The 125,665-nt window shown below is 51.7% G+C and overlaps 2 protein-coding genes across 2 annotated transcripts in view; one reads left to right on the top strand and one right to left on the bottom strand.

The window, feature by feature from the left end:
* The first annotated feature begins 4,326 nt into the window (after nucleotides 1-4,326).
* On the top strand, nucleotides 4,327-67,132 carry NR3C1 (nuclear receptor subfamily 3 group C member 1). The gene is given in 10 exon segments (XM_036391466.2): nucleotides 4,327-4,332; nucleotides 6,139-7,200; nucleotides 7,203-7,326; nucleotides 43,303-43,466; nucleotides 47,421-47,537; nucleotides 51,574-51,852; nucleotides 54,318-54,462; nucleotides 60,432-60,562; nucleotides 63,625-63,782; nucleotides 64,631-67,132. Coding segments are annotated over 9 exon segments (2,319 nt in total). The 5' UTR covers nucleotides 4,327-4,332; nucleotides 6,139-6,152; the 3' UTR covers nucleotides 64,784-67,132.
* Nucleotides 67,133-74,442: 7,310 nt separating this feature from the next.
* Nucleotides 74,443-125,665, bottom strand: part of ARHGAP26 (Rho GTPase activating protein 26) — an 89,844-nt gene continuing 38,621 nt past the window's right edge. Inside the window, exons 12-22 of the mRNA XM_036391497.1 lie at nucleotides 125,237-125,302; nucleotides 124,472-124,546; nucleotides 119,852-119,939; nucleotides 118,724-118,782; nucleotides 117,895-118,000; nucleotides 103,914-104,073; nucleotides 102,403-102,541; nucleotides 98,099-98,252; nucleotides 81,268-81,378; nucleotides 79,288-79,379; nucleotides 74,443-77,076 (exon numbers count right to left, since the gene is read on the bottom strand). Of these exons, the coding sequence (XP_036247390.1) occupies nucleotides 76,988-77,076; nucleotides 79,288-79,379; nucleotides 81,268-81,378; nucleotides 98,099-98,252; nucleotides 102,403-102,541; nucleotides 103,914-104,073; nucleotides 117,895-118,000; nucleotides 118,724-118,782; nucleotides 119,852-119,939; nucleotides 124,472-124,546; nucleotides 125,237-125,302 (1,139 nt within the window). The 3' untranslated portion in view covers nucleotides 74,443-76,987. The remainder of the gene's footprint in view (nucleotides 77,077-79,287; nucleotides 79,380-81,267; nucleotides 81,379-98,098; nucleotides 98,253-102,402; nucleotides 102,542-103,913; nucleotides 104,074-117,894; nucleotides 118,001-118,723; nucleotides 118,783-119,851; nucleotides 119,940-124,471; nucleotides 124,547-125,236; nucleotides 125,303-125,665) is intronic.

The raw sequence follows: 125,665 nt of genomic DNA, 5'->3' as shown, positions 1-125,665 counted from the left end.
CCCTCTGTGCCTCACTGTGTCTGACCACAGCTAATGGCAAAAGCACACTTGGAGTGAGCTCAGAGCCAGGAGCCTCCCCTGACAAGCACGTGGAGGATGCTGTGATGTCCTGCTGGTAGAGCAGCAGCTCCTGAGCGTGGGAGCCACAGCTGGGGAACATCCTTATCCCATTCTGGCTTCCCTGCAGAGCTATTGACAGGCTGCAGGCACTGGCTGAGCCACTTTGATGTATGCTCAAGAATTAAACAGAATTACTCCCAAGCTGATAGGAAACAAAACACAGCTCCTTACAAGGCAACCGAGATCTTCAAAGATTTGGGCTTGGGAAGAGCCTTAGACACTGGGCATGTCACTGCCCTTTTGGGAGAGAGCAGATTGCAGAGGGAGGAGCAGGAGGAAACTGTAAAACTCTGCTTTACATGAGCTGTCTGAGGCACAGCTACGGAGCTGGCATTTCACAGGAAAAGGCAACACAACCCTTACTTTTGGAAGTACTTCCAAGCAGGCTTAAGGACTTTAGGAGTTGTTATGTGTGGAGTCCATACAGCCGTCATTCCATAAGTGCAAACTCTGATCTTTCCCCATGTGACTCCACGCTGAGATGCTTCCTGTGGCCCACGTTCTGCACGCTCCCTTCTGTCAGATGTGACAGGATCTGCTTATCTCCAGGTGCCCCCATTGTCCGTGCTGACCCCAGGCAGATTTATGTCAGCGTCTGGCAGCCAGAGGAGTTCCCTTCAGATGTTCTTTCTGACCTTTGGAACGCTCCACACAAAGCTCAAAGTGGCTCCCGCTTCCATGAATTGCCTGATCTCCTCAATGAAAGCCATAATTATGTTTTAATGATTTAATAATATTCTCCACTTCTATATTTTAAAGTCTATATTTAGTGTTTTTTAAGGTCAAGGCTCATTATCTCTGCAGTGTTATTACATTGTGGCGTAGGAATGTGCAGCCATTTATAGATTTTTGAAATCTGTAGTATGACAATTGGCACCACTGTCCCTGCGGCTCCCCAAAATTCCTGGGGCTCTGGGCTCCCACCAGACATGCACTTACTTGAAAAAAAAATCATGAGTTTTTTAAAGCCTAACTTACTCCATGCATTTGTGTAAACTAGCAAAGATGAGTTGCACTTAACTCTGACCACCATCACATAACACACTGGAAGTTGTTCTGCATTGGATACACGTTAATGTGGTAAAACAGCCAGAACACACAGCTTATCAGCTTTTACATTACATGTATTTTTACGGTGTGGGAGTGTCCTGGGGAGGGGAGGTGGTTTGTGGGGTGGTAGAGCCCCAGAGGGCTGTGGCAGAAAGGTTTGTGCGGCTCCAGGGGAGGCACAGGAGGATCCATCCCCGTCACTGCCCCGCGGGACGCTCCGGGCCGCCCCCGCCCCGGGAGCACCTGGAGAAGGGCGAGTCTGTAACATTCTTTTCCCAGTTTTACAGAGGCAGAAGACATCTGACGTTTTTATCCGCTCCATTCAATAGGAAACCCTTTAAAGGGACCCGATCTCGGGGACAGAATCCGGTGCGGACCCGGCGCGGCTGCAGCGCCGGGCGGAGCGCGGCCGGAGCTGCGGGGACACACCGGGAGCGTCACCAAAAGAGCTGGCACTGAGCGATGCTGCAGCCAGCACCGAGGAGAAACAGCTCGGGAGAGGGGGCGGCCGTGGCCCGGGCAGAGCCCCTGCACACAGCCCTGCCCCAATCCCCGCAGCGGGAGCTGAGCTGGACGTGCCCGCACCCCCAGCGCTGCACTGAGCCCCGGGCTGGGCGAATTCACAGAATCACGGCACGGCTCGGGCTGGAAAGGACCGAAAAGTCACCTCGTTCCACCCCCTGCCATGGCAGGGACACCTCCCACTGTCCCAGGCTGCTCCAAGCCCCACTGTCCAGCCTGGCCTTGGGCACTGCCAGGGATCCAGGGGCAGCCACAGCTGTGCCAGGGCCTCACACCCGCACAGGGTACAGTAAAATTCTGTATAATAACTAAAATCGGGATCTTTTGGATCAAAGGTGACATTAAGATAAAGAATTATTCATTAGAGAAGGAGTGTTCTCCCCATTACTGTACAAACCCAGCTGTAATTAAGCATCTGGGTGTTTGTAAACAGATGTTCTCATCTAAATGTCTTCGAAATAAACAGCTTCGTTATTCCAGTTTCCCCAGACTACAGAAGGAGCTACAGCTCTCCTCCAGGCTGATGTTCTCCCACACGTACACTAATATTTGAGTTCCCCAAATTGCAGGGGTAAGAGGCATCCCCAAATGCAGGAGAGTTCCTGCAGCAGGACATTCACAGAGCAATAGAGTAAATTTCCCAGGTCCCAGCAGCACTTTGGGATTTCATGCTTTGAGAGAGATCATTGCCTTTATTGAACAGCCAGCACCTCTGCAACAGCCCTGCACTGGTGACAGAGGTTTCACAGCCTCTGTGAACACTCTAACTTCTTGCTATTCCAGTTCCCTTGCATGGGAAGAAGCGTTTCCTGAGAGCTGTAAATCCATTGCATCATTCAAAATGCACTGCAAGACAGTTTTGAGGGCTGCTTTAAACACATCTTTTAAAAATGGGGAAGAGCTACAATTTTAGAACCATTTTTCACAACTTGTGGGGGAAAAAATAATGTTAATGTAACATTTTGTGCATGTGTTTTGCATTTTAAAAGTAAAACAACTGCTTCAAAAGTCAATGTGGCCTGAAAAAAACATTATAATTAAAAAAACCACAAGATGATATATAATTGTGCTGTAAAATCTCAATCTTGTCCAAGCCTCTGCCAAGGCAGGGTCACCTGGAGGTGACACAGGAACATGTCCAGGTGGGTTTGGGATGTCTTTAGAGAGGGAAACTCCAGCCCCTCCCTGGGCAGCCATTCCAGTGCCTGCCACCCTCCATGGAAGGAAGTTCTTCTTCATTTTGAGGTGGAACTCATTGTGTTTGAGTTTATTGCTCCTTGTCCTGTCACTGGCACCACTGAGCAGGGCCTGGCACCGTCCTCTGCCAGCCCTTGGAGACGTTTGTATGGATTGATGGGATCCTCTCAGTTTTCTCCTGACTAACCCAGCCCAGCTCTCACAGACCTGCTCCTCCATCAGAAAGATGCTCCAGACCCTTCAACATCTTTGTGGCCTCTGCTGGACCCTCCCCAGTCACTTCTTGTCTTGCCTGTAGAGCAGAGCCCAGAGCTGGACAAGGCTCTAGCCGTGCCATGCCGGGAGCATCTCCCCTGCGAGCATCTCTCCTGCCCTGCTCTGCCCTGTCCACTCTGTCCTGCCCCGCTCTGCCCAGCCCTGTCTGCCCGCTCTGCCCTACCCAGCTCTGCCCATCCTGCCCTGTCCACCTCTGCCCATCCTGCCCTGCCCACCTCTGCCCATCCTGCCCTGCCCACCTCTGCCATGCTCTGCCCCGCTCTGCCCAGCCCTGTCTGCTCTGCCCGCTCTGCCCTACCCAGCTCTGCCCGCTCTGGCCTGTCCAGCTCTGCCCATCCTGCCCTGTCCACCTCTGCCCATCCTGCCCTGCCCACCTCTGCCCGCTCTGCCCTGTCCAGCTCTGCCCATCCTGCCCTGTCCACCTCTGCCCATCCTGCCCTGCCCACCTCTGCCCATCCTGCCCTGCCCAGCTCTGCCATGCTCTGCCCTGTCCAGCTCTGCCATGCTCTGCCCCGCTCTGCCCTGCCCAGCTCTGCCCCGCTCTGCCCGCTCCGGCCCGGGCCCGGCTGCACTTGCCCGTCTCGGCCAACAGGTCGCACCGTTCGCCCTCGGCTGGGGCTGCCCCGGAGCCGGGCGGCGGCGGCGGCGGGGCCGGAGCGGGGCTGGGCACGGCACAGCCGAGCCGAGCGAGGCGAGCCGGGGCGCGGAGCAGCTCCGGCCGCGGCCGCCCCTCGCCGAGCCGCTGACTCCACTCCCTCTCCACGTCGGGGAGGCGGAGGGAGGGAGGGAGAGAGGGAGGGGACGGGGAGGAGGCGGCCGCCGCCGTCCTCCATTTTGTGGCGGGGGCAGAACCGCCGAGCGCGGCGCTGCCCGGCGGAGGGACGGGGCGGGGAGCGCAGGGGGGCGAGGTCCGCGGCGGCAATTAGCGCTAATTAACGGAGGGGGCGCCGCGGCGGCGGGCGGGGACGGTCAGGGTCAGGGTCTGGGGCCCGCGGAGGAGCAGCGGCAGCGGCCGGAGCGGCATCAGCGGCGGCGGGGGGAGCGGTGCTGCCGCCGCCGCGGCCCCGAGGGGCGGCTGTTGATCCCCCCCAGCCGGCTACCGCCCCCGCCCGGGGCGCCATGGCCGTGGGCGGCTGAAGGAGCCCCAGCGCCCTCCCCCCGGACGAGGTAAGGGCGGCGGGGGTCCCGCGGGGGCTGCGCTTTTCCCCGGGAACTTGCCGGGGGGGGTGCGGCGGTCCCCGCAGGAATGCCCGGGGCGGGGGGAGCCGAGCCGAGCCGCCCCCGGAGGAGCCGGGGCGGGACGGCAGCGGGAGCGGCGGCGGGGCCGCCCCGGCGGGGCGCGGGGACCCCCGGGCCGGGCCCCCGGTGTCCGTGTCCCGGGGAACGGGGGGCGCGGGCGGGGAGCGCGGCCGAGCCCCCGCGGGGCTGCTGCTGCTGCTGCTGCTGAAGTGGGTGTGCCAGGAGACAGCTCAACAGGTCCCGACACATTTCTCTGAAAACTGTACTTTGCAAAGGCGATTTTATTGCAATCCGGCGGTTTTAAGTATTTGCAGCGTTTTCCGCCCTTGGGCAGACTCTCGCAGCTGATTTTTGACACGTTTCCTACGCTGGATGATTCGCTGCCTTGTTTTTTTTTTTGGGCGTTGGGGGAATTGTCAAATGAAATAACTACCTTTTCCCTCCCCTTCATGTAAAAAAGGAAGAAGGCAGCGCTGGAGGTATTCTTGTGTTTTCTGTATTTTTTCCGGTCGCTGTCGGGTGTCCACCTTAAGCAGCGCAGCTGCGCTTCGGGGCGCTCCGCGGGCCGCGCTCGGGGCTGCGGCTGCCGGCGCCGCGCTCCCGGGCAGCGCGGACGGGACCCCCGCGGCCCGCTGCCGGGAGCTGCTGGCGCTCAGCCGCTCCCGCCCGGGACGAGCTCGCCCGGGCCACCTTAAGGTTTTACACGTGGGGCCTTTTTGCCGCTCGCAGCCTTAACTTTGCACACAGAAATAGCGGCGGGGCCGCGGCTGTGGCGGTGTCCCGTGCCCGCGGGAGGGGACAGGCTGGCAGTGCCCCCGGGCTGCGGCAGAGCGGGCTGGGCGCTGCCGGGGGAAGGCCGGACACCGTGTCGGAAGTTTGCCGAAGAATTTACAGTATTTCTCCAAATATTTATGCTCTCGCTGAAAAAAAAAAAAACAACCAACCATGTAGCAAATACAAACATCTGAAACTTACGAGGTTTGTTTTCAGTGTCGGGTGTGTTTGGAGAGTAGCCGTGAACGGGTAGAGTGCTGGAAGCTAATAAAAATCCTGCTTTATTTTTAGCTAGGTTTTATTTATAAATTTGAGATGTATTCAAAGAATTATGCGGGGTTTACTGCGAGATGGGTGGGTTCCTTTTTAAGACTGAACCCGTGGAAAGGTGGCAAACGATGCGTTTTGTGGTGGGGAGGTCGAGTCCTGGGGAATGCCAAACCACGGAGGTGCCGCCTCTGGGCGCTCCGGACCTGCTCTGCAAGGGGAGAGCTGACTTGGAAAGGTGGCAAATGTTCTTTTTGCCCCGCTCAAGGTGTAGTTAAATATCAGAGAAATTTACCTGGCAAAATTTGTAAACGGGGTCTTTCAACATTCTTAATTTCCTTAGTGCTGGGATGGGTGACAGAGCTGGAGAGTGCGTGCACAGATGTCACGTGCTGTAGCTTGATTCCGAGTTGTGTGCAGGCAGACTTACCCCTTCCTCCAGGTTTAGCAAAGCTTTAAAATACATAGTTCCTCCTCACTAGACAGAAACCAAAACCTAAAACCCCCTGAAAACAAGGGCAGTGCGTCTGAGAGACATGGCACGTGTCAGCCCCGGAGCGTGGTGTGCCATGCCTTCGCTCTCAGAGCAGCTGAGCCAGGTTCGCCAGGCGAAGGATTTAGACTTTTCATTTTAAAGCTTTTATTAACGTGTCCTTGCTGTGCTGACTTTGACTGCTTCTCATCTTTTTATAGTTAATGGTAAAGTAATGGATTCCAAAGAATTGCTTAACCCGTTGGATCAAGATGAAACCAGGAAAAATGCACTCATCAGTACCAAAGGAGGGATCGTGATGGACTTCCATCCACCCTTCAGGGGTGGAGCTACTGTCCAAGCCCCTGTGTCTACATCTCCTCTCCCTGCATCTTCTCAGTCAGATTCCAGTCAGCAACCTGCTTTGGCTGACTTTCCAAAAGGATTAGGAAACAATGTGCCTCAGCCAGACCTTTCCAAGGCAGTGTCGCTCTCGATGGGACTGTACATGGGTGAAACAGACGCAAAAGTGATGGGAAACGACCTTGGATTTTCGCACCAGGGCCAAATCAGCATCTCTTCTGGAGACACGGACTTCAGGCTCCTGGAGGAAAGTATTGCGAGCTTGAACAAGTCCTCGAGCCTGGCCGAGGACGCCAAGGGAACCGCGTCTTCTGAGGTGCCGCTCGAGCCGGATTTCCCAGGCATGGCCGGGCGCAGCGGCCCCGTGGAGTCGGGAGCTGCGGTCCAAGGCCAGGTGGGCTCGAATGGTGGCAACTTGAAGTTGTTCTCTGAAGACCAAAGCACCCTGGATATCCTCCAGGATTTGGAATTGCCGCCGGTGTCGCCGGGCAAGGAGCCCAACGGGAGCCCGTGGCGGCTGGACCCGTTGCTCGATGACGGCGGCCTGCTCTCCCCCATATCCGCGGACGACGCCTTTCTCCTGGAAGGAAGTCTCGGCGAAGACTGCAAGCCTCCTCTTTTATCTGACACTAAACCTAAAATTAATGACCGTGGTGACCTTTTACCCAGTTCCAAAATGCCAATGCCCCAAGTGAAAACAGAAAAGGAAGACTTCATTGAACTGTGTACTCCCGGCATCAAGCAGGAAAACATGGGCCCGCTTTACTGCCAGGCCAACTTCTCCGGGTCGAACCTGCTGGGTACGAAAGTCTCGGCCATCTCCATCCACGGTGTCAGCACTTCTGGGGGACAGATGTACCACTATGATTTAAATACTGCGTCGCTCTCTCAGCAGCAGGATCAGAAACCAATTTTTAATATCATTCCATCTCTTCCTGCCGGTCAGAAAATTGGAATAGGTGCCAGGGATCGGGGGACGAGGCATTGGCTCCACTGGGAACGCTCAACCTCTCTGGCAGACCTGCTTTCTCTAATGGCTATTCAAGGTAATTAGTTTGTGTTGCTCTTTATTAAAATGCTACAAGTGTGTTTAGCACAGCTCCATGCATGCTGGTTTGTTGCCTGGGCTTTTTTCCTTTTTTTTTTCCTTTTCCATTGGGTATGTGTGGATGATCAGACATCACTGGGGAGTGTTTATCCCACAGTACAACAGCAGCTTTAAGCAACTACTCAATTATTGGTATTAAAGGGAAGAAAACTTGAGGAGAGCTGGCATGGTCTAGAAAGTAAATAAATAAAAATAAAACTTCCAAGATACAGCCTAGAGGGAGAATCAAGTATGTGGTAGCAGGATCCAGGCAGTATGGGAGGAAGTATTTAAATGTATACAAAAGCTCCTTCGTTCCCAGGGGTTAGAGGATCAATCACTGTGGGCTTTTTTTCCTTCCTAGCATTACTTAAATGTTATGCACAAAAATAACTTGGTTGCTGGGTAAATTTCTAGAATTACATTTAAGCTGAACTCGAGTTTTCGCTGTGCTCGGTATCGCATTTACCTTACATGGACAAGAAGATTCCGAGTGGGAAACACTCAGCAGCTTGTTCAATAACTGCCTTTAAAGAGATAAGAGTATTTGCAGTCGGACTTAAACATACCTGGAATTTAACTCCAAGCAGGACGGCAGGAGGGGCTGTGGGGAGCTGGGTCCTACCTGTGGCCGGTGCCTTGGCGGGTGTGTTTCCTGGAGTAATGCAGAGGTGCAGCTGTTGCAGGGAAGTGCTGCTGGAGGAGCAGCTCTGGGACAGTTTTGGGACAGCTCTGGGACAGGTGTGCTCGGCTGTGCCACCAGAGCTGTTCTGCTTCCCGGGGAACACCCAGCTGTGTGTCTCCCCCAGCTGCTCTGTGTTCCACAGCTCCTCGCACAAGCAGCGCGTGGCCGCCACAGAAGAGGGGGATTTGTGGAGCCTGTTAGAAAATGGCCCTGCAAGTGCCTATACAGAAACCTGGCATTTGTAGGCTTTTAATGAAGGATCTGGTTCAACATTCTGGGTTTTACTGCTCTGCTGACAATTGGATCCCCAGGGTGCTCCCGCCAGTCCCGGGGCTCTCTCCCTGCACGATGTTTGCTCCATTTTCCCATGGCTGGAATGAAGTGTGTGAGGATTCCTTCTTCGTGTCAGGAAAACAACTTTTAGCTTGCTTTCGTTCTCAGTTTCTTTCAGAGATTTTGATTTCTGTTGTAAATGTTTTCTTTTTTCTTTGGAGCGTTTAAAGTTTTTTTTTTTCTTTAAAGTGTTTAAATTTCTAATGTAAGAGATCCAGAAAAGAAAATCGAAATCTGTGGCTAGACTCCACCTTGACATGTGAATATTGAGCATGTCTCACCATTTATTTCGACAGACTAGAAATGCTTTGTGCTAACCCTTTGCATAATTTGTCCAATTCCGTGTTGTGTTCAGTTTGTTTCATGGGCGTTTTTTTGAGCTTATTTCCCCTGTTCTCACTGTATCTCCAATGATAATCATAAACTTTGTGTCAAAGCAAGAAATGTCTCTGCACTGGGGAGGAGGCTTTCAGGGACGGTTTAAATAAGCAGATAGCCCCGAGGTGGTGGAAATGTCGCTTTTGAGGGTAGCTCCGAGGAGGTGCTGCCCGGGCTGTGCTGTGCAGAGCTGTGGAGGCAGAGCCGGGGTGGGTAACAGGGGATGTGTGCCCAGCCCAGGGGAGTTGAGAGCCCAGCAGCGTGTCCCGGGTGTGATCCTGCAGGGGTGGGCAGCTCCTCCGGCTCTGAGCGTGCCACAGCTGTCCTGGACGGGGAGGGCGAGCAGGGGGAGATGTTTGGGGCAGGGCTGGCAGTTCTGGAACAGCGCAGGGACTGTCCTGGAGCATCCCAGCACCAGCTGCCTCCTCCTCTGCCCAGGGTTATCCGTGCTGGGGCTTCAGCATTGACGTTCTTGCTTCCTGCAAGGTCATCTTACATTTTATTGCTTCCTTTTTTTGCCTTATTTGTAAGATAATGGGGTTTTTTTCTTTATGGAATGTGTAAAGAATTTCGAGGTGGCTCCTAGCTGAGCTTTGCATAAAAATGCATTATTCACAAGTTTGTGGAAGCTGTTCTTACTTCCCGAGGATTTTTATACACTTCAACTACCAAGTCCAGTTCTAAAAACAGCATTGTTTGGGTTTGCTTTATTATTTTTGTTCTATAACATTCAGGCAAGTCCATCTTCCTTTTACAGTGTTTGAGGTATTAATGAACTCTGGGTTTGAAGCAGGAATTTTTTTTTCTTCTTGAACCTTGCCAGAAATATTTGGTCTAAACTGGGTTAGTTTAAGGTGATGTATTGTGGATTTGTTTGTTTTTCTTGCAGAAGACTTAACAAAATTGGCATTTGTTTTAGAAACAAAGGAAGGACTCTCTTGCCAGGTTCCCGTGGTCTGGTTTTTTTTAGGTACTAAATGTGAGAGGTGGAGGCTGGGATTTTGAGAAGCTTCAGTTTCCAGGAGGAAATACTTTTTGGTGTTTGTAGAATTATTTGTCTACTAATAACATATTAATTGTGGACTGAACATAGGGGAAGAAAAGCTGCAGTTCAGCCCTGGTGTTCAGGTTGTATTTAATCTGCCTGTTTAGTGGGAAACCTGGAATGTTGTTTTCTGTGCACTCAGGCTGGAGTTGATGCCATGCCATTTCTGAGTGGTTTTGCTCCTCCAGGTAGCCCAGCATGCTGGCTTTAATGAGACAAGTGATGATCAGGACCAAGAAAACCAATCAATTGCAGGGAACTGCGGGAGGGATGCGGACGTTAACGAGCAGAATGCAAACTTCGGGAATTTGATTGATGGGAATGAATTGGCAATAATCAATAGGCTGCTGTCAGTGGAAGAGGCAGCTGGGGCTTGTGCTGAGCTGCTGAAGCCCTGAGCTGCAGCTCCTCAGCCCCCAGATCTGAGCAGATCTGGGGAGGCTCTGGCTGGCAGGACAGTTTTGTCTGGCATCCCTCGGGGTCTCCCCTCTGAGCAAGTGCACTCCATGAAGAGGGTGGACAGAATAAAAGGGAGGAAGAAGCAGGATAACAGACATTTTACCTTAGATTGTCCTCAGTGGCAGCGAGACAGCGGCTGGAAGAGGAGCAGATCGTGCTGCAGTGCTTCACTGAGGATCTGGAGGGTTTGCTGGCGTCCCTCTGCGATGGGATGTTGCTGTGATTTATTACACAAACCCAGGGAGAACCGTTCCATTTCAAGGAAATGGTTTTAGCAACACACACTTGTGGGGCTCTTGCATGGTATATACATTAAATCCTTCGCTCAGCTCCTATTGCTCTGACTTCCTGGAGATGTGGCTTGTTGTGGGGGGAGAGAAGGATGCTGAGAACCAGCCCAGCAATGCAGGGTTTGCTCCCACAGCCAGAATTCACAGAAACTGGGCCCCACTGGCAGTGTTATGGCTTCTCTTATTACAGTTAAAATCATTCCTAGTACTTAAGCCTGTGGGGGATAAGGATCATTAAGGAAGTTTAAGAAAGGGCAAGAGCTGAGAGAAGCCATTAAAGAGGAGGAGAGTCTGGGAGGAGGGAAAGTTTCGCTGGTCGGTCCCAGTCCAAAGCCTTGCTTCCAAAAGTTACCCTCCTGCCCTTCTACCCTTGGCTCTTTAACTGGGATTCTTCTTGGGCTCAGGTGCTGTGAGAAGGAAGGGGAAGGAAGGGCTTGTTTGCCAGCAGTGGTAAAGGTCAGTTGTCCGTTTGTCTTGCCGCTTTGTTTCCCTCGGCTGCTGGCCAAGGCCGGTGGCTTGGCAGGGCTGGCTGCAGAGCTCTCCGTGCTGCCTGACTCAGCAGAGGATAATGTATGGGACATCCGCAATCGGGGCTTTTTTCATCATTCTGCTCTGATAGAAAACCCAGGCGTGGTATTTGGAGCGCTCAGGGTTCCAGCAGGCTGTGTTGGGATTTGTCAGCTTCGTGCAATAGTGTACTTGGGGCTTTGACTCTAGAAGTACATGGCGAAAAATCCAGTTGTTTTGGCAGAAAGGGGTGAATCAGGAGTGTCCTGCAGAATGTGCTCTAAGGTGCTGTGAAAAGGTAACTAGATAAATGGGAGGTCATGTGAGATGTAATCCACTTTTCCCAGTTTTGGCTGATCTTCCATCGAGCTCATAGCCAAGGAGGTTGTTGTAAGTCCAGTCCAAATGGTTAACTTCTGAAATTTATTTCTCCTGACAATGATCTCTGCTTTAAACTTAATTCTGCCTTATAAAGCAACCTTACTTTTGTTGTCCGTATAATATTTTTTTTAATTTATTTCCATGGTTAAACCCCTTGTACTCTCCTGCTGCCAGTGAAGCCAAAGCTGTGGTTGAATGAGTCCTACTCACGAATCTTTCCAGAAATGTGAAATACAGGTATTATCCAACTCCTACATTGTATATTTACCATGCTAAAGATTACTTTACAGTGAGAGCAATTTATCTTGGGGGAAGCAAATTTCCCTTCTTCCCTTATTGCTGCTTATTTTGGAAGTGAACAAGTGGCGCATATTCTGTGTATATGTAACGTGCAAACTGGAATTATTTCTGCACTGTAAAAGGTTCCCAAGTCCTCTTTGGACTAATATTCATTTTTGGGGTGGTTGAAGCCAGCCCGAGCTACTGTCCTACCCCAAGGTGCTGCTGTAGTGTCATGTGTGCATTCTGCAAACAGTCCCCATGGCATCAGTCTAGGGGAAAACAACATCCCAGTAAAATCCTGTTTTCAATTCAAGTCACAGGCGATGGAAAAGCTTTGTAGAGCTGTAGTTACAATTACCTTGGGTTTGTGCTGTTAAAATAACTGTGAGCATCACCTCTGGTGTAGGCAGAGGAACCTGGAAATGCCTTTGTGAAGTGATCAGCTTGGAACTCAGGAGCACAGAACAAGTGTGTGTGCAACAAGGTGGTTTCTGGGCACAACACTTGGGTGTGCTGAGTGCTGTGCACCAGACCCAGGGCGTTTGGCTTAAGCTCTCTTTGGTTTCCCAGCCTTTGTCTCCCAGAATCTCAAGTGTACACAGATTTTAATCTTATTTACTGAAGAATTAATGTGTGGCACTGTTTCATGTACAGATGATTGTTCTCATCGCAGGGATTTTCCAGCTGATTCAGTGCAGTGTGAGATCCACTGATAACCATTTGTAACAGCCCCTGCAGTGTGAGATCCATTGATACCCTTCTACAGCACAGCCTTTGCTTAGCTAGCCCAGGCCCTTGCAGAGCAGGAGTTAATGCTGTTCTCAGTGCTGGGTTCTGGAAATGCTGGTCAGATGCTGTCAGCGGATGGCCTCGTCCCCCTGGGACAGGAGTGAACCACTACAGCTGGAATAGATGACACACGCAAAAAAAGAATAATTCCATCTCATTGTCTTGGCTCTGACTCCAGAGCAGCTCTGTTGGGCTATCTGTGGGAAAAAACCAAAACACAAAATCGACTGTTTCTTTGCCCTTTGTGATGAGGTGTGACCAATTGTGGCTGTGGCCTTGCTGTCACCTGCAGAGGGATGTCAGCAGAGGGTCACCTGCACGGAGTGAGCTCCATCCATGGGCTGGAGCTCTGGGTACCACAGCCTTGGGGGCAGCTGGGAGGCTCTGGCCATGCAGCTCTTGCTGCCTGTGGGCAGGAGAAGCAGCAGGTGTGGGTTGTCCCCATGTGTAACCAGTCCAGCACCCAGCTCCTTGCTGGGGTGTAACTGTGTCCCCAGAAGGGCAGGCTTGGGCCGGGAGGACAATTCAGCACAATTACTGTGTCTCACCTGGGGATTTTCCTCCTTACCTCACCTTCACTCCAAAGAAGGTGTTGTGCCTCTGCCTCCCATGTCCCGGTCTGACTCAGCTCCCCAGAGCTCTGCCATGGGGTTTCCTGCTGGGATGCCATCCCTGGCTGAGGCAGCGTCTCCCTCTGCCCAAGCCATGCCTGTATTGTTTGAAATAGAGCTACAGAGCACCCTGAGAAAGGGTTTTGCTCCCTGTCCCATGGCCTGGCCCGCTGGCTGTGTCACCTCCGTGTCCCAGAGGTGTCTGGCAGGAGCAGGAGGAGCAGCTGCAGCTCTTGGGGCTCAGGGAGCCTGGAGCTGGGCTTGGAATGCAGGGGATGGAGATGAGGTCAGGATTTCTCCCTGCTTCAGACTCCAGGACACGGTGTTACTTACCCAGGATATCATGTAGAGTTCTATAGCCTGGTGCCTTAAATCAATAATCACCACAATTGTCTGGATTTCTGGAGGAAATTGTGCTCTTCAGAAGTCATCCTGACAGGGTGTGTGGAGAATGTTTCTGTACCAGCCCAGTGCCTTCTCAATCCAGCCAGTGCCAGTGGGTCACCATTACACCTCCAGGCTCCAGCTCTACTTGTGGAGCTCCCAGTCCACGCTAAATCTTCCTAGAAAATTACAGTCCTGATGTACTTTGGAAGTTAATACCCCACAGACTGCTGATTAGTTTCTGTGGGGATGCAATATCATACACAAGTTCCCCTTTTTGATTGAATATCTTGGGTTTTGTGACGTTGCAAATGCAAAAGTACTGTTGGGGAAGGGATTCTAAAATAATGATCGTGTCTTTCTTGAATTCAGTTCACTGCTACTGTAATTTAGTAAAGAAAACTAGTTTCATATTGGATTTTACAGTAATACATTCTTCATACTATTTGTAATATGTTTGTACGGTACTGTGTGTCAGAAAGCAGCTGGAGATCATCAAATTTCTGCACCACGGTCACACAAGATTTAATATGAAACTTGTGAGCAGCAGGGCACCATTTACTCTTGTCTTGCTTTATTCAGACACTTCTTATTTCTCATTACTTTTATTTGTGTAGCTGAGTTTTAAGTTAGCAAGTATTGCTCAGGATGGGACTTTTATAAGGAAATGAGGGCACAAATGAGTAGTTTGCCTCAAAATACTACTTGAGAAACTCAGAAATGTGCTGTAGAGTCAAGGAGGAGCAAATCATGAAGTATCATTGAAGTCTGTCATCTATTCTAGAAGCAAATAATGGAAGTGATTTCAGAGCTCCCTGGCTTGGTTTTCTTTTTTCCAAGAAACTTGGAAAAGGTCCTGTCATTGTCCTTACCCAGAAGATCCCTTGTGGTGCACTTCTGGGTGCAGCAGGGACTTCGCTCTTTTCTGACTAGAAACTCTGCAGGCAGGGGTGATTTGGGGGGTTTTGGTGCGTGTCCCTGTCCCTGAATGCTCGAATCCCTGTTCCTGCTGGCAGTTCTCACAGAGAAGAAGGGCTGGAAGGTGGGTGACCTCTTTGCTCACAAGTGGGCAGCAGCTTGGCTGCATCTCAGCGGTGAGGGGGGCGTGAAAACAGGATAATCTGGGGTTAGACATTCTGTGAGAGTGTTACAAAGTGAGGTTCTGCTCTTAGATGGGAATCCTCCAGGCATTGCACAGCTCCTCTCCAGCTGTGTGAGTCGGGTCTGACAGGGAGGGTTTCATGGATCTCTTCCTTCCCAGCTGGCATTGAGAAGGACAGGGCTGCTTGTGCTGTGTGTGCACCTGGCCTTGCATCGGGCTCCAGCCTGTGTGGTGTCCCCTTGCCTTCCCCTGCCCTCACAGCCTGATTTGGGGGCACCACTGTGGGCTTTGGGGGTTCTCAGGGACTTTTATTGCCAAGCTCCAGCAGGTCCACTCTGCCCTGAGCCAGGAGTCTGGAATCTGTGACAGAAACCAGCAGCTGATGCGGTTTATTTTTGCTGTCAGGGCTCAGAGAACCTGCTCCGAGGTGTGGTGGTGTGGAGGGATGCAGTAACAGGGTCTGGGAGGGCTCAGTGTGGCCGGGGAGCTGTGCCAGGGCCAGGCTGCCAGAGCACCCCCGACACCGCGGTGCCACCGGGCTGGGCTGGGAGAGCGAGGGCTCGGGGGCCTTTGTGGGGCTGGGGCGGGCAGGGGGAGCTGGGGAGCCTTTGTGGGGCTGGGGTGGGCAGGGGGAGCTGGGGAGCCTTTGGGGGGCTGGGGCGGGCAGGGGGAGCTGGGCGGGCAGGGGCATCGGGCTGGGCTGAGCTGGGTGGGCAGGGGGATCAGGCTGGGCTGGGCTGGGTGGGCAGGGGGATCTGGGTGGGCAGGGGGATCTGGGTGGGCAGGGGGATCTGGCTGGGTGGGCAGGGGGATCGGGCTGGGCTGGGCTGAGCTGGGTGGGCAGGGGGATCTGGGTGGGTGGGCAGGGGGATCTGGCTGGGCTGGGCTGGGTGGGCAGGGGGATCTGGGTGGGCTGGGCTGAGCTGGGCAGGGGGATCTGGCTGAGCTGGACTGGCTGGGCTGGGGGATCTGGGTGGGTGGGCAGGGGGATCTGGCTGAGCTGGGCTCAGGGCTCTGTGCCAAGCTGCTGCTGCTGCTGTGCTGAGCTCCTCACTCATGCCCACAGCCTCAGAGCAGAGCTCAGCTGCCATCTGGCTGTGCAGGAGGGGCCCTGGTGCAATGGATGCGCTGCCAGGAAAGGGCTGGGGGTCTCCCCCAGCACTCAGAAAAGAGGGGGGTGTGAGTACAGCTGTGATGTATTAAATTCAGCATTTTATTTGGGATTTCAGCAGCTTTTCAATTGGTCGGATGCTGTAAATTCAGAATGATGTGTTTTAAACCAGCACACCTATCCACAGGCACGCTGTCCATTGCTGTGTACCCGTATATTTTTTCCTCTTGCTTGTTTTTTTCCCTCCCCTAAGAGTTTCTGTTACCTTTCTGAAGCAATAACTTCCTAAAGGCATCAGCAAGGTTTTGACTAAATCCATGCTGAAAACATGTTCGTTCTGCATGCACATGTGTGGATTTGTTGTGCAAGAATGCAGTTCAGGCTGTTAACTTCTAAAACAAAAACTGAATGAAGAAAAGAACTGACAGACGTGATAGTTTCACGTGGATTTCAGTTTGCATGTGGATTTCAGTTTCCAACTACCCGGCTGTTGTTTTCTCTCTTGTATTTTTTTTTTTCTGCGAGTTACTTTTGCTACCAGGACCTTGGATGGTTTATTTTGCCTGTTGAATTTCTGCTAATCTTGTGTTCTGTATGAATTGCTCCCAAATCAATTGTGCTGTCCCCATATGAGGGCCATGTAGGTATAATTAGACTTTTTTTTTGTAAAGGACTCTGCATCTTGGTTCTCTTAAAACATGGACTAGATTAGAACATTAGCCAATATGGGAAAAAGTCGTATCTGAAAATAGACTTTTAAAACAGCTTTAACAATTAGAAATATTAAACTTCATACGCAGAATAGTTTATGGATGCTAAAGATGTGTGGAATTTAATTTCACATCACACCTTAATTTTAGTAAGATAATACACGTTTATCACATGTTTATTGAAATAATACCGTACTGGGGGATGCACTGCTTGTTGGTAAGGATTGTCAGTGACCCCAGTAATGGCATTGAGTCACCTTGAGGGTTTCCCAGACCTAGCTTTTATTAAAAAGTCATTTCCAAACAGAATAATTTTGTTTGGAAAGGCCCTCCTGGACCATTGAGTCCAAGCTGTGCCCAGTCCCCCCTTGTCACCAGCCCAGAGCACTGAGTGCCACGTCCAGGTTGTTTTCTGTACCTTGCTGGGGTTTCCAGACATGAATTAAAATTACTTTGTAGAGAATGATCTTACATCTTTGCCTTTTGATTAAAAAACGATGTAATCCCATCTGGGGGAGAAGGAAGGCTTGGAATGCTTTTGGGGTTATTTGCTGTGACCAAACAATCCTGATAAGCTTCAGGTTCAAAAGAAAACAGGAGGTTAAATTTGTGCTGCTGTTTGAAGCAGCACGAGGTGTAGCCATGATCCTGGATCACAGACAGGCTCTCCCAGCTGGAGTAGCAGTGCTGCTTTAATCCACACTTCAGCAAAGGCTTTTTCTCTGACCTACTTTGGCCCGGCCCAGCCCAGGCCTTTGAGAGCTCCCTTGGCCACCCCGACTGTGGGGAGGTTCTCTGGTGCAGGGTCTGAGTCCTGCTCTGGTGTGAGTTCCCTTGGTTTCATTTTTGTGTTGCTGTACCAGTTCTGCCCTTCCTGGACACGTGTTTCTGCTAAGCCCTGCACATCTGCCATTTTCTGAACTGAAAAGGAAGCTTCTCTGACACCTTCTTTTTTAACAAAACCCATCTAACAAGTTCTGTGCTGACTCGGTTTCCGTAGCTGGAGAAGACAAGTCTGTTCTCATGCAGTGCCAGGTGATTTGCAAGTTCTGTGCATGATTTGATAAAAAATCTAGTGCTGAAACTCCTTCATCTAAAATGTAAGTGTTGTAAGAACCCGAGTGCTTGGAATTCTGTATTATGAGTAGCAGAGCATTCCTTTTTCAGCTCTTACTGAAGGGAGCAGTTAATATTAGGATGCCTGCTCGACAACATCCTGAGTCATCGAGATACTTGACAGCTACTTTCCAACCAGAGCAACTGGTTTGACAAATGAGCTTGGACTTATTTTATCACTTTAAAGATAAATCTTTAAAGACTCTTTTAACACGTTAAAGGTTGGGACATCTGATATTTTATTAAATAACAATCAGGAGGTTTCTGAGCCCACTTATTTTAGTGGCTGAGCTTGTTCCGTGTGGCAGATCAAAGCCCGGCTGAGGCTCTGGCATACCAGTGGGGAGGAGGAAGTGACTGGGTTTCTATTCCTGGCTGACCCCAGCCTCGGAACCGAGGAAGAGCTTTAAAGGAAATGCAGCATTCAGCTCTCTGAATCTTTCCAAGTATTCGTAAGTGCTACCAGCACTCGCTTCCTGCACGCGGCGTTTCAAGGCGTGGACATCTTAAAACTGCCCTAATTTCAAAATGAAACGGGGCTAACAAGGGAAGCCCTAAAATTCATGGGAATAGCAAAACTTGCCGTTCCAGATTTTATCAAAAACTTCCAAAGCATCCTCTTTTTACCTGGCAGGCAGCTCTGCAAGCCCAGGCAGGTGGGAGGTGGTGGGAAGGGATGGCCGGAGCCCAGTGGGGCTGCTGGGTCTGAGCCCCTTCAGCCCGGGCAGGGAGAGCTCTGTGGGATCAGTGCAGTGCCAGCCATGCCCTGGGCTGGGTGCCTTTGCCCAGCAGACCTGCAGGAGCTGCCAGCCCTCAAAGATGTGGTGTGCACTGAACCAGCACCGCGATGGAGCACCAGGAGCTGCAGCAGCGTGGGGTGGGAGCCCAGCTCTGGCCCTTGGCACGGGCAGGCTGTAAACCTGTAAGGTCACTGAGCACGTGGAGGCTCTTGCGAAAGAGCTGTCCTTGCTCCTGGAAGGAACGCTTCATTTCTGACACTGGGCTGTTCACATCAGTGTCCTGGGCTGCTCTGAGGATGCCGATGAGCTGAAGTCCAGCCCACCCAAATCGACTGGAATTGCTTTTTCTCCTTCCTTTAAGACTTTGACACGATTCCTTGCCAGAGGCCATTTCCAAAGAAAGAACCACCCCAACACCCCCCAGGCTGTCATGGAACTGGAAGAGCAGTTCTTTATGGGCTGGGCAGTGGGGCTGGATTTGGGGTGCCTGGTGAGGCTGAGGAGTGGTTCCCCGTGGGTCAGTGCTGGGCTGGGGAGGGAACATGCACAGAGGGGTCTGGGCTGGCTGATCCTGAGCTGTTGTGGGTGCTGGGTGTCAGGCTGGAGAGCTCTGTGAGCACACAGCTGAGCAGAGGGAGCTGCAGCTGGAAATGCAGGGCTGGGAGCCTCGGGAGTGTTATCTGTGCATTGCCTGCACAGGATGGAGCTCAGAGCTGGCAGCTGGGACTCAGGAAGGGTCTGGGTTGTCCCTGATCCTCTGGGGACACCCTTAGCTCAGTGTGCAGGTGGATGAGGCTGTTGGTCACCAGGGAGGATGGAGGAGCAGCTGTGGCTGTGCTCCTGTCCCAGCACTGCCCCTTCCCTCCCGCCTGCTCCTGGAGGGGCTCCCAGAGCACTTCTCTGGAGGGGTTTGGCTCCAGTGCTTTAGAAATGGTCCCCAGATGCCACCAGTAAGCAGCCAAAATGGAGGGGGGACAGTGGCAAAGCCGGGGTGCTTGTGGTGATGTCTTCCTGCACAACACCTGTTCCTTTCCTTGTTTCTGATACCGGGATATTCACAAGTTTGTGTATTCCCCCCACCTCGTGTGTTAAATTCCATACTTCATTTTGTCTTTAAAATTTCAAATAAATCAAGGTGATTATAGGAAACAGGCTCTGCCAGATGCTGCCTGGGAAAATTCCTAAGGGCTTGAAAGCCATCCTTCACTTCTTCTGTGCTGTAGTCATTGTTCCAGAGACATCTAGGAAATTAAAATCTTCTATTATAAAGATGGGTTACTCTGTCACACATATTACCGTCAGTAGTTTCCCTGGCTGTCCCTGTTGTCCCCACACGCTTTGGGTTGCTGTACCAGCTCTGAGGAATGTTCTTTTCAGTCTGCTGCTGCCACGGATGTGCCACCAAAAGCAACCAGACCCTAGTTTGGCAAAAATCAATTTTTTTGCTGGTTTAACTGCAGGGAGATTGTAGTGAATAGAATGAATATCAATTTAATAGAATTAATACAAATTTGTAACTGAAATGTAAACTTGTGAAGTATTTTCTGCAAACACAGCAAGAAAGAACTTTAATTGTTCAAGTAAAACGAGAAGTTGACCATGTTCTAGCCATTGCAGTAGTTTATTTTTCTTTATTTTCTAACTGCCAAGGCTGGAGCTCGGTGCTCTCCCCTCTCTAATCGTTCTTTCCCAGGGAAGGTGATTATGTGTGTTGTTGCGGTGTTAACGATGTTCTGTGGCACTTCAGCCTCCTGGGCTGAGGGTGCATTAAATCCAGAGGGTTTCCAGGGTGAGAGGTGCCTGGGAGGAGCTGCCTCTGCTTTGGCTGTGCCTGGGGTCTGCAGGGCAGGGCTGGGGGATGCCAGGGTGCAGATCCCTCCTCAGACACTCCCTGTGTGTGCAGTACATTGTGTTTCTGCTGTACATTTCCCAGGGTGATGATGAATCGCAACAGTTTTCCCAGAATTGTAGTTTCAGTGAATAAAGCTGTTCTCGATGCTGGAGCGGGGAATGGTGTTGGGAATCCTTTGCCTATTTCTGCCCTGAGGGGGTTTCTAATTCTTTCCAGTAGAAAGTCATCGTGCAGATACTGCAGAGCATTAATTGCTTGGACTGAGCCTCGCACAACATGTGAAAATTAGCAGAAATACAAACAAGCTGGCGGTGAGACGCTGCCTGGGAGGCCTTGTGTTAAAATGACAAAATGACAATCACTGGCTTCTCCAGCCTGCGGTGTGGGGACCTTTCTGAGCCCACGAGTGAGACCAGGCTGGGAGCAGCCAATGGCTCCATCCTCCGTGGCTGCCCCTCTGCTCCAGGGCGCTTTGCTCCTGTTCTGGAGCTCAGGCAGCCCTTCAGATCACTTCCAAAGCAGTATTTGTTTGGTTTAAGTCAGTCTTGGGGCAGTGGTGTCCTTGCTGTAGGATGCCACAGTTTGTGCACCGAAGTGGAGGAGCAGAGCTGTGTTGCTGCTGCACTCTGGAGCAGTTTCTCAAGGAAGAGCTGCTCCACTGTTCTCACTGCCCTGGACTGCCTGAGATGCTGCTTCTCACAGCCTGTCTCTTGGCCTGACCACTTGAATTTCTTTGGACCTGTTCTAACCAAACCTGTTGGTTCATTGCTGTTATTTTCCGTTCACGGAAGATCTGCAGAATGTTATTCCTTTCCTCTTTTTGCAGGTGTCTGAGCTGTCACCTGCCTTTATTAATGCCTTTGCAGCATCACACTCATCGAGCTGCTGCTGTCTGGGGAGGGGCTGTGTCTGTTACCATCCTTCATCTCAAAAAGTGGAGTCAAATATTTGATGATAATTTTGTAGCACTCCAGCACTGACACATCCACCTTTTATTCTGGACCCCTGAGTTGGTGAAGTCTGTATTTTCTTTTTTTATTGTTGCCGGCACAGTGAAGACAGGATCATAGAATGGCTTGGGTTGGAAAGGACCTCAAAGCCCACCCAGTGCCACCCCTGCCATGGCAGGGACACTCTCGACTGTCCCAGGCTGTTCCCAGGCCTGTCCAGCCTGGCCTTGGGCACTGCCAGGGATGCAGGGGCAGCCCCAGCTGCTCTGGGCACCTGTGCCAGGACCTCACCCAAAAGCCCATCTAACCCTCCCCTCTGTCAGTTTAAAGCCTTTCCCCAGGCCTGTGTAAAAAAGGAAAGCGCCTTTTGTCTCCTTCTAAGTAACCTTTTGCCAGTCCAAATTTCAGTTTTCAGGCCAGCCAGTCTGGGTTTTGCAATTGCCTTTGATAAATAAGCAGTGTCTGGGTTTGCATTTGACAGGACAGGCATGTTGGAATGCACTTGGTGAAGCCTTTTGCCCAATGAAAACTGCTTCTTCTTCACCCTAGTGATACCTTTTTCTGCTAAATCACCAGCTGTGATTATATCTCTTACCATATGCAAATTTTAAATTTTCTGTTATGAAACTTTTATTTACTTAGATATCTACTTTGGTATCTACTTAGATTAGAAGGCACATGTAGCAGGTCTATATTTGCTGTTTAATATTTTTAGAGAAGTAGCGTGCAGGTTTGTCTCGGGGTAGACATGCAAATGTCAGACAAACACTTTGAGTCACAGGTCTGGTCAGTCCCAGCCTGTGGGACAAGATTAGAGTGTCTGGCTGTGAGAGATGGTCGAGGACCGAGTCTTTTTCTTAGCAAACCACGGGTTTTGTAACTGCCCACGTAAAGGCAGGGGAGAGCTCAGCCACCGTCCCCTGCCAGCCCCTTATCAGCTCTGCTGCAGCCTGTGCCTCTGGAATCACAGAGCAGGATTAGCTGGGGCTGACGTGCAGCTGCAGACCCAGCCCGGCAGCACCTGGGCTCTGGCACCTTCTCCCTGTTTGGGATCGGGAACCTCTCCCTGTTTGGGATCGGGAACCTCTCCCTGTTTGGGATCGGGAACCTCTCCCTGTTTGGGATCAGACACCTTCTCCCTGTTTGGGATCGGGAACCTCTCCCTGTTTGGGATCGGGAACCTCTCCCTGTTTGGGATCGGGAACCTCTCCCTGTTTGGGATCAGACACCTTCTCCCTGTTTGGGATCAGGCACCTCTCCGTGTTTGGGATCGGGAACCTCTCCCTGTTTGGGATCAGGCACCTCTCCCTGTTTGGGATCAGGCACCTCTCCGTGTTTGGGATCGGGAACCTCTCCCTGTTTGGGATCAGGCACCTCTCCCTGTTTGGGATCAGGCACCTCTCCCTGTTTGGGATCAGGCACCTCTCCGTGTTTGGGATCAGGCACCTCTCCCTGTTTGGGATCAGGCACCTCTCCGTGTTTGGGATCAGGCACCTCTCCCTATTTGGGATCAGGCACCTTCTCCCTGTTTGGGATCAGGCACCTCTCTCTCTCTCAGGTGTCAGACACCTCTCCCTGTCCCCACACACCCACAGAGCCCCTCAGGCTGGCCAGCAGCAGGATCTCTGTGCTGGCCATGGCTCCTGGAGCCCAGGCTGGGGCTGTGCAGTGAGCTGATGTTTGTCTCACCCTGCCAGGGTGGGTGCTGGTGTTCAGCTCACCCTGCCAGGGTGGGTGCTGGTGTTCAGCTCACCCTGCCAGGGTGGGTGCTGATGTTTGTCTCACCCTGCCAGGATGGGTGCTGGTGTTGGAGCTCACCCTGCCAGGGTGGGTGCTGATGTTGGAGCTCACCCTGCCAGGGTGGGTGCTGATGTTGGAGCTCACCCTGCCAGGGTGGGTGCTGATGTTGGAGCTCACCCTGCCAGGGTGGGTGCTGGTGTTTGTCTCACCCTGCCAGGATGGGTGCTGGTGTTCAGCTCACCCTGCCAGGATGGGTGCTGGTGTTCAGCTCACCCTGCCAGGGTGGGTGCTGGTGTTCAGCTCACCCTGCCAGGGTGGGTGCTGGTGTTGGAGCTCACCCTGCCAGGATGGGTGCTGGTGTTCAGCTCACCCTGCCAGGATGGGTGCTGGTGTTCAGCTCACCCTGCCAGGGTGGGTGCTGGTGTTTGTCTCACCCTGCCAGGGTGGGTGCTGCTGTTGGAGCTCACCCTGCCAGGGTGGGTGCTGATGTTGGAGCTCACCCTGCCAGGGTGGGTGCTGGTGTTCAGCTCACCCCGCCAGGATGGGTGCTGCTGGCACAGCCCCTGCTGCCCAGGCAGCTCCCAGGGCTGCTGCTCAGGTGGGATTGGCAGCAGCCACTCCTGCTCAGGGTCAGCGAGGGGCTCAGCCCAAAGCTTCCTGCTCTGTATGACTGCAAGGGAGGAGAAAGTGCTTGGAAAAGCCACTGCTCCCTGCTTGTGAGGGTCAGAGGCGCTTGCCAAAGCCGTGCCAAGGCTCCAGCTCCCCTGGCACGTGGCTGGTGAGGCTGGGACCTGGCCACCAGCACTGTGACTCCAAATGAAGGTGCTGTGGCAGTGTTCTGTGTACACTAGAGGACTTGGCTTGTGGAATGTTTGCCAGCACCCATCAGCAGGGTTTTTCACTTGAATCACAAGATTAGGCTTACTCTTAAATAACTGAGAGCTCTTGGAAGGAAGCAAACATCTGTGTTGTGTGTCTGCTTCAGGTGTGCATGTGCTCTGTACTTGTGCTGCTTGAGGAGCAGGGAATCCCGAGAGCTGGAGTTTTACATGGGGGGCATGTACACAGCAGCATTATTTCTCTATAATAGTATAATTCCTGCTTGTACCTAAATGCTCTTGCTGGTTTGATACATAAGAGTTTTAATTTGACACTGGACTCTTTAATCGCTGTATATATTCAGAAGTGAGTATAGTAGCTATCAGCAGTGAATATTTTTATTGTTGTCGCTTTGTTCTTCCTTCCCCTCTGACCAGAAAGCTTGGTTCTCTTTTGGATCCGTGGATGGCTCTGGAGTTATCAGTGGTTAGACAACAAGTAAACATGTACTGTACATGGGCTGCTGGCCAGCTGGCCCTGGCAGCCGGCAGCTCGGGACTTGCTTTCAGCCCCAGAAGAATGCCTGTTTGCTTGGTCATTTCCTTTCCTTTCAAACACAAAAAATAAAACTTTTTTCCTCCAATTAAATTGCTTTCCTGGCCTAAATATTGAAATTAGGGAGAGAGCTCCTCAGATATTGAGGCTTGGGCAATTTGGGAGGAAACTTTTGAGTTTGCACAGAAGCCCTCGAGGAACACTCACTGGGATGGGAAGTGACCAGGCCTGAAATTCATCTCTTTTTTCCCCTTGCTTTGTGGGGCAGTCCAACACCGAATTTCTCTCCCTGGCTCAGGCCTGCCTTGTCTGTGGCAGCTGTGCTTGCCCCCAGGGAGCTGTTGGGGCACACAGAGCCCTCGAGGGGCAGTGCCCTGACCATGGGCTGTGTCCCTGAGGCCGAGATTTTCCTCTGCTTGGAAAATCCCCTTCCACGAGGGTGTTTTCTGCATGTTTTGAACTCCAGGGTGGAGAAGGCAACTCAGAGCATGACCTGAAGCACCCTGGGACATACCTGGCCGCAGTACCCTGGTGTTTTGCAGCACTGTGACTAGTTTTCATCCAATATTTGAGTGATCACATTTCTGTCACGTGCAGTTAAAAATGTCTGTGCTGTAAGCTGGAGAATAATTAGACTGAACGCATGCCTGTAATTGATCTTGCTGCTGGTTATTATACTAAAGACCTGCCAGGAAATTTGCTTCCTTTCCCGCATCCCTTTCCTTCTCCCCTCAAAATGTGCTCAGAAACTCCAAAACAAAATCCCTGTGCTTGGGAAAGCCTCAGCACGTGAATGGAGCCTCGTGGCTGTGGCTCCTTCTCTGACCCGAGGAGGATTTTTTCAAGGGCACCAACACAATGTGTGCCTTATTCCCTCCAGCTCATGGGTTCTTCAGCCTGGGATAAGGTTTGGGCAGGTTTGGAGGGGGCTGCCCAGGGAGGTTTGGGGTGCCCATCCCTGGAGGTGGCACTCAGAGCTCCGGGCTGGGGACAGGGTGGGCACTGGGCACAGCCTGGGCTCGGTGGCCTTGGAGGTCCTCTCCAGTGTAAATGATTCTGTGATTGTAATGGCATCCTTTCAGCAGTGTTACACGTACCAAGGAGTTACCATTGGGTGTTGGAGTAAATCTGCTTTTGCAGGGAGCTTCACAGTAATCATTTCTTACACAGCACTCTTAGATATCATCTCTTTTCTTGGCTCTAGTTTGAGGTGAAAAAGAAATCAGAGGGTGCCTTGGCAATGGGATTGAAACAGCAGCACAGGCGATTTTGGGGTTAATTTACTTATTCCACAGAACCCTCTTCCCAGCTTAATTTTATCTCTTCTCCGATCTGGTGTCTCTGTCCATGTAATGCTGTTTTGCAACAGCAGTTGCATTTCTGGTGACTCCTGGGCTGGTTTTGCCTCCTTGGTGACAGAGCTGCCCCCACACAGCCCCAGCTGCCCCTGCTCGTGGTGCAGGGCTGGGCTGGAACAGGTGGATGTGTCCTCTGGGCTTCTGGACAGGCTGGAAAAGTCTAAGGAGAGATCCAGCATTCTGTATCTTGGGAAATCAGAATAGCAGAGGCTTTCAGGAGAGTGAAGGCTGGTGATAGGAGCCACCTTCTTTTCCAGCTGCCTCCAATAAATGTCAAATAAAATGCTTATTTTACACACCAAGGGTGTGAGGGAGTTTGCCTTTAAAAAGTGCGTAAAAACTTTCTTTTCATCTTGTAATTCAGGACTGAATTTAAAGGCTGGTTTTGAAATCAGTAATACTTAGTGGAAACTGGTTTTTAGTATTTTGAATAGTTTTCTTCATTATTAATTTCCATTTGAGCACTTTGAAGCCTATCAAGTCCATTTCCCGTCTCCATGATCACATTGAGATTACTTGGTGGTTTCTCTGATCTTCTCAAGGCCTTGCTTTCTGTAAATGACAGTCCCTGTGGTATTTATAAAACTGTTTTTTACTTGGTGGTGTTATTAAAAAATGCCAAGCAGAAAAAGTGACTCTGGGAGGAATGAACTGGGTTATTTGTGACTTTGCAGCACTCTTGGGTGGCTCTCGCTGGGGGAAGGAGGAGGCTGGTTCTGAGCAGGAGAGCAGTAACCATGGGTTTATTCTGAGCCCTGGCTGCACTTAGGGCTGCAGGGAGCCCTCTGCCAGGCTGCCATGTGCAGTCCCTGCAGGGCTTCGGGCATCTGAGCACGTCACATTCCCATAATACACTGAATTTCTGGGAAAAACCTGCCCGTACATGTAGGGCTGTGAGCACAGCCACAGGTGCTTCCCTCGGGGCTGCTCCTGAACCTCCTGCACCCTGGGAGCAATGGATATTGGGGATTTGGCACCTGCTGGTAGCACTGAGCCGTGGAATTTGGTCCTTGCTTCATCAAAGTCTACAAAATATCTCAAGTTTTTCTTACAAAGCTTAAAAACAGTACCAGGTCATGGTTTGAGGCTCAGCTTAATTGTGAGATTTACTTGGTAATTTCCTTTCAAATACAAAAAGTAAAATTTTTTTCCTCCAATTAAATTGCTTTCCTGACCTAAATATTAAAATAAGGGAAAGAGCTCCTCAGATACTGGGGCTTGGGCAGTTTGGAAGGAAGCTTTTGAGGTCTTGGAGGAAAGGTTGTGCAGATCCCAGAGCCACTGAGGTAGGATAAGACCCCCAACACCATCGAGTCCCAGCCGTGCCCAGTCCCCACCCTGTCCCCAGCTCAGAGCCCCAGGTGCCACCTCCAGCCCTTCCTGGGACACTCCAGGGATGGGCACCCCCAGCCTGCCCACACCTTATCCCAGGCTGAAGAATCCAGGAGCTGGGAGCAGTAATGTTTTCCTCTGTGCAGCAGTCTAAGCCCATTTTCTCTCCCTGGTTGAAATCAGAAGTGCTGCTTTATTCTTTAGCTCTTCTGCACATACATTTCTCAGCCCAGAACAGATTTTCTGAGAAAAGACAGATTCTCTTAATTGTCAGCCCTTAAGTGAAGCTGAAGGAGAAGTGCCAGATGCTGCAGGATTTGTGATGAAAGTTTCAAGAATAACCAGTCCAGGGAAGCACTCATCATTGTCTCCTTGGAAAGGCTGACCTGCTTCTCTGCAGCTGAGGTGAGGAGCTGCAGCCTTTTGCCTGGATCTGGTACTTCCTTGTGGATTGTTGCAGGGGAAAATGGGGTTAATTCGTGACTTTTCCAAGCTTTTTGAAGCACCACAGCTTCTGGAATACTGAGAAGTAGCAGCAGTGATGGCAGTTGGTGGGTCTGCCCTTGTCGTGGTATCATTTTCTGTATTTCTCTTGTGGTGCTTCCTGGGTTTTTCTTCCAGGACCAGCTGTAGGTCCCACATACAGAACAGGGTGAGAGGATGATCTGTGTTACAGGTAGGAAGAGCTGTAGATAATGATGGTGTGTTCAGCATCACGAATAAGAAAATACAAAACTTAAAGCATTCCTTCCTGTCACTTTGATGATAATTTATATTCAGGCGTTGGTTAATCTCATCTAAATTCAGACGTGCTGAGGACTCAAATTTAAGAGCATAATTATCCATAGTTCAGTTTTCTCCATGAGGCAGTGGGGAGGAGAAACAGGCTTGGATTGTTCTTGGCTGTTCAGTGTTTCTCTGTATTGCCAGGTAAGTGTTCATTATAGCCATACTTCTAAAATTAGTACCTCTTTTGGTTCCTGAAGTGAGAATGAAATTAATTTGGGGGAAAAAGATTGACCCTAGATTTTTAAAAAATACTTTGTTCTTAGGATGTGTTATAGTTCTTTTATTTTTCATTTTCTGTGGTGGTGGTTTATTTGTTGATAATTATACTTTGCAGATTGAACATTGGGACACTGAAATGTTATGACTGTATCCATCCTGCATGATCCAGGTGTTGTCTTAACTTTTAACCTGGTTTGTCTCTCAGCCAGATCCTTTATTGCCTTGCCACGAGTAGATTGGATAGTGGAAGCTTCCCTAGGCAGGGTGGAGAGGAAAAGCCCCATGTGTGGTGGGGTGACTCCACAAAAACCAGGAGCTCCTGTTCTGCTGGAATCAGTGGGATGGCTCCATAAAGACCAGGAGCTCCTGTTCTGCTGGAATCAATGGGATGGCTCCATAAAGACCAGGAGCTCCTGTTCTCCTGGAATCAGTGGGATGGCTCCATAAAAACCAGGAGCTCCTGTTCTGCTGGAATCAGTGGGATGGCTCCACAAAGACCAGGAGCTCCTGTTCTCCTGGAATCAGTGGGATGGCTCCATAAAAGCAGAGGGCTCCTGTTCTCCTGGAATCAGTGGGATGGCTCCATAAAGACCAAGAGCTCTTGTTCTCCTGGAATCAGTGGGATGGCTCCACAGCACCAAGAGCTCCTGTTCTCCTGCAATCAGTGGGATGGCTCCATAAAAGCAGAGGGCTCCTGTTCTGCTGGAATCAGTGGGATGGCTCCATAAAGACCAGGAGCTCCTGTTCTCCTGGAATCAGTGGGATGGCTCCACAGCACCAAGAGCTCCTGTTCTCCTGGAATCAGTGGGATGGCTCCATAAAGACCAGGAGCTCCTGTTCTCCTGGAATCAGTGGGATGGCTCCATAAAGACCAGGAGCTCCTGTTCTCCTGGAATCAGTGGGATGGCTCCATAAAGACCAGGAGCTCCTGTTCTCCTGGAATCAGTGGGATGGCTCCATAGCACCAAGAGCTCCTGTTCTCCTGGAATCAGTGGGATGGCTCCATAAAAACCAAGAGCTCCTGTTCTCCTGGAATCAGTGGGATGGCTCCATAAAAACCAAGAGCTCCTGTTCTCCTGGAATCAGTGGGATGGCTCCACAGCACCAAGAGCTCCTGTTCTCCTGGAATCAGTGGGATGGCTCCACAGCACCAAGAGCTCCTTCTCCCCAGAAGGGGCAGCTCAGCAGATCCGTCTGACACCCGCTGGTCCTGCTGGCTGCCCTGCACCTGCAGCCACCAGCCTGTGCCAGGTGAACCCCTGTCCAAAGAGGGCTTTATCTGCAGGTCCAAGCAGAGCCCTCTCCTCACAAAGAGTTAAGTGTGCAGCCAGAGCTGGGTTTGTTCCCGTTGCAGACGTGTTTGCCAGCCTGACCTTTGTTTAATGTTTCTCAGACAGAGCATGCAAGCGACATGACAGCAGTTAGGGAGGGATTCTAGCCTGGAAATACAGTGAGGCTTTGGGCTTACATGTATTTATTGCAACTTGCAAATACTCCTGGATTAGCTGCCCCTGCTGGGGGCTGGTGGGAGCCTGTGCTGGGAGCCAGGCTGGTCCCAGCTCTGCTCTCAGAGCCCTGGCTGTGCTGACGTGTCCAGAGCCCCACGTGCTGCTGCGCCCTGAGCCACTGCTAAAAACAAGGAAAGATTAACCCCTCTGCTGTTTCCTAAAGGTGGTTTGTTTCAGGGTTAATTCCTCTGAAACCCCAGGAATCTCAGAGAAGCTTTCCAAAGGTACAAAAGCTGTTTTTCTGAGGGAGCATCATCCCCACTGGAGTTGGCTGAGCCATTGGATCAGTGTCTCTCAAAGATGCAGTAGCAGTTGAAGTTATTGTACTGTTAAAGCAATACAGAAATGCTTGCTGGAACCAGGATGTTGTGTTTTAGATAAAAGCACCTCCATGTGCTTTTCATTTGAAAACTTAGGGCTTTGTGAATGTCAGCATCCCCTGTTATTTGGAGTTAAAAGCTTGTTTGGTGTGTGTGTGATTGCACCTGTATGGGGTCTGCACCCTGGGAGTTTCAATGCTGCTTTGGTTTGTTTCTCTGGTGCTTGCTGCTGAAAAAGCTGATTATAAACCTGAGACTCAGGTAAATGAAATTGTACCCCAGTGAGGTCTTCTCAGTAATGTCTGATTGAAATAGATTTTTTTTTTTTTCCTTTGCTTTATGTTAATATTTTTTAAAGGTGGGACTGTTGGATTGGCTGGTCATCTGATGGGTTGAAAGGATTGGCTGATGAACTTTCATTTTTTCCTACCCTATCCTGTGTCTAGCTTTGTCAGATTTTTGTCTCTGATACGTTCTGTTCAGGTGCCCATAGCTTTGAAACCTTTCCTAGCTGCAGCTCAAAAAGCATTTTTTTATATTTTTATATTGTTTGATTTCATCAATAATATAGGAAACTGATTGCCATACCCGTTCTCTCACCTCCTGTGTAATTATGCTTATGTAAGGATATAAGGACTTAGGGACTAATACATAGTCTTAAAACTGAATTAAGCACCTGTTTTCTTCAGGTACTGAGTAGAGTGAGCTCACCTCCCAAACCCAGCATGCAGTGAGTTCTGCCTTTCCCACATTTCAGTAGTAAACACCCAGTAATTTTCCCATGAGGAATACTACAGCTCTCCTACTGGAACAGTCTTCAGATGGCTTCAAAACCTGTTGCAGCTGTGAATGCAATATGCGCTCCATTGAGTAAATCTTGAGTAATGACCATAGTTAAAATGTTGATCTGAGCTGTTGTGACATCTTCTAAATCAGGAAAAGAAAAGAGTTTCCCATCAGGAAAGCTTTTAATACTTTTCAGAAGGAATGTTGGGATTGCTGCAGTAAGTTCAGCCCTGGGGACGCAGGAGGAGCTCTCGGAGGAGAGGGATGGTGGGGAGGGCTCGGGGTCTGTCTGTCCCTGTCGTGGTGGCTGTGGGAGAGAGGTAAACAGCCCATTAATGAAGTTTACAGATGGAGTTTAATTGGGAGGGGCTCCCAGTGCTGCTCAGGAAGAGAAAATACACAAAGAGGCAGAGACGAACAATGTGGCCAGGAAACAGCGCGAGGTTCAGCGAGGAAGGAATAGAGCTTCCTTCAGCTGGCAGGGAGGGGAGAGGACAGAGGAAAGCGCATAAAAAATACCAGGAGCCCCGAGAGGGACAGAAGGCGAGAGCTAAAAGTATCATGGGGGAAAAAGCACACCACAAAGGAGCCCAAAGCCCCAAGGTGAGAATCGCCTGCAAAGGCGGGGTGTGGGCAACAGGAGGGATGTGGTGAAACATCTTTATAGTCTTGTGTGACATGGTTGCCAAGTGGAAATAAAAGCAGGTAATAACCTACTGTGTGTGCATGTTATAGCAGAAATTGTATCTGTAATTGCTTAACAGTGTTGACAAAAGTAATTACAGCCCTCTCCTGGCTAATTCAATAAAGTTGACTTAAAATGCCTTGGAAATGACATACAATATACACGTCATACAGGTCTGGGGTGCTACTCTTTGCTTGGCCTTCTGAGAATATTACACAAGTTTCTGTGGCTGATTTCGTGTCAATAAACAAACTTAGGACGTGCTTTTCTTCCTGTTCGTGCAGGGAAGAGTGGTTTCGTATTTGTTCTTTGCATCCCCTGTGTCAGGGGCCAGTTAAAATGAAGTGGAATTGTGTTCTGAAGGGCGGTAAAAGTGATTGTAAGAGTTTGGGAAATGCTTTTTAAACAGATTCACTCAGTTTTAAGCTCTGTTATGTAGACACACAGATCTGAATATGAAAGATAAAATGCACCAAGAACTAAATGTGAAACAGGAAGAAAAGCTTTTTGTAGGGTTTGGGGGGAGACCTCAGCCTCTCCCTCAGGGCCCTGAGCCATCACCGTGCTCGTCCGTCAGCAACTCTCTGATTTTTAAGTCACCGGGGATTTTGAATTTGCTCCGTGTCTTTCCTGTAAGAATTCCTGTTCCCTCTGTACGATGGTACAAAGGAATCTCTTCCCTTTAAAGTGGCGTTGGTGCTCATGACTAAACAGGGAGCACAATCCACACGAGCTGGCGCTGCACCGCAGGCCCGTGGCGCTGACAGCAGCTTGCAGTCGTCATCCTTGTGACTAAGATCTCAAAATCATCACCAGTATTTTTGTCTTCCAGCAAAGTACCCAGGATATGATGTTTTTATTGGGGTTTGTTTGTTTTTCATGCTCTTGGAAGCCGTCACAAAAGCTGATTCCATCCTGGCAGGTTTATTGTAGCAAAGCCCAGTCTCCCTTCCCGCTGCTCTTCTCATTAAAGCCAGCTCAGGCTCCCCCTTGGCTCTTTCTTTAGCTGATGATGAAAATAAGTGGCTGTAACAATGAATTTCCCTCTCTCTCAGGGGATCCAAACATACTGAATACATACCTGGAATGAGAGTGGAAACACAGTGAGTTTAGTAAACAGTTTGAAAACAACAGGCATGAACCTTCAGTACAGATTCCTGTTGGTAAATGCAGATTATTTGTGTAATGACTTCATTTCATGCCACATCCATGTGGAAACAAACCACCACAGTTTATGGGCCTCTCTTCTGCCAAACAGAAGGGTGTCTTCAGTACTGAAGCAGTAACTTCTGGGGGTTAAATCTTTTCATTGTCGGTTGTAGGTTGAGTACTGGCTAAAGCAAATGACCAGTGTGCCCATTGCCCATCCAAAATTTCAGGAATATTCTACTGTTAAAAATACAGTTCTCATTCACCAGTTGATTTATTTGGGGGGAAAAGGTTTGCTTTCCTTCCTACATATATTGGGAATATAACAGGCACGTTTTAAACCACAAGGTGGATTTTGATTCCTCAGTAGTTTCTGCTAATAGCAAACGTCATTTGAGAGTATTTTTCTTGCTTACATGCCTTGTTTAAACTCTGTTTTGGCTGCTTTCTTTTTGGTCCATTGGTGTTTTTTGAGCTTCTGGACTCCTGTTCAAAGTTTAAAGAACAATAACCAGTCAAATGTAAAATAATGTCAATTGAACCAACTGATGACTCAACAGTCAACCAAGTCATCCTGGCCCTGCACCAAATGGACCGAGGCCAAAACCTAAAGTTGGCACCGTCCCCATCCCTGTTCTCCATAGATCTGCACTGAAGCAGAGCCCAGAGTGCAACAGGCTGGTTAATATTCCATAATGAAGTGCTGCACGTGTGAGTGTGTGCCTCCCATTGAGGGAGCCCGTGCTGGGCAGGACCTGGGTCTGCAGGGCTCCCTCCAGAGGGACGGGGGAACAAATGGGGAAATGGGGAAATGGGGTTTGTGCTCCGGGGAATTCAGCAGCCTCGCCTGCTTCAGTATCACCTCTCCTCTGAACAGAGCTTCCTGGAAGGGCTGGAGAAGGAATGGAGGAAAAATAATTCATTTCTGCTTCTCTTGCCCTCTCTTCATCTTTCCCTTCTCCTCTTCTTCTTCCTGCTCAGAGTTAAGGTGTCATTTCTGCTCTGTTATTTGTGTTTGAGTTACATTACTTTTAGTTTCTTTTTTTATATTTCTACTGATATTTGTTGTTGTAAAGCAGGAATTAGCTCTGCAGTGCAGCTAAAAGCATGAGCTGGTGAATAAGTCTGTGTGTCCACATTGATACAGCTTCAGTCCAGACCACTGTTCCACTGGCAGCAGGAGAGTCTTGATTTTGTTGTGTTTTTTCAGAATAGAAGAAATAAACTTCCTAATTGCAGCTCTAAATTTATTTATGTCTTGATGGTTATTTGACTGTGGAAGGACTCTACTGCAGCTTTGAGGCTTTTGGAGAAGGCTCCAAGGGACCTTGAAACCCCTTCCAGTGCAGAAAGAGGCTCCAAGAGAGCTGGAGAGGGACTTTGGACAAGGGGGAATGGCTTCCCACTGCCAGGGAGCAGGGCTAGATGGGATACTGAGGGTGGGCAGGCCCTGGCACAGGTACCCAGAGCAGCTGGGGCTGCCCTGGATCCCTGGCAGTGCCCAAGGCCGGGCTGGAAGGGCTTGGAGCAGCCTGGGACAGGGGAAGGTGTCCCTGCCATGGCAGGGGATCTTTAAGATCCTTTCCAATCCAGACCATTCTGGGATTCTATGATTCTACTGCAGTTTACTTTAATCTTTTACTGCCTTTCTTTCTGTATCATTAATATTTTTCCATGTATGTTAGAATCAGCTTTCCAGATGTGTCTCTCCTTTCCTAGCAGCATCGTTTTGGCAACCTGCACACAGTCCTGTGATTGACACGAGCACTGGACACGGCTCATGCTGAGGTCATTAATGGAACAAATCCTGTTTAATATTTTAAGTTGAGTTCCTCTGGTACAACATTAATGTGTGCTGGAATAAGGGGTCAGATCCGATCTATGCTGACTGTGGAGGAAGAGCCAAAATGCTGGGGCTGCTCTGAGCTCATGAATCTCTTGTGATCACCACAGAATGTCTCAGTGCAGTTCTGCTGCTGTTGAATTCCAAGTGCTGGCCCATGGAACTGGTGTGTGAAAGGGTCAGTGTTCAGACAATACATTTTTGGGCAGTTAGTTTGGCTCTTGGTTAGTTTGCAAGGTTCAGAAAACTAAAAACCTGCTTCCAAGAAAGGTAAAGCAGCTCTGAGGCTGCTGAGATCTGAAACAGAACCCCAGAGTCCACAGGAGTTGGAAAAGACTTTTAATGTTATCCAGTCCAGGCTGTGTCTGACACCCACCCTGTCCCCAGCCCAGAGCCCCCAGTGCCACCTCCAGCCCTTCCTTGGACACTCCAGGGACGGGCACCCCAACCCTCCCTGGGCAGTTCCAGTGCCTGAGCCCCCTTTCCATGGGGAAATTCCTGCTGTGCCCACCCTGAGCCTGCCCTGAGCCCCCTTTCCATGGGGAAATTCCTGCTGTGCCCACCCTGAGCCTGCCCTGAGCCCCCTTTCCATGGGGAAATTCCTGCTGTGCCCGCCCTGAGCCTGCCTGGCCCAGCCTGAGGCCGTTCCCTCTCCTCCTGTTCCCTGGGAGCAGATGCCAAATCCCACCTGGCTGTCCCCTCCTGTCAAGAGCTGTGCAGAGCCACAAGGGCCCCCCTGAGCCTTCTTTTAACCAGGCTGAGACATTTCTTGGGATGCACTGAAAATTAAAAAAAACAAACTCTAATTCTACTCAGACTTTTGCATTTTATTGTAAAGTGCATTATTTTGCAGCTGTCCTGGTCCTGGCTCACCTCAGTCTGTGAGCACAGAACATGTCCCTGTGCCTGCAGGTTTGAGATGATCCACAGGCTGTAAATATAGGTAGATCAACTCGCTCTTTTGTCATCCAGCAGAGCTTAAACAATTGGTATGGCCCAGGATGATTTGATTCCATATTTTTATGCAAAGTTTGTATTTGAGTACAGAGGTACTGGCTTCTGTCTGGGTCTCTTTCTTTGCTGCCTCTTTATTTAGGGAAGGAAGGGTGAACAATGAAATTTAAAAAGCAGCACAAAGCTTTGGAAAAGTATGCCTAAATTGATTCATATAGAAATGAATTCTACCCTTGAAGGTAAGACTTTTTGGCCGCTTTACTGGAGCACTGTAATAAATATAAAAGTTTAGAACATATAATTTAATTATCATATTCTGGCCATAAATGCTTTAGGTCTGTAGTACATTTGAAATCCCAAGAGCTCTGGCTGAGGTTGCAGCTGCAACATCAATTACCATTTATCCATTCCAAGAAAGCTTTGCCTGTGCCCTTGAAGCCTTTACGTTCTGGAGAGGCTCCAGCGGGAGCGCGGCCGCTGCTCCGGCGTCACTCGCGGTGATGCCAAGATGGCAGCGGGCGCCATTTCACAGCGGGGCCAGGGCTGGCCTCGGGCTGGGGCCTGTGGAGCTGCCAGCCCCTCCTGGTGCTCCAGGGAGCTGCCGTGCCCTGGGCAGGGTGGGTACCCTGGAGCTGCCAGCCCCTCCTGGTGCTCCCAGGGAGCTGCAGTGCCCTGGGCAGGGCGGGTGCTCCTCAGGGATGGGGATGGCTGGGTGCAGGCTGGAGCTGCAGTGCCCTGGGCAGGGCGGGTGCTCCTCAGGGATGGGGATGGCTGGGTGCAGGCTGGAGCTGGAGCTGCAGTGCCCTGGGCAGGGCGGGTGCTCCTCAGGGATTGGGGATGGCCGTGGTGCAGGCTGGAGCTGCCGTGCCCTGGGCAGTGTGGGTACCCTGGAGCTGCCAGCCCCTCCTGGTGCTCCAGAGAGCTGCAGTGCCCTGGGCAGTGTGGGTACCCTGGAGCTGCCAGCCCCTCCTGGTGCTCCCAGGGAGCTGCAGTGCCCTGGGCAGGGTGGGTGCCCTGGGCAGGGTGGGTGCCCTGGGCAGGGTGGGTGCTCCTCAGGGATGGGGATGGCCGTGGTGCAGGCTGGACGTGCCGCTGGCCCTGAGGAGCCCTGGCTGCCAGGGCAGCTTTGCTCTCCATGTGTTGTGTTGGCAGATTCCTGCCCTGCTTCCATGCTGTTGGCATTTGCCAGCACTATTTGTCTGCCTGTACAAGCCCTCAAATCCTGCAGCCAGCTCTAGTTGTGTGTGAAGGCGTGGTAAAAGTTGTGTTCTGGGATAGGGGATGATCCTGAGACTTTGCTGCTTGAGGAATCTCTCGTATTTTAAATTTTTCTGTTACAACCGTGGCATCCTCTAGCAGCATGTACTGTGGCAGGGTCAGGAGGAGGGACAGCCCCTCTGCCTGTGCACCAGGAGCTGCTGTGCCATGAGTTTCTGGCTCTGGCAGTGAAGGAAATGCAGCCGTGGCCTTCCGCAGTGCCACATCCCTCCCGGTGCCATTATCTTGGCCGTGTCACAGATGTGCTGCACAAAGCGAGACCGTTAGTTCAGCATCTGATTTCCTGGCTTATCAGGGGTTTTTTAATACAGTGTTTATCTGGGTGTGCGATAAAGGAAACCGTGTTAATCGTCCTGGTTCTCAGAGCAGCTGGAAACCAGAAATGCTGAGGGCTTTTCTGTACAGGCTTTGGTTAAATACTCCGGAGTGGATTTTTCATTTGTTGTGGCATCATTGAGGACGTGCTTGTCGTCAAGACCTGCACTCCTACCAAAACCATCCAGATCTCCATTTTAAACAGAAAATAGGAAAGAGAGCTGAAGAGTGGGTGGGTCTGTAAGGAAGTTACGTGGAGGGAGGATTTGTGGCTCTGTGAGCAGTCAGCACCCCAGGACACCTTGGCTTGGGGTCTGTCCCCATGGCAGTCTGTGCCTCTGCAGTGGCTCTGTGCCCCCTCTGTGGCACCCGGCCAGCCAGGGCTGGCTCTGTGTCTGCAGAGCTCAGGCAGCCTGGGAGGAAAACCTGGGTTCTTACCAATTTTCAGTCTCTTCAGAATGAAGTGAAAACATTTCAAGAGACAGAAGAGGCCAATGGTTCAGGTTCTCAGCAAAATGCCTTTCTGGAATTATTTCCAACTGGCAAACACACTTCTGTTTTAATAGTCATGACAGGTCTAGTGTCAACAGCATTGGATTGAAATTTCTTCCTGCTTGAACTCAAAACTACTTCCCTGCCTAGGAGGATATAAAAATAATTAATAGTTTCTCTAGTTAATGAAGAAATAAATAAACAATTCAAAAAATGTAATCAGGCAGTGTCCACAGCCTAGTGTTTACATTGTTCTCATTGCTGGAAGATAAGGAGGAGGCCCAGATGGCAATGACATTGAAAATGGTTTCTTTACTCTTGGTTTGGTGATACCACTTACACCAGTGAGTAACTTGCTTTAAGGAATCCATTCCCAGTGGTTGGTTCAGTTGAGCTGCAGAGCCAGCATGTGTGGTGGGCCATGTTTTGGTGTCTGGGGGTGTGAGGAGTGACCCCTGTTTGGACAGAATGTGGTCCAGGCTGACCATCCCTTGCACACACTGGTGAAGAGGGGTGCAGGCTGTAGGCTGGAAATGGTCGGCAATTTTGGCTCCTCAAAGTTCCACTTGCCGTTGTCTCACTAGAGTTGTCTTTCATAGGGTCAGAGAATCGTGCAATGGTTTGGGTTGGGAGGGACCTTGAGGATCAACACGTCCCACCCCTGTGTGTCCCTGTCTGTGTGTCCCTGTCTGTGTGTCCCTGTCCGTGTGTCCCTGTGTGTTGCGTGTGTCCCTGTCCGTGTGTCCCTGTGTGTCCCTGTCCGTGTGTCCCTGTGTGTCCCTGTCCGTGTGTCCCTGTGTGTCGCTGTCCGTGTGTCGCTGTCCGTGTGTCCCTGTGTGTCGCTGTCCACGTGTCCCTGTCCGTATGTCCCTGTGTGTCGCTGTCCGTGTGTCCCTGTCCGTGTGTCCCTGTGTGTCGCTGTCCATGTGTCCCTGTGTGTCGCTGTCCGTGTGTCCCCGTCCGTGTGTCCCTGTGTGTCGCTGTCCATGTGTCCCTGTGTGTCCCTGTCCGTGTGTCCCTGTCCATGTGTCCCTGTGTGTCGCTGTCCATGTGTCCCTGTGTGTCACTGTCCCTGTGTCCCTGTGTGTCCCTGTCCATGTGTCCCTGTGTGTCGCTGTCCATGTGTCCCTGTGTGTCACTGTCCATGTGTCCCTGTGTGTCCCTGTCCGTGTGTCCCTGTGTGTCGCTGTCCGTGTGTCCCTGTGTGTCGCTGTCCATGTGTCCCTGTCCGTGTGTCCCTGTGTGTCCCTGTCCATGTGTCCCTATCCGTGTGTCCCTGTCCATGTGTCCCTGTGTGTCCCTGTCCGTGTGTCCCCATCCGTGTGTCCCTGTGTGTCCCTGTCCGTGTGTCCCTGTGTGTCCCTGTCCGTGTGTCCCTGTCCGTGTGTCCCTGTGTGTCCCTGTCCGTGTGTCCCTGTGTGTCGCTGTGTGTCCCTGCCCGTGTGTCCCTGTGTGTCCCTGTCCGTGTGTCCCTGTGTGTCCCTGTGTGTCCCTGTCCGTGTGTCCCTGTGTGTCGCTGTCCATGTGTCCCTGTGTGTCCCTGTGTGTCGCTGTCCGTGTGTCCCTGTGTGTCGCTGTCCATGTGTCCCTGTCCGTGTGTCCCTGTGTGTCGCTGTCCGTGTGTCCCTGTCCGTGTGTCCCTGTGTGTCCCTGTCCGTGTGTCCCTGTGTGTCCCTGTGTGTCGCTGTCCGTGTGTCCCTGTGTGTCGCTGTGTGTCCCTGTCCGTGTGTCCCTGTGTGTCGCTGTCCATGTGTCCCTGTGTGTCCCTGTGTGTCCCTGTCCATGTGTCCCTGTCCGTGTGTCCCTGTCCATGTGTCCCTGTGTGTCCCTGTCCGTGTGTCCCTGTGTGTCGCTGTCCGTGTGTCCCTGTGTGTCGCTGTCCATGTGTCCCTGTGTGTCCCTGTGTGTCGCTGTCCGTGTGTCCCTGTGTGTCGCTGTCCATGTGTCCCTGTGTGTCCCTGTGTGTCCCTGTCCGTGTGTCCCTGTGTGTCGCTGTCCGTGTGTCCCTGTGTGTCGCTGTCCGTGTGTCCCGCTGCCCAGGCTGTGTCTGTCCATCCCCCAGACAGGAGCCCTCCCCAGCCGTTGCCACGCCCGCCTGCTGCAGGTGACCCTTGAGCCGGGGTTGAAGTCCCTGGTGAATGATTAACCCTGGAATGGCTTTAATTAAACACCTTGATTTCTGCACAGCTCGTTGCCGGGGCGCCATCTTCGTTAAGCCTTTCCATTTTCCCCCTTCATCAAAATTGCCCATTTCACCCCCTTAATTAAGGTTTCCCATTTTGACCCCCACACTCTCTGTTGACTGGAAATGATAAACACATCTATACAAATAAATAGAATCAGATTGTGTATGAATAGCTTCTGAAAAATACATGGGAATGTACTAAGTTTAGTACCCCATACCAATACCTTGCCTCCCAAAATGAAATTTAATCAAAGTTTTTACAGATTTGGAAGGCTGAAAATTGGGAGATTTTTTTCCTCTCTCATCTGTGCTGCTTGATTTTTTCTTTTATCTAGATAGGACTCATAGTTTATTAGGGTTTGTTGAGTTGAAAGTAGTTTCTGTAAATACTGAAAGGTGTTCCATTATTATATTACCTCAGAGTGTAATTTCCCTGCCTTACCTCTTCCTTAGGAAGTGGTCATTTGCCTTTTGCTGTGTATAACTGTGTAGGTGAGAGATGTACACTGCGTGTGGCTCGTGCAGGAGCCCTGCAGCCCCTCCTGGTGCTGCTCCACAAGCGGGGCTGGCTGGCAGCTCTCCACACAGTCAGTGAATATTGCGCTTATCTGATACAGCCAGGCTGGGGAGATATGCCTGCAGCCCGGATTGGATTGCTGGCTACTGCTGTATTAATCAATGTAATCATTTATTTTTAGTTTTAGATGTCATATCATCTGTTTTCTTTCTCATATTACATTTTCTGTGGTGCTGGTACAGAAAATGAGCCCTGTTTAAAAATTAAAGGTGACTGAAAAGTTTCAGTGGAATATGTTTGGCACTGTCATGGTTTCCCTGACAGCTAATGAATGTTTCCTTAAAAATGCTTTTGTCAGAAATTCGAGAGGTATAAAGAGTTTTATTTTTGTATCTAAATTAGCTGTCTTCAAAACTATACATAGAAAGATGTTTCCATCTTTTTAATAATTTTAATGAAGCGAAGTTCTCAAGTGCTATATTTCTTATTTAAACTCATAGCTTCTAGCCCGTACTTCAGTGTTTAATCTGAAATATTTATTATTAGAAAAGGAGCTATTGGGCCTAAAGTTTTAGAGAAAATAAGGCATCTTAGAGTAGCCAGATAGTGACTGCTCCTTGTAGAAGGGGTATTGCTTAGTTTTGAGGTAAGTGTTGGGGTTTTTATTTGGGTTTTTTTTTTGTATATGGTGGTCTAAAAGTAGAGAAACAATTTCTTCTTCCAAACGTGTCAGTGAGCTGGGGAGAGAAGAAAAAAAAATGAAAGAAGAAAGTAATACGTGCATCACATGAAAGGAAGCAAAGCTTTGAGGTCAAAATTACTTGTCTGATGATCAGACAGGAAAGCTGTGAGAGAGCAAAGAACCAAGGGTGGCTCTCAAGCCTGAGGTTCTCCTCTGGTCTCTGGGCTCCTTCTGAGACCTCCACGGAGCAGCAGGGCTGGCCAGAGGCAGCAGAGCAGGAGCAGAGGTGGATCCTCAGCTGCCTTGCCAGGAGGTGGGAGCTCCTGCAGCCACGAGCTGCAGTTCTGTGCTCAGAGGGGACGGGGCAGTGCCCCTCCATCCCTCCAGAGCTGCTCCCGGAGCTCTGTGCCCCTGAGGAGGGCAGGCCTGCTGAGCCTGTCACTAAAGATGTGTGTTCCTAGGCACATGGAGTTGGTGCGACTGGCTTGGGTTTCATTCTGCCACGGCTCCAGTGCTGCGGGGTGCGTTGTGCAACCAGAGGGGTTTATCAGAGCTCTTTAAAAGAAGGGTAGTTAATTGGAAGAGCCAGGAACGCCATGCCATGGGTGATGAGCAGGGGTGCAGTCCCTCAGTGAGCCCTCTCCAGCTGACAGACACGTTGTGGGGGCTGGCAGCCTCGTGGCAGAGCCACGGAGGAGAAGTGTTGAGCATTCCAGAGATGCTTCTGAGCGCAGAGCAGCGATGTGACAGATTCGAGTTCTTTTCCAAGTTCTGGAAAGAAGCATGCTTCCCTTTGGGAAAAGAGGGGCCTTTTTCTTCCCTTTTTCCTCAAGTTTGACTCATTCTCCTCCATTCCTGCTGCCAGCCTTTCCTGCTGAGGGCTCTGCACCGCTCTTGTTCTGGTCTTACTCTGCTCTCCTCTTCCCACTTCTCTTGCAGCACGCTGAAGCTGTTGCTGTGTTCCTGTCTGGTGTTTTCTCTTCTGCTCAGCCTCTCTGCTCTGAGACACAGCTCAGCTTCTCCCCACCTCAGACTCTGCTTTTAGGGGGTTTGCACATCCCTTAGGTCTTTGCCTGCCAGTGCTGTCTCATTTTTTCCCCCTAATGCAAGTAATTTTCACTTCTCTCTGCCTTCTGGTTCCATTTTTGTCAAAGTGAGAACTTCATTGACACATTTATTGTGGTTTGACTTTGATCCCTCTGTGTTTGAGTGGGAGGATCCTGCTCCTTGTCTTTTGATTGCCTCAGTCCCTGTAGGAAAGGACAAGCACAATGGCAAAGTCCTTTGGACACTGGATGGACCATTTCTCAGGTGCTCCCTGGGGATGGGACATGTGGACCTGTGCAAAAGCAGAGCTCTCAGGTGTTGGAATGTCTTAATTTGGGATGGAATTTTAAGGTTTGCGTGAGCGTGTTGGAGCTGTGGTTTTTTTTTAAATGTGTGACCAAATCTGGTCAGACTTCCTTGAGGAGGGGAAAAGGAATTTTCCATGCAAAAGCCATCCCACATACAAATGCTAAACCCACATCAGGGAACGTGGATGGTCTGGAGAGTTTCCAAGGCGAGGCACCAAAACCTTAAATAAAAGTGTCATTTTTCTAGCTTCATCTGGAGAGTGGCTGGAACCCCGGTGAACAGGATTTTCTGTGAAAATCAGTTTCAAGTGAAGCAGGCAATATAGAAATCATGTTTTAGGCATCTCAAACTTAGCTGGGAATCACAGAATAGCTGGGGTTGGAAGGGACCTCTGGAGATCATCCAGTCCAACCTCCTGCCCAGGCAGGGTCACCTGGAGCAGGGGACACAGGAGCGTGTCCAGGTGGGTTTGGGATGTGTCCAGAGAGCGACACTCCCTGAGCTCCTGGGCAGCTGTTCCAGTACCTGCCACCCTCCTTGGAAGGGAGTTCTTCCTCACGTGGAGGTGGATGAACTCAGCCTGTGGGCCTTTGCAGGGCTGTGGGGCAGCGCCTGGCTGGTCTGTAGGATCAGGGTTGGTCTCTAAGAGTGCATGCAGCTCTCTTCAGGCCAGAGAAGATAAGCCACTGTAAGAGCAGCCCCTGAGCCCTGGCCCAGCACTGCTGGGTCAGCCCTGAGGATTAGGAGCAGCTCCAAGGTGATTAGGATGGATTGTTTGTTGTTCCAAGAGGGATTTGGGTTTTTTCCTTAACAAACTGATCCTTCATTTGTAGCTGGGCTGGGTGTTTACATCCAGATCCTGAAATGAAGGATATTTCACTCTTCTCCTGAACTGCTGGGGTGCAACCATCACTCGTTACTGTGAATATTTGTTGCTATATGGCCCAATTTGCACGGCTTCTTGCATAACAGCATCCCAGTGGAGCAGCCGGTGGTGCTGCTGGGAAGGGAGCCCTTGTGCAGACTGCAGGGAATGTGGCAGTAATGGAAACAATATGGAGTAAGAGCGTGTTTAAAGAGTCAATTTTAAAGGCTGGGATAATTGTGCAAGAAACTTGGCTTCAGAAACGTGTAAGGGAAGGAATCTTGATGCAGCCAAATAGGCCGTGAAAAATCCATACAGCTTTTCTGGGGTTTTACAGAAGTCCTTGTTTAACTGTTTCTGGTGCTCTCTGTGTGCAGAACTGCCCCACCAAGCTGTTCCTGGCAGGTGCCAGCCCTCTGCTCGCCTCCATCCCAATTAAAGATATTTTTCTGCTTTGTTTCAGCCCTGGAATGAGGTCAGATGTAAGCTCTTCTCCATCCACAACCTCAGCAACTACGGGACCACCTCCCAAGCTCTGCCTGGTGTGCTCCGACGAGGCCTCGGGGTGCCACTACGGTGTCCTGACGTGTGGCAGCTGCAAAGTCTTCTTCAAAAGGGCAGTGGAAGGTAGGACCTCCTGATAAATATGATAATAAATATGAGATCCCCACGCACACCATCCATTTTCAAACCCAGCATCCACGGTTTTGCGAGAATCCTACTGAACAACCCACCCATTAGATCACTGATCTTGTCATGGTAAATCACATTGATAATGGTGCATTATCCAAAGCATGGATTCCATTCACATTGATAAAATGCTCCCATTCACTCAGTGTAAAAGAATTTATTGTTGTTTTGGCTTTTGTCTCTTTTCATTTTCTTTCACTGTTGTTTTTGTTTATTTGTCCCGTTTTTATACAGATATTTGTCTGTGTGCAATGGATTTGTAAAGTTTGTGATTTTTCAATTTACGATTAGTTGGTTTGTGTAGAAAACTTACATGGAACTTGGTGAATCCGTTGTGTGTGAGGGTATTGTAGTTTTCCTGTAAACAATGTTGGTTGAATTGCATCCATGTCCCTGGGTGTTATTTGCAGGGACACTGGGTACCAGGGGCGTGTGTGGGATTGGATCACTGAGATTTCTGTCCAGTTGTGATTAGAGAAAACCATTCTGGAAAACAGAGATGATGGAAAACTAATGTGAATGAGGGCTGTGTGGATTTTGGGTGCGTCAAAAGCCATTTTGTGAGGGACCAGGTTGTACCTCAAGATCTGACTGTGCTTCAGTATCACATGAAGAAAAACTGGAGCATATTCCCAGTGATTCTGAGGTGATTCCTCAGATCTGAAGAGCATCATTCCTAGTTCTGGCCCTCAGGGTTTCCTGTCTTGTGCCTCCCTCATGCAGCCCTCTCTGAACCAGGCTCTTTCTGCTGACATTTGTGCAAGCTGGGGTCACTGGAGGAGAGGGAAGGCTCTTTGACAAAGACAAGCCGCCATTCAGTCCTCAGCAGCAGCACTTTCCCCCAGTTCTGGCTCACCGGGTGCCATGGGGAGCTCCATGGAAGGGCAGAGCCCCTCGGAGGGATCAGCAGAGTCAAGTTCATGTGGTGGTTTCTGCTGGTCACAAAGGGCTGTTGGCTCTGTGGCAGCTGAGGTATAACAGGGCAGTACGAGCTCAAGTGCAAAGCAAATAATCATCTGTACCTTTGATTAAAACATGGTCACCAGAGATCCCTCAGAGGACAATTTGTAAGGCAGCTGGACAGGTGCCATAGCCATGGGTTTGCCTGTTCTCAAGCTTAAATAAATCACAAAAGTATTGATACAGGAAGGAATCACTCCAGTGATTGCTTTTGGGTTTGACACACCATAAATCAACTGTCTTGGTATTAAAAGTAAAGTGTAAGCAGGCTTGTGGCAATAGTTCCTCGAGGCTCACCTCTGCTTCCATTTTGACTGTGCCACAAATTATCCCACTTCTCACAGAATCCCAGAACCATTAAGGTTGGAAAAGACCTCCAGGTTCATCAAGTGGAGCCTTAGATGGATCACCACCGTGTCAGCTGGGCCACAGCACCAAGGACTGAGCACCCTAAACCCTTCCATTCCATGACAGGGATGTGCAGGACTGCTTCCAGGATCCGTTAGTCCTAGTCCTCACTTTAAGGAACAAATAATTCGGTTTTGTCTTTTATAGGCATTTTTCTTATTAGGAACACATGTAAAAAGAATTTGTTTCTGCAATATCCTTTTTATTAGTGGCTGCCAGGCACCTGTTAGTGCTCAGATCAAGCTGACTCTGCACACTCATTCTCCGGCCTTTAGCCAAAGCCCTTTTTTCCACCTTTGCCTCCAGGCCTGTGTACTGTGACAGAAATAGTCACAGAAACTGGAAGTGTCAGTGTCTAGAAGTCAGTATAGAGTGCATTTTTTCAGCAAAGAGTAGAACTAGAGGAGAAGAGGAAGGGTGAAGGTGGGACAGCAGCTGTCGATTTATGTGCAGCTCTTCAGGCAGCCAGGTCTTTCTCCAGGAGCCCAGGCTGGCCAGAGACAGCTTTTTCTCTTCTGATTTCGTGGTGTTTCAGAGCCCAGAGCCCTTGTGACTGAGTTTCTCCAGCCCCAGCCCTGCTCAGCTCCCAGCCCTTCAGCCAATGTGCCAGCCTGGATCCTCCAGCTCCTCACACTCCCTCCCTGCAGGCTCCCCAGCACCTCCCTCCTGCTTTGCTCCAGATCAGCCTTCTTCGGCAGCACTTCCCATTCCATCTTCCAGACTCTTTTGTCTGCAATTCCCAACCTTTTTTAGGCTGCTGTGCTCAAATGGGCACAGAGCTGTTGGTGCCACAGTGCATCAGAGCCCCGGTGACAGCGGGGCTGTGGGCAGCACGGGGATGGGGATGGGGATGGGATTGGGATTGGGATTGAGATTGGGATTGGGGATGGGGATGGGGATGGGGATGGGATTGGGATTGGGGATGGGATGGAGATGGCATTGGCCAGCCTCTGAAAAATGCCCCTGTGTGCCCCAGATCCCCCTGGAAACTCCTGCCTTGGCTCACTCCTGGTTTTTAGCAGAGTATTTGTGGAGTGCCTGGGCTTGAGCAGCAGAGAGAACTGGAGCACATTCCTTTGGCTGCTGGCACAGCCCTGGGCAGCAGGAGGACGTGGAGCACCAACTTCCCTTCATTCTCCCCCAAAACGGTCATGGGACAAGAGACTTTGGTGTAGCATAATACAAAGAAATGGTGTAGCTTGGTCCTAGAAAAGGCAAGAATAGGTGAGCAGTAAATACAAGAAACCAAGCATTTGTGGAGAGGAAGCTCTTTGTTAGGAATAGAAAGAGCAGCTCAGGAGCAGCCTCACCTGAGTGCCTGTGTTCACGTGTGAAACTGTGGTCTCATCAGACAGGAGGGACAGGGAGCTGCTGTTGTCTCTGCTGCACTGCAGTGCTGGCACATGGGCATCAGTTCATGTTCTGTGTGTGTTCCTGTGTGTTAGGATGCTAATGGCAACCAGAATGGTGAGGGGAGGATCTGTTGTCTGAATTAATCAAACACAAAGCTGGCACAAGGGTCAGGAAGGCTCCTCTTCCCTGAGTGGAAGAGGTGGGGCAGTCATTCAGAAAAACATTCCTTGGAATATCAGCTTGAGACGCTTCACAGGAGAAGTTTGGCCAAAGCCATAGGAATGAACTCTGCCTGCCCATAATTTTCACAGCTGACTTGTAAGAAATTCCTTCTCCAAGCTGTTTTCCTGTGAGAAAACTCTTGGACTCTGTTGTTAATAGTTCAGTATTTGGAAAATCTGTTTGTTTCTCACAATATTGTACTGTCAGTACTTTGCAATACAGAGTAAAAGCCCAGGCTGCAGCTTTCTGCCCTCTGGAAAAACATGCTCCTTGACCCCTGTCTGGGAGAAGGATCTATTCTTTAGTAATACCTTTCCCTAAATAAGTTACATTCAGACATTCATTCACTCACATAAGTCATATAATTAAGAATAGATACTTCTGTTGCCCTGCTCTAGGCAGCTAAGCAGTACAGTTATTTTAATGCATGTACTTCAACTTGTTGTGTTTTCAGGGCCAGTTTTGCTCTGAATCTGTGAATTCATAAAACTGTCAGAGAATTTGGTTTGTCCAGGTCAGGCTGTAAGTTCCAGGAAGGTTTCATGGCTGTCCAGCTGATGAAGCTGTGTCTGTGCTCTGTAGAAACGTTTACAAGTGTTTTCTCAGAGTGTGTTTGTGCACATTATTTATGTCTCTTGTCAAACTATTTAGAGAAATGGGAAACCTGCTGTAGAAGGAGGCTTTGGTAAATACAAGGGGAAATAGTTTTAAAAATAGAAGTTGCCAGTCTTAACAAATAAACAATAATGTTTTTACCTAAATGTATTGGCTTGGAGGTCTAAACATGAGAAATGGCTTTGGATATGTGAAGTCAGGTGGGTACCGATGTTCTTGCAAGGCAGGCAGCGCAGCAAGGGAAGGTTTGCTGTGCTCCTTACTGTCACTGGGGCTGGGCTGAGCGGGTCTGTGCGTGGGGAGCTGATGTTTGTCTGTCTGCGTTTGTGCCAGGGCAGCACAACTACCTGTGTGCCGGCAGGAACGACTGCATCATCGACAAGATCCGCAGGAAGAACTGCCCCGCGTGCCGCTACCGCAAGTGTCTGCAGGCGGGCATGAACCTGGAAGGTAACAACCCTGCCCGCTGGGCTGCCCAGGGGAACTGCTGGGGAAACTCTGGGGAAACTCTGGGGAACTGCTGGGGAAACTCTGGGGAACTGCTGGGGAACTGCTGGGGAAACTCTGGGGAAACTCTGGGGAACTGCTGGGGAACTGCTGGGGAAACTGGGGCAGCTGCTGGGGAACTGCTGGGGAAACTCTGGGGAACTGCTGGGGAACTGCTGGGGAACTGCTGGGGCTACTGGGGAACTGCTGGGGCAGCTACCTGGGCAGCTGCTGGGGAAACTCTGGGGAACTGCTGGGGAACTTCTGGGGCAGCTGCTGGGGCTACTGGGGAACTGCTGGGGCAGCTACCTGGGCTGCTGCTGGGGAAACTCTGGGGAACTGCTGGGGCAGCTTCAGTGCGTGCTGCATTCTCTGGGCATTGTAAGGAGACACAGCAGGGCTTGTGCTGAACCTTCTCCTGTCTGTGCTCACTTGCTGGCCCTGTGTGTCCAGCACAAGTGAGGCACGCACACAAACAGGGGTTGTTCTTCATCCCTCTCAGCACATAGGTCTCGTGGCTTTTTCATGGAATGTGGGACAGCAGAACTCTTGGAGAACACCTGGAGGGAGGGGTAACACCTGTGGGAGGGTGTGCTGTCTGAGTGACCTGGCTCTGAGACCATGGACAGGGATGGGAATGGGGATTGCATCTTCTAGCTGAGGAAAATTGAAATACTTCTGTTCATGCTGTGGATACTTCTTAAATATCTGACAAAATCTCTCTAGAAGGCGTTGGTTAAATTTAACATACCACCACATCATTGTCCTCTGCTGAGTCCTGAATGACTCCTGAGAATCTGAAGGCCACATCAACCAGAGATTTAGCAGCACTTGTAAAATCGCATAAAGCACTTTTATTAGTGTCAGCTTCATTTTATGTTTGCTATTTTTCCCTGAGCGGCAGAGATTAACGCAGCACTTACTAGTGCAGTTATCCTGGTGGTACGTGTGTGATCAAAATTGTCAGATAAAATAAAAATGTCAAAGATGTATTTGTCAGCTCCAAGGATGAACAGAATTTCATTTCAGTCAGAGCTAACATCCTTGGTGAGGTGGAAGTGATAAGTTAAAGAGATCAATGAAGCACAGACTGGTGTCTGAGCTGGCACATCCTCCCTCCTGTGCTCCCAGCCTCCCTCAGGAGGACACAGCACCACTTCTCCTGGGCTTCTCCTGGCTGGGGAGAGGGAGGCTTTTGTGGCTGAGAGGAAAAAGGAATCTAGAAACTCAGGAGCACAAAATGGAAGAACCCAGAGTAGTGTGAAAGGGTGAAAAACACCCTGAAAACAAGGATTTTTGGGACAGAACAAGGATTTTGAACAGATGGAGAAGTGGTCATGCAGAAAGGCAAACTGGGAGGCAGCATAAAGTGCAGAACAGACTAAAATCCAGTTTATCTTGTCTGTTTTAGGGTCACAGTTTAGGAATGACCGTTGTTGAAAAGAGAATTAAATTTGCATGTTTTTTAGGCAGTAATTTCTTTTTGAAAAGCCCCCAGCTGCATCCCCAGTGCATAAACAGTGGCTGTAGCAAACCAGTGAATGTTCAGAAGAGACCCCGGTGTCCAGCCCATCAGTCCTTGGGCCCCTTGCACTCTCCTGACTTCCTGCTGGGCTTTTTCCAGGAGCCTGGCCTGTTTTGGGTTTCTCCCAGTTTCTGGTGCCTACAGTGGATCTCACTGTTAGGTATTGGGTAGAAAATGAACTTATTTTTAAATTAATTAATTAATTCATTCATTCCATCGTGCAGTATTTTAATTGACCCATTCTTGTCCTGAGTTAAAAGTGGCTCCTTCTAGTCACTTGATAATTTTCTATTTGTGCTTTTTACCATAAAATCATTAAGGTTGGAAAAGACCTCAGGTCCATCAGTCATCCTTTTGGCCCAGCATATCATCCTTTTCTGGAACTTTCTTTTTTTCTATTGCATGGGTTTTGGGGCCTGGGGGACTGGAAAAACATCAAACTGTCAAGCTGCAGGTACCAGAGATTTACACAGCACAAAGATGATATTTTGTACTCCAGCCTTTATTTCCTTGAGTTCTCATTTCCGCTCCCACCGTTAATTGGTGTTCCTTGGCACCCTCTCTCTTTGTGATGTGCTGGAAGAAAAGATTTATTGTTAAGTTTTATGCCTGTAAAAAAATGGCCTCATAATTTTTTGGGCTTTTCATGCTGCATTTTACAGTTAAACTTGGCAATTAATTAGTTTTTTCTGCAGTCTTCGCTCGGAATTTATTTCAATTTTTTGAGGAATTTTTATTTTTTTCCAGTTCTTTGCCCTGCTCTGCCTGCAGTGGGCTGGCTCTGGCTGCCAGTGGAGGGGGGCAGTGCCTGGTGGCCCTGGGGGTGGTGGCAGGTCCCTCGCCCACCTGGCTCAGGTGCTGGGGCCATCTGCCCCCAGGCAGGGAGGAGGAGGAAGCCTCTGCAGCCTGGTGGATGCCAGACTGCAGGAGGCTGGGGCTTGGGGGGGTTTTGTTTGTTTTGAACAGAAAATCTTGGATGCTTTTCTCTCCATGCTGAGTTTATCTGTGGGGGTTATCTCCTGTAAGGTGCCCTAAGGAGCTGGCTTTAAATTAGTGGTATTTTTATTATTGAAAATTAATTGCACAGAAATACATTATCTCAACCTTCTTTTTTTTTTTTTTTTTTTGTGAGGTACAACTATATATCTAAGTCAGGACTGGTAACAGCCTGATAAAAATTCTTGCATAATAATTTCTCTTATCAGATCTGTTTATTTTGATTATAATTTTATCAGGCTTTCTGGGCTGGAAATGCTCCATCCAGGTGTCTGCAGGAAGCTGAAGGCATGTGCTTCTAAATTTAAGTCAAAGCAGTTCATTTGCTCTTCAGAACACGGATAATGGGGCAAAAAAAAGCCAGAATATAAAAGGATTTTGAAGCAGACATTGCAAAATTGAGAGGAGAATAACAAGAAGCTCTTTGCTCCAAGGAAACAACTCTTGCTATTCCCTCATGGCAGGCTTGGCACATGTGGCCAGTCTACAAAACTTTGGGAAAATGCAGTTTGTACAAGGTCTGTAGGGGATTCCTTGTCTTTGGCAGTTGGTTTCTGAAGGCTCTGCTGCAGCCAGGCCCAGGAGGGGGATCTGGGTGCTGCCACTGCAGCCTCGGTGCCTTTAGGGTGCTCAGGGATCCTGAACAGCTCAGGGGGGCCTTGGAATGCACGACCACGCTACGTGATGCTTTTATGGGCTACAGATTTATGTCAGGAGCTCCAGAGCAGAAATCAGCTGATGAACTGAGGCACCCAGGGAAGGAGCTGGGCTCCTTTGGTCCCTGTTAGAGAGGGAGCTCCTTCCGTGTGGCCGCCTGCATCCAGGAGAGCCAGAGCCAAGCAGGAGACTCCATTAGGGACAAGATGCTAATAAAATTGTTGCTCCAACTTTTTGTAGTTTACAGTTAACATCTCTGTGTGATGTTTTATTTATTTGGCGAATGAGTTTTATGGTTTAATTACGCAGCAGTGATTTATATGCAAGAGAGCTGGCAAGAGAAAAAGCTCCTCCTGCCCAGCATTTTAGAAAAAAAAACGTTTTCCCTGGCTCGAGAGATCCAGTAACTTCTTACCCATTAAATATTTTTTTTTTTCCTTTCTTTTGCCTAGTTTCTATGTTTGCTATTTAAAGGAACCTTTAAAGTGTGCAGTCCTGCAGATATTTCCAGTGGTGGAATTGAGCCTTGTATTTTAAGGTCAGCCTTGCATTTTAGGGTCAGCCTCGTAAGGTACCTGCGGACATAACTGGGCATTTTGAAGCATTGGCATAAATGTGACTTTTATTGAAATGTGAGGTATTATTTTCGCTGGAAGTTTGCTTGGAACGCGTGTGAAATTCCTGGCTTTGCAAAGCGATGCCGCGCAGGTTCCGCTGCCCTGCTGCCAGCTGTGGGGGCGGGAGAGCAGCGTTTTCCTCTGCCGTGTTTATCTCTGGGTGGCCATTTCCAGCCCTCACCTGCGCCTTCCCCACCCTTTGCAGCCCGCAAGACCAAGAAGAAGATCAAGGGGCTGCAGCAGGGCGGCGCGGCGGGCGCGCGCGAGGCCCCGGAGGCGGCCGGCAGCAAGAGCATCGTGCCCGCCTCGCTGCCGCAGCTGACGCCCACCCTGGTGTCCCTGCTCGAGGTCATCGAGCCCGAGGTGCTCTACTCAGGCTACGACAGCTCCCTGCCCGACTCCAGCTGGAGGATCCTCTCCACCCTCAACATGCTGGGCGGCCGCCAGGTGGTCGCTGCGGTCAAGTGGGCAAAGGCAATCCCAGGTGAGGCACAGGCACAGGGGGTGCTGCCTGCAGGCTTCCTGCTGAGCCTAAATCTGCCTTTCTGCCTCAAAGCTGTGCACGTGAGCTGTTGGTACTACTGGGGCTTCTTCACGGCTCAGGTGCTTCCGCAGCAGAAAAGTGGAAAAAATTAGAGATGCAATCATTTATTTGCCACAAACTAGGTTAATTTATTCACTCTGACCATTGAATATTGAAATTCTTACTTAAACGGGTATTTGTTGTAAAAGTATTACAGAGAACTGTTTGTATTAGCTCTGTCTCCACCTCAGATTCACAGAATGCCAGAATGTTTTGGGTTGGAAGGACCTAAAAGCCCACCCAGTGCCACCCCTGCCATGGCAGGAACACCTTCCCCTGTCCCAGCCTTCCCCTGCTCCCAGCCCCGTCCAGCCTGGCCTTGGCCACTGCCAGGGATGCAGGGGCAGCCACAGCTGCTCTGGGCACTAAATTATTTTTTGAATGCTTTTAGCAATGAGGTTCTCTTGACTTCTGCAGCCCAACATCACTGTGCTGGCTCACTGGGTCTGCGTTCATGGGTGGGTCTTTCCTGACTCCCCCTCACTGTCCAGCTCCAGGGTAGAAGTCAAGGAGTTACTTTCCCTCCAGCTCTGCTCAAACTGACTCTTACCTGGGCTAGGAGGGAGGTTTGCTGCTGTTCTGGCTCCCACCTAAAGATGCAGTGAGACACAGAAGAAGGAATGTCAGATCTCAGCCTTGGACGTGACCCGTGGTATCTGTCTTGGAGAGGCCAGGGCCAAGAGGAGCTGAAGATGTTTGTTCCTACAGAACAAAGCCCAGTGTTTATCTCCCTCTCGCCCCTGTCAGGGCTCTTCACTACCTGTTCTCAAAATCCCTGGCAAAAACACCTCCATGACGCATAGGTTGCCCAAAAATAGCATCACAGAACAGGTCTGCCAAAAAAAAAAGAAAAAAGCCTGATAATGAGATTTATGAGTCATAACTGTGTCTCTTTGAGCAGGGGAAATAAATTAACAGTGGGAAAGAAAGGCTGGAAAACTCAAATACATCCATGCCCAGCAGAGATGTGACTGGAGAATCGTGTGGGGTCTGGTGGACAAGGTGGGGCAGGTTGGACTCGGTGATCTTGGGGGACTTTTCCAGCCTCAGTGATTCTGGCATTCTGTGTCAGGGCTGTTTGCACTGGGCACTTGTGCTGAATTAGCTCAGTCTGCTCCAGGAGAGGCTCACATGCACACGCTTCCTTCTGGGACAGGTTGTTGGGAGACCATCTGGTATTCCCAGATCCGGATTTAGATTCCATTTTATAAAACACTTCTCTGTTCATCATCTCTGCTGAGCAGAGATGTTTGTAATTAGCCAAACCCTTCGGGTTAGAGCTTATGCTCTCAATGAAAATGCCAATCTTCTCTTTAATAGCTACATTAATAGCAACTATTCTTATCATTTTTATCTCCTTTCTTTTGTTTGCTGAGGTGGTTCCTCATGAGTGTTTAATTTGTATATCCTGCTCCTGTTGTAGCCCATCAGCCATGCTGACAGCACGCCAGCATTCCTTGCCAAACCCTTTAGCTGGGATTTCAAAATAACCTTTTCCTGGGGAGGGTTTGAGCACACATTTCAAGGTTTGACCCAGAAAGGCTGGAATCACTTCGAAACCCTTTTTTTTGTAATGTGGAGGCAGAAGCTGGTCATTGCTGGTGGCTCCAAAGCCAGGGGCTGTGTTCAGACCCACCAAGTTAGTAACACGTTCATCCACTGGCTCTGTCTGTTGGAACAGCTTCAGGAAGCAGCTCTTCAGATGTTATGAGCCCTTTAGATGTCAGATGCTTAATAAAAATAGATAAAATCAGCTTGTATTCAGGTTCTAATAATGGCTCCGTATGGCACGATGGTTTCTTGGTAAGTGTAGGCTGGATCTGATATGAGCTGGTGCTGCAGATCCAAAGCTGGTGGCATTTTCAGACTCTTTGAGGAACCAGTTGCCAGGTTTTACTCATTTCCTCCCTGTTCAGTTGGCTCTGTTCATGCTACATGTGAGATTAGAAGCAGTTCATGCTGGTAACCAGTGCAGTGCTTATTTTGTAGGTTCAGTGTGCAATTGTTGTTGAATAAGAACAACATTTGATATTAAATCATTTATTGTCTAGCAGGCTGCTCTTGTGAAAAGGAGCTAACCCTGTTATTTTTGGAAGGCAGCCCAGTGAATTACAGTGTATGTGAACTATTATTGTTGCCTTTGTGATGTATCTGCCTGACCATCAGCTCCAGATAACCACACATACATCTACTGCGATTTTTTTAATATTACATCTCTTTTACTCCCTGTGGTACCTGTGCACTGATAACACAGCAGTTGTGCTGCTCATAACCCTGCTCCTTTTCCAAGCCCTGCAACTTTTTTGTCCTTTGTTGCTTTTTTTGCAACTGACACCCTGATCCCCCCTCCATTCGTATTTCCCCAGGTTTCCGAAATTTGCACCTGGATGACCAAATGACCCTTCTGCAGTACTCCTGGATGTTCCTGATGGCTTTTGCTTTAGGCTGGAGATCCTACAAGCAGTCCAATGGCAACCTGCTGTGCTTTGCTCCAGACCTGATCATTAACGAGTGAGTGGGAGCTGCCAGAGCTGGGCTGTGCCTGGGGTGGGTTCGGGCTGCTCAGGGCTCACAGACACCCCCAGCACCTCTCCTTCCCCCCTGGATTTCTGCAGCAGCTTGCTTAGCATTTCCCACTAGGTCAAACGGAAGGTAATTGAGATATTAAGTGTATTTATATCCAGAAGTTTTTGTGGGAGGTGTTTGTGCTTTAACATTCCATATTGTGACTGTTCCTGCACCATTCACTAGAATCATTCATTTTATCAGAGCCAACACAGTCACAGCTAAAAATATGCCTGGGATGGAGAGCAAAGTTTGGCAAATTGCATAATGTTCTGTCTGTTTAGTGTATCAGAGAGGCAATATGGCCCTCGGAGTTTGCCAGAGTGAAACATTTCTGTCTGGTCTGATGGGATTAGGGCTGAAAAGACAAGGTTAAAGATGGAACAACCTGCCTGATTTACATTTTCTTGTTGAACTTTGTTGTCAACGTTCAAGCCAAGCTGAATTTGGTGGAATGTTTGAACAGATATTTTCTTGCACCACACATCCTTTTCCTTGTATTTTTCCAGGCTTGTGTTGTGCAGTAATTCTGTACTGTGGAAGAGGGGAAGAGGGAATTTGAGATTGTTGAGGTGGTTGGATCTTATTCGTGTGTCTCTTTTCTGGTTTTGATATGGAGTCAGAACTTTTAGCCTGCTTTGGCACAGTTTTATATTTTTGGTCCTATTTCACTTCAAAATCCGATCTCCCAAATATTTTCTGTGTTTTAAAAAAATATCATAATTGTTACATTTTCTGTAGAATCAGCAATTTATAGTTCATGTTTATTTATTCCCTTGCTTTTTTTATTGTAAATATTTATACAGGCTTTTATAAACTGTAATCATTGCCTCATAATAATATTTTTTTTAAAAAAAGCTGAGGAGGAGATGGCAGGTGAGGGCCCATCTGTGTCCTTGTGTTTATTAAAGTGCTAAGAAGGTGTCCCTGGAGTAGAATAGTCTCTATATGGTGGAATTGAAATAATTGATGTTGTCACTAAGTGCAATAACAGCTAATTTACTGTAAGTCAGAGGTCTCCTGCTGTTTTATCAGTGGGTCAAAACCACAGAGCTTCACTGCTAGGTGTTGGAACTCTTGAAAACCCCCAGAAACGAAAGGGTAATGTTGTTACAGCAAACAGCGATTCCCAAATTCCTTCCAGCTACAGTTTGGTGAATCGTAGATCAGAGTGACATTTGTTTTCAATAAAACACTGAGCTGCCTGAGAGCGCTGCAGCTCCTTCCAGTGAGCTACAGGTTCTCCATAAAACTCTCTGGTCGTAACTTTTTATGTCCCATCCCTCAATAAAACAGAGCCACCTCGGGGTAAAACCTGACAAGCACCAAGGGAGACGTGAGAGCCCTTCAGGGAGGCCTTGTGGGCAGGCAGACAAAAATAAATCCCTGGGGTTTGGGTTTGTGTTCACTGGGGAGCTGAGCTGAGGGCTGGGCAGTGGCGCTGGGCTGGGGCTGCAGCTGCTGCCCCTGGGCAGGGGACCCTGCCAGGGCTGCAGGGAGGGCAGCTGCTCCTGCTCAGCTCCCTTGGGCTTTTACAGGGGGTTTAGAAACCATTTATTCTGTTCCTGAGCTTTCAGGACTTACCCTCTTGTTCAGTAGAGTTCAATGTCTTCAGCTTCACCAAGGGAAACTCCGAGAAGGCTTGGTGGTTCAGTTGGACATAACTGCAGTTATTGATTGATTTCTTTATGGGATTAATTAGGCTTTCTTTAGCCTCATGTATCTGCTCAAGCATCTGAGCAGCATCAGTCCTTGGTGCATTTATCCTTGTGCCAGCCCTGCCCAGTGTGTTCCTGTGTATTTGCTGCTACTTACATGGAGCAGCAACATCCACTAGCTCAGAGTCTGTGGTAGGAAAGAGGATTAAATTCTCTTCTTATGTTTTAAACTGGCATATTAGTCATTTGCTCAGTCTTCTCCTAAAAATTTAATATTTATTGAATATTCCACTTTTACGTCTGTACTCCTATAATTTATTTATTTTTATGGAGGTATGTCCATAGTAGCTGGCAATTTTATATATGTTATACGTGTTTTTATACACATACACATGAAACTTGATTCAAGTTGTTGAAAAGTTTGGCAGCTGAATAAATCTTAGGCTTTAGGCCATTATTTAGTACTTGGAAAGGGTTTAAACCTGTGATTTTGCAGTATTGTATAACTGTTTCCCCAGTTTGTGATTGAAAACATGTCCTGCTGGAGCTGGCACTGCTTCTGTCTCAGCTTTCGTCCTCTGGGTATGTCACAGGGTGCCCAAAATTACAGTGAGCACAGTGGCAGAGCACAGTGGTGTTCTTCGAGTAGCAGATGCCGTTTAATTGCTGTCCAGCTGGGGACACAAGTTCCTGGAAGTCCTGGGCCCCAGGATTTTGTCTCTGGGGCCGTGCTCGTCACTGTAGCTCCTTGCTGGGAGGAGTGAGGTCACGCGTTTGTCCTCCTGCTCTCATGTGCCATGCAGGGTGGCTGTGCTGCTGGCTGCGAGTAGCAAAACAACAAGTGAGGTCAGTTTTGTAAGCAGTGCTTTGTCAGTTCCCTCTTTCCCCAAAGTTTCTCCCCGGCATTCTTTTGTAACTCCTTCAGTGGAGTCGGTGCCATCTGGTTCTCAGAACAGCAGCATCTTCTTTGCTGGGGTTTGGTGTTTGTTTGGTGCTGTGCAGCTCTGCTGAGCTGGGAAACTCAGAGCAGTGCAAAATCCCTGCCGTGCTTCCCTGGCCCCTGTGCCCATCCCTGTGCCCATTGCTGTGCCCTTTGCTGTGCCCATCCCTGTGCCCTTTGCTGTGTCCATCCCCATGCCCATCCCTGTGCCCATTGCTGTGACCATTGCTGTGCCCATTGCTGTGACCATGCCTCTGCCCATTGCTGTGCCCGTTGCTGTGTCCATTGCTGTGTCCATCCCCATGCCCATCCCTGTGCCCATTGCTGTGACCATTGCTGTGCCCATTGCTGTGTCCATCCCCATGCCATCCCTGTGCCCTTTGCTGTGTCCATCCCTGTGCCCTTTGCTGTGTCCATCGCTGTGCCCATTGCTGTGTCCATCGCTGTGCCCATTGCTGTGCCCATTGCTGTGTCCATCCCTGTGCCCATTACTGTGCCCATTGCTGTGTCCATCCCCCTGTCCATCCCCCTGTCCATCCCCCTGTGTCCATCCCCCTGTCCATCCCCCTGTCCATCTCTGTGTCCATCCCCGTGTCCATCCCTGTGTCCATCCCCGTGTCCATCCCCGTGTCCATCCCTGTGTCCATCCCCGTGTCCATCCCCGTGTCCATCCCCCTGTCCATCTCTGTGTCCATCCCCGTGTCCATCCCCGTGTCCATCCCCGTGTCCATCCCCCTGTCCATCCCTGTGTCCATCCCCGTGTCCATCCCCGTGTCCATCCCCCTGTGTCCATCCCTGTGTCCATCCCCGTGTCCATCCCCGTGTCCATCCCCGTGTCCATCCCCCTGTCCATCTCTGTGTCCATCCCCGTGTCCATCCCCGTGTCCATCCCCCTGTGTCCATCCCCCTGTGTCCATCCCCCTGTGTCCATCCCTGTGTCCATCCCTGTGTCCATCCCCGTGTCCATCCCCCTGTCCATCCCCCTGTCCATCCCCCTGTCCATCCCCCTGTGTCCATCCCCCTGTGTCCATCCCCCTGTGTCCATCCCCGTGTCCATCCCCGTGTCCATCCCCGTGTCCATCCCCGTGTCCATCCCTGTGTCCATCCCTGTGTCCATCCCCCTGTCCATCCCCTGTGTGCAGGCCTGGGCTGGGCACAGGGGTGGGCATTGAGGGTTCAAGGGGGGGTCAGCTGGAGCAGCCTGCTCAGCGGTGGTGCCCTGGGAAGGCAGATGTGTGCTGTCCTCTCCAGCTCTGTGTCTGTTCCATGAGCTGAGCACCCCATGAAGGGTTCCTTGCTTTGTGTGGGGTCTCTGGGGCTGGTGCGTGCCCTGTGCAGGGAGGGCAGCTGGGATCTGAGCGGGCAGAGCCCTGAGCCCTGCCCTTGTCCCGCCTGTGTCCCCAGGACAGCTCCCTGTGCCAGCTGAGATCATCTGATGTGCCCTGGCCAGGATGGGGCTGGCTGGGAGCTGTTCCCAGAGCTGTGCCAGCGCTGGGACCTGGGACAGGCTGGTGAATCACCCCCTTGTGCTCTGTCACTGGGCATGGGGGCCGCTCCTGTGCTCTGGGAGCTGCGGCTTGTGGAGCCTTGGCCCTGCCCAAAGCTCTGTGCCTTCCTCTGCATCCTCAGCCTCCTGCATGGGCTCACGTTCCCAGCAGGCAGAAACAAACAACAGGCTGACCCCTTTCATAATGTTTATTTTAACCTTCTGCCCAGAAGTGGACACAGTTTTACATGAGGAAAACTGCTGAGCCCTGGCAGAGAATGGGTTTAAATTACTCAATTTGAAATGTGTGAGATGCCCTTTGGTTCAGCCCAGAGGGGCCAGGACAGGGTTTGCCACCTGGCCAAGGGGTGGCTCTGTGCCAAGTGCCCTGAGAAGCATCCCACAGCCCAGCAGGGCCTGGCTCCTGTGTCGTGCAGCATCACCTCGTGTGCCCTGCTGCTCCTTGGAGGTGGAGCCCGCCCTGGGGCCGGGGTGTCTGGGCTGCTCTCAGTGCCCACAGCTGCAGGGCTGGGGCAGGGAATTGTCCAACAGCTGCATTTGGGAATGCTGGGGTTTTACCCTAGTGCTTAGTCTGCTTTAATGCAGTTTCAGTAGTTTGTGTTTCTTTCAAAAGCCATCAGGATTCCTCCTGGTTTTTGCACCTTGAGAATGGGCAAACCCTGTTTCCGCTCAGGGTTTCCCAGAGTGATTGTGAGGGAACGTTGTATAATCCTTCTGAAGGTCTAGGGGAGAGAGAATGGAAAAGTGATCAACTTTGGAGGAATTATTGTTTCATAACCAAATCTTACTCGTAACTCCCACAGGGATCCCATTTTGTCTCTGTGTAGATTATAATGCTGTATAGGTGATACCAAGGAAATGTGACATGTTATTAACAAAAAATGAGGTGCTGGCATCACTGCAGAGAGATTGTGTACTCATTGCATGGAGTTATTTTGCTTTTCTTTTTCTCTACAAAAACCCATGGAAAATCGTAAATCCGTCTTACACTGTTCAGAATTAGTCTGTTCTTCATTTCCCACTCAAAACTAATTCTGCAATATTCACAGTAACCAGCTGTAAGAGCACAGATAAGCAAGATTGCTGTGTCAGATGAGGTATTAGATAAAAGCAGTTCCTGTCTTGATGCAAGGCTTCATTGAAATCGGAAAAAAAATATACAAAAACATAATGTTTGTTATTCTGATTCCAAGATTTGCCTTTGCTTGTCAACATGATTTTCCATTTATGGTTAGAAACAAGTTTATTGCAGTACAGAGATAGTGAAGTTTAATTGCAGTGCTGGTCATTGCTTCAGGAACACAGATGGGCACAAGTATAAAGTCACTTTGAAAACTGAGGAGTTACTGGAAGACACTCCTAAATGCATAAACATGCATTAAATTAGGTGCACATTTCAAAGGCATTGAAAGAATTAGAGAAATCCCAGCTCTAGTGTGGCACTCCGTCGTGTTTCCCTGGGAACATGAGAGACTCTGGGAGCGCCAGGCTCAGGGAGCTCAGGCTGAGCTTGATTTCTGTGTCACATTGGTGCTGGGGCTGCTGAGAGCAGAGCTTGCTGCCGAGTCCCTGCTGCAGACAGGCTCCCTTTGTAAAGGCCCTGGTACTCAGGGTGCCACAGGGCTCCTCCTGCCCTCGGGGCCAGCGTTGGTCTGTGCCACCAAGGCAGAGCCACAGGGACACGCTGGGAGCGGAGCCTCCTTTGCTGTGCCCTGGCTCACGTACAGCTCCTCATGTGCAGCGTGGAAAACCAGACCAGAGCGTGCAGATAGTCAGACATGGCACTAATTCCTGTGCTCTTATTCCTCAGGCAGAGGATGAATCTCCCATGTATGTATGAACAATGCAAACACATGCTCATGGTGGCCCGAGAGCTGTCCCGCCTCCAAGTCTCCTACGAGGAGTATCTCTGCATGAAGACCTTGCTTCTCCTCTCTACAAGTAGGTGAACAGCTCAATACCAAGCTTTTTGCTTCTTCACAAGTATGTGGTGGATTTGCAGTAGGTATTGTGAGATAGATTTATACAGTATGCTACATGCTGGTTTTATCTTTAGGTAGGATATGCTGGAGTTAAACAAGTCACAGCTTAGTAAATTCTGTCTGTGCTGCGTGGAAGTTCAAAGGGCAGTGGCAAAAATAGTGCTTTTGGAATATACAGAAATAAACTAACCTAATACAAGTGTAAATGTGTAAATACCTTTCACAGTGTTGTTTTCCCCTGTGTTGATATCAGTGGTAGCCAATGACTTTGTTCTCCCCTGCCCTGTGGGGCCGGAGGTCCCTGAGGGTCTGAGCTCAGCCCAGGCTCAGCTGCAATCCAGGGACTCACAGGGCAAAGAGTGAGAGAGAAAAAGAGTGTGTGAGTGTGTGTGAGTGTGCTGGGGTGGGTGTGAGTGTGTGTGAGTGTGTGTGAGTGTGCTGGGGTGGGTGTGAGTGTGTGTGAGTGTGTGTGAGTGTGTGTGAGTGTGCTGGGGTGGCTGTGAGCTGGGCACCTCACTCCAGCACAGCCTCTGTGTCCTGGGAAATCCCATCCCATCCCATCCCACCCCATCCCACCCCATCCCATCCCACCCCATCCCATCCCATCCCACCCCATCCCATCCCATCCCATCCCATCCATCCCATCCCACCCCATCCCATCCCATCCCATCCCACCCCATCCCATCCCATCCCATCCCATCCCATCCCATCCCATCCCACCCCATCCCATCCCATCCCATCCCATCCCATCCATCCCATCCCACCCCATCCCATCCCATCCCATCCCATCCCATCCCATCCCATCCCATCCCATCCCATCCCACCCCATCCCACACTCACAGGATCCCCAGGGAGCTGCTCAGGCAGGCACTGATGTGTTCCTGCTCCTGCCTGGCACGAGGGCTTTGCTTCAGAGCAGTGACAGAGGTGCCAACAGGTTTGAAAGGTAGCAGCAGAGCAAATGAAGATTTGTCAGCAGACTTTGGTACTTGTGCATCATCCTCATCAGGTGCCTTGGCTTGGAAGGGACCTGAAATGTGATGAAAAGTAAATATTATTAAGTTTATTACACTGAAGGTGTAAACATTCCTTATCTTTAATGTTTCCAGTGAATAATAGCATTGGTTCTCATACAGAAAGGAGGTTTTGTCCACCTTGGTTTTTTTTCTGGGTAGGAGCAGGAGGATTGGGAGCCCCAGCAGTGCTCCCATGTCAGGGCAGGGGCTGGTGGGTGTGGGCAGTGTGAGGGTGCCATGGCCAGTGCCCCAGCAGCCTGGCAGTGCCCAGCCCTGCCTCGCTGCCAAGCCCAGAGCTGCACAAGGGCTCTTTTCAGAGGAAACTTGCAGCCTCTCATGGCCGTGGGCTTTGTAGGAACTTAAAACTTCCCTGAAGCTGCAGATTTCAAACAGTTCCTGTTTGATTCTGAAATCTCTCCCGAAAATTCCTCAAGTGTTTCGGGTGTGGTGTAGGCCAGCTTTCCTCCCAGGAGCTGGAAATTTCCACGGAGAAATTTCCATGGCAGAAGTGGTGAGGAGGCAGCACTGGCAGGACTCAGCCCCCCCAGCAGCAGGTCTGGGCAGGGGCTGGCACTGCCCAGAGGCCTCTCCACTCCATTTCCAGTGGGAGACAATTTATCTTCATTTTGCCAAGTACATACATTGTGTGAGTGGTACATCTGGGAGCTTCTGCAATTGAATAGCTGAAATTTCTATAGCCCTTCAATCCACCACTTGACAATTTGAATTTGTTTATTGTGTTTCTGTGTTGAGTTTTCCAAGAGGAGAGGAGGAGGAGTAAAACAGGAATCCCACACAGGTCTAGACTTGTAGCTCACACACAGACGTAGCTCAGAGACCTTTTCCATGTGAAATATTGAAACAGTTGACAGGCTTCATCTCCTGTGTAGGCAAGACAGACAAGAGACTTTATTCCAGAATCTCTCAGATGCTGACAGTGAAGGGAAGGTTGGATTTCCTAAGGAAGGGAATGTGCTCTGTGGCCTCTGTCCTGCTGTCCTGCTTTTGGTCACCTTTGTCTCAGCTCTTCTCTGTCTTCAACTCTTTCACTTCCCCGAGACGATCAGAGATCTCAAGGGCAGCACCTTAGGGACCTCTGGAGTCCCCGTGCTCCATTTGTCTGGGTTGGTCCTTGGCCTGTGGAAGGACCATCCCCACAGGAGGAGATCGACACAGGGACTTCCCCTGGGCTGGAATCCCCAGGCTCTGGGTTTCTGTCCCAGCTCCTCACCTGCCCAGCCCTGTCCCAAACCAGCTGTGGCCATGCCCAGTTTCCCATGGCTGGTGCCGTGTTTGTTGTCCAGTCTGTCACTGCCTTGCCCTGTTACTTGATCCATGTCAGGAGGCTCAGAACCAGATGATCTTTCAAGATCCTTTCCAAGCCAAGCCATCCTGTGATCCTGCCCTTGCTCTTCCCTGGGCACGCAGAATTTTTAAGGAACCTTCCTAATGTCACATTTCCCCAGGGCTGGAGACCACAGCAGCTCCAGCCCTGGTGCTTCTCCATCAGGGTGCTTCCAGGGCTGGCTGTTGCTGCCTCCAAGGTCCAGTTCCCCTCCTGCTGTTTTTGGGTGGTATACCTTTGGAGGTTATTTTCTATTTTGCAGCAGGCCTGTGCTTTGTGTTCAGCTGGTCACCGTCCCATCCTGCTCTCTCCTTGTCTCTCTGCTGTCATTTCAGTCAGTCCAAGTCCTTTTCCTTTTGCTCGTTTTTGTAGAATCACAAAATAGTTTGGGTTGGAAGTGACCTTAAAGCTCATCTTATTCCATACTGGCCTTAAACAACACTTCCAGGGATCCAGGGGCAGCCACAGCTTCTCTGGGCACCCTGTGCCCACCCTCACAGGGAAGAAATCCCTATTTTACCCTAAATTTCCCCTCTTGCTCCTTGTCCTGTCACTCCAGCTCCTGATGACGGTTCCCTCTCCGTGTAACTAATGTAAGAGAGCTTAAACCATGTCCCAGTTGAGTCTGGCAGTGTTGTAAAGGTGGTGTCCATGTTGCAGTTCCCAAGGAGGGCCTGAAGAGCCAGTCCCTGTTTGAGGAGATCCGCATGACGTACATCAAGGAGCTGGGCAAGGCCATCGTCAAGAGGGAAGGGAACTCCAGCCAGAACTGGCAGCGATTTTATCAACTGACTAAACTGCTGGACTCTATGCATGATGTAAGTCCTGACAGGAATGCTGCAGGCATTCCAGAGAAATACGTTTGGGGCGGGGACAGCGAGCTCCTCCAGCTCTTTTTATTTAAAGGGACGAATATCGGGGAGGAGGAGGAGGAGGAGGTCATGCTCCTCTGCTGTCTCACGAAAGGCAGATTGAGAGCCTTGAACATGGTCCTCTCAGGCTGCCTCTGCAGTGCAATCCACAGCAATTAATTGTATAATTAATCTCATTTTCAGTCTCTGCCATTTTTTAAAATTACATTGCTTTAAAAAGGAGGAGCTCAGGAGCTGTAACTGACTTTGCAGTAGAAGCAGAAATGTGGCATTTAAAAGCAGTCTTACCTCAGAGCCCAAGAAGTTAAGAGTTTATGGAATAGTTTGAAATTCTATTAAAACAATGCTTCAGCAGTGTGTGTGGTGTTAGCAATGATCTAATTTTGAAGGAATTTCCAATTCAGACCGTCTCCTTTGGCAGTTTAATTCTAATTACACATGTAGCACAAAGCCGTGTTTAAGACAAGGGTAACTTTGAGACCTCAGAATTACTGTTTTTTTCTTGTAACTGTACCAAGCACCTGGAAAGATCTCATTTAGCTTATCCATGTGTGTGTTACTTATCTGCTGGAATGGGAATTGGTACCGAATCTCCTCAGCGTTTGTCAAGCCTTGCACAGTCTGTTTGGTTGGTTTATATCAGAGTGCCACAGACAATAATTAATGAACTAAACGAGGATTCCTGTGCACGTCTTGCCTGAGCCCCATCCTGTGGGCAGGAGCTGGGGAGGAGGGAGGTGGATGTTCTCTGAGCGTCTTCATCTGCAAGTAATTCTTTGTCTTGTCACTCGTAGGTGGTTGAAAATCTTCTGAGCTTTTGCTTCCAGACATTTTTGGATAAATCCATGAGTATTGAGTTCCCAGAAATGTTGGCAGAAATCATCAGCAATCAGATACCAAAATATTCCAATGGAAATATCAAGAAGCTCTTGTTTCATCAGAAGTGACTGCCTTAACACAAAGGGTTGCCTTAAGAAACCGTCACACGATAGCTTTGTTTTGTAAAGAGAAAACCTACGGAACTTGTTCCTTTTGTCCTCGCAGGTGTTTCTTTTGTAATTATGCACTACATGTGGTTTACAGAGGGCCAAGAGTTAGGCTGGAGAAGCAGCGGATTTCTCGTGTTGGGGAAAGGATTGGGGAGAAAGGAAAGGAAAAGAAATCGTGGTTTTGGCAGAAATTTTCTCTCTCCCCTCGTGCACCATCCCTGGATGCATCAAACCACCAGTGACAAGCTCTGAGGCTGTTACGAACATTCTGCTAATTAATTAATTAATTGCTGCAGTTGGCTGGAGACAATTTTTTAGGCTTTTTTTTTTTTATTTTAGTAAAGTGTTTTGGATTTTTTTTTTTAAAGTTAAGGTAGTATTTTGGTTTATGCATGTAACCTGAAGAAAGTTTACAAGTGTATATCAGAAAAGGGAAGTTGTGCCTTTTATAGCTATTACTGTCTGGTTTTAGCAATTTCCTTTAACTTTATATACCGTGAACTCGGCTTGTTCATTTTTTCTTACATAATTTTTTTGTAATACTTCAAGATGCCTATTGTACAGCTGGTTTTTTAAGGTGGGGCAGCTCGTAGCTTTCCTAAATGACCTCTAGACAGTAAATACTCAAGTAGATTCATGTGAAACTGGGTTGGGCTTTTCTAACCTAATGCTTTCAACTGGCAAAGTGGCCATAAAAATTGGGTTTTTTTCTAAGGGCCCGGGTGGGTGGGAGAGCACTCTCAAATCTCATTTCAGTAGATCCAGATGAAACAAATCCTTTTGGTACATTGCAAAAGCGTTGGATATGCAGATTCATAGAAAATTAACCCAGTCCTAACTGGATGTAAATGAGCAGGTTATTTTATATATTGAAAAAAAAACCGAAGCCTGATTTTTGCATATGATGCAACAGCCATAACGCAAAGAGTCACGGGCTGCATTGATGCCAAGAAGATCAGTCCTGACTGCCCATCAGGAAATTTTCAGGAAAATATGCATAGCTTCAGAAAAGTTTACTTCTGTGTGGAGAAACTCCGTTTTCTATACACTTAAAGCTGCCATCACACAAGAATTTCTGGAGACCCCAGGGACAGGGGAGGACGCGCGAGTGCACCCAGCGGCTGGGGCTGTTCTCCTGTAGGATTCCAGGATCCTCCTCTCCGGGGACTCGTCCACGCAGCTGGGATGGATCTCCCGGCTCCGAACTCACCTGGTTAGAGACCCAGTTCCACATCTCCACCCTTCACTGACTGCTCCATCCTCTTTCCTGGAGAGCAGGAGAGCTCCGCTACTGAGTTCGTGGTCTTAGAGTTGTCCGTCAAACTTTCTGTCTTTGTAAGGCTGCAGCCCTTCACATTGAATTCCTGGCGTGCCATAAATTCCCATAGGCCTTGTGGATTTCTCCTTGTTGCCATTGATGAGGATATTTTCGACATTTAGAAGCTGTAGTAGCCTTTTCTACGTGCACCTTAACAATTTTCTGTATCTCAAAACTGAAATATTTACTATGCCACTCTAAAATTTGATTTTTACTCGAAGTGGCCAGATCGTTTGTGTAATAGAAATGAGAAAGATCGTCTGAGAAAATACAAAACCTAATATATTTTTATATTTAGTTATAGTTTCAAATATGTATAATCGGTATATTCGCTGATCCAAGAAAAAAAGGGAAGGGCTACTGCAGCTTTAAAAGCAATTTATTAAATGATTGTAAAATAGCTTGTATAGTGTATAATAAGGATGATTTTTAGATGACAGATTGCTTTATCATGATACATGTAATTATATTTTTTGTAGGGGTCACAGATATGCTGAGCGGAAACCGTCGCGCGTGGTTTGGCCGGAGGCAGCACCGGGGCTGTCGGTGCTGGTATCCAAAGAAGTGCTCTGTTCAGAGGGGAAACCTGTGCCCCTGGGTGTTTGTAGGGTTGGGTTGTGTCCATGGAATCACTGTGTACAATTCCCGTTGGTGTGGGGGGGATACTCCTATCTGTATGGTCGGGAGCCGCTCCCGAGGCACGGCTGAACCAGACCCCGCTGCAAAAACTGTCACAGCTCTGACAGCAAAAACAGCTTAGAAATTGGGCAATAATCCACATCCAGGTGCCAGCAATATGTAAATACAGAGCGTGGGGTGTTCACAACACATTTCTACATTGAACAGACCTTGGTTTCCAACTGAAATAGGAAACTCAATTCTCATCCTTTCTTAAAGCTCTTTTTGAATGTTATACCTATTAAAAAAGATCCTATATTCAGTACTTTGGAGTAAAATAGCATCTTTAATAAAAGAAAATAATCACTCTCTTCTTTGATCTGTAAGGAATATGTACATTTTGTAATAGGTAAAGGTCAGGATTTTAATTACAACCTCCAGCCCAAGTCGTTGGGAATCGTCCCGCGCCCGTTTGCGATACAGATAGGAGTTTGTACTGCTGGGGCTGGGGGGTCGTGGGGAAGGGAAACCTGCTGTTTCTTTGGAGAATGTTTTATAAACTTTCATCCCCAGAGCCCTCGGTCAGAGCCTGGGGACAGCGTGTGCAGGTCGGGGTGCAGGGACCCCAAATTGTCATTTTTGCCAGCAAAAGCAACTGCAGTGAACTCCAGCAGGTGGTGGAGTCGGGGATTGGAACTGGATGAGCTTTAAGATCCCTTCCAACCCAAATTCTGGGGTTCTGCCATCCCCCCGTGAGAGATCCGGTCGCGTAGGAGGAGAGGCTCTCTGCCCCTTGTGTCTGTTTGCCTGTATATTCATTTTTAGTCTCTGGATTTAAGGAGAATCAGAGGAAACTCTGATGTTGGAGGAAGAATCGTCCTGTACATGCTGTTCAGTTTAAACTTCACCAGTGAGACTCCGTAGTGCTGTAGCCAGCAGTGAGAAGTCCGTGTCCTGTTATCCGTGGTCCGTGTAGCAGTGGGGAGTCCCTGCACTCTGGATAAAGCAGGGAGAACTCGGCCTTGGCCCTTCAGTGCCTTATCACAAAGTGCACGGATCCGCCCGCAGGCGGGGGCAGCTCAGGACTCGCAATGGCCTTAGGGGGACCCCGGGACGGGGACAGGGACACGGGGGGGCGGGGGGGCTGGGGACCGGTGCCAATCGATGCTGAAAAATGACCTCGCCATTTCCACAGGAAAAGGTAGGGAAGGAGGAAGTGCCTGGATGAACACGGGCTGTGGGAAACATCCCGCGGCCAAACTCCAGAGAGGGAGGATTCAGGGACATGACTTAGAGTGAGGTTTTATAAAGATTGTATTATTATATCCCTGCAAGTGTTCGAGGCCTGCCTGGACGGGGCTTGGAGCAGCCTGGTCTGGTGGAAGGGGTCCCTGCCCGTGGCAGGGGGGGATCGAGGAGCTTTAGGGTCCCTTCCGACCCAGTCCAGGCTGGGATTCACGGTCACAGACCAGGCTTGCTCTGCCCCATCCCAGTCTGCAGCCAGGGCTTGCTGAGCCATCGATGTCTCATAGGAACCAAATTTTCCGTGAAGGTCGAGGCCTGTCCAGAGGCCTCGTGTCCGAGGGAAGGCTGGGAGAGTGTGGGAACACCCCACCTCCAACCCCCTGCCCACAGCAGAGGCAGCGATGGGTCATTACTCTATTTTGTATATTAAACAAAAAGATATATACTGGGGACAAATCCTATATCATACCAGTGTATGGCATTATTAAAAAAATCATTATTTTTATCACAGCAATTTTAAACAGCATTAAAAAAAAAATTAAACCAGTGACTCCTGTTTAAAAATAAAAGTTGTAGTTTTTTATTCATGCTGAATAATTCTGTAGTAACAAGTCTGTAGTTTTCACCTACTCAGTGAAATGTTGGACTGTAAAAGCTTGTGTGGAATTGTTGAACATTTATTTTTTCATTTAAATTTGCTGTTCTGGTAATACAAAGCCACACATCTGTACAGAAGTTGCAGTAAATGTGAGCCATTTACAGCAATGCCGAATAATGGACAGAAACCATATAATAAAATTCTGCTTTTTTCATTAAATGGCTCCAAAATGCTTTTGTGGAGTTTTTGTTGTGGTCTTGGAGAGGGTTGGGTCTGACATGGCAGGAGAGGAACTCTATGAGTTTATGGTCCCTTCCAACCTCAATCCCTCTTTAATTCTGTGATTTTGAATGTATTTTGTCACAGCGGTGGTTCCCAACTGTCTGATACTCATCAGGATGTGATAAAAGCTCCCTCCCAAGGCAGGTGCAGCTGCCAAACATCAGTGATAGAGGGAAATAAAATGCACTGAAAAGCCTCGGGGCTCCCCAGGTGCGGGCAGGGGATGGGTGGTGGGGGCTGAGCTGCCCTGGGGTCCTGTGCAGAGACAGAACTGAGCCCAGGAAAAAGGGAAGAGGACTTGGTAAATCAGCAGGGCTGAAAGGAGCCTCCCTGGCTGGGAGGATGCTGCCCTCGGGTTCAGAAGGTCTCAGCCCTGGAGCAGAAGATGCTGCCATGGAGCTCCTTCCCTGCCCTGTTGGAGCTTCCGACGTTTCCAGCCCCTCAAACCGCCGCGGTTTTCCCCCAGCACTGCTCAGCCTTCCCCCCGAGCCACAGAGCCAGGCCTGCTGTAATAAAATCTCATTTAACTGCAGCAGAAAAGGCCGAGTTCCCAGCAGGGAACGATTTCTTTGAATTGTTTGCAATTAAAACAAAGCTTACATAAATTTCCCTTCGGTAATTCCCAAGCTGGATGGCTGCGGATGGGGGTCAGAGGCAAGGCAAGGATGGGATTTACCATAACCACGTTTATTTGGGCCACAATTATGGAAAGATGCTTTAAGGGAGCCATCAGACACTCAGATAAAGAACTGCTCAGTGCCTGACGGGCTCCAGCCTCATGGTAAGTGCATCAAGTCCTCAGTGTGGTCACATTCCACCCGAAATCCCCTTTGTCCCATTCCATTTACAAAAACATTGATAGCAGAAGGATCTGTGGGATTTCTGCCCCTTCCCTCTGCACCCTCCCGTGCTCCATGGCCCTGGGGTGGGCTGGGACAGGGCTGCTGCCCTCCCTCACCTGCCACCTTGTTCTGCTGTTGTTTGCTGTCTTGGGCTCCATCCTCAGCTTCCAAGAAATTCGGGTGAAGCCCAGCATGTGATTGCAATTCGTGATGTCTGCTGTGTTCACATTATCCCAGTAAAATGATGGCATTTCAGACTGGTTAGGAGAAGATGCCATTAAATGCCATTTTTACAGCTCTGACATTTGAGATTTGAGCTTTTGAGTTGGTGTTTGCCCCCGGGATGGTCCCCAGGGGGCTGGTTTGTCCCTGGCTGTGTCCCCTCTGCAGCGTGAGCTCGTGTTGAGCTCCGGGCACACAGAGCTGGTCTGTGTCAGGCACAAATTCTGGGGTTTTACAGAATAAAAGACTCCTTGGCTGTACGGTACTGCCTATCCCAAAGGGGCTCCCAGATGCTCTCAGTGCTCTTGCCAAGCTCCTGCCAGGGCCCAGCAAGTTTGGTGCATTTCCTCACCAGGGTTACTGATAACTTCAATTATTGGTGAACCTGAAAATACACTATATATTATATATAGTACATGGACATTTCAAAATGAAGTGTAAATATTGAACGTGTCAAAGTCTGGCTGGAGGAGCAGCAGAGAGAGGAACCATCAGAAGGGAGTGCACTGATGTCCAGTGCCTGAGCCCATGGGTCAGCTGATAAAATCCAGCCTGGAGGAGGGGGGTGGCACTGAATTGCCTTATCCAATCCATCACAGGCCTGGCACAGCTCCAGGGCATAATGAAGGATATTCCCTGAGGTCACAACAGGGAACCTTAGGTTAAAAAAGTAACAAGTGGAATACTTCTAATTAAGGGATCTGTTGATTTGAGATCAAACCACATTAAAAGGTTGGGGCAAAACTGCTGAGGCAGCACCAGATGTGGGCACTAATTGTGCTCCTGATGCAGGAGATGGGGTGACACTTCCTGCTGAGAAAGGTGACCTGGTGTGCCCAGGGGGGATGTGGCCCCAAGGAGCAGAGCATGGAGGGGAAATAATCTCCAGGGACTGGGCAGGGGGAGCCGCATCCCTGAGGAGCTGAGAGGGGACACGGGGGACAGGCAGTGACACGGGGCAGGGGGGCTGTCCTGCCAGCCTGGGCTCCTGCCCTGGCCCAGCACAAACAGAGGGGGACAGGCAGTGACACGGGTAAGGGGGGGCTGTCCTGCCATCCTGTCACCCTGGGCTCCTGCCCTGGTCCCAGCACACGCCTATCTGGGCTCCTGCAAGAACAAATCCAGAATTAAAACCCAGCATTTTTAATTCCTCATTTCTCTCCTAGCCTTTTCCTTTTTACCCTTTTTGGCTCGCAGGCAGAGTTCCTCCAGCTGGCTGCAGCCAAGCTGCACGTGTTCCCACCCCAAACAAACACAGCGCTGGCCTGCCAGCCTCAAACACAGCAATTACTAAAAATAATTTTTAAAAATCCACCCAGCCCAGCCCAAGCCTTGGCGAGTCCAAGGGAACCCTTGGAGGGACGTGGCTCTCACAGCCTCCCCTCCTGCAGCCCCTGCCCAGGGCAAGCACAGGTTGGGGGGCCCTGCTGGGGTCCCGGGGGGCTCCTGCTGCCCCTCGGCCACTGCTCACTGCTGGGTCTGCTGAGCAGAATGGGGCTGAAACAGCTCAAAGCTCTCGGGCTAAATATATCCCCGTTGCTGGGGAAATAAATAATAAACAGCAATGTGATGGGGATGTCATTGGTTCTGCTGGGGCTGGGGCTGCAGCGCTCCAGGTACTGCACAGGGCAGCAAAACTCAACAAAAACTGGGCAAAACCAACAACAGCAGTGGCTGAAAAAATAGCCCAGCCAAACCCAAGCTTGGCAAAAAATAACCAGCAGTAAAACAGAGGCAAAAGCACACGAATCTCCCAGAGTGAGAAATATTAATGGTAACGGCTGCAGCAAAATTAATGAGCTTTAAAAAGGAACAAAGCATCTCCAGGATCTGTGGGAGTGGGAGAGGGAGGGCAGCTGGGCATGGGGCAGATGGGGCTGCCCCATCCCTGTCCTCATCCATGGGGCCAGCGGAGGTGGCACTGTCCCAGCCCAGTGTCACCAAGGTGTCACTGCAGTGCCACGGGCAGGGCTGGCGCTGGCTGAGGTACCCAGGGCCAGACCTTGTTTGCTCCAGAGCTGGGGCAGCCTTGCAAAGAGCTCCCTGCTGGCTGCCAGGACAGCAGGGACACGGTGCCATGGGCTGGAAATGAGCACTTACCTCTGTGTGACCGTGACAGGGGCTTTGGACAAGGATGGAGGGACAGGACACAGGGAATGGCTCCCACTGCCACAGGGCAGGGCTGGATGGGATATTGGGAATTGGGAATTGTTCATGGTGGGCAGGCCCTGGCACAGGGTGCCCAGAGCAGCTGGGGCTGCCCCTGGATCCCTGGCAGTGCCCCAGGCCAGGCTGGACAGAATGGGAGCCCCTGGGACAGTGGGAGGTGTCCCTGCCATGGCAGGGGTGGCACTGGGTGGGATTTAAGCCCTTTCCAGCCCCCTGTGCCAGGGAGATGCTCACCTCAGTGGAACCTTCACTGCCAGCCACATTCCAGCCCTTCTGGGGCTCATCCCCAGAGGTCTCCCATCCCCTGTCCCTCCTGCTCTGCTCTTCATCCACAGCTGGCTGTGAGCAAAAGCTCTGAGCACTCTGCAGATATTTAATTATCTGCTTGCTGGGGTAAGCTGCTCCTGGGGCAGGGCAGGCCTGGGGGAGCAGCTGATGGGGGCTGTGGAGGCTCCCAGAGGGATGGCAGGGACACAGCAGGGACACAGCAGGGACACAGAAACCTCCTGTGGAGATGGGATTGCTCCAGCTCCCCCCACTCCCAGCTCCAGACCCTGCTCTGCCATCCCCACCTAATCCAGGCCGGGCTGGTCTCCGGGGCACCCGGCTCCTGCAGACTTTTTCCCTTCCTGCCTGCGTCAGTGAGTTTAGAGCCCAGGTGTGATTTTCTAGACCCTTTTGTCTGAGGTTTAGAAGCAGAATAAGCTTCATTAGCAGAAGGGAGGATTTACAATAAGTAATAGGTAGGTGCTAGCTTGTGAGCTGTCAGCCTCGTGCTAAATTACCTGCAAACAATCAGCTCCTCACTCAGAGAACAGAGCTTTGAACAGCCATTTCTCTAAAAACCTCTGCTTTTAATCGTTATTTCCCAAAAGCTAAAAATCTGAATTAGCCCAAATGTACAAACTGTAATTGCTTTGAGGTTTCTGGTTCGTTGGGAGTATTAAACCAGCACACACTCTCTAACATGTCTGTCCACCCTCGGGCTCTGGCTCTGTGCAGGTGACTTCCCCTTCATCTGCCCCAGATCCAGCCCTGTGCTCTGCTGGTGCCCATGAACCAGGGCTGTGGCCTCTTCTCCAGGCAGCCAGGGACAGGACAAGAGGAGATGGCCTCGAGCATCCCAGCCAACCCCAGTCCAGCTGCAAACCCAACCCAACACCAAACCCAACCCAACCCAACCCAACCCAACAACAACCCCAACACCAAACCCAACCCAGCCCAACACCAAACCCAACCCAACCCAACCCAACCCAGCACCAAACCCAACCCAACACCAAACCCAACACCAAACCCAACCCAACCCAGCACCAAACCCAACCCAGCACCAAGCCCAACCCAACCCAACACCAAACCCAGCACCAAACCCAACCCAACCCAACCCAACACCAAACCCAACCCAACCCAACAACAAACCCAACACCAAACCCAACCCAGCCCAACACCAAACCCAACCCAACCCAACCCAACCCAGCACCAAACCCAACCCAGCACCAAACCCAACACCAAACCCAACCCAGCCCAACACCAAACCCAACACCAAACCCAACCCAGCACCAAACCCAACCCAACACCAAACCCAACACCAAACCCAACCCAGCACCAAACCCAACCCAACCCAACACCAAACCCAACACCAAACCCAACCCAACACCAAACCCAACCCAACCCAACACCAAACCCAACACCAAACCCAACCCAGCACCAAACCCAACCCAACACCAAACCCAACCCAACCCAACCCAGCACCAAACCCAACCCAACCCAACACCAAACCCAACACCAAACCCAACCCAACACCAAACCCAACACCAAACCCAGCACCAAACCCAACCCAACCCAACACCAAACCCAACACCAAACCCAACCCAACACCAAACCCAACCCAACCACAACTCAGCACCAAACCCAGCCCAACACCAAACCCAGCCCAGCACCAAACCCAGCCCACCCCAATTAATCCAACTGCCACCAAACCCAGCCCAAACTCACGGTGTGTTTGTGGAACATCAGCCATTGATGTGCAACATGGCAGGGCTGCACCAAGAGACTCTTCTGATGTCAGCTCCAACAGCCACCATTGCACCTTCTCTTTTTTTTTGTGACTGACCGGGGGCCATGGGAGAGGCTCAGCCCACTGGCAGTGTCACCACCCAGCTTTCGTTTCATTTTGACTGAAGATTTTAATATTAACCATCAAATGCTGTGTCAGGCTGGTTTAAAAAATATTTCCTACCTTTAATTTCTTTTGGAATAAACCAATGTTTACTACAGTATTAAAGCTGGCCCAAAATGGGAACATTTAGTAAGCGTTCCAGACAAGTTTTTCTTTTTGGAAAATTTTAATTAAAAAAAAAAAATATTCCACTGGCTCTCCTGTAAGAGCAATAACTTCTGCCTCGGTTTGATTTCCTTTCCTCCAGGAGACATCTCGTAAATAGATGTGTGTGGGACTTTTGTTCCCAGAAACTCTCTAGGTAGCACATCCAAGAGCTCCCAAGTGCTTCTGAAAAGGAATTTACTGTGGTCTCGGAGTAACTGGAGTATCCAAGGAGCTGGAGGGGGACCTTGCACGGAAAGGTTTTGTGGGGACACGGCGGGAGCAGCGTGGTGCTGCTGCTCACACAGCATTGCTAAGCAGGTCCCAAACACCCTGTCCCCAGATAATGCCTTTTGGAGGGCTCTTGGCAGCTTGCAATCCCCATTCATCCCCAGCACTCACTCTGCTCCAGCAGCATCCCAGCAAGGCAGGAGGGAGCTCGGCACAGGACAGTTACAGACACACACAAACAGTGCTAAAGGATGAAGCATGAAGGGTTTTTTACAATCCTTTCCATCAGCCCTCCCCATCCCTCTCCCAGCCCCAAGGAGGGGCTCTCTCACACCCAGCCCAGGCACCCCGAGGTCCCAGCACCAGCCACAGCCACAGAGTGATGCTGGGGCTGGAAAAAGCCTGGCCTCAGCCTAAGCCAAGGCTGGATACAGCCCAGCCCCATCTGATGCCAGGGCTGGATAAAGTCTGGCCTCGTCCCTGGCCTCAGGAAAGCCAAGAAATAGCACAAGAGTTGGCTATAAAATCCAAGGATGGAGATGAACCAGCAACGTGCTAGGGAAACACCGGATGTTATCCCTACAAGCCCCTGGCCCTCTTCATCCAACACCTCAGAGGAGAGACCACGAGGCAGTTTGGGGACCTCACCCCTGCCCAAACCACACCAGCCACCTGAGGGGCCCAGAGGGGTCCCCAAGGGGTCAGAGTGCTATGGAGAGGGGGTGATCCCATGGGAATGAGCTGTGCCGCCCATCCTGGAAAGCAGGAAAAAAATTATTGCCTTTTTCCTCTATTTTTCCCCGAGACAAAAGCCCAGGAAGTTTAATTACTGTGGACAAAAACGTGAAGAAGGCTGAAATTTCAGCTGCCTTCTCTCTAAGTGACACCATGGAGTGAAGGAAGCAGCAGCTCCAGGCTGGGGGTCGGGGGCTTTGGAGCCTCTTGGTGACCAGCCTCAAATGTCCTTTGCTTCTCTCCTTACAGCTCTTCTAAAAATATCAAATATAGATCTTTTCCTCCTAATATTTTAAGATACTCTATTTATACTTTAATCCTTTCAAAAATAAAAAGTGACACATAGAGCAATTCAGTCACTCAGAGTCTTTAAAACTGTTACAAAAAGCCACGACATCCATCCCCAGCGCCCCGGCCTGGGGGCTGAGACTTTCTCTTTATAAAATATGATTCCAGCTCTCAAAATCCCGGCTCTGCAGCCAAACAGGGCTCCTTCTCCCACCCTCCCCCTTCAGCACAACCTGGAACAATGAGGGGTTTGCACTCCCACCCTGCCCAGCCCTCGTGGCGTGTCCACGGAGGCAGGAGCTGGGCTGGGGCAGCCAAAGGCTCCTCCTGGCTCTGCACAGCCCCACCCTGGCCACACCAACAGCAAGGATGGAAATAATTCACCTGGCACAACCAGCACTGCACAGACTTGGCACGGACGAGGCTGCAAGCAAGGGGAGGCCTGGAAAACAAGGCTGGAGAGAGGCAGAGGCAGCTCCAGCAGGGCCTGGGCACGGGTGGGAGCACGAGGTGTCTGTACAGTGGGATTTGGGAAGGGCAGGTACCAAACAGCCAAACAACAGGAGTGGGGTTGGTCTGGGGCTGCAGCACGAGGGCAGCACGGGCTGCTCACCTGGCACAGACTGAGGGCTACCCCACAGAATCAAAATCCTGGAAATACAAAAGAAGAGTTTGAGAGGTTTGGTCCAAAGCATCCTCTCTGCAGCGAGCAGGTGCCTGCTGAGCCCTGCCAGCCCTGGGCCCTGCAGAGCCCACCTGGGGCTCACTCTTGCCAGCAAGAGCCACCAGCACTGTGGTGGCACAAGGAGGGGACACCTGCCAGGGCTGCCCAGCCACCACGGGGGCTCAGGCCCCCTGCCCTTCCCCTGCCAGCCCCAGAACTCCCTGGCAGCACCGAGAGCTGTGCTTGGGGCTCCAGGGAAGCACAGGGAGCACAGGACTCCTCCTTGGTGGGACCCTGCCGGGTGCAGCCAGGGAATGTCCCCCTGCAGGAAACCCCCCTGGAGCAGCTCTGGCCATTCCCAGTCTTCAGCTCGGCCCCTTGGAGCACTTGGCTGTCCCTGGGCTGGTTTTCCATCACTGGGATGTGCATTGAAGCACCCCCAGCTCGGGGCTGGGGGAGTCTCTCCATGTCCCCAGGAGCACTGCAGGACGAGAGGCGACGTCAGATGCACACAAACATCCACAGCAGGCACAGGGCTGTCCTCACCCCGGTCACACGGGGGCACAGGGGCCTGCAGGACGGGCCATGGATACCATGGAATGCTCAGCAGTGGCTCTGTGCACCCCACAGTTATAGGAACTCCACGTAGTTCTCGGGGATCAGTCCTGTCTTGCCGTTGAGGGTCCCTTCCAGCCAGCCAGGCTCCTGGGATGGGTGAACTGCAGAGACAGGGGAAGGGCACGTCAGACCTTTCATTTGTGCTCATTTTTAAGGGAACTACAAGAGTTAAAGATGATCTTCAAGGTGCCTTCTGACCCAAACCGTTCCATGACTCTGTGAACACACCAAGGGGCTCAGACAGTGCTCTGTCCCTGCCTGCTCCCTGTGGGACTCCTTGGCCTTTCCTTCACCAAGTGAGCTGCAGGCTCCAAATACTCCCTGGGGCTGCTGGGCTGAGGGAAGTGAAGCATTTGGGATTAAAACAGGGGCTCAAGACTTCCTCTGGATTTGAGCTAAGATCTTGTGGAAGTTGGAGAGAACGTGGTTAGCTCCATCACAGGGTAACTGTGCACATCCCGCCTTGGCCTGGGCCCAGCCTGGGAGGGAAATTGCATTAGGGAACAATCCCAGTGGGAAAGCAAACCCTGCAACCTGATTGTGTGCAACCAGAAACCTGATCGGTCCTCAAAAGCCTTTCCTTATTCAATCAACCCCCAAAAATTTGCTGATTGTGCGGGAAGCAGGCCAGGGTTACGCCTGCAGGCAGAGGAACATCCCCTCTCCCACAGTCAGGGTGGGAAGCCCATGCTCCAGAGCCCCTGGAGCTCCCTGGGCTGCTGGGACTCGGCAGCTCTGGCCTCACTCCCTCACTCGTGTCTGGGTCAGTGAACTGGAGCTCTCAAAGTGCCACTGTGCCCCGTGGGTGCTGCTCAGCCCCAACCCCAGCTGGATCAAGCTGCTGCTCAGCCACGAGCAGCCTCACAGCAGCTCAAAGTCAAACTGGAACCTGGCTCCGAGTATTGCCAAGACCCCTTTGCCTTCGCTGGGGTTTGAAAAGGCCCTTGATCACAGCAAGAGTCCCACCAAGCCAGGCTGGTTCTGCCTCATGTTCCCCAGCCAACGTGAGCCCTGGCTGTGCTGCTGAGTGACTGGAACACGCTGTGTACTTTTTCCCTTGAATAATCCATTGATTTTTATCAGCAAACATAATGTATTTAATTCAAACTTGTTCCCCTCCTAGCTGCTCTGATTCCCACGGGCCCTCAGAGGGGAGACCATGTTTATTTATAAGATGACTATGGAGCTGCTTCGGAGAAGATTGTCTTTAATTCACATGCATTCATTCTCCTCCCCTTTCTGCTGTATTCGCCTCTATATCCCTGGGCAAAAACAGTGCATGTGGTAGCAGCTTCCCAAATGACAATGCTTAACATTTAAAAGCCAAGAATGACTTGGAAAGCAGTAAAAAGTCTTCTCCTTACACTGGGATTATAACTAAGCCAGAGCTGCTCAGTTCCATGGGGCACAAACTCTTGGTGCAGGAAACACCAAATCTGAGTTCATTAGTGTGGTCTGAGTGAGCAAAGACCACCTGCTCCAGCGCTCCTATCCTGAGGGACAAAGCACACGTGGCTTTCCCATCTCCTGCACAAAGCATTACAGCAGCTACTCCGACTCTTTCTGCTGCTGATATCTGGAATCTCATCTCCCTTGCACAGAATAACTCGGGGAATGGCAAATGCTGGGGCAGGCACAGCTCACCAGGGTCTCCCTGAGCTTAGAGGAGGGGTCGGGAAGCACGGGAGGGTTTGGAGGCAGGGGGTGTGCAGGGCCTGTGGGACAGCCTGGGAGCAGGGCTGGCCATGGCCTGAGGAGCCCAGGGCCTGTGGGACAGGCTGGGAGCAGGGCTGGCCATGGCCTGAGGAGCCCAGGGGATGTGCAGGGCCTGTGGGACAGGCTGGGAGCAGGGCTGGCCATGGCCTGAGGAGCCCAGGGGGTGTGCAGGGCCCGTGGGACAGGCTGGGAGCAGGGCTGGCAGTGGCACAGGCTGGGAGCAGAGCTAGCCCTGGCCTGAGGAGCCCAGGGCCCGTGGGACAGGCTGGGAGCAGGGCTGGCCATGGCCTGAGGAGCCCAGGGCCTGTGGGACAGGCTGGGAGCAGGGCTGGCAGTGGCACAGGCTGGGAGCAGAGCTGGCCATGGCCTGAGGAGCCCAGGGGGTGTGGGACAGCCTGGGAGCAGGGCTGGCCATGGCCTGAGGAGCCCAGGGCCCGTGGGACAGGCTGGGAGCAGGGCTGGCAGTGGCACAGGCTGGGAGCAGAGCTGGCCATGGCCTGAGGAGCCCAGGGCCTGTGGGACAGCCTGGGAGCAGGGCTGGCAGTGGCACAGGCTGGGAGCAGGGCTAGCCCTGGCCCGAGGGGCCCAGCACTCACCGTTGTCGAACACGGTGCCGGCCGTGAAGGAGAGCTCGGAGTCGTGCTCGGCTTTGCAGGCGTAGAGCGCGCGGGCCTTGCGCAGAGGGGAGCTGCAAGAGAGGCACCAGAGTGGGCATGGGGCCCCCACACCCCTCCCAGGGCTGTGCCCCTCTGCTGGGGCTGCTGCTCTGCTCAGCTACCCTGCCCTGGAGGGAGGGAGGGAGGGAGACACCAGCAGAGGCTGAAGGCTCTTGGGGATGAGCCACGTTTCACCCCAATGCAAATCCCAGTCTGAGCCCAGCTGGACTGGAGCCCACACTGGTGCCCAAACAGCACCAGCCCAATCCAGGGGTCCCCTCATCTCCTCTAGGCTGGAGCTGGAATGTTGTGTATCTGAGGGGCCATCACTGACCAGAGGTTGGCACAGAGCAAAGGTGGCAGCAGGTGCTGGCACTGACCCACTGCCCCTGGCCCCGCTCTGCCAAACCCATCCAAGTGCAGCTGCAACCACAAGGAGAATTTCACAAGGAAGAATTAGCACTTGGGGAAGGTTATTTCAAAACAGAAAGACAAGCAGGTCCGTGAAGAATTTGCTGCACTTCTTTAGAGCCTGTACCTGAAGGTAAAAAGATTTAACAGCCATTAGATTTTGCTGGAAGTGTCAGCGTGCCCACGCTGCAGGGGAGGGAATTGGAGCAGGGAGAGCCAGGAATGGAGCAACTGCTGGCAGAGAAAGGAAAAAGAGGGACCTCAGGCCTCCTCAGGCCCAGCACAGGCACACAGGGCTGTCCCTGCACCTGGAATCCCCACCCATCCTTCCCAGCTTTGGGCTGGAGCAGGGCTGGTGGAAAGCTGGGACACTGCCAGGCTGCAGTGCCAGTGCCAGCCCAGCCAGGCCCTGGCCATTCGAGCAGCCAGACACATCCAGCACTGCTGCTCAGCTGGGACATGGGCAAGGGAAGGGATGAAGTGCCCCAGGAGCTGCTGGGGTGGGGAACAAGGTGTCACCATTCTCTGATCAGTGGTTTTACCAAATTTTATCTTTCCAAGGACTTGAAATTCCTGAGTTCCTCAGATGAGCCCAGGGAAGCAGCAAGGCAAGAGCAGCTCCCCTTCAGACCAAACTCCAAAGCCAGGAGCTGGGAATGGCTTTGGCTTTGCTGCAGAGAGCCCTGAAATGGAGATCTCTTTTCTCCAAACTCCAGCTGCCTGACACAAGCAGCTCCCAAACACTTAAAAACCAGGATGGGCAAACAATCCTCCCACTCCAGAGGGTCCTTCACTGCCAGGAGGCACCGCTCACATGGAGTGCTTGAGACCATCAGGTGGAAAACAAAATATATTTCCAGGCTCACTGTGCACTCAGGGCACGATGGCATCACTGGTGCCAAGGGCACAGGAGCCTGGGCAGTGCCTGCTCTGGTGCCACCCCAGGGCACAGGGGGACCCCACGGGGCTGGCACACAGCTCAGCCTGACCCACTGCTCTGGGACTCGCTGGGAATCCTGCCCTGGTTCCTCTGCAGCTCCCAGGAAGGGTTTGCTCCAGCAATGCCCAAGGACCTTTAGCCTGGGCACAGAGCAGCCTGCGCTACCCCGTGCCCATCACCCTCCTGGGATCCCAGACAAGGCCATGGCCAGAAAACCAGGGGTGGCAGAGCTATCCAAAGGCACTTTACTCCTTGCAGTACACTTCTTACCTGTTGCAGAGCAGAGCAAAGCCAGCACAGCACTGAGCTGAGCTGGGCCCAGCAGTGACACCGAGCACAGCTCCTGCTCCCCTCACCTGGGGGCTGCAGGCTCCAGCCTGGCTCAGGGTGCTCCGAGGGGCTCTTCTGGGGCAGGAGGGTTTCAAAGCTCCCCTCTTGCTGAGTGCAGACAGCTGCTTGGGAGGGTTCGAGCAGGATGCCAAGGGAAAGGGAAGTGAAGTGGGGGAAACCGGGGAAATCCAACAGAAACGGCAAAAGCAACAAGAAGCCAAGCGAATTGTGCAACAGACCTGATGGGGGATGAGTCGCTGGACGTAGAGGAGGTGGGCATAGGACTTGATGGCGCAGAGAACATGGGCCAGGACGGTGAGAGGGGTGACGTTGGGCTTGGATTCTGAGGGCTGCAAGACATAACCAGAGACCTTATCAACATGCAAGCACAGCAACAAACAGCAACCGAGACACACAGACGGCAGCCGACGATAGCGAGTGCCTTGGGGATATTCCGAGCGTGAGACACAGCTACAGAATGAGGTGCCAAGACCTTGGGGAGTGTTTCAAGGCTGGGTCTGCATTTGTCTGGACAACAAGAGCTGGATCTTCCAGTCAAACCCCACTCCACTGCCCCGTCCATGGCACCTGGCACCCCGGGTGCTGCAGCACGGCCACTTCCCTGCCTGTGCTTTCCCCAGAGCTCCCAGAAAGAGCTGCTGGTATTTCTGGACGTTAATGATGCCTGCGAGCAGCCTCCACCCCCTCTGTCTGTCACTTCACTTGTGGTGCTCATACAATCAGTGTATAAAAATGGCATTGATTTTGTTCTCCGTGTTTTACATCCCTTTTTCCCCTCGCGCTGATTCCTGAAGCCACAGCTGTCAAACGGAGCTGAATCGAGTTACTGAACTGGTAATTGCACACAGAAGTTTCTGGGTCCTTCCAAACTGTTCAATTCAGGTCATTCTCAAGTTCACCAAAAAGCAATTATTGTACCAAAATACCAGCTTGATTAATTTACTGCTTCTCTGCTTAGCACTCATTGGTATTCCCTATCCAATTCAGATTAGAAACTCCATCCCTGATAAAACACCAGAAGTCTCTCTCCACACTGCAAGTGCCTCTGTAAAAACAAGTTGTTTTGTAAAAGCATCATGACTTATGTTTTCCCCTTGAGAGAGGGACAGTACCTCTGATCACACAGTCTGATGAGGTGGGGACAGGGCACAACCCCCAGGATGTCCTTACCCCTCAGCTGGGGCCTCCTGGGGCACAGGGAAGGGATTCAGGGAATGGTGGCTCCAGAACACGTGGAGAACCTCAGCCCTGCAGGAGCTCAGACCAACGTTTAACCTTCCCCAGTGTCCTCTGGCTGCCACCACGCGGGGATATTTATGACATGGATGCTTTCCCCTTGGAAATTGGACCATCTCTGCTTAAGGCCAAACTCTTGGCTGGACTCCTTGCAGAAGCTGCGTCACTGGATTCAACAGACACTGATTAATTCCCTCTGAAATTACAGGCAACACCTTTATTATGTCAGAAGATTACACATATAGAGAAATGGGTACAGCAGTGAGTGCAGCATGACTTCATCAGAGGCTGGAAAACATGGAATGCTGTCAGGTAGGCTATCAATGAGATCCTCCAAATGTTCTGCTAATAATCATCACTAGAAACAATCCTTTAGCATTTCTGTCATAAAAACTGTCCATCTTTTGAAAAATAAGCTTTCCTTGGTCTTTACCAAACCTGACAGCCATTGGTACTTACCAGAAACTCCATCTATTCCCACCCCGAAATGGGAGGTGCTACCAAGGTGACAAGTCATCCCAAACTGCCAAAATTAACCCTTTAAGCACAACTTCTTTCAAAGAGATGGCTTAGCAATTCCCTTCTCCAAGAGGGGCCTGGCCAAGGTGGGACTTGGAGGGGCGATGAGCTGGTGACCAAAATGTGGCTGAGCCTGTCCTGCTGAGAGTGGCCACCAACACCCAACAGCCCTCCCAGCACTGTGGCTGTGGGCAGCAGGCTCGAGGTGCAAGAGGCCATGGCACTGGGTGTGCCAGCATGGGATGGGCACTGTGACATGGCACTGGTGTGCCAGCATGGGATGGGCACTGTGACATGGCACTGGTGTGCCAGCACGGGATGGGCACTGTGACATGGCACTGGTGTGCCAGCACGGGATGGGCACTGTGACAGGGCACTGGTGTGCCAGTGATGGGATGGGCACTGTGACATGGCACTGGGTGTGCCAGCATGGGATGGGCACTGTGACATGGCACTGGTGTGCCAGTGATGGGATGGGCACTGTGACATGGCACTGGTGTGCCAGCATGGGATGGGCACTGTGACAGGGCACTGGTGTGCCAGTGATGGGATGGGCACTGTGACATGGCACTGGTGTGCCAGCACGGGATGGGCACTGTGACATGGCACTGGGTGTGCCAGCATGGGATGGGCACTGTGACAGGGCACTGGTGTGCCAGCACGGGATGGGCACTGTGACAGGGCACTGGTGTGCCAGTGATGGGATGGGCACTGTGACATGGCACTGGGTGTGCCAGCACGGGATGGGCACTGTGACATGGCACTGGTGTGCCAGTGATGGGATGGGCACTGTGACATGGCACTGGGTGTGCCAGCATGGGATGGGCACTGTGACATGGCACTGGTGTGCCAGTGATGGGATGGGCACTGTGACATGGCACTGGTGTGCCAGTGATGGGATGGGCACTGTGACATGGCACTGGTGTGCCAGTGATGGGATGGGCACCATGTCTGCCACCAGCCCCGGTCCTCTCCACTGCACAAAGGAAGGAAAATCCAATGGTACAGGGCTCCAGGACTGGAAATTGCTACTGCACTTTTTGAGATGAAATCATGGCAAAAGAATGCAGCTCTCATTTCTCCTCAAGGCGCTGTCATTGCTCCACCACTGTGCGCCTGCTCCGCTCATGACAGCAGGGAATGCAACCAGCAGGATCTCAGAGTTATCAGGGAAAAAAGCCTGAAAGAACCAACACTTGGGCCAGCCTCTGCCTGAGAAGTTATCAGTAGTTTGGAGCAGGATTTTGGTGTCTTTGGAACCCTGGTGGCACAGAAAACACTCTGTGCCCAGCAAAGCCACAGAGAGAGCGTGTCACTAATTCCAGTGTGTGCATTGGGGTGTGCAGAGCACCTGGCAGGTGCTCACAGAGGAGATGAACATGGTCTTATGGTGACTGAGCTGCTCTGCAAGTCCTTCCAGAACATTTCCTCAAGAAGAACCCATGGATAGCTCAGGACTCACCTGAGCTGCTGCCCAGCACTGACAGACCCTGGGGTATGATGGGTATGGAGGGTTCACCTCCCTCCCATGAAATACACAGGAATTTATTTTCAAGCTGCTGCTTGAGTTTCACCTTCCTGAGCTTATGTGACTGCCAGACCCAAGTCCTGCCTCGCTGGAGATGTCAGTGCACAGGAGGGAACGGGCTATCCCAAGGTCTCTGGCGTTTTGGAAAACAGTTTTCTTGTAGGATCCAATTTCCTTTGTTTCTCACAAAAAGAGCAGAGATGGTGAGAGGCTGAGGGGAAGTTCTGGCAGCTGCCTGCAGGCAGCAAATGTCAGCTGGACGTTTTTTTTCTTCTTCTTACTCAGGAGGGCTTTGCGAGGGGCTCTTCCTGTTGGGTGCACAGTGGAAACAAAACAGAGAAAATTGCTAAGAACCAAAACCATCAGAAGCAGGAAACAAAGAAATGGCTCAAATTAGAGTCTTCCAAGGTGAGAATGGACCTTTCCCTAGCAGAAGCAGCTGGGGGAACTCCACAAGTCCGTAGCCCAAGGCATCCTGGGGCTCTTGCCCTTCCTGCTGGTTTGACTGCGCCTCGGAGGCAGTGGCTGTGGTCCCACAGGGAGGGAGCTCTGCTGGGCACGGGCAGGGCAAGGAGGGCACTGTGCCACAGCACCTGCAGGGGCACCTGCACCTTCCACTCCATGTGTCCCTCTGGCAATCCCACTCTTCCAGCAAACACAGTACTTGGAAATGAATTTAGGAGCTAAATCCTCCTCCCTGCTTCCCGCGCCGGCCGTACACGCTGCCTTTCCCATGCAGATGTTTAGTTTGCTGCCCAAACATGTGAAAAAAAGCTCTTGTTTCAAGACTCTGATGGAGTTGCTGGAAGTAAAAAAAAAATTTTGTGCTCTTTTCTCCTAACCTGCCTCTTTCATTGCTCTTCCTCCCCCAGGCTGCCTCTGGCGCTCCTCAGCCGGCTCAGGCCCCCAGGCATGTGCAGCTCTCAGAGCCCCTCTCAGCAGGTCTCCAGACAAGTTCTGCTGCTTTGATCTCCTGGCCGAGAGGACATCAGTTCCACTTCAAACATGTTTATTTTTGTGGAACTCGGGGCTATTTCTGCCACAGAACATCTCAGAGCTATGGACGGGCAGAGCCCACTGATGCATTCCAGCCCTTTCATGAAATCACCTCAAGAATAAACAACAATATTCCCCTTCTGACATGATCAGTACCTGACTGCAGAAAAATACATCAAGGACCACCCAGCCCTTTGCTCCCTGATCTATTCCTATAGAACAAAGCTGTGGAACATAAGGTTCTTCTCAAAGGTAACAAGAAAAAAAGAAAATTACAGCTTTATGTAATGCCAAAGCACTTCAGCTCTGCTGAAACAAGGACAAGACTGCAGCTCACCAGCTGCCATGGCTCAGTTGCCTAAATGAAATGGAAGGCAGGCTGGGTCTGGGAAGCTCATGGAGCTCAAGCAGTGCAGCAGGTCCCAGCAAAGCTTGGAGTGATGGATGGGCTCTAGGAAGCAGCTCCTGGGCACCCCTGGCAGAACCACCCCAGACCTGACCACCAGCTCACAGGGCTCCAGTCTGGCAGGGCTCTTCCTGTGCTTGGTAAAAAAAATGATGTTAAACTCTCTGCAGTGTTACTCTCTCAGAAGCAACGTTGCTGCATGCTTGTTTAGGTGGGAAAAATGTAAAGAAATTTAAAGAAATAAGCAGCTGGAATGGCCTGTGGTCAGCATCATTTGACCAAACTGGTCCAAAAAAACTCAAATTCTTCAGTACAGACCTTCCCCACATCTCCATCAGCACAGATTTCAGAATCTTCTTTCCAACAACACGGACGTGTCCCTCTGTAATCCTGATGACACTTAGCACATGGGTTTGTCTTGTCACTTTGCTGCTTGGCTGATTTCCCGTGTGTGGGAATATTTCCCTGCTTTAGTCATTTCAGAAACCATCCAAAAGCTTTTCCACTTGACTAGGAGAGAGCCCAGGCTGAGTTCTGGCTCTGGGGAGGAGCTGCTGTCCCACATTCCCATCTCCAGGCGCAGACGGATGGTGCTCGATGGTGCAGAGGGAGGAGGTGACAGGAACAGAATTCTGGCACGGAGCTCAGAGCCTGCTGCTAGTGCTGGAGACAGCGAGGGAGCAAGCAGAGAGTCAGCAGTGGGAGAGTTCTCAGCGTGAGCAAGAGCTGCAGGAAGGAAGCTGCAGCACCAGCCTGGTGCCAGCACAGGTGTCCTCGCGCCAGGTGAGCTCCAGGTGACGGGACATGGTGACATCTTAACAGGGAACAGCATCTCAGTGACAGCTGCACAACTTGTTTGAAACAGAGCATTACAGTATCACCAGCGAGCTACAGACCCAGCAGTGGCTGCTCTCACACAGTCCCAGCACTGGGACAGGCAGGGGAGATGGGGCAGGGCAGGGAACGGAGGCAGCCACAGCTCCTGCCTGGACAAGACCTGGAGTCACAGAATGGCCTGGGGCTGGAAGGGACTTAAAGCCCATCCAGTGCCACCCCGACCTCCCACTGTCCCAGGCTGCTCCCAGCCCTGTCCAGCCTGGCCTGGGGCACTGCCAGGGACCCAGGGGCAGCCCCAGCTGCTCTGGGCACCCTGTGTCACCTGCCCACCCTCCCAGGGAAGCATTGCTCCCCAAGATCTCACTCCACCTTTTGCTCAGCAGCTGCATTTTCTGCTCCATCAATACCCTCCTCCCTCTTCCTCTCTGCCCAAAAGGCTCTCAGCTGACTCAAAATCAGGCTGGAAGGTTTTATGTTGAACCAAGTGCTTTCAAACTGTGTTAAAGCTCTTAATTATTAATAGAAAAGTTGTAATGTGGCAGCAGGGAGCCAAAGCAGCAGTTTAGGAGGGAAGTGTTGGTAAATCAGGAGCCAGTGTCTTAGTCATGGCTTCTCCATCGTGCCACAGCTTCTAACATGAGATAATGCTGCAAGGCTGGGTGCATTAGTCACCAACAAATTCTGTTTGCAATTAAGCAGAACTCAACAGCCCTCCAGAAATCTCACTCCTCTCTGGCATTCAATGCACTGCAATCTTACATCCCCCTGAAAAGAAAACTCTCCCATCTGCCACCCCAACAACCATATGGGATCCTTGGAAAATGAAGGAAATTAAAGTCCCTGTGGGATCACAGCTCCCAGCTCAGCTGTGGGGGGTTTGGGAGGATCAAATATTTGAGCTAAACACATCCTGTGCCCCAGGCAGCCCCAGGGCACTGCCGGGCTGGCTCTGCCAGCCACCAGCAGCTAAACTCAGCTGTGTGGCTGAGGGTGACCTCCTTTTGGGAACTCAGAGCTGCAGGGAAGTGAGGGATCCAGAAGGATGCTGTCCTTGCTGCCAGCCATCACCACCTGCCCCAGGGAGGGCAGCCCTGACCCCTGCCCAAGGCTCCCACCCCGTGCGGCCCCAGCGCCCTGGGAGCCTGGCTTTGGGTGCCAAGTGAGGGCATTTGGTTCTTATTTCCCCAGGCTGAGCCCTCCTGTGGCTGGCAGAGCTGTTCTGCTGCAGGAGCCAGCAGGGATGCTCAGATGGCCCAAGGCAGGCGATGGGGGATCCCCTGCTCTGCCCCACAAGCTCCCAGGGGGGAACACAGTGCTCTGCCACCCCCAAGGAGGGCACAGACCTCGGGATGGCAGCAGCAACTGCCCCCAGGAGCTGGCACTGTCAGCGCTCCAAGGGGAGAGAGACTCCTCTCACTTTTAAAGCTGTTTCTGGAAACGACCAGAACAGTTATTCCCCACTGTAAAAAATTCATTCCTGGCTAAGGAATATTCCCAACATAACTTGATAGGAGGCCACTTCCAGGCTCAGATCCTAACAGAAAACAAAGACAGTTCCTTTGAGGCTCATTAGCACCACAGGCTCAAACTCTCATTTTTTAGTGTGTAAATCTCCTCCCTGCACAAGGAGCCAACACTGCCCACGGAGAGCACACGCAGTGGGAAAAACAATGGGGATTACTTGGGCCTGAGAAGGTGATTTAAGAATAATGGATGATTAAAGACAATGCATAATAATTTTCTGCATTTTCTTGGTTTCCCAGATTTTGTTTTGTCCGTTTGGCCTCGTGCTGCCTTGCTCTGCAGCATTCTGCACACACCAGTTACAAAAGCTGATCAGAGCATTTCACTGCAAACCCCGCAGACCACAACGCTGAAACAATCCAACTTGATCATATTTATCAAAAGAAACACCATGTTAGTTCTGTTCTTTCTTTTTTTATTTTTTTTCACTTAAAACCACCAAACTTCGTAATAACATTTTTGCCTCAGCAGCTCTAACCAGCAAAACTCTCCTCCAGTTGCACAGCTGGGAGGTGGGAGCACCACAACCCTCCCAGTTTACTGGCCCAGCCTCAATTTCTCTCTCTGCCATCAAGCTGGACATGTAGCCTTGGAGAACCCTTCCCAGTAATCAAATACAGCAAAGATTAATGCATTCAATTGACTTTTTCATGGTGAGCTATTTTTCCACTCCTTTTCCTGTGTGCTTTCCCAAATCCCCCTGTGCTGCACCCACCGCCGTGCTGTGCACCCAGCACTTCCAGCCCAGGCTCCCCAGCAGTTCCCTTCCCAGTGCCCAGCCAGGACACCTTCCCTGAGGATCCCCCACTCCCAGCCCAGGGCACGGGGCCAGCCTGGGGACTGTGACAGCTCTGGGGCTGCTGACAATGTCCCAGCTTAGCACTGCCCTGTCACCAGTGTCTGCACAGCAGCCACGGGATTGGGTTACCCCCAGGTGAGGGGAAAGCAGAGGCCTTGCAGCTCCAGCTAATTTAGGAGATTAATTAGGCACAAGGATCCCCTTTCAGAGGAGACACGATGTCTCTGTGAGCAGCAGCCCTGCTCTGCTCAGTCCCTTTGGGGGAACTGTCAGCCTTCTGCTGGGAAAGGGAAATGGGATGGTGTGGGAGGGGTGGCCCCCGGGGTGGTCCCCATCTGAACCCTGCTCACATCCCCTGTGCCAGCCCAGCTCCTTCCAGCCGGGCCAAGGGGCAGCTCTGGGATGCTTTCAGCACTCCCAGTGCTGTGTGGTGGGGCTGGAGCCCAGCACTGCCTCAAAAACACCCCAGAGCTGTCAAAAGACTTCCAAGGGAGAGTCTGGGCCACATCCCTGGTTTTGAATTTGACCTCCCTGCAAAAAGAGGAACCAAAGAATGCACTTGGCCGTTTCTCTACTATATTTCACCTGGGGTGACATTTATAGGTGGCAGGAAGACCTAATGTACCATCACTCTGCTTTCAGCAGGCTCAATGAAAGGTTTGGCTGGGCTCACACTTGACATTCTGCCCAAAGGAAACTCAGACATTGACTGAGCAACGGGAGCAGAGCTGGATGGGGGCTGAGCAGGCTGGGACCCCAAAATCAAAGGGGGGAGGGCAGGCAGGGGAGGAGAAGAAGAGAAGCCTGGCCAGCAGGATGATGATCCTGAGCTCCACAGAGCAGCTCAGCACACAGAGTGCCTGTGACTGCCCCTGGGAAGCCTTTGGTGGAGCATCTTTGATTCCTGCATCCATCCCCCCACAGTGACTGGGATGGATTTCAAATCCTGCTCCATTTGAAAGTAAAATTTCCATTAGCCAATATTTGTCCGAGGCAGTTTCTTTGAAGAAGACGCTGCTATGCTGCGATCTCCACACTAATTACAGGAATTAGGAGAGCAAGTGCAAGATCTCTTTTTTTTCCCAAGGCTTTCCAGAAAGCTGCCTCTTAAGCATCATGTGCTGCTGAAGTTTAAGGTGCTTTTTTAGAACTCTTGCAAGGAAATCTAAATTAATTCAGCTTGCGAGAAGCACCCTTAGATGTTCCCAGAGCATCACCCAAATAGAACAGTGCTCTTCAAAGGCAGAAACATCTGAGGAGCCTCCTGAGGAGCAGCACTGGGAAAAACTGTGGATGGTGGGAGTCAGGCTGCAGGAGCTGCGGGGTGGCCTGGAGTGCAGAGCCTCTGAAGTTCATCTGTCCATCTGTCTGTCCATCTGCAGCCATTCACACACCCCTGTGCCACCAGAGCCCAGAGGAGCCCATGGCCAGGGCAAGGCAGAGCATTCAGAGCCGCCCCAACTCATTCCTGCTCCCGTTAGCAGAGGGCTCTCAGCCTGACACTTCACCTTTGTTTGAGGGGATGAGATGGAGGAAATGTTTTGATCTCTGACCACTGGGTCACGTGGGGCTGGCCACAGGGCTGGAGACTCCTTTTATGAGAATATTTGGCTTCACTTTCAAGTTCAATTTGTGGAAAGTTTCTAGACCAAGAGCTGACTGAAAGTGAAGGAGCTCAAGCCTTGCACAATTGCTGTGCCAAACTCCAGGGCCCGTGGAGAGCCCACACAGCAGGAAAACACAGCGCAGCTTTCCCCCTGCCAGCCCAGAGCAGCACACAGAGATGCTGGGGCAGGCAGGATCCCACTGCTGGGGGCTTCTCTTACCCAAACAGCCTGGAACATCCCACCTCAAAGGGAAATCCACCTCTGCCCTCCCCAGACCGCCCCCTGCTCCTGCAGCCCACAGGCATTGCTCCTCTCCACACATCTTAAAACACCTCCTGGAAGGATACAGATGCTCAGAAAAGAAATCATTTAAGCACAACAAGGGATGGAATTCATGGAATCGCGAAGGTTGGAAAAGACCTCCAAGATCATAAAGTTCAACCTTCTGTATGGAATCCGTACATATACATGTATATATAGAGATATAGATATAAATTTAAAGATTATATGGCCATCAGCAGCTAAGCCTCAAGTATATTTATCTGTGGAGTCTACTAAGTTTGCTGCTTGTGTTTTCCATGAGCCAGGTTTAAGGACATTTGCCAGAGCCCTGAATCACTCTGGTTTATGGAGCTTTCTCACCACAGGCATGATCTAGGACTCCCAAGCTAAAACTGCTCTAAAAGAAACAAACACACAGACACCCTCACAACAGTCTGCACCAAAAAAAATAAATAAGTCACAGGATAGTTTGAATGTTATGTCATCTGGAATCAGCCAAGCAGCAGACTGGGAATTTTAGGAGCTTTTCTCAAGTATGAGGACTGGGAGATAGGCGGGTTCTGTTCTAGCCTGGCAGCAATCTCTGCTCCTCCTGAGCACAAACCAACCCCGTCTGAGGCACAGAGGATGCCAACCCTGAGCAGCCACTAAAGGAGGTATTGAGGGGAGGTGAAATAACCGAGTATCCTGACCCTGCCTGGAAGGCAACCCTTCAAGCAGCAAAAGCCTGGGGTGGGGAGGATCAGGGCTGGGAGCCACCCAGGGCACCTCTTGCACCAGCTCCAGCCATCCCACCGTGCTGCAACCACAGCAACTGGGTGTAAAACCCCCTGTCCCAGCCTGGGACCACAGCTGGGAACTGGTCTGCTCCTCTTAAAGAGCCATTTAGATAAGGCTGTTCTGGAGCTGCTCTGATTACAAGATTTTACCTAATCCCCCAAAAATGCCATTTATTGTTTGGCAGCCGAAGATCCGCCCCTCGGGGCTGGCCTCGGCGATCCAAACCCAGATTAGGCAGAAGAGCAGAGTTTTGGGGTCTGGCCTGAGCTTGGAGTGGCTGCAGGGAGCAGATGGAGGCAGACACTTCCCCCCAGCCCCCGTGTCCAGCTGGGCTCCCTGCACTCACCCACGGGTGCCCAGCACAGCCGGGGTGCTCAACCCCCCAAGGAAGGGCAGCAGGGGACAGAGGGTCCCCAGGGAGCCCCAGCCCTGCTCTGCTGGCCCCAACACGCCTCTCCCAGCTCTTGGCTCGCTCCAGGGCCGCGGTGGCTCACGGCCAGGCGGCCACAATGCGGTGGAAGGAAGAAGAAACAGCTTTGTTTTGCCCAAAGCCTCACAATTAATCAAGTTCCTATTTCCTCGCAGTTCCACGCTCCCCACCCCAGGCAGCTCCCAGCCATGGCACAGGCCCTGTGCTGAACACAGGGTTTGCTTTGGAATTTCACATGAACAGAGAACCAGCAAATGACATTAACGTGAAATAGAAACGTCTTTGCTACAGTGAGAACCACGCAGGGCCCTGAGAGTCCAGTGCAAGATGGGAGCCTCTGGGGCAGGCTGGCAGCCCCATCCCCTGGCACCCCCCTGGGTACCAGCTCTCCAGCCAGGAGGAACACGTGGAATCCCAGAGTCATTTAGGCTGGAAATGACCTCCAAGAGCATCAAGTCCCAGCTGTGCCCAATGCCCACCCTGTCCCCAACCCAGAGCACCAAATGCGACCTCCAGCCCTTCCTTGGACACTCCAGGGATGGGCACCCCAAATCCCTGGCAGTTCCAGTGCCTAAGCCCCCTTTCCATGGAGAGATTCCTCCTGATTTGGACCCCTCTGAGCACAAGTCACTGTTTTTATACTGACACACAGCAAAACAAAACACCAGTGCATTTTCCTGGCCTTTTTCCAAATTAAAGTGGGGCTGAATATGAGGGTGGGAGGAGAGCGGGTGAGAATCCAGGCTCCTCAGGGACAGGAGCAGCTGATTTATGAGTAAATTTCTTAAACAGAAGTCCCAGAGATGCCATTTCAGAGGGACATTCCCAAAGTGGCTGCCGGGAAGGCAGGATGAGGGTGGGACCTGCTCCTGCGCCTCTGCACCTCTAATTGCCATTATTCTTCAGGAATATAAACAACAGGAGCCACCCAGCAGAGAGCCATGAAAGCTCAGCAGAAAAGGGCCTGGGAGCACAGGGACAGGAACTGCAGGTCAGGCAGGTGAAGGACTCATTGCTGGCTCAGCACAGCCCCTCTGGTGAGCACAGATGGGCAGCACAGCACAGCACAGCCAGGAGAGGGACCAGCAGCAGGTAAAGGTCTGTTTGCTCCACCTCACGTGCTCTTGCTTTCCTGTGTCCCAGCTGATAACTGTCAAAGAAACCTGCATTTTTAAGAGACCATTTTTCCAAAGAAACCCTACCCTCTCCTGTTTGATGCATTGCCCCATCCCTGGAAGTGTCCAAGGCCAGGCAGGACAGGGCTTGGAGCAACCTGGGACAGTGGAAGGTGTCCCTGCCTGTGGGGTGAAGGAGTTGAAGGTCATTCCAAGCCAAAGCAGTGTGTGGATTCTGGGATGGTGAGGGCCTTCAGAGCAGAGCACAGGAACGGAGCAATGGGAGGAAGGTGCAGCATCACCCCAGTCCCATGGCTCTGCTGTGCTGTCCCCTGTCCCCCAGCTCCCTCCCAGCCACCTGGAGAAGTCCCTGATACAGACAGTAATAGTAGAAATTTCTCTCATTTTCAGTCATGGAAAGAGAAATGTTCAATTTTAACTGGGATGCCTAATGAAGATTTATTTATGTGGGAATAACCACTCTTCCTTGGAGTAACTGGGTTATTTTTTCATGACCACTAGACCTTAGATCTGCTCCTCATTTCTTTCCATACCCACAGAGGGCAAGAAATAGCCATACTTGGTCAGTGAGAAAATGAAATTAAATGCAAATAGACATGCACTGACTAAATCTGAGTTTCCCAAGGTTATTATTTCCCTAAATGCCAAGTCCCTGGGGTGAAGGAGGGGCAGCATCAGCCTGGGCCAGGGCTGGCAGTGTGGGGGCTCAGCCCGGCCCATGGCCCCATCTCCAGCAGTGCCCTGGCCCTGAGGATGGGCAGCAGCACTGGGAACACTGGCAGGCCTGGATGAACATGGGAAGGGTGTTAAACTGCTTCTGTCTCCTGGTTGGAACCACCCAGTGCCACCCCTGACACAGGCAGGGACACCTTCCCCTGTCCCAGGTCACTCCAAGCCCTGCCCATCCCTGACACTCTCAGGGATGAGGCAGCCCCAGCTGCTCTGGGCACCCTGTGCCAGGGCCTGCCCACCCTCCCAGGGAACAATTCCTCCCCCATACCCCATCTAACCCTCTCCTATCACTTTGAAGCCATTCCCTTGTCCTTCCCCTGGCTCAGCTAAGGACACATCTCTGCCAGAGGCACAATGCTTTCTGCTTCATGCTTGGCTGTTTCCTAAGGAAAATGCTTTCTGCAGGGGCAGGACAAAGACACCCAACAGGACACACAAACCAACGGGACACAGAAACCTGCAGTGCTTTGGGCACCATCCCTGCCCAGGCTCTGGTGGCCCTGGTGCCCAGGCAGCTGCAGGCACAGTGACAGCTCCTGGCATGGGACAGCAGTCCTGCTGACTCACCCAGTACAGCTCCTGCCCAAAGCAGTTTTTCCATAAAAATAAACCCAGCCCTAATAAATAAATGCATTCCCATCGTAAAAGCCCGATTGGTGGCTGGGAAGGAAGAGCCTGAGCCCGGCACCAAAACAATTTCCCTCTAAATTGGAGACTGTGGACTGTGCTCCAGGAAAAGCACTTCAGAAGGAGCCCATTTCCCTGGGGAGGGGGACAGGGGACCAGCACCGAGGTGGGGGGACCCCAGCCCCAGTACAGCCACTGCTGCAGCAGCTGGGAAGGAGCAGCACTTGCTCACCAGGGGGATTTAGGAACTGGCCCAGCTCCTGGCAGAGCAGACCTGGGGGATACATGAGCATTTAGCAGGGAGCCAAGGGCTTTTGTAAACAGAAGCTCAAACAAACATCTCTCATTTCACAGATGGTGCTCACAATTTACAGCTGGCACATTTAAAGGCCACCTCGGACACATTGGTGCTCACAGCCACAAATGGGACACAAGAAATGCCCCAGGCCTGCAGGCCTCAACATTTGCACTCCAAGGAGCCTCCCTCTGAAATGCACAGGAGTTATTTCCACAGGAATATCAGCAGAATATTCTGAATCAATATATCATCAGAATGACCCAACTCCTTTCCCTGCAGCTTCCCAGTCTGGGTGAGCACAGGGCTCATGGGGGCTGCCAGGAGACAGCCCCTCCTGAACAGCTCCCCAGCCCTGGTCCACAGCTAAAAATCACAGGAAATTGTGAAGAACACAAGAAAAACCCCAAAGTCCTGAAGCAGAGCTCAGGGATAGGTGTCACAGGACCAGCAGAGGACTGGGCAGCGTTTGAAGCAGCACAAACCCCGAGGCACCTCCAGACCCTCCCACGGCCACAGACCCTAAATGTGGGCAGACCCCTAATTCCAGGGCAGCCCCAGAAGCCCAGCACAGCAGCAGCAGCTGCCCCAGCCCGGGGCAGAGTGCGTGGCTGCCCGGGGCTGCCTGCAGAGCCCACATTTCTCAGCTGCCTGGCCAAACAGAAGTGCCTTTATGGAGACAGGATTTGGGCAGCCCTGCTGAGCAGGGCCGGAGCTGCTGGACACTGGCACCATTCAGACACCCTGCCCTGGCCCAGCCTGCAAACACAGGGCAGGGCTGGGCACAGACCCGCTGCTGGCAGCCTCCTCACCCTCCTCATCCTCACCAAACCCAGCCCCGCCGAGGGCAGAACCCCATGGAGCTCTCAGAAACACAGGCACAGCCCCTGCTCCTGGGCAAGCGGGGAGAGTGACATCCACACACACTCAGAATAAAATCAAGTTAGCTGCTTCATTGAAAGACTGGATTAAAGACATTTGATTTAAATATTTGGGGTCACAGAGAATATTTGCCCTGTGGTAGCCCCCTGAGGATCCATATTTCAAACTTCAGCTCAACACAGACCAAAACCCCGTGTGCTCCTGCATGTGCAGAAATTATCTCATAATCACCGGGCTTGTGGAAAAGCACCAAATGCCACCAGCACTGTCAGAGCCACGAGCTGCCAGTGCTGTCCTGCTCAGCCCTGTTTCAGCTCACAGAACTCAAGGCTCTGTAACTGGCACAAGCACCTGGTTGAGTGCCAGCCTGCTCACCTAATCCCTGGGGAACAGCACGGTGCCTCCGCTCCCCAGAGCCCCACACAGCTCTAACTCTGTTATGCTGCTGAATTACTCTGCAACTTCCCTGAAGAAAGAAATCATTAGGAAGAGGCAACTCTTGGAATCTGAAAAACTGTGAATTTGGCAACCAATCCTTGTAAGGTCCCAGTAAGACCCAGGCTCACAAACCTCATTCTGTGACAAGACACACCATTTTTTCCCCCCTTGAAGGATAAACTAAAGCCACCCTGTTGGGGAATGGGATGTGACTGACTCCAGAGCTTCAACCAGAGAGAGAAGCATCTTTCCTCTGTATGTACCATATGTACAGCACAGCCTTGATTTGGAGGTGTCCTACCTTTGGGTGGTCTGGCCTGCCCCCAGGGCTCTCCTGCTGTGGGATGATCCCCATGGAGCAGGCACAGCACAGGGCTGGGCACCCCTGGATGAGGACACGCCGCTGTGGGGCTGCTGCAGCTCAGGGTTTAGTGGCAGGAGGATGATGATGGAAGCAGAGCAGATGGTGAAGCTGGATGAAGCCTGTCTGTTCCACACTTACCTTCCTGCCTGGGAGAGCCTGGCAGGTCCTGGAGCCATCCTGAATGCCAGAGTAAGAGCTGCACCTCAAGCCCCAAACCCCAAATCCAACCCAGCCAAGGCAACAGCTCACCATGCCCAGAGCTCCTGTCCCAGCACCCACTGGCACCCAGCTACCCCAGGCATGGCCCAGTGGGGACTGGGAGTGTCAGGGGCCATGGAAGGGGTGGCAAGGACAGTGTCCCTGCTCTGGGAGGGGAGCAAGGACAGTGTCCCTGCATTGGGAGAGATGTCAAGGACAGTGGCCCTGCTCTGGGAGGGGAACAAGGACAGTGCCCCTGCTCTGGGAGGGGAACAAGGACGGTGTCCCTGCTCTGGGAGGGCAGCAAGGACGGTGTCCCTGCTCTGGGAGGGGAACAAGGACAGTGTCCCTGCTCTGGGAGGGGAACAAGGACGGTGTCCCTGCTCTGGGAGGGCAGCAAGGACGGTGTCCCTGCTCTGGGAGGGGAACAAGGACGGTGTCCCTGCTCTGGGAGGGGAACAAGGACAGTGCCCCTGCTCTGGGAGGGCAGCAAGGACAGTGTCCCTGCTCTGGGAGGGGAACAAGGACGGTGTCCCTGCTCTGGGAGGGGAACAAGGACGGTGTCCCTGCTCTGGGAGGGGAACAAGGACGGTGTCCCTGCTCTGGGAGGGGAACAAGGACGGTGTCCCTGCTCTGGGAGGGGAACAAGGACGGTGTCCCTGCTCTGGGAGGGGAACAAGGACGGTGTCCCTGCTCTGGGAGGGGAACAAGGACGGTGTCCCTGCTCTGGGAGGGGAACAAGGACGGTGTCCCTGCTCTGGGAGGGGAGCAGCGCTCCCGCCGCCCATCCCAGGGATGCACAGGGCGTGCCCGGAGCTCCAGGGGAACAGGCTGCATCTCCTGGAGATCTGAGCAGATCCTCACGTGGTGGGGAGGGGAGCTTCTGTGGGAAAATGCTGCGGGGCTGGCCGGGGCTGGCAGGAAGGAAATTCCCCCAGCGGAGCCGCCATCGCGAGGGCTCCGCCGCGGCAACTTGAGGGCTTCAGAAATAACCCGGCCCTCCCCAGGGAGGCACTGCTAAGGTCACTGTTTTTTCCCTTGAACTTTCCAGATGAAGGAAGCAATAGCAGAAGCAACAGCATAGATTTGGCCAGAGATCAACTGTACTGACAACAGTCACAGGATTGAACTCAGAAGAAAAGTCCTTTGTGTGTGTTGGAGTTATCACCAGATGGGCCGGGCAGCACTGGGGAGTTCTGCTCAAAAATATTCCACATGGGCAAAGCCATCAGAGCTGGGACCCATGGCAGATGGAACCCACAGTAACTAATTCCACTGCTTAGACCGAGTTAAAAACGGAGGCAAATGTTTGGTGCCCATTAAAAATTCAAATGTTAAATTGTATTCTTCAGCAGACTGCTGAAGTTGAGAAGAAGAAACAATTCTGATTAAGGATGGAGAGTCTATAAAACACTAATTACCATTGTACTTACAGGGAATTTGGCCTGTTGGGCTTAATTACTTCTAGTTCAAGATCACTCGAGTTCAGGCTGGGCTGGGGAGCGCTGTTGGAGTTGAGGAAGCTGTTTACATTTGAAGAGACGACAGATTCCAGGCTGGAGTTGATGATGCTGTTCCTATTCTCCTCTAAAAAACACCAAAACCCAAGAATCATCAGCTGCCACTGCAAAGTGAAGAGCAAATGCTGTGAAGGCATTGAGCATTCCCAGGAAAGCCCGTGCCAGGGCAAACAGGGACATGTCCCCAGAGCTCAGTTAGTTACAGACACATTGTACATTAAACCACAAGAAATACCAAGTACTCTTTGGCTCCTTTGGGTTCCAGATGCAGTGAGCACTGACAACACTGCATCTCAAAGAGCCACCAGAGCCCAGGCCCCCTCCTCAGCTCTGCCAGGCCACCCAAAATCCCATTTACTCATTTCCAGGAGCTGCCTTTGCCATTGGAGCAGTAATTGCAGTTGTGAGAAGCAATTAGCAACGCTGATGGCACGAGAGCAGCCCTGGGCAGAGAGAGAGTGGCTGCTTCTGGGATGCTGCTTTCCTGAAAGACAGGCACCAGCTGGAAAACACAGAGTCCTACTGCAAGGATACCTCTTTCCAAAATTATTTTTGTGGTGCACAATAACATGGTCAAACTACAACCCAAAAGCATGTAGTGAGAGGGAATCCTTGCTCCCAATCTCTTTAAATTCCACCTCTTTTTCAGTGAGGAGAATGTGCAATATTAATTTGTATCCCGTGCACATACAAAGAGGGGTAAAAGAGTGCAAGAGGAACTCCTGGGTGGTGTGAAAGGTTATTCCTGAGCACACAGCAGAGAGGAACTGCCTGTAAAACAGCCTGGCAGGAGGGTCTTGGGGTGCTGGTGCAGCTCTGCCACCACTCCAAAGGGAAATGCCACATCAGCCCTGGAGCTGCTGCATTTCCCAGGTACCTGGACAGAATCAGCACCTGCAGGGCAGCAGGACAGGGCTTGGTTTAGCTCAGGTTGAGCTTATCTTCCAGAGGTGAGCCAAGGATGGGTGACACTGATACATGCCAACGTGTTCTGAAACTGGATTCCATTAATCTTCATCAGCAATGAGCCACCCTGGGAACAAGCAGCACAGACATTTCTCTGTCCCCAGCTCTGCAAAAGTTCCATCCTCAGGGCACCAGCACCCTGGGATGAAAAAGATGATCCATGCAGAAGACAAAGAGGGAAAAGTGAAGAAAAGCAGAGTACTGACCTCCACAAATACTGACAGGCAGATGTGATGGCCAGCAGATGAAGAAATAAAGAAATTAAGCTGTCTAAGGACCTAAAAGCACCAAATCCCTCTGTTTCTGCATCTGCCAGAGGAAGTTTTAGGCAGCCCATGAGAGGCCACCTGTACACAGCTGGCCAAGGGCAGGAACTGCCTGTGCTGAGCCCAGGCAGCCCCGAGGCCCTGAGGAGCTGACCTGAGCCCCTGGAGCGTGGACTGACACCAGCTCATTGTTTGCAAACATCTTCTGCCCAAGGCTGGAGGCTGGGAATAAGCTCCATAAGCTTGGCAGCTCAGCGTGGATTGTCCCTCTAATCTCCAGAGCAGCCACAAGCCAAGAGTGGAGTCCCTGTCAGCCACAGAGCTGGGAGTGCCTCAGCTCAGGGGGAACGGAGATGAATGGCAGAATCTAAAACTCCTGCTTCATTTGATTTCCTCCTTTTTAAAAGGCTGAAACTGTACTTGGCTTCATGTTTTCGAAAGATCACGTGAAGGATTCTTGGCTGGAGGATTTGATTTGGTCTTACAGCTGCAGGAGCAGAGCTGCCCATCAGCTCAAGAGCATTTCCAGCATGCAGAGAAAAGAGCCTTTCACCCCTTACCCAAACTTCCTGTCTCTAGTGGGAAGTCAGGCAGGCAGAGCCACTGGAGCCTCACCAGAGGCTTTGTCTCCAGGAACCCTGATAAGTGATCCAGGGCACTTTGGGGACAGTGACCCCAGGGACCAGAGAGGGGATGACAAAAGAACTGATAAGGAACAAAACGGTGTTTGCTGTGTTGGTGACACTTGGGTCACAAGAGCTACTGGGTCAGATGTGGATAAAAATGTAAATGTTTAACAACAAAATAATCACTATAATCATAGATTAATCATGATTATCTAATCTGCTCCCTGTTGTGCTGAACATGATAATTTTTGACTTAGACACAGCTTGGTATGATGAATGCTAGTGAAAACAGAAAGATACTGGACTTTGATGAACAGGTTTCAAGTGATGGAAAATCCACTGTCCCACTCCACTTCCTTTTATGTCAAACTGCTCCCAGTCTTAAAAAACATGCACCCTGCTCCCATTTAGAACATTTCTAGCTTCAATTTCAACTTTCAATTTCTGTGCTGTTCAACTGGGCTTGAGCTGCTGCCTAAGCCCTTGTGCTTCACCCTGACTTCAGAGCCTTGGTCTGGCTCCAGACCAGTAAAAAAGGAAAGGAAGAAGAAAAGAAGAAGAAAGAAAACCTCACATATTTCTCGTGATGTGCAGCAGGGAAGGCAAATAAAACAGCAGTGGCTTCCCAAAGACACAGGAGGTTATAGACTGTCAGGAGGAACACCAAGAAAATGTTGCTTCACATGGGAATAAATAAATGCAGAAATAAAGAAACGAGCTCAGCTCCTCTCCCAGGCATGGGGAGGATGGCACATGGAGCCCAGAGAGCCTGGAGGCTGACAGCCACTGCTTAGTTAGCAGCAGATAAATTACTGGAGCTGAAACTTTTCAAAAGCAGCGTTTGATATTTGAGGCTTCACCGAGAGTCGTCCCACACCATTTCCAGAGCACGCTCGGGGCCATCGCTGCTTCCTCAAACCCACGCGGATCTTTCCGACACCTCCGAAAGGAGAGTGCCTGGTAGTTACCAGTAACCTAATCAGACAAACCCACGTGTTTGGAGAGTCAGCAAAGTCCACAGCAGCCACTCTGTGCACCCTGGGGAGCTGGCCATCCCCAGCCCTGCCCTGCTCCTTGCTCCACTTGTGCTGTCCTGCTCACCAGGAGACTCTCCTGCTTTTTTACCAAACTGGGAGAGCTCCCTGTGTGCAGCTGGCTGGCTCCAGGAGCACATGGGCAGGAAGAACCAGAGAGCTGGGAATTGGGTTTACTCTGTAACATGAAACAACAGCCTGAGCAGACACATTTCTGCCACCCCATGAGCAGGGCTGGGGCCTTGGCTCTTTCACCCAAATATCTGGAGCATCAATTAGTGACAGAAATGGAAAGATGAGCTCCAACATTTTTAAACTGCCATGGTACATAATCCTCAGGAAAATGCCGAACCTCCTGGCCGAGTTTTCCTGTCTGTAAAAGGCAAAGTGCCCGAGGGCATCCCAAAAGGGCCGCCCTGTGGTGGCTGCCCTTGCCACAGGTGTGGCACCACGTCCTGGCAGCTGATGGCAGCGATGACGGGCCCAGGAACATGAGAAGGGGACACGCAGGGGCCCGTCAGGTGGGGAGGGGACAGCAACACTTTATCCCTTGCTAAGGCAGCGTCATGCAGAGCCCCAGTTAAGGGCTTGGATGCCAGGAGAGATTCCAGTCCCCACCAACGCGACAGCAGAGGAAACCAAAGCCTGACCCTGTTAGGGAATCAGACTGTCCACTGACAGCAGGAAAACTGCAGGGGAATGGCAGGGGAAGGGCAGGGGAAGGGCAAGGGAAGGGATTGGCAATGGCAGGGCGATGGCAGGGCAATGGCAGGGGATGGCAGGGCAATGGCAGGGCCATGGCAGGGGAATGGCAGGGCAATGGCAGGGGATGGCAGGGCAATGGCAGGGGATGGCAGGGCGATGGCAGGGCGATGGCAGGGGATGGCAGGGGATGGCAGGGGATGGCAGGAGGATGGCAGGGGATGGCAGGGGATGGCAGGGGATGGCAGGGCCATGGCAGGGGATGGCAGGGGATGGCAGGGGATGGCAGGGGATGGCAGGAGGATGGCAGGAGGATGGCAGGGCAATGGCAGGGGATGGCAGGGGATGGCAGGGCCATGGCAGGGGATGGCAGGGGATGGCAGGGGATGGCAGGAGGATGGCAGGGGATGGCAGGGCGATGGCAGGGCGATGGCAGGGCGATGGCAGGGGATGGCAGGGGATGGCAGGAGGATGGCAGGAGGATGGCAGGGCAATGGCAGGGGATGGCAGTGCGATGGCAGGGGATGGCAGGGCGATGGCAGGGCCATGGCAGGGCCATGGCAGGGCCATGGCAGTCTGTGAGGCATGGCCAGGGCACAGCTGGAGGCAGGGAGGGCACTCACGCTTCTCGTTGGCCTGGGCTGTGTGGAACAGCGTCAGCGGGCGCTCACTGCACGAGGGAGGCTTCGACTCCGTGCTCTTCTTGCGCGATAACAGCAGCTGCGAGTTCGACGCCGGAGCCTCTGGCACCGTGTTAAATATCTGTTAAAAATAATAAACAAGTTGTTCTTTGGCATCACCCTGTGGAACAGGACAGCTGCCCACCTGCCTGGGCTGCACCGCTCCCCAGGACAGCCTCTGAGGAAGACACGCGCTCAACAGGGCAACGTTTTGGGGACAGATTCCTAAATTTCATGTTTTCATTCTGTCTGCACTCCTCTTTTTTTTCACCTGAGAGACACGCTACAAGCTGTGAAGAATTCTGGCACTCTGCTGACTTTTTGGGGGTGCAGATGATGATGGGCAGCCCAGACAGACCAGCAGTGTCCCCCCTGTGCCCCCCACTGCGTGACCCCGGCGCCCACGCTCCCACGGCTGCAGACCAGCTTGGGAAAGTGTTTGCAACTTCCAGCTACAGCTGTCAGAAAACTGAGTAATCACATTTTTCTCAAGGGGATGAAATTTTAAAACTGCATGAACCCAAAGGGCAGCAGCCTTGCTGGTTGCTGATATTTGGTTACGAACAGCTCCTTTTCTAGATCCCACAGGCTCAGAGAAGGGCAGTGACCCCTCCAGACCAGCTCTCTCAAAGTCTCTCTCCATTGTGAGAGTCCATTAAACGCATTCCTCAGTGTCCTTCCTGCTCTCCTGCCCCTGTCAGACAGACAGCTGGCACAGCCAGGCTTTCCCAACAGGAAAAGCACACGTTGGCACAGCTCTCTGCTCGAGACAGAACTGATGTGGACTTGGAGCCATGATGCCACCCCAGCCAGGGCAAGCTGCTTTCTACTTCTGCCTTCGCTGCCCAAATGCACAAATCCGTTACTCCTTTCCAATCAAAACCAGACTAACAAAAGATCATAATCAGGGAACTGGCTGCATTTGGAAGAAAATGGTATTTTTTAAAAAGCAGATGCAGCCAGGGAGGGATGGCCAGGACCTCAGCCCCACCGAGCCACCACTGCTCCACTGGCAGACCCCAACATCCATGGCCAACAAACACAAATGCACCAGGATTCAGATCAACACTGTGGATAAAGCCAGTACTGGATAAACCTGGATTCAGTCAGCAAAGCAGGAGCCAGCCAAGGTGTGCATCTCACTGGTTTGCTTTAGCACTCATCTCCCTTGACACCAAATACAAATTCCCATAAACAGTGGGAAGGGGGAGAAAGGGAATTTCTGTGCTGGAATCACAGCCATGCTGACACACTGGGATGACCATAAACAAGGCTGGCTACCAGCAGCACTGGTTACACAGCCACAGCCCAAGAACCAGGTGCCAGCTTCCCCCTCCCCAGCACAGCCCCACTGTGGTGCCACTGGCCATGGGGAGAGAGGGGGCTGCCATGGGCAGAGAGACCAATTCCTTTCCATAAACCCCTGACATGAAAGAAGCAAGGGAAGCCATTACCTTCTCGTGGTTCTCTATTAAAATTTCAATCACAATGTTCTGGAATTTGATGTCCATAATGGCAGCCACAGTTTCCTCTTGAGGTCGAAGCAGCGTCGGCCCAAACACCACACCCAGATTAGCAACAGTCATCAGGTTCTGCTTGTGATTATCTGCAACTCTGGGAAAAAAAGAGAAAGAGAATGAAGTAGGTGATGGAACTAATCCACAGGGAACCCCCTCCCTGCCCTCCCTGCCTCGTGGCTGGCACAAGGCTCACAACGCTGTTTACATTTTTCACGCTCCTGGTGAGCTCCTTGAAGGCTCAGCCATGTGGAAAAGTACAAATTTAACTGTTGTGTTCCTGGGGACCTTTCAGCCCCCATGAATTGACTAATCCCATAAAACCTCAACCCCGCGCCAGCCACCGAGCCTCATGCAGCAAACCACTCCCAGGAAAACATCTTGAATCATTAATGCTTAAAACCCTTCTGAAAACAAATTGTTGGACCTCTGACACACGCTGCTCTCCAACTCAATGAGTGACCTCATATGTTCCAAAGGCCAATTCCTTCCCAGCCATTCCAGCACCAGAGGTCAGTCCCCTCTGGCCCAGCCAGGCTGCTGGGCGGCCAAGATGGGGCTTTGCCCCCAGATCCCCATGTGTTCCCTCCTCCTGGCACAAGATGGGGACCCAGGGACACCCAAGCCTTCCTCCTCACCACCTCCATCTCCTTCAGCTCCCAGGAGGGCACAGAGCAGCTCAGCAAAGTGAAGCAGCTCACGCTGAGGAGGCGGCGCCCTGCTTATGGTGTTTGAGGGCTTAGCCTGGAGCAGCTCCAGCTGGCACCTGGGCTGAGAGGGGCAAAGCCCCAGCAGCCCTACTGGGACATGTCCTCTGCTCTGCCTCACCCTGAGGGGACACAGGGACACAGGCAGGCATCCCTCAGCCACGCTGGGCTGCAGGTGCTCAGCTCTGCAGGAAGGACAGAGCTCACTGGGCACCCTGGGCACTGCTGGGACACCTGTGTGCCCCTTGGACACTGCTGGGACACACCTGTGTGCCTCCTGGGCACTGCTGGGACACACCTGTGTGACCCTGGGCACTGCTGAGTCACACAGGGACACCTGTGTGACCCTGGGCACTGCTGGGACACCTGTGTGCCTGCTGGGACACCTGTGTGCCCCTTGGACACTGCTGGGTCACATCTGTGTGACCCTGGGCACTGCTGGGACACCTGTGTGACCCTGGGCACTGCTGGGACACACCTGTGTGCCCCCTGGGCACTGCTGGGACACACCTGTGTGACCCTTGGACACTGCTGGGACACACCTGTGTGACCCTGGGCACTGCTGGGACACACAGGGACACCTGTGTGACCCTGGGCACTGCTGGGACACCTGTGTGCCTCCTGGGATACCTGTGTGCCTGCTGGGCACTGCTCAGTCACACCTGTGTGCCCCTTGGACACTGCTGGGACACACCTGTGTGACCCTGGGCACTGCTCAGTCACACCTGTGTGCCCCTTGCACACTGCTGAGTCACACAGGGACACGTGTGTGCCTGTGACCTGCAGTGCAGCCCTGCAGCCCCAGGAGTCTTTCTTGTGGTTTGTTCCTGACCTCTTCAGCCAGGACATGTGGTGGCTTCAGGCTGTGTGCTCACACAGTTGTAGCCTGAGGGAGTTTTAGTGTCTTTTCTTTCTCTTTCTTTCCTGTTTCCCTGGACAAATGCAGCAGGCCAGCACACAGTGAGGCTCACACTCACTTGCTGGACTGACCCTAAAATTTCTTGCTGTGAGTTTCTAACACTGATCTTGGGGTCAAGACATTTGTGTGCAAGCTCAGCATATTTCAGCACACTGCAAGCCCAGGGCTGGCTAAAATGAAAAGATGCTTTCCATCCTTTTCCATCCAAATCTCACCTGAACCAGCAAAGAACTCATCCCTACACACAGCTCCTCAGGCAGCAGACAGGGGCACATCACAAGAGGGGCTCAGGGCTGCTGGCTCAGCTCTCTCCAGCAGCAACACCAGCCCTGCTCACTGCCTGGGCAAGAAGCCTCAGGCTGGTGCACATTTCATTTCACCCTGGGGAACAGGCACAGTGTCCCCACTGAGTGTGCACCTGGCATCCAAGCTCAGAGTGGGGAGGGAGGTCCTGGCCAAAGCCCTCGGGAGCTGGTGGGACCTCCCTTCACCTGTGACTGCCCCACTGCCAGGAAGCTCTGAATGCTTAATCACAGCCTGTGGGAATCCCTGGTGGCAGTAATGGCTGGGACAGGTGGGCTGGCCCAGAGAGGGCTCTGCCACAGAGGGGACAGCATCACACGGGGCACAGCATCACATGGGGGACAGCATCACAGAGGGGACAGCATCACAGGGGGGACAGCAACACAGAGGGGACAGCGTCACACGGGGCACAGCGTCACACGGGGGCACAGCGTCACAGGGGTGACAGCAACACAGAGGGGACAGCATCACAGAGGGGACAGCGTCACAGAGGGGACAGCATCACCAGAGGGGACAGCATCACACGGGGGACAGCATCACACGGGGGACAGCATCACAGGGGGGACAGCAACACAGAGGGGACAGCAACACAGAGGGGACAGCGTCACATGGGGGACAGCGTCACAGGGGGGACAGCATCACAGGGGGGACAGCATCACACAGGGGGGACAGCGTCACAGAGGGGACAGTCTCACCAGAGGGGACAGCATCACACAGGGGACAGCGTCACAGGGGGGGGGACAGCATCACCAGAGGGGACAGCCTCACCAGAGGGGACAGCATCACAGGGGGGACAGCATCACACGGGGGACAGCATCACACGGGGGACAGCGTCACACAGGGGACAGCCTCACCAGAAGGGACAGCCTCACATGGGGGGGACAGCATCACCAGAGGGGACAGCGTCACAGAGGGGACAGCATCACCAGAAGGGACATGCTGCTCACACTGCCACCCAGCCAGGCTGGCCATCCCCACCCTGGGCAGGCACAGAGCCTCTCCCCATCCCCTTCCCCATCCCCATCCTCAGCACAGCCAAGAGCTCACCCAGCTGCTCATGGCCATGCCAGCACTGCTGAGCTGGGAGGGGAACTCCTCTGAGGGAGTCACAACCTCATGGAGCAGCAAGAAAGGCAGAGCAGGTTCAATAAGAAACAATATCTACTAAATAATACTTAAATACTAAATAATACGAATAATAAATATTACTAAATAATACAAACCCACCCCCCACTCCCACCCACATCACTCACAAAGCCCCATGACATTTTTGCATTGCAAAATTGCATTTCAGACACACATTCACATGCTCCTAATTGGATATGGAAAAACGCAGCTGCAGTCCAAATGGCTTTCAGAAGCATTAATAAAATAATAATTTTAATGATCTTCTGTGGTTAGTAAAACAATGTTCATTTATAAAAAAAACAACTGAATTGATCTAAGTCGCACAAAATTATGTGCCTCCATTTCTCATTACCGTTACCATGTCCTACATCACTCTAATAAATTGCACTGTCATCAGCTCATTACAGGGAGGCAGCTGAGCGTGGTCCTGGCAATTATTTCAGACTGGGCTATTAATGGCTTCCCAGGCAGGACATGGTCCCACAGCACCAGCCCAGGGCCTGCCCACTCACCCAAGGAGTGCTGGCCTCACCTCCACCCCCACACCCTGCTCAGAGGGCTCTGCTTTGCCTCTGGAGCACGGGAGCTGCCCTGCAGCTGTGCAATCTGGCTCCTTTCTGGAATAAACCTCAGGGCCACAGGAACTCCTGCTCTGCAGCCCGGGTACTTTTCCAGCAATAGCCATCCCTGTACCAGGTCACCACAGCTGTGCTCCAAAACATGATTCACCTTTCACATCCTTCAAATTCCCCATCCATTACCCACAGGATAATTCACTCTAAATTATACCTCTTCATCATCCTTTGTACTAGGAAATAACGCTGCAGTTTCTAAAGATGGCTGTTCTCAGCCCAAAGTGGGCTTAATGCTGGGGCTGTTCAGCAGGGACTGTCAGTGCCATTCCTGAGCTGCTCTTTGGAAGTTTTCCAAGCAGGCACTGTATTTTCCTTTTAACCTGCTGTTTCCTTCCAGCCCTTGATGCACTCTCAGAGAGCTGCACTATCATTCATTTCTATGGGTCCCTTTTCTGCTCCCCACTTTACAGGAGCCACTTCCAGCACAGGAGAAAGCAACAACTGATGGAGGAATGTGCAGAACCTCTTCACTTGCCTCCTGCTCGCAGTGGCTTTGGGACTGTGGGCTGGTCCTTGTGCTGGCAGCACACGATGGTTCCCTGGGGATCAGGGGAGATCAGCCCGGGGGTGTGGGACAGGCAGAGCCCTTGGCCAGGGAAGGTCTGTGCTCAGCACAGCCTCCCCAGCCAGCAGCTCCACCCAGACCTGACCCACCTGGGGCTGCCCAGCAGTGCTGGGCTCTGGCAGCACCCAGCGGGTGTCACTGGGACAGAGCCCTGCCATGGCCTGGGGACAGCCCAGCCCAGGGAGCACCGTCCCCCAGCCATTCCCAGGGTGGCCCTGGACACCACTCACTTCTCACTCCCTTCCAGCACAACAAAGGAGAACAGCAGCGGAGTAAATCCATGTTGGGTGTTAAATTAGATTATGCCCGGGTTGCCTGGATACTGTGTAATCACTGCCATGACCAAACACAATTTAATACGGGGTAATTGGTAGCCAAGGCTCAGTGCAGGGGGAGCAGGGAACAGTACATATTCCAGTGTGGTCAGAGCTCCTGTGGGTGCCACAGGGGCTCCTGGCTCTGCTCCCACAGAGCTCCTGCCTCCCATGTCTGGAATTACTTCCTACATGTATTTTATATATGTATTTATATGTATGTATAAACTACCGTGTGTTTATTTTATATATAAACACGTATTTTATATATAGAATGCATGCATCTGAATCTCAGCCAAAAGTGCCATTATTAGTTCAAATATCTTCCCTGATTCAGAACAAAACTCCTGAGCAAACAACCATCTGAAGGGAACAAAAGCAAAGTCTGGAGTCTATTTCCATGCCTGGGACAAACATTTGCAATCAAAGTGCTTGTTGTGGCTGGCCTAGCAATTCCTCATAGGAGAGAAAATAATGCAGCTCATTCCTCTTGCTACAGGTGAAAATCCATCCCTTGTCTGCCACCACCACTAGAGCTTCTGTTTAATGTGAAAAGCCAGGCACACAGAGGCCAGCAATCCCCAGAATTATTGAGGCTGCTCTGGGCAGTTTGGTAGACATTGGACACCTTTGACTCTGGACATACAGGGAAGGGAAAAAGCAGAGGGAGTAGAGGCAGCACAGTGGGTGGAGAGGTACCTGTGGCACCAGAGCCACCAGCCTGGCTCCCTTAAAAGTATCTGCAAAGAATCATGAAATCATTTAGGTGGGAAAAGCCCCCCAAGATCATCAAGCCCAACTGCTGCCCCAGCACTGCCAAGGCCACCACTAAGCAATAATGTCAGGTGCCACATCTGTACAGCTTTAAATCCCTCCAGCAATGGTGACTGCACCACTGCCCTGGGCAGGCTGTGACAGGGCTGGACAACCCTTTCAAGGAATTTTCCCTCATGTCCAACCTGAACCTCCCCTTCTGCAACTTGAGGACATTTCCTCTTGTCCTGTCACTTGTAACCCAGGAAAAGAGGCTGACTCCCACTCACTTGCCTACAGCCTCCTGCCAGGGAGCTGTGCAGAGCCACAAGGTCCCCCCTGAGCCTCCTTTTGTCCAGGCTGAGCCCCTTCCCAGCTCCCTCAGCTGCTTCTCATGAGCCTTGTGCTCCTGACCTTCCACAGCTCCCTTCTGCCAGACAGACGGACATAGCAGCCTGAGCACACATAGCTGGGGGTGTCTATCAGATAGCAGCCCACACTCCCAGCCTGTTAACCTCACCAGGAATGGACAGACAGACGGACACAGCAGCCTGAGCACACAGGGGCCATTTGTGGGACACCATCTAATGAGTTCTGGGAAATGCTCCTGGGTGCATTTAACTCATCCCTGCACATTTTTGGGGTTAGTTGGGCTGTGGCTGATGGGAGCAGAGCTGGAGAGGGCAGAGGGGCTGGGTGGGCACCCTCAGCCTCCCCCCTCTCCAGGGGGCTGCTGGAGCCTGTCCCCAGAGATGGCAGCCCTGAGCTCCCTGGGGGTGGCTCACTTCTCACCCAAAGCCACGGTGGGGGGGTTTCCCAGCCTCAGGAATGTGTCTGATGGCTGGAAACACAGCAGGTGTTTATTGCAGGAATGTGTGACTGGCACCCAGCACAGAGCTGGTGAAACCAGTGATGCAATTCCAGCTGCAGCAGCACCCACTGGTGTGCCAGGCAGCTAAATCAGTCAATCACACATTCCTAAATCATTCCTAAAAGGTACATGTGCATTGAGGGAGGTGACAGGGACACGGGTCTGCAGTGGCTGCTGGCAGACAGCCGTGGAGAAGCAGGGAGCACAACCAGCTCTGCTTCATCTTGTGCTCAAACGCCCCGTGGATGTGGCACCTGGGGACACACCTGGGCTAGTGGTGGCCTTGGCAGTGCTGGGGGAATGATGATGATCTTGGTGGGTGTTTCCAAATTTAAAGATTGCATGATTCCCAAGCCAGAGCACACACACACACAGAGGCCACACTCCCACCCTGCACCACCATCCCTCCATCCTGCCTGTTTATCCAGGACATGCCTGCCTGCCTCAGGCTGCTCTGGATGCAGGGGGCTCTGCAAGGGCCAGAGGGGCCCAGAGCAGCAGCAGCAAACCGGGCTCATTCAGGCACACAGTGGGAACTGGGACCATGGGGAATGTGCACAAACCCCACTGTCTGCAGCCAGGTTTGAGCCGTGGGCTCACAGCTCTGCAGCCTCCCCAGCCACACCACTCCAGAGAGCAGAGCCAAGCCTGAGCAATGCACATGGAGGCCAGCAGGTCAACAGGGAATGACAAAACCTCCCAGGGAAGACAAGGGGAAACTTGCTGAATGCAAACCCCTCGCTGCTCTCGGGCTCCCTGCTCAGCTGGGACCAAAGCTGTGCCTGCGCTGATTCCGGGCGCTCTGACTTGCTCCAACAAGACTCGCTTCTTCTCCTGGGTGGATCTGGCCACAGCTGGATGCTTGGGTTCACTCCCAGGGAAAAAAAAAAAGGGCTCATGTTGCACTGAGAAGACACCAAGGCCAAATGTGAGGTTCAGTATCAGTGAGCCAGATCAGCGTGAATACCAAACGTGCTGCGACTTGCAGGGAAACATGCAGGGAGCTCAACGCTGCTGCTGCGGCTCACGCTTCCCTGACTGAGCCAGAGGGGGTTCCAAAGCCATCCTCTGCAGCTTTGGGCAAGCTGAGCTTGAGGGGGGACCTCAGAGCGACCCCAGCCCTGCTCACCAACCCTCAGCCCAGGGCTGAGTGGCACCGGGCTGGCAATTCCCTGTGCCTGGCATTGCAGCACTGCAGGTTTCCACTGACACCCTGGTGAAAACCACAGGCACGGCCAGAGCTGATGTGAAATGTCACCATGGTTTCCACCTGCACAAACACAGCCAGCAAAGGGGCCTCAGGCTCAAACACCCCGGGGGAGGGGGCTGGAACAGGGCCTGCCATGGTTGCAAACTGTGCCACTGTACCCCAGTGCCAGCCCCCGAGCCTCAGCAAAGCCCTGATGCAGGAGCAGCTTTTCCTCCAAAACCAGACCACAGCAGAGCTGTCACACTGCAGTAACAACCCCCCAGCCAGCAGGGCAAGGAGAGCCCGACAGAGCAGGTCTGGGTTAACAAGGAACCCTTTGAAAGATGTGCCGGCACGGCGAGTGCCACGCCGGAGTTACAACCTGCTGCATGGAAAAGAGCCACAGTAAACGGGCTCCCAGAGAGCCTCCCGGCAGCAGCAGCACTGGGGTGAGCCAGTGCAGCTCCCACATCCCCACAGGAACCATTCCAAGCCAGAGCCAGGTCACAGGGCCACGTGCAGGAGGTGCCAGTGCACACCTGCACCTCTGCACGAGTGCAGCGGCCAAAGGAAGAGCAACAGAGGGGGGCTGACCTTTTTTTGTCTCTTAGAGGTATTTTGGAGCTCATTCACATCACAAATGCAAGGCTGGAGCTCATCCCTCCAAAATACTGAATTCCTAGAAGACAGTGTTGGAAGAAAGGGAATGTAGGAAAATAAGGAGCTTTCAGAACTAAGGATGTGAACAGCAGCAGGAAAAATGCTTCTCTCACCTTCATCAGTGGGACAAGGTGTTGTCCAAAGACTGGAAACAGCCCTCACTCCTCCAGTTCTGAGCCCCCTGCCACACACATAGGCTGGAATGAGATGGCCTTTAAATGTCCCTCCTAGCCCCAACCTTTCTGTGATTCTGTGATTGAGGGATCACTCAAACATCCTGGCAAAAACTGCAGCTCAAAGATATCTTGGCATGATAAATGGTGATTTCCAGCCTCCTTTCTTCTGCTGAAAGACTGTCTGACTAAAATCTCTCTATCTGAGTTTGGTTCAGTCCTGGGTCTGTTTATACAGAGCAATCAAAGGATGTGCTCATGAAGCATCTCCATCCCACTCTGTCTGCGGGGACGGTGCAGACACCACCAGGGAGACTCCAATCAGTTATTGGAAATCTTTTGCTCACTCTCAATTCAATCTCTTTCCATATCCAGTTTCAGTTTCACTGTGATAAACAATTAAAAAATTATGTGCTATCAACAACCTCTACCCAACAACACCAAGTTCAGACACAAGCCCACAAGAATTCACGCTTGAGAAATGCAAAATGCCTGGTGCTGCTCCTGGAGATCCAGGAGGAGCTCAGCAGAGATGTTCAACCACAGAAACTCTCCAGCAAACCCAGCAGGTGCTTTGTTACCAGCTGCTGAATCATCATGCTAGGTTGCTGATGCCAGCTTTAGAGCAAGACCCCATTATCCTATCTCCAGACTCAAGTCTTGTGCAGGATGTGGGTGCAAAAGAACCTAACAGGAGACTGCAGGCTCTGGGGCACATTCCCCTCCAGCTAAAAACTGGAGAGCCTGCGTGAAATATAAGGAGCTTTTAGAGAAGCATGGAAGGAAAAGCTACCAGCACCCACACAGCTGCTCCAGGGACAATCCAGACAGAGGGGGTTAAAAGTTCATTTGCAGAAGCAGAACAAAACCTTTAGCTAATTTACACATTACAGGAAGCCAAGCCCAAAAAACCCAGCGTACACCTACAGGGCTTTTTGTGGTGGTTTGTAATTCTGCAGAATCTTATATCTTATATTAAAAACAAAGGCAGAGGAGTGAGAGGGAGGCAGAGTTGGCAAGGGCAGGCACAGAGTCCTGCAGGGCTGTCTCGCCTCTGAGGAAGCATCACTGGCTCCCCCACCAAAACACCTGAGGGAGAGGAGAGCAAAGGGGAAACCAAAGGTGCTGCTGCTCCCCACAAGGCTCTGGCACCTCCAGCTCCAGAGCACAAATCACAGAATCATGGAACAACAGAATGGGTTGGGTTGGAAGGGACCTTAAAGCCCAACTCATTCCAACAGGGAAAAAAGGAAAAGGGGTAAAAGAGCACAGTGTGAACCTGACCCAGGACAGGCAAGCCCCAGGCAGGATCCTCCCTGTCCTGCAAGGCAGCATGTGCCTACAGGGAGTCTCCTTCCACATCACCTCCCTTTTAGCACCCATTGGAGCACCCAGATCGTTTGGGTCACTTGAACTCCATGGCTTTGCCTGGATGCAGCACTGCCACAACCCAAAAGGATCAGAAAGAGGCACTGGACATAAAAATGGCATTCCCAAAGGCAGCGAGGAGGCCCATTGCCTGGCCCAGCCACACCAGCTCACACAGCTCCCTGTTTGCTTCTGGCAGCCAAATCAGGCGAGCAGCCCATGAGAGAGGGGCATCTCGGAGGCCTCAGTGGCTAGTGGAAATTTCCAGAACGTCCTGGACAAGAATGACTTACTGGAAGCAATACATAAATCAAGCCAATGAATAGTTACCAGACAGCAGCATAAACAGCTGCCACAGGGATGAAATCAGACCTGCTGTGCCAAGAGGCGTCAGCCTCCTTGCGGGCTGCACCTTCGGGGGAAAGCAGCCCAGGGAAAAGCACGTTCCTGGGGGAGCTGCCACCCCTGGCCCCGCACAGGTGCCCTGCAGGGTCCTGGGGCTGCTGGGCACAGGGGCAGCGTGGTGAGCACTGGAGCAGCTCCTGCAGGGCCCTGCAGGGCAGCGCGGCCCCGGCTCGGCCGAACGAGCAGAACGGCCACACCGAGCAGAACGAGCCCCGCTGCATTTCTAGGCACAAGACCTGGAGGAATCTCTTCTTCTCCTCCTTTGCCAGCAAGCCCTGGTTGAGCAGCGAGCCCTCCAGAACGTGCCAGGCTCCGTGTCCAGCCCCTGCCCCAGCAAGGGTTTGCTGGATCCCCACGAGCAGCTGCCCTGCAGAGCCCATGGAAACCATGGCCCTGATAAACAGCAACAATTTGTGCAGGAGATAACAATCACTGTCATCTTGGTTAAAACACGTAAACTAGAAAACACCGCCACAGCAAAACAAAGAGAACCAGCCGGTGTTGGCCAGGCCACAGCTGGGAGTGATTAGAGATAATTAATTCTGCTAAACACACGTACACCCAGCTCGGCTGCACCTCCTCCGTGGCCTGACCTTGGCACAAGAGCAGTGGGTGTGTGGATCAGGGGGTGTGTGGGGCAGTGCCAGCCATGCCAACCCTCAGAAGGGTCTGGGAGCCCCACAGAAGGGGTATGAGCCTGGCACCATCTGTGCTGGAGAGCCCGGACTTGCTGCCACAAGAACAAAGCAAAGCTCAGGTGTCAAATTATGGCCATGCATGAAAAATAATTCCCTAAATGCTTGAAATATAATCAGAGTGAAATCCCCCTGCTCTGCACCTCCACAGCATTGACTCCTGGGTGAGAAAGTACATTACAAAAGAAGAAGGAGACAGGGATGATATTGCAGCTCCACTAACAAAAATGGCAATTTTCTGTAACCAGCTCCACTTCAGCAGCAGCCCTGGCACAGCAACCACCAGCCAGCAGTACCACAGGCAACTTGTTTCACTTTGACTTATTTGGCATTAAAACAAATTGGTTTAATCACAGAATCCCAGACTTTCCAGCTAAAAGGAGCAGGGATGGGGACAGCTCCTGCTCCCTGGGCCACAGTGAACAATTGCCTGGACATGTGGACATGAAGCAGAAGGCAGCACAAATTGGCTTGGAGATGCAGTAAGAGGCAGAAATTGAAATAATTGTCTATCAAAAGGCTCCTCACTCTGTACCCTGTCTGTGCCTGTTCCTGAGATTTGTCCTCTCCCTCCTCTGTGCCCCTCTCGCTGCACCCCAGTTCTGTGGCCCCCAGCTGCCACGGGACCCACCACATGGGGAAGGGCACTGCTGAACCACCTCCAAGGCACTTATCCTGTCTGATACTGGGCTTAATAATTGCTATTTTTGAACATTTCAGCTTTCTTACCAGTTTTATTACTGTTAATAAAAACTGCAGCTTCATCACATGAGGAGCCCCACATCCCCCATCAGTGCAGCAGAGCACGTACACCCCAAAAACAGAAGTCAGAAACCACCCAAGACAGGCGCTTTCTTTACTTGACCGACTCAGCCCAAGTTCTGGTTTTAGTGTCAGAAATCTCCACAGCTAGATTGTGAGAAATATTTTTTTAGCTCATCTGATAAACATGCAAATCTTGATTATTCATACGTTACTTAAAATAAAAAACCCAGACAGAAACAGGAGACAAACCCCTGCAAGCAGGGCAGCCCAGCCTGGCAGGGGCAGCCAGAGGCCCTTGGCTGTGCCCCTGCTGGCTGTGGGTGCCCTGCTCTCAGCAGCACCAGACCCAGCAGGTCCCACCCTCTGCAGCATCCCCCCGGGGCAGCCAGGCCTGTCCCTCCTGCAGCACAGCCCCTCCCTCCAAACATCTGCTGCAGATGTGAAGCTTTCTCTCCATTCTTGTCTTTAATCTGGCTCAGTGGCACTGCAGCCTCAAGCAGCTCTTTCAGAGAGTAATGGACACAAACCCTGGCCCTGGCTGCCCCATGGGCACTCCTGGATCAGGGCATTGCCCCTGGATCAGGGCAATGGGCACTCCTGGATCAGGGCAATGTTCCTGGATCAGGGCAATGGGCACTCCTGGATCAGGGCACTGCTCCTGGGTCAGGGCAATGGGCACTCCTGGATCAGGGCACTGCTCCTGGGTCAGGGCAATGGGCACTCCTGGATCAGGGCAATGGGCACTCCTGGATCAGGGCACTGCTCCTGGATCAGGGCAATGGGCACTCCTGGATCAGGGCATTTCCCCTGGATCAGGGCAATGGGCACTCCTGGATCAGGGCATTCCCCCTGGATCAGGGCAATGGGCACTCCTGGATCAGGGCAATGGGCACAGCTCCGTGATCAGGGGGCTGCTCCTGATCAGAGCAGGAGCTGCAGGACAGCCCCAGAGGGATGCTGTGAGCCCTCACCTGGGGCTGGCTGTGGATGCTGTGAGCCCTCACCTGGGGCTGGCTGTGCCTCTGCCCCCACAGCCCAGGATCCCCCAGGAATGGCACCAGGCCTGGGGAGCTCAGCAGGCTCGCGCTCCTCAGCTTCCTGCCCTTCTCGGAGATAATTTTTTTCCTATTAAATAACACTATGAGCTGTTTCTCTTCCTAAAATAGCACACACCACCACACACACTGTTTGTTTGGTTTGAATTCCTTCCCCGCTAAAGCAGCACAAACCCCACTGTAAACCTCCACATCTCTACTCCATCACCAGGTTTTTCCTTTAGATGGAAAACACTGCAGCAATTACAGATTCCCTGCACATACAAAATCACTGAATCCCAGAACAGTTTGGATGGGAAGGGACCTTAAGGCTCACCCAGTTCCACTCCTTGCCACGGGCAGGGACACCTCCCACTATCCCAGGGTGCTCCAAGCCCCATCCACCCTGGCTTGGGACACTTCCAGGGACCCAGGGGCAGCCACAGCTTCTCTGGGCAATCCCATCTGGCTGATGGGTGCACCTGGAACCACAGGGCCTTGGCTTCAGGCTGTAAATGCAGAAGGTTTGAAACCAACACCTAAACCAGGCATTTGGTTTCTAACAGCCTTGCCAGGGACCCCATGGAGCAGACACAAGATCTGGCGACAAGAAAGCATCTGGAGTTGTGTTTAAGCCTATTTCAAGTATCATCTGTTATTTTTTCTCTTAAACAGATAACTTGGATTCTTGCAGATCTCCTCCTGAGCAGTTATCCCAATTAAGTCATTCCCCAGCTTTCCCAGCCCTGCCTCAGCCCTGCTGCTCCTGCAGCACTGGTGCAAACAGCAAGGGCAGGTCCAACCCTGCAGCCTTGAGGCTGCCACGAACACCTGATGATGCTTTCACTTCTAAAACACTAATCAAAGGTTTCCATGGGAACCTGCAGGAGCAGGAAGAAGATAGGAAATTACAGGTCAGCTCTACCACCGAAAGAAAAAAAATTATCCCATTCCTTCGCCCTCACAAAGTTTCAAGGTAACACAAAAATATTGATTCATCAGGGTGCAGAAAGGCAGAAAATATGCCCCAGAGCAGTCATTTGTTGCGTAAAGAAATCACTTTTAGTCCTTCAATGGCAGGTTTGCTCTGAAACCACGTGAGGAGCTTCAGCTCCACTCTGCCTCCTGGACAGCCTGGGGAGCCAAACCCACTCCAGGCCATCCAAAGCAACACAAGGTTCCCAGGAGGGAATGGGTTCCTGGTTCTTCCATGGGGCTGGGGCTGGCTGGGAAGCTCCTGTCCTTCATCCCTCCCTCCCTCATCCTCCCTCCCACCCCTCTCGCTCTCTCGGCCCTCAATTCACTCACATGTGGTTTCCCGTTGCCAACCAGAAATGACTCAACACCACACACACACAAGGAAACTTTTCCACCACTATTAACTTTCAGAGGAAATGGAAAAAGGAGAGAAAAACACATCAGTCATAAACGTACTTTGCCAAATGGTTCATGAGCAAGTGCAGCATCTGCCTGTTTTTCTCTGGGAGCCGATGAACGAGGCTGTGGATCTCCGACACCCTGGACTCCTGATTCTCTAGTTCTGCATGGGGAATAGAAGATGATTTATCTCCACATTAGGGGGTTGTTATGGGAAGAGGCATAACACTGTCCCTGACAGACATCCCAGGGAGCTGCTCCATCCCACAGCCAGGCACTGCAGATGCTGCAGTGAGCTGAGAGCAGACACCACGTGAACAGCATGGTGAGCAGGGCAGGGCTGGCTGCAACCAGGGTGATTCCAGGGATGGGAATATGGGCACATTCCCACGTTCAGTGTGCCCAGTGCAGGCCAGGCTGGAGCATCTGCTGCTCCACAGGCTGCTTGGGTCCATGGTGCTAAGTGGGAGCTGCTGGAGGAGGCCAGCGCTGCCATGGCCAAGGCGCCCTCCTGACATCCCACTCCCATATCCACAGCCTGCATGACTGCCCACAGAAAATCCCCTGCTCCCAGCAAAGCCCCTTCCTCTGGGCAGTGAAGGAGACACGGCCCAAACGTGTGAAGCAGCAGGGAGCCCCTCAAAGCCCCCCAGACCCCATGGTGCAGCTCAACAGCAGCCAATGGTCCCAGCCACGGGAGCTGCCAGCGCCGCTTCCAGCACCATCCGCGCTCCCTCCTCCTCTGTCACCCCCAACACCAGCCTGCCCCAGCTCCAGCCCTGCTCTGCTGGCCAGGACACAGCCCCAGGGAGGCAGCAGGGCAGGGGGATGGCAGCCACTGGCAGAGAGGCTCCTCTGTGGGAGCCATAAACACCAACAGACTCACTCGCTGCTTTGATGAAGCTCCTTTGAAACTGGTACATCATCAGGGGCCCCGGGAGCATTCTGGAAGATAAAAAGGAAACAGGCACAAAACACATCTGAGGAACACAATCCACACTGAGAAAGCTTTGCCCCTACAATAAACTCAGCTCCATTTTGAAAAGGGCAGAATTAAGCAACACCAACTCTAATTAATTCCCCCTCAGAAGGAGTAAGATCTATGCAAGGACCTTTGATTTATTCACCACTAAATTAATCTTTAATTTTAGCATTCCTTCAGTAACACAGCTTCAGTGCATTGCTGAGCCCATGACTTCCAAGGAACTTTGAAAATAAATTGAAAAGATAAACAAGCCTAGCTGTAAAACTTTCCCAATCCCCATTCCCACTGTCCCCTCCCACTGCTGCATCCCTTCAGAGGGACACACTGGTGCTGCCCACATTCCTCTTTGCTTAGCCAACAGTTCAGACTCTGGAGCAAAGGTTGCCAATCACGCAAAATTCTGTGATTTTTCTAGGCTGAGATCCACCAGGCTAATTACCCTTATCCCCCTAATTGGATGTAGGCTCTCTCTTGTGCTCCCTCAAACACAACCCAGCACACAACAGTCGCTGAGAGCAAGGAGCTGCGGTCACAACAGGTAGGAGCACGTTGTGGATAATGAGATGCTGCTGGCTGCCAACACCCAATCCTGTGGGGAAGATCCCCAGGATGATACTGGCTCGCCTGACACACACAAATCAGAACTACAATAAAGCTCAGCACCAGGTCTGGAAAAGCTCTTCAGCCCCTGCCCTTGCACTGCACTGCCCTCCCCTTCTGCCACGTGCTCAGAAGGTGGAAGTCCTCTGGGAAAAGCTCAGGGAAAACCTTAAATCAAGGCAGGGGATGCAAGAATGAGCTTTTAAAATCATGTCTGTATAATATGTGCATCTGTCAGAGCTGAGTGTGTTCCCCAGATCCTACTCAAACATACTGGAAAGCCAGGGAAAAGCCAGAATAAATTCCCTAAAAGCAGTTTCTGCTCTGTTTCTATAAAAGTGCTGTTGTTAAGGGTCTGCAATAACAGGCAGTAAAATCCCATGCCAGCCCCAAACCCCTCCTGAAGCCAGGTGAGGCTTTTCTCCTTACCTCAGGTATGTTTTCAGTGCACTAGTAATGGTCTTGATCTCCCACTCTGCACAGATCTCTGTGTCTGTCTCTGTGGCTGTCTTGGGATCTATGGAAAAAGACAAAAAAACAGTAACTGAAGGAAACTGAAGACAATTCCAGGTCATGCCAGCTCAGCTGTGTGGGGAGACCATCACACCCCATTTTATTTGCTATTCCCAGCTCAGGACACATCTGCAGAGGTGTGGGGCTGCAGGACAGGCCAGACTCAGTGACACGGGACAAGAGAAGGAAAAGGGAATCCCCCATCCTGAGCAAGGACAGGGTAGTGTGGCTTGGAGTGTGCCAGGACAGCAGGCACAGCAGCCCGAGGTGCTCAGGGACAGCAGTGACAGCCAGGCACAGACACAGGGACCAGGGACGCTCCTCCCCACAATGGGCAGCACTGTCACCCTGCAGCCACCTCCCCACCCAGCCCTTGGCTGGCAAATACAGCCACAGCCACCTGCAGAGCCACCTGCAGAGCCACCACCAGGCCAGTGGCAGTGGGCTCAGGCACACCACTGACACCCAGATGGTGACAGCTCAAAGCTGGGGCCAGGAGCACCCAGCCAAGGCCAGGAGCACCAAACTGAGGCCAGGAGCACCAAACTGAAACCAGGAGCACCAAGGCAAGGCCAGGAGCACCAAACCGAGGCCAGGAGCACCCAACCGAGGCCAGGAACACCAAATTGAGGCCAGGAGCACCAAACTGAGGCCAGGAGCACCAAGGCAAGGCGAGGAGCACCCAGCCGAGGCCAGGAACACCCAACCGAGGCCAGGAGCACCAAGCCAAGGCCAGGAACACCAAACGGAGCCCAGGAGCACCAAACCGTGGCCAGGAACACGCAACCATGGCCAGGAACACGCAACCATGGCCAGGAACACCCAACCGAGGCCAGGAACACCAAATTGAGGCCAGGAACACCAAGGCAAGGCCAGGAACACCAACCAAGGCCAGGAACACCCAACCAAGGCCAGGAACACCCAACCAAGGCCAGGAACACCCAACCAAGGCCAGGAACACCCAGCCAAGGCCAGGAACACCCAACCGAGGCCATGGAAAGCCCAGGCAAGGCCATGGAAAGGCCAGCATGGAAGTGCCCCATGTGCTGACCTCTCCTGCCTGGATGCTGCTCCAATGGTCTTTGCTAACTCCATCCTGGAAACTCAGCCAGGATCCTCCCCCTGCTGATCCCCCCTGTGAGGATCCCTGTGGGGGTCCCTGGTGTGGGTCCCTGGTGTGGGTCCCCCCGGTGCCAGGTGTCCCTGGGGAGCCTGGGTGCCAGGGCTCCCACTGTCCCCAAGGCCCAGGGTGACACAGCCACAGCTGCTAACACTGTCTGCTCCCACAGCTCAGCTCGGGGGCTTTTTGCCTCTTCACAGACACAAATAATGCACCTTTGAGTTTTAAAGCCCCGTGTAAGCATTGGGCAATTTTTAACCTAGTTAAAAGAATGCTGTGAATAGAGCTCAGCTTTCCCTCAGGGCACAGGGTTTATTTTAATTTTAAAAAAAACATCAAGAGGCGCTTGGAAAGGTAAATACATAAGAAATGCATATTCACACAAAGATCATGTGTGTCTCAGCAATCACACAAATGACCTCCATCCTCCTGACTCAGTGCCCAGGAAACTTCCTACAGCACTGCCTTTACAAGGAGAGAATTTTAAGATAAGGAGTCAAGATAAGTTTGGCATAGTAAAAAAAAAAAATAAAATAAAATAAACGAACAAAACCCCCCAGAAGCTCCATCATTTTTTTACATGAAACTTTTTACCCAAAGCAGAACAAACAGTGTGTCTTTGCAAAGGCTCAGCCAGCAGTTTCTAGGCAGGATCATGGAACACGAGGTGAAATTCCACAGTCGGCCCCATGAAAGGGCTCAGAGCAGTTAATCAGCTCCCCTTGACCTTCACATGTATGAGTCTGCAAGGAGCTGCAGCAGCTGCAGCATCTGTCCCCAGGCAGGGGTGCTGTGCCAGCCCTGCCTCCCACAAGGACACCCTTCCCCAGGAACTGGGGCCACGTGGAACCAGGGGCTGGAAAAGCACCCACAGCCACGGGCAGCATGAACCCTGCAGCTGCTTTTTGCTGCCAACCCCTGCTCTGATGCCTCTCACATTTCTCCAGGGTGAGGGGCACAGCCTGGGGAAGGACCTCAATCACCCCAGTGGGATTATCCTGGAGAGGCTTCCCAACAGCCTCAGGGATGACACATCCCAGCAGTGAGGGGCTGGAAGGAGCCCCACTCCCAGCTCTTATGGCAAAGGAGCAAGAGCAGATCAGATGCTGTAACTCACCTTCTGCAGAGTTCAGACCTGCTGGGGCCCCGAAGTGCCACAATAAACCCTCTCATGGGAGCTCCCACTGATGAGTTTGTGGGGTTTTGTCCCATTATTTGTCCTCATTTTGATGGCACATGGTACCAGTGAATGCTGGGGACAGGATCTGCTCCCCACCAGCCCTGGCATCACCCCAGTCCAGACCCCAACAAGATCTGCCCTGAAACCCAAGCCAGGGGCTGGGGCTGCCCCTGCCCCAGCAGTGCCCTCCTGCAGGACACCCTGCCAAAGCCCTTCCCAGCAGTGCCCTGACAGCAGCTCAGGGAAACTCGATCTTTTTGCCATTTCAGCTGTATGTGAAGCAGTGAGGCTGCTCACATTCATTTCTAAATATAAGGGAAACCTGACAGTGGGAGCACAGTTTGGCTCCTCCATTCACGAGGAGCCCGAGGGCAGCGGGAACAGATGGGGTTTGACAAGGGACACGTTTCCTGTGACACTGACTCCACACACAGCCCAAACACCAGGGGTGATGGAGATTTAATCCCCCACAGTTTGGAGAAATTATGGGGTCACGGGTTTGCAAAGCACCCCAAGGATGGACAGACACCATGGGGGATTCCGAAAAGGGGTCCCACTGCCAGCCCTGCCTGCCTCCAGCAGGGCTTCCAGCCCCACCAAGCCAGGAGGACACACCAGGACAAAGGAAAAGCACCAGCCATTTATCACCTCCTTATGAGACACAGGGGCGACAGCTGAGTGGCTTCAGTGGCTGAGGAGATAATGGATGCTGGATGCTGTCCAGAACTGAATCCCTCCCAGCTCTGCAGAGCTCCTCACCCAGGCCAGTTCTGCCATCTGTCACAGCCTGGGGACTGACACCAGCACTGACACCTCTGTGACAGGAGAAGGGGGCCCGTGGCCCTGCCACCTGTGGGATGTGGTGAGGAGCATCACTGAGCTGTGACCTGCCAGGACCTGCCCCGGGGCACCAAGCCAGCCTGTTCCTGTCAGCAGAGCTCCTGGCCCAGTGCTGTCCCTGTGCCACCCTGTGTGCCCCAGGACAGCGCTGGCTCCCCACGGCCCTGGGCTGCAGGGCACCTTCACATGCCCAGCCTGTGCCAAACCCCTCTAATAACAGCACCAGCCACCAGTCCCGTGACTGCAGTGAACTTTCCAAATGCCACAGGAGCAAAGAGGTGCCCTGCACCCAGATTTGGAGCTGTGCCCTCCCACTCCAGTCACCTGCATTATCTGTTTTCCACAGGTTAACACTGACAGCTGTAACAGCCACCGTGGGCTTTGCTCACTGAACACCTTAATGGTGGGAAAAGGAGGAATTGGAATAGGAGAAGGAAAAGATGTTGAAACATGACAGATGAAAAACCTGCAAGAAGAAATATGCAGAGAATGGAGCACTGGAGTTTTGTGAGGACAAGGAAAAGGAAATCATGTAGAAAAGGAAAGACAGTAAGTGAAGGGAAAGAAGATGACCAGAAATGCCACACATTTTCCCCAAGGAGTAACAAACACATTCAATAGGGCACTAACAAATTAGTGAGCATTTGTTTCCCTATTCCTGCAGCTATTTCATCTGTGGTTTTGCCAAGTCTGAGCAGCATCACACAGGACTGGCCAAGGGCAGCTGCCCTGCTCCAGCCCAGCTCTGCTCTCTCTTCCACTGTTGTGTCTCAGGCATGTCTGGACAGATGGACAGACTGGTCCAGGGCTGCAGCTGTGGGATGGAAATGCTGCCTGTGAGGTCAGGGCTGAAATGGTCCTGTCCCCACAGCCAGAGCAAACCTCTGCTGTGCCAAGAGCCAGCAGCTTGGAGCATCCAGAACTGCAGGATCCAAGGCCTCAGTCACGAGGGAAACACATGCTGGAAAACTCTGGGCAAGGCTGAGATAAACAGGCACAATAAAGTCCGTGGGGAAAGCAAGAACAGCCACAGGCAGCATGCAACATCCAGAGAAAATCATTTCAAAGGGTGCTGGGAACAAGGGGGCAGGTAGGAGATGAAAAGCCAAAGCTTTCAGCTATTTCTTTGAAGATTTTGGTTTGCATTTGGGAAGGCTGCCAGAGCTCAGAGCATGTGTGAGCAGGACACCAGTGACTGCAGCAGGACCTGGTGAAGCCAGTCCCACACGAGTCCTACCTTCAGACCTGCCCACGGTGCCCAGGACCTCCCGGCCTCGACACGGTCCTAAGGGCACAGTCACCACCATTAGGGACCCTGACAGGAGCCCCTGCTCCTGCTTGGCAAGGCCTCAAAGCAGCACAGCCCGCTTGCCTTTACCAAATTCCAGGCACTCACCCATCAAGATGCTCAGCAGCTTCTGCACCCTGGAGTTCACCCCCACGATCCGGTAGAGCCCCTGCTCATTGATCCCTGGGAAAACAAGGAACCTGTTAGCACAAGGTCACAAGAGCTGCTGAGGTTACTTCCACTTCTTTGCCTTCTCAAATAGCAAAGCCAATGAAACCTTCTCACCTGTCAAATACAAAGCCACAGAAGATGGCAAATTCGGGGTTAATATCAAGGTTTTCACGAATCCTTTCATTAGAAGTGTTACCCCCAGTTAGCTCAGGAACAAGGATCTAAGGAGACTTTTCCTCCTTCCCACAGCCACGGCAGCCCCATGCAGGATCTGCACTTAACCAGGGCAATCTGGGAAAATTTTACTGTGTCAAGTTCTTCAGGTTGAGGTGTGAGCCTTTTGCATCTGACCTCCCTCTGCAGGGCTGGGACAACCCCACCTGTGTACAAGGAGCCTCACAGAGGTTTTGGGGACACAGTCCCACATGAGAGGACGTGCTTGGCAGCATTCCTGCAGGAAGGATGCTGAACACCCCCTTTGGTCCTGTCCCAGGGTGTAATTTGCTCACTCTGCCCCATGTATGTGAGTCCTGCTGGCCCAGCCGTGGGGCAAACGCTTCTCTCATCGGCCCAGCACGTCATGGGCTCATCTGATGTGGGTCCCAGGGCTCATGAATCATTCTGTCCATGAAAAGGGCAGGAAAGCAACTGCTCCACTGCCAGCAGCTGCCCCAGAGCAAGCCCAGCCCGAGGCTGCCCTACCTCTTGTTTCCACAGCGTGGATGCACTTCTTGATGATGCTGAAGCCGATGCTGTCCAGCTGGGCAGCTGCAGGGGAAGGGCAGAGAGCAGGGTGAACAGCTGGCAGGGCAGGCCCTCACAGGGAGCACCAGGCTCCTGCTGAACCATCCCAGCAATGCACCACTGCCCAGACCAGCAGGAGATAAATGAGGCCAGAAAACACAAGTACAGCAGTTTGTACCAGCTGTAACCCGGGCGAACACAGACACTGATCAGCATTCCAGCCTCCACATCCCTCTGAACCAAGCCCTGGGCTCTGCCAGGCATCTACCACTGCAGATGGACAAAATTAATTTAGGATCAAGGTGAGATAACCCAAATTTCTCTGGAAAGTTGACAACGGGTCGCTTGGAAAGAAATGAAATTGGGCATTTGGACACAACAAATCCC

This window comes from Molothrus ater, chromosome 15 (genome assembly GCF_012460135.2).
Source record: "Molothrus ater isolate BHLD 08-10-18 breed brown headed cowbird chromosome 15, BPBGC_Mater_1.1, whole genome shotgun sequence".
Taxonomy (NCBI): Eukaryota; Metazoa; Chordata; class Aves; order Passeriformes; family Icteridae; genus Molothrus; species Molothrus ater.
This window is presented reverse-complemented; position numbering and strand designations above follow the sequence as displayed.